The sequence below is a fragment of the Thamnophis sirtalis genome, unplaced genomic scaffold (genome assembly GCF_051295495.1).
Source record: "Thamnophis sirtalis isolate CommonGarterSnake01/CBP01778 unplaced genomic scaffold, rThaSir2_p1.2 scaffold_5, whole genome shotgun sequence".
Classification (NCBI taxonomy): Eukaryota; Metazoa; Chordata; class Lepidosauria; order Squamata; family Natricidae; genus Thamnophis; species Thamnophis sirtalis.
Genome location: NW_028261385.1, coordinates 88,102,317 through 88,246,495, shown reverse-complemented (window position 1 = coordinate 88,246,495; position 144,179 = coordinate 88,102,317). Strand labels below are relative to the sequence as shown.

The 144,179-nt window shown below is 40.0% G+C and overlaps 2 protein-coding genes across 5 annotated transcripts in view; one reads left to right on the top strand and one right to left on the bottom strand.

The window, feature by feature from the left end:
• MUSK (muscle associated receptor tyrosine kinase) overlaps positions 1-35,277 on the top strand; it is a 58,052-nt gene extending 22,775 nt beyond the window's left edge. The window contains exons 8-17 of the mRNA XM_087716153.1: positions 894-900; positions 13,332-13,598; positions 15,294-15,469; positions 17,162-17,185; positions 17,883-17,971; positions 18,716-18,875; positions 25,675-25,864; positions 27,890-28,081; positions 30,427-30,575; positions 33,457-35,277. Coding sequence (XP_087572279.1) covers positions 894-900; positions 13,332-13,598; positions 15,294-15,469; positions 17,162-17,185; positions 17,883-17,971; positions 18,716-18,875; positions 25,675-25,864; positions 27,890-28,081; positions 30,427-30,575; positions 33,457-34,139 — 1,937 coding nt within the window. The 3' untranslated portion in view covers positions 34,140-35,277. The remainder of the gene's footprint in view (positions 1-893; positions 901-13,331; positions 13,599-15,293; positions 15,470-17,161; positions 17,186-17,882; positions 17,972-18,715; positions 18,876-25,674; positions 25,865-27,889; positions 28,082-30,426; positions 30,576-33,456) is intronic.
• A 19,883-nt stretch (positions 35,278-55,160) lies between these two features.
• On the bottom strand, positions 55,161-131,569 carry LPAR1 (lysophosphatidic acid receptor 1). Of its 4 annotated transcripts, XM_087716150.1 has the most exons (5): positions 130,800-131,569; positions 101,318-101,475; positions 99,531-99,705; positions 90,922-91,669; positions 55,162-58,502 (listed from the first exon to the last, which is right to left on the bottom strand). In XM_087716150.1, the coding sequence occupies exons 3-5, from the start codon at positions 99,588-99,590 to the stop codon at positions 58,201-58,203; spliced, it is 1,110 nt and encodes a 369-aa protein (XP_087572276.1). In that variant the 5' UTR covers positions 99,591-99,705; positions 101,318-101,475; positions 130,800-131,569; the 3' UTR covers positions 55,162-58,200. The 4 variants fall into 4 exon arrangements, with proteins under 4 accessions (XP_087572278.1, XP_087572276.1, XP_013915678.2 ...); XM_014060203.2 differs by lacking the exon at positions 101,318-101,475; XM_087716151.1 differs by lacking the exon at positions 101,318-101,475 and having other exon boundaries at positions 130,855-131,569.
• Between the last annotated feature and the right edge of the window lie 12,610 nt (positions 131,570-144,179).

The window sequence follows — 144,179 nt, the reverse complement described above, 5'->3', positions numbered from 1 at the left end:
ATTCAGGAACCTCACAGAATATGAAAAGCACACAATGTGAGAGGCTTTAACTTCCTTGTAATTTCCTCCAGGATAAACACAATTTAAAGAATTTATTTCCCCTTACAATATATTTCAGATATTGGCAGAACTTCTGCTACCTACATATTTGCTGCCATCTTCATTACACTGTCCTAAAAACCACTTTGTAAATTCATCCAGAGGAAGGAAGGAAGAAAGAAGGGTGATGAAGTGTTATATTAATATCCCCTAATGGCCAGGCGGAAATAGTTCAGTGAGCTTTCATCATTTGGAGTATAATATTTATGTTGGTAGTATGTTGGTCTCCAATGAAAACAGAACTCCAAAATGTTCTTTATTCACCAGGACCCATGTACATAACTCTTTGAGGATGGAAAATCATGATGAACTTAGTCTGATTTCTTTTTAATGTGACACTCTCATAAAAGATGATGGAATGGTGATTTGCAGCCTTACCACACTGGGGACACTTTAATGAAATCCATTCCTCCATGCAAATCTTAACCATGTGGTAGTTGTTCATGTATGCCATACTTCAAAAAGCCTCTAAATATTTCCTCCCCATTATCATATTTTGCTTTCTTCCAGCTTTAACCACTAGAATAATTAATTTTCTGCATTTCTGCTCCAGTGGAGCCTCATTTGTTTTTTGTGGCTATTTTATCAAATTATCCTTTTGGACTGTGTTTGCAGTGTATGTTTTCTGACAGCTACTAACTAAAAGGAAAATGTGGTCAAGTACTTTCAAACTTATTTGTATCCATAAATATATTAATAGATTTTTTTAGTACAATTCAAATTGTGCTGACAATTTCCTTATCTTTCCCCAACTCAACTGTTCATTTCAATGAACCTCCTGCCTGTTCCTGTAGAATGGAGGTAAGAAAAATCTGGGCATAATAATTGTGATTTGTGTGAGATGATGATGATTAATCATTATGTGAATTGTGTGAGAAATGTACCATATATAACCACTTGGAAAACTTCTTTTTGTGTGTACTTCTTTTTGTGTGTGCTTAAGATGAAAATGGGTGCTTGCCAAGAGCATTTGTGCTCTTTTACTTTCAATGCAGATTGTAGAATTTCTTAGTTCATTTCTTTCTATCTTTGCAAAAAGTGGCTTGTGATGGAGGGTTTTGGTGTGTGTCTGAATTTGATCATGAAACAAACCTATGAGGCAATGAAATATTGATAAAACTACAGAATAAGTACATTTTAGCAGCGGTCCCGAATGTTTGCGGCTTGGCGGCCCAGCGGGGAGAAGGGGAGAGGGGTATCAGGCCACATGAGTGGCAGGCCAGTGCACATGCATGTGCGCAGCTCAACTTGTGCAAGCAGCGGACCAGCACGCACTTGCGTGTGCATGCAGCTTGACTTTTTCAAGTTGAACTGCACACATGTGTGCACACTAGCCGGCCCACTGCTCATGTGGCCTGGTTGTGAATAGGCCGCAATCCAGGAGTTTAGGACCGTATATCAACTTGTCAAGTAACTTTAAGTTGTTTAAACATCACAATTTAACATTATGATACAAGTTAATATCTCTTTTACCTTAATTGTTATAGCAATTAATTACTTCACATGTGTGGTTCACAAATACAAATAAGTGAGATTAATTTAAAAAATCAAGGGTCTGCTTATCAGTGGATAGGCTTATCTGTGAATATATACGGGATATCCAGTTACTTTTAAAAAGCTGAGGAAAAAAAACTATTGTATTTAATTGAGGATAAGCCCATCTGCAGAGAAGCCAGACCCAAGTGTTAAGATGTATTTTAAGCAGCTGAAATTCTTGGCTTACCCACAAGTATATACTGTATGATTAATTTGGATGCAGTTTAGCCATAGCAGATATTGAGAGTAAGGAAAGATAGTTTCAGTAAGGCTATGAAAAAAATAGTTATTAAAAATGAAATGTATCATTCATCTTAGGCTCCTAATAAATCCGGATAGAAATATGCATTCAAGGGCTCACTTTTTTTTGAAGCTAGTTCATTCTCATAACATGGCTGCTATTTGGGAATGGCTTTTATTAATATACCATTCAATTTATTAATTGAATAGTATATTTATTAATTGAATAGGATATTGAGTGAGATCAGTTACAAAAGACAACTGGTGGCATGTTCCCTCAGTACAGGTAGTCTTCGACTTACAACCATTCATTTAATGACCATTCAAAGTCACAACAGCACTGAAAAAAAGTGACTTGTGACTGTTTTTCACGCTTATGACTGTTGCGTGTTCACATGATCAAAATCCGGACACTTGGCAACTGATCTGTATTTATGACGGTTGCAGTGTTCCAGGGCCATGTGGTCAACTTTTGCGATCTTCTGACAAGCAAAATCAAGGGGGAAGCCAGGTTCACTTAACAATTGTGTTACTGACTTAACAACTGCAGTGATTCACTTAACAACTCTGGCAGGAAAGGTTGTAAAATGAGGCAAAATTAACTTAACAACTATCTAGCTTAGCAACATAAATTTGGGGTTCAGTTGTGGTGGTAGACTTAGGAAAATCTGCACCCCCGTTTGTTTTTCAGAATGTTCACTGCATTGTGGGCAACAAAGGTGATGCTAGAAATTAGTATTTTGCTTGGCTGTTTGTCAGTTTCCTGTATACTTTAAAAAACAACAACAATGCATTTTATACCTTTTAAAAATATTTTTTTAAAACATCGACTCAAGTGGGACAGAAACCAAGTTGGTGACTTGGAACCCCAGGCGTTGTGGACCATTTGCAATTTAATGAAAGTCAGAACCAGAGCCTGAACAGGCATAATGACAAAGGCAACTTTACTGAAGATAAGGCTGATCCTGAGAGAAACGGGATACAAATATAAACTATACACAAAATAAATACATTGTAATATCCTCAATTTTTCTATTCTGCCACTACAAAGATTTAATTGTGAGCAATATTCCAATAGAAACACGGACCAGAAAATAAAGTTTGAGTCTTTCAAAAGTGTACACAGTGCAAAGTTGTTAGGCATGGAAAGTAGTAATTTCGGGAAAACCCGTCCATCTGCCTAAAAATTGTATTAACCATTGGGAAACCTGAGTTGCATGCTTCTGGTTGGAAGACTGAATAATGAAGTTATTCTCTTTTCAATAGACTTTTTTTCCTGGTAAGCAGGAGTGTGAGAGAGAGAGGGGGGTGGGGGGAGAAGAGATTGGAAAACACTCCAGGGCTGTAAATTGAAAACATCAGTATCTCATCTTGTTAAGATTTGGTGAATAAAGGATGGAAATTGCTCTACAAATTGCCCCAGAAACAAAGCCTCTTGAATGGAGACTTTGTGTTCACTAATGTATATATCTTGCTGGATATATACATTTCCTAGACCTTATTAAATTCTAATTTTATAACAACAGTAAAAATTATGAAGTACTCCAAGTCAAAGCTATTAGAATGAATGAAAGGCATAATTTTTAGAAACCATGTAATTTGATGAATTAAAGTTGATTAGATCTATGCCATTAAACTTTTTTTGAGGGGGGTGGGGACTGTTTGCAGGCATATTCAGCAATTGAATAGAATAAATACCAATATATTATGTGTTCTTCTGGTAAGATTTTTTTTTATCTCCCAGAAACCCCAAGCCATGTTTCTAAAAATATCTAAGGAAATTGCAAAGTTTAGCAAAATATAATTCCAATTACAAAAAAAACCCCTTGTAATTTTGGAATGTAGCTTCAATAAGGAAGCTGTTTAATCATCTGTATTTTCTGATTGCTTAGCTTTTCGCATTAAAAGACCAAAAGTGGGTTTCACAAGTGGGCACATGAAAGTAATAATGGCCCTATAGGCTAAAATGAGTTTTCCAAAAAGTTTTGAAATCGCTTATTATTGTCATTATTCATTTATTTTTACACTCAATTACCCAGATTAGTTTAATTATAGATATTGGGTTGTTTTTTAATTGAGCTAGTTCTCTTGCAACCCTCTTTTGTTAATTATTAGCTATTTTAGAGGTTTTATATTTGCCATAGTATTGTAGCTGTTGCAGATGTTTTTGCTGATTGCTTTGTAAACAATCAGCCTCTACTCAGTGTTTTCAAAATGGGACAAACGAACAAACTATGGCTGGATTGTACTGGCAATGGGCCAAGCAGAAAGTGCACATCTGGCTAGAAACCTGATAATTTTAGTGAAACTTATTGATATGCATAACCTCCTGCCCTGGTGGTCCTTATCCACAAGTTGATAAACACTGGAAACAGAGTATCAGAAATACCAGATGCTTGCCAGGTTTATAGGTCAATGCTGAATAATAGCCACAACTAAAGAAAAAAGAGAATAAATACAAACAAAAAGCAAAAACTCAAATCCACTCCCTAGGCCTTTTCTTCCTGGCATAAACAGAGCAAGCCGAAACTTTGTAGTCTTGACAGCATTTTTTTCAAGATCCATTCCTTATATAACAAAAATATTCCATAAAGGTTAATAGCTCATGGCAAGAAAGCAGCCAAATCCCACAGTTGGAAATGCAGGTGGGAAGGCATTTGAGAAATGTTCACATGAACTCTGATTGACACATAGTGTGCTTGCCAAGGCCATCCTTTTTTTTTTAAAACTGCTGCCAGAGGGGTTGGAAGCAATCTTTTGAAGAAGACACCCATCAGTTTTTTTCTGCCAGTCTAGATTCCTTTTGCAGGAAACCCAAATTTGCCTTCTTGTAGAATTCATGTTATTTCTAGAACTTAAAGAGTGTCAACTATATCCAAGGAATTGGCTACTTTCTGACAACAGCATTTTAAGCCTCTTAGTTTTATCAAGGCTGTAGAACAGGAGTGTCAAACTTGATTTCATGAGGTCTGTATCAGGATTGTGTTTGACCTTGAGGGGGCTGAGATTGGCATGGCCAAGGTGGGCATGGTCAGCTTGACATCACTCATGTCAAGGGCATCTGTGGTAGCCTGAGCGCTCTACGGTCAGAGTGAAGGACCACCGTGGGCTGGTCCTTCACTGTTTCCAGGGTGGCCCTACAGGCCAGATTTAAGCACCCCATGGGTCGGATCTGGTCCACGGGCTTTGAGTTTGACACCTCTGCTGTAGAAACATGGAGCCAAATTAGGATATACAATCTGGAAAAGGAAGCAGCAAATAAAGAAACAAGCAACAGATCAAAAACATTGCTGATCTGCGTGGACCTAATAATGAACAAAAATTTGCCTGCTAGATGGAGGAATGGTTTGACTCAGTTCAAAGTGACTAACTTTACAGATAAGCAAATTTTGTGAGAGGAGGGGAGGGTGGTTAGCATTCAATTACTTTTGTTTACTAAAAGCAATGATATGTTATAGACAATGTTCCCTCTAATTTTTTTTCAGGGTGAGCGGAAAAGTATAGTGTTTGAGCGGCACAGTTTCAGGCCTGAGCACCTAAGAGAGCAACAGTTTGAACTTCTGTCTCGTCTGCTGGACATTTGCGCAACATTCCAAGCGCCAAGCACCAATTGTGAGCGAGGTTTCAGCCTGATGAATGCCAGGCATGAAAATGTGCTACTCAAACACTATACTTTTCCGCTCACCCTGAAAAAAAAAAAGACTTCTGCTCAGCTTTTAGATCATTAGACTGGCTAGAGAGAGACATGGCACCAACAGGTCCTGGGTCCTGGCATTTTGCAGGCAACCTGTCCTCTCACATTCCTTTGGAATGCAACCCATCACATTTGAATTAGATTTTGCCAATTATCCTATTAAAAGATAATCCTATTATTCTAAAATATGACTAACTCGATATTAAAAATGTAAATATTTAATGCTGATAAATAATAGCAGTAATTGTTATTTAGTATGATTAAAATCAGTATTGATATATCAATATATCTATCAAAATTGACAATAAACACTAAAATAACAATACAAATATATAATGTGGAATATAAATGTAATAAATATAATATATAAATACAACATAAATGTAATAAAATAATTTATCATGAAACTCTCCCCCTTTAAAGTAATAAGATCAATTAAATAGTCTAGCAAGTTTGGACAATATGCTATATGTTATGTTACTTAAGAATATATATGCCTCAGAATCAGATACAACATCCACATCATTTCCAACTGAGTCAATAAAATGATATGCCATGCCAAAACTATTTTAAATAAAGATATGAAATTAATCAAGTATTGCATTTATTTTTCAAAATGAATGTAGAATTTTTTTTATTATTTAAGTTTTGTACCCTATCTTTTCTAACTAACGTTAACTTTAAAAAGATGTTACATCAGACTACAATACAAGTAATTAAATGAAGACTAAAATAAGTGTTTTGGCATATTGAGCTTTTTATATTTCTTTCTAATATTGCTTCCTTAGTTGAGAACTTCCTCCTCAGCTTACTTACGCATTAACTGTTTGTTGCTTTTATGGCTTATTCATTCACTGCTCCATCTTCAGTTTTTTTCACAGGGGGCAGGGCTTCCTTCCTTCCTTCCTTCCACTCCTTTGGCCACCAATTTTGATCCAACTCTCTCTCTCTCTCTCTCTCTCTCTCTCTCTCTCACACACACACACACACACACACACAGACACGTGTTCTTTGGGGGGGGGGTTGAATTACTCCGCCTCACTGCGCAAAGTCGGCTCAGCATGTGTTCGGCCCCTGCTTACGCTGAATCAAATCTGCAGCCGGCGGGACCATTTCAAAGCCGCCAGTCCTCTTGCTCCTTCTCCTTCACCGCAAAGCAGCGGCGGTGGTGCCTCCCCCTCCGCTCGGAGCACCTCAGCTGGGCTCTGGGTTATCCCTGCCATCGCCTCCACCTCCGCCGCTTTCCTACTAGCTCCCGCGGCCTCAAAAGCACGGCAGAGGAGGAAGGGGGAGGGATAACGCGGGGGCCAGCTCAGGTGCTCCGCGTGGAGAGAGAGGCACCACTGCCACGGGCGGCTCATCAAAACAAGTCTGGGGAGGTCCTTTGCAGGCGGCCAGTTCTAGCTGCCTGCAAAGGACTTCCCCACGTTTGCTTTGGTAGAAAGCTCTGCGCGGCAGTTAGAAATCTCTGCGCGGAGGTTTGTAGTGACGTGCGCGGCCGCGCAGGCGCGCACCTTAGAGGAAACAGTGGTTATAGATCTCCATCTGGTTAGGTGACAAAGGCAAGTTTAGATGAAAGCTAAAATCAAGCTATAGGGACGCGGTGGCTCGGTGGCTAAGACTCTGAGCTTGTCGATCAGAAAGGTTGGCAGTTTGGCGGTTCGAATCCCTAGCACCGTGTAACGGAGTGAACTCCTGTTACTTGTCCCAGCTTCTGCCAACCTAGCAGTTCAAAAGCATATAAAAATGCAAGTAGAAAAATAGGGCTCACCTTTGGTGGAAAGGTAACAGCGTTCTGTGTGCCTTAGGCATTTAGTCATGCCAACAACATGACCACAGAGACGTCTTTGGACAGCGCTGGCTCTTCAGCTTTGAAATGGAGATGAGCAACGCCCCCTAGAGTTGGGAATGACTAGCACATATGTGTGAGGGGGACTTTTACCTTTACCTTTAAAATCAAGACTGAAGTATTAGCTGGCTAGATAAACAGATATGCAACATTCAAGGCCATAAAACCACAGCCTGCTGCCACCAAAAGGAAACACACTAGACTAATGAGGCCTGAGTTTATTCAGTAATCTTAAGAAGCCATTCAGAGGAAACCCATAGGAAACTGGGGGTCAGACAATGAACAGGCTGCTTATAGTATCCCCAGAGGAAGAATGTTGGCTGGCAAATCTGAATTTTGAACAGGAGCTTTCTCAATAAGGGATTCAACCCTTAATAAGACAGGTTGTTGCAAGTCCTGCTAGTTGTCTTCTTTCAGAAGCCTGTCTGTGACACAATGAAGTCTAGAAGTGGAGCTTATAAAACTGCAGGCAGCATCTCTGTACATCATTCATAAAATCAGAGTGGAAAAGACTTGAGCACAGGAAGAAATATGACTCCTGGCTTGCCCTACTATATCCGCAGGGTTGCTGCACAGCGATCGAGTTACAGTCATCATTAATCACTTCCTTTCCTTCAAACTTGAGCTGAAGAGAAAGCCGTCCCATCCGGATGGTAGCTCCCCCCCCCTCCCGAAAGGAATAGCATTAAAGATGCAAGTAAGTTGCAACACTGAGATAAGAATTCTAAAATGAAGAAAGCGGACTGGCATTCTTGCAGATGGAGTTCATCCGTAAATATGAAGTGTTTGGAAATGCTAGTCATCTTGTCAAAAAGCAGGCAACTCATTTTCCTCCAGGCGGACAGATTGGTGATGTGAAGGCTTCTGCAAAGGTGCAGATAGCTGGCATTTCCAAATATTTAGAAGGGATATAAATTGAACTCTGTGACCTTTGAGTAAAGCTTCATAAAATAGATCTGGCTGAGCATAGTCCTGCCCATATTTCATATGAAGGGAGCTGAATGATTGGAGGAAGAATTGCCTTTGTTTTATTCTATACTGCCAGAGTCAAGTTACAATACAATACAATAGCAGAGTTGGAAGGGACCTTGGAGGTCTTCTAGTCCAACCCCCTGCCTAGTCAGGAAACCCTATACCGTTTCAGACAAATGACTATCCAACATCTTCTTAAAGACTTCTAGTATTGGGGCATTCACAACTTCTGGAGGCAAGTTGTTCCACTGATTAATTGTTCTAACTGTCAGGAAATTTCTCCTCAGTTCTAAGTTGCTTCTCTCCTTGATTAGTTTCCACCCATTGCTTCTTGTTCTACCCTCAGGTGCCTTGGAAAATAGTTTGACTCCCTCTTCTTTCTGGTAACCCCTGAGATATTGGAAGACTGCTATCATGTCTCCCCTAGTCCTTCTTTTCATTAAACTAGACATATCCAGTTCCTGCAACCGTTCTTCATATGTTTTAGTCTCCAGTCCCCTAATCATCTTTGTTGCTCTTCTCTGCACTCTTTCTAGAGTCTCCACATCTTTTCTACATCGTGGTGACCAAAACTGAATGCAGTATTCCAAGTATGGCCTTACCAAGGCATTATAAAGTGGTATTAACACTTCACGTGATCTTGATTCTATCCCTCTGTTTATGCAGCCTAGAACTGTGTTGGCTTTTTTGGCAGCTGCTGCACACTGCTGGCTCATATTTAAATGGTTGTCTACTAGGACTCCAAGATCCCTCTCACAGTTACTACTGTTGAGCAAGGTACCACCTATACTGTACCTGTGCATTTTGTTTTTCTTGCCGAAATGTAGAACCTTATTCTTTTCACCATTGAATTTCATTTTGTTAGATAGTGCCCAATGTTCATGTTTGTCAATCTTTAGCCTATCTTCTGGAGTGTTGGCTATTCTTGCCAGCTTGGTGTCATCTGTAAATTTGATGCGTTCTCCATTTATTCCCTCATCCAAATCATTGATGAAGATGTTGAAGAGTACTGGGCCCAAAACAGAGCCTTGGGGTACTCCACTGCATACTTCCCTCCATGAAGATGCAGTTCCATTGAGGACTACATGTTGAGTACAGTTGGTCAGCCAGTTGATCTTTGATAAATCTATAAATAAACCACTGCCCTGAAAGGGTTACCATTAGGATATATGTGCAAGTGGATTAAACAAGACATTGTAGGCTAATGATTTTTGGTGCACTTGCCTGTGAAGCAGCTCTGTGGAACAAGTCCCCAACATTGTAAATGCCTTAAGGACCTGGCTTTTCTCTCAAACATTGAGCAATTAAGTGATATGTTTGTCTAGATTGGTGCCAGGTTTTGCTTTTTATTGTTTTTTAAATGTTTTATCTTTTAATTGAGTATGTTTTACAGTTTAAAAAATAATAATTTTATTGGAAACCACCCAGAGTTGTCTGAAAGATGGGCGACTCTATAGATGCTTTAAAAAATAAAAAATAAAAGTGAAATATTGGCAGAGATGCCTTGGTTTGCCATCTGTGTCTAACATCACATTGATAATCATGATTTGCCAGAGTCAAATGGATTCCTTGGAACAGTAGTTTCCTTCATACATTAGCCTCTAAGGCAGTGGTTCTCAACTTGTGGGTCGGGACCCCTTTGGGGGTCAAACGACCCTTTCACAGGGGTCGCCTAAGTCCATCAGAAAACACGTATTTTCGATGGTCTTAGGAACCAAGACACCAATTTTATGGTTGAGGGTCACCATAACATGAAGAACTGTATTAAAGGGTCGCGGCATTGGGAAGGTTGAGAACCACTGCTCTAAGGGAAGTCTACCATTTTGAACTGAGTGAATTTTCCATGGTAATCCTTGAGCAAGAGACATGGGGGTAGGGGTATAAAAGCAGGCAAGATGGTGGTTGGGGATGGCAATCAAAGATTTGCCCTTTCTTGCAACAAACATAAAAATAGGCTGGGATGTTGGATAGTTGTAGCCACCATCTTGATTTTTTGTATGACTCACACTCTGCATGAGTGATATGTAGAGATTTTTGTTTGCTTTAACATTGCTTTTGTACATCAGGGGTGTGAAACTCATGACCTGTGGGCTGGATGCATCAAGCACTGGCTGCGCCCATCCCCGGTTTAGCGATGGGGGGAAAGGTTGTGATACGTCACGTGATGACAATGTGATGCTGGGAGTTTGACACCCCTGTTGTGCATGAACAAAAGAATGGATAACAAGTGACGTATATAATATATCCTACATTTCTGTTATTTATACTCAGAAGATAGACTTTTAACATCTTCTGATTAAAAGTTATGAAATCCAGAAATCTATGAAAACTATAACAAAGGAATTCTCAAAATAAAAGCTAATACGTCTATGTGGAATGACTAATATTCTTCAGGAGTAAGCAGCATTGTATTCAGTGCTGTTTATTTTTGATCACATAGAATCAGGTTCAATTACGACATTCAGATATTTTTTTTATTTGTCGGGCAAATGGCCCAAAGGGAGAAGCTGTGCATATACAGTTGAAAATATTTAACATCTGCCAGGCATACCAGAGTCTTGATTGCACTGAGAAGGCCACATGCTTTCAGCTTAATGAACAGAGGTTTTCCATAAGATCTACTTCCTAATATATACTGCAAAAGTTTAGGGGTGCTGCTTGCAGAGATCTATGATTTTTTTGATCTCTGAATTACAGATTTTGAACAAATAAGTAGCTAATTTGCTATACAAAGTAGTGACATGCTTTTGAGTGTCCAAGGAACTCTCTATCTGCCTTGGTTAGAAACTGGTATGTGTGTGTAGGGAATAGGGAAACATGATTGATCTTGGGATGTGTGCTTGCTAGTTTTAGCATTATTCTTTGGAAAGAGGACACATTATTAGATAAAAGTGATTGTTAGATTATATTTGGAGTTATCCTAAGTCTTCCTGATTAAAAAAAGTGTTGATTTTAACAGCCAAGTGTTGGATTAATCATTCCAAAAATGTGAATTTCCAAAATATTTGCTTGCTTTTTCTTTTCAACAAACCTGAGAGAACCTCTAGGAATCTCTGTACTTGATCAGAGTCTGGTGACTTCAGTTTATGTATGCGGACGATACACAGTTGTATCTGTCCGCCCCGTGCCAACTCAGTGAAGCTGTTGACGTGATGTGTCAGTGCCTGGAGGCTGTTAGGGTCTGGATGGGGGTTAACAAGCTTGCACTCAATCTGGACAAGACCGAGTGGCTGGTGTGTTTCCCTCCCACCAATTGGCCAAGTATTCCATCTCTCAGGCTGGGGGGTGAAATTATACGCCCCTCAGACAGGGTTCGCAATTTGGGAGTCCTCCTGGACTCACAGCTGACTTTTGAACACCATTTGTCGGCTGTGACCAGGGGGGCATTTGCCCAGGTTCACCTGGTGCACCAATTGTGTCCCTACCTGAACTGGGAGGCCCTCACAACAGTCACTCGTGCCCTTGTGACCTCAAGACTGGACTACTGCAACGTGCTCTACATGGGGCAGCCCTTGAAGAGCATTCGGAGACTTCAGCTTGTCCAGAATGCAGCCGCGCGAGCGATTGTGGGTGCACCTCGGTACACCCACATTACACCTATCCTCCGCGAGCTGCACTGGCTGCCTATTGGTCTTCGGATACGCTTCAAGGTGCTAGTCATCACTTATAAAGCCCTTCATGGTATTGGAGCTGGGTACTTGAGAGACCGCCTACTGCCAATTACCTCCAACAGACCGATTAGATCCCACAGACTAGGCCTCCTCCGAATTCCATCCACCGGCCAATGCCGATTGGCTACCACCTGGAGGAGGGCCCTCTCTGTGGCTGCTCCAGCCCTCTGGAACAAGCTCCCCGTGGAGATTCGGACCCTCACCACCCTTCAGGCTTTCCGCAAAGCCCTTAAAACCTGGCTGTTCCGACAGGCCTGGGGCTGATGAGTTCCCGTCCCCGCTCGAATTGTGTGGCTGTTGATTGTTTTTAAATTGTTGTTGTTTGTCCATTGTCTTTCTTCCTGTTTGTATCCCCCCTCCCCTTACTTGGTTTGTGAGCCGCCCTGAGTCCCTCTGGGAATAGGGCGGCATAGAAATACAATAAAATCAATCAAATCAAAATCAATTCTAATTAAGAATGCCAGCTGCAAAGATATGGATTAAAGATCCAGCATATTTTTTTCTTTCTTTTAATCTGTTTTTCTTTTAATATTAGCCATCTCGTTTGATCCGGAATTCTTAGGTTTATGAAAGCTTGCAATTATTTTGAAAATCTTGCTTAATCTACTACAAGGGTCCCCATCCCCCAAGCTGTGAACCAGTACTGGTCGGTGGCCTGTTGGAAATCTGGCCATGCAAGCAGCTGGCAAGTGCGCAAAGCTTTATTTGCACATGCATAGGAACGAGCTTTGTGCGTGTGAAACCATCCCCTGCTCCCATCATTGCTGCCGCTGCTGCTGCCAATCCATGGAGCCAGAAAAGTTATATCACCCATACATATATCGTAGAGGTAGTCCTTATTTACTAATCACAACTGAGCCTAGCACCTCTGTCATTGAGTTATATGGTTGTTAAACGAGAGAAATTGGCTGATTTGACTTGCAATTTTACTGCTTGTTTCGCTATTGACTCTGTTTGTCAGAAGTTGGTAGTGAAGTGTGCAAATGGTGATCACACGCCTGTGGGATTTCTCAACAATTATTAAATACCCATTGGCTATGAAGCATCTGAATCTCGATTACCTGGCCACAGGGACACTGTGACAGTGTAAAAACTGGTAATAAACTTTACTTTTCATAAAGTTACTGTTGTAACTTTGAACAGTGGCTAAACTGGCCATAGTTAAGCAAGAACTGCCCCATCAGAACTGCTATTGTTATTTCTTCAGTGGCTGTAGATCTCAGTTCCAGGCTGCATGGAAATCCTTATCTACCTGTGTTTCCCCCATCAGCAAAGTCTACAAAGGTGATGCAGGCTACTGCAGTTCGTATCGGGGAGAGGTGTGTGGTGCTTTGTTGGCAAAGGATGCATTTGTTTTCTTTAATACTTCCTATGGAGACCCAGAGGAGACGCAGGAGCTGCTTGTTCGCACAGCCTGGGCCGAGTTGAAAACCGTGAGTCCGTTTTGCCGTCCAGCCGCCGAATCGCTGCTTTGTCACTACATCTTCCAAGAGTGCAACCCCTCCAGAATTGGACCTTCTCCAAAACCTGTTTGCAGGTAACATAAATCAGCAAAACACTTTCCTTTTGTTTCTTGGCTTATCCCTCATATTATATGATGTTCTCTTACACAGACTGAATTTGAGCTGTGTGGCTCACATAGATATCTTATCGTGCCTGCCGCTATCTTTTCTTTTGGAGCTTTGATCTGCCACACTTTCTGTAATTCTACTATGCATTTTCTATTGTGGGAAAATGGGAGGGGGGAATTGTATGGAGTTAGATGCTATGTAGCCATAACAAAATTCTTTCTAGAAAGCCAAGGTCATCATTTGACTCTGCACCTCTGCACCTGATCGGAATTGGATGGGTGGAACTGCCAGCATGGCAGTGGGAGATTGGACCATGTGATGGGCTTGTGGATGGGGGGACAAGATGTTGAACTTTCAACTAGGTGCGGAAAACTGGGAAGCTTTCAGATTCGGGTTTTCCCAGATGTGCAAAATGGCTCTCTTAATAAATTGGAACTTTGAGCAATACTTTGCCTTGGACTCTGATTTACTTTTGGATGCTATTTGGAATCCTGACATATCTTTTCTTGAAAACTTGATCATCTTAGGGAGACACCAAAGAAAAGCTCAAATTTTGTGTACGATTAAATGCCATTTCAGCATATAGGTATGATGTCAGTATTATAATAGTCAGTTTTCAGCATGCTTCTGGACAAATCCACGAAGTAATAATGCTTCTTTATGAGACCTGCAATGTATTTTACTTATTATTCATTGAATAGGCTAAGTCCAAGTAAACTAGTAAGCTCCCTGGTTGATTTCACCACTATTTTGCACACTGTAATATAAATAGGTTCATATAAGCAATGATGCGAGTGCAGATAAGGATTAATTGATATATTTGGAATTCTGAGGGTCTGCATTGTACTGTACTTCTAATTCTTGCACAAAACCCAACTTCTGCTCTACTGGATCAGAGCAAAAGTTCTTTTTAATCTAATATTCTGTTTTCAGAGTGGGGCACTTAGATATTTTTGGGGGGCGGACCCTGACAAATAAGAAATGTGCATGATGTAACTTCACAATAAATGTGTATTTATTGTGAAATGATGGAATAAAATGGTTATGCCATTGAAAAATATGCTTTGGACCTATTCTGAGTTTAAAGTTTTTTAGTATGGGCCAAGAGGTTGTATGGAATTATTGGAATCAGATCAGTAATATTTTCCACTTGGAATCGTGGAGGAGGATAGATTCCAAGATCATTCTGAAAATATTAAACCTTCTCAGATACTTTCTGGAGTAGGTTTCTCCCTTCACCTAGCAACTCTGTACACAGAGATTGTCAGTCATTGCTACCCACACCTGTTAGCATAGTAAGAATTATAGCTTTCTGTTTAGCTTACAACTGCAGTTAGCTTTTTGTGAATGGGTGTTTGGCCATTGCTGCTGACAAAATATGTTAATACATGCCAGCAAAATGAATAAAGAAAACAAAGCCAAAAGATGGCACAGTTGTACCAAAAAGAGAGTCACAGTCAAGATTTAAAGAGAATTAAGCCAATTTCAGTGTATAAAACAGATCTTCCACCAGTTTCAAAGAGATTCATGATTGATATTCCAATGCCGATCTTATTTACACCATTCTGTGGTTGTGTGTTTATATACAAATCCATTGTGATTGCAATTTTGTGATTATATGGCTGACTATGCATTCCACTGTTGTTTATGAAATGATGTAGAGAGCATTGCCTTGCTGTAAAGGATCTCTACTGCTTTAAGGAATGGCTTGCGATGGAAGAAAATGCCCGCAAAGGCATTTATAAGCCGGCACTGATGTTGCTTACTTTGCCAGAGTGTAACAGACTTCCCAGCATGCACCATGAACCTACCGTCTGCACCAGGATCCCCCATTTTGGTAAGTGCCTCAGTAAATTACATGACTCTGCAATAAAACTTACCTTATGGAACACTCTCCTCCCAGAAATCTGGATAACCCTCACTCTTTTAGTCTTCTGGAAAGACATCAAGAGCCGACTCTTCACTTGGACACCTGAGGAGAGTGAGGAGAGCTTGGAGGTGATGGTTGGGGCATCCTGGGAGGATGACTGAGGTACAGGTAATCCTCAACTTACACCAGTTTGTTGAGTGACTGTTCAAAATTATAAAAGCACTGAAAAAAGTGACTTATGACCGTTTTTCACACTTACAACAATTGTAGCATCTCCATGGTCACATGACCAAAATTCAGACCCTTAGCATCTGACTCATATTTATGACAATTGCAGTGTCCCAGGATTGCGTGGTTGCCTTTTGCGACCTTCTGACAAAGAAAGTCAACAGGGAAGCAAGATTCATTTAACAACCGTATTACTAAATTAACAACTGCAGTGATTCTCTTAAAAATCATGGCATAAAGGTCATAAAATGAGGCAAAACTCATGTAACAACTGTCTCGCTTAGCAACATAAATTTTGGGCTCAGTGTGGTTGTAAGTCAAAGACTACCTGTACTGTATTTTTTAGCTTTTGGTTTTCTGGTTTTAGTAGTTTCACTGTGGTTGGAAGCTGCTCAGAAGTTGGATGGCCATACCATTTTTAAAAAATAAATAAAATATCTCTCCCTTGCTCCACAAACGTTCTTGTAAAAATTATGTTTTTGATAGATAATCCTGTGAGACCCAGAGTCCTGCTCAATTCCCCTTCCCATCTGTTTCCCAACAAGGGAAGAGTCTATATTTTTTTTAAATGTAAAAAATAGGCATGGGTAATGGGATTCTGATTTAGCCTCTGAATAGTCAAGGACACAACAAAGCAAGAAGGAAAAAGGGTTTTGCCCTTAGGTAGAAGCAAGTACCTGGCAGCTTGGGCACCTATGAAATGTTCAACCTCCACATATCACTGAATGCATTTGAATCAAAGTGATAAGGATCACTTTCATCAAATGCAGGGGCGAGCTTCAAAAATTTCAGTGATGAGTTCTCTGCCCAATTGCTGGGTGGGCACGGCCATTATGGGCATGGCCTAGTCGGCCTCCTGCAACACAGTGAGGGGCCCGTTTTGCCTTCCCAAGGCTCTGGAGGCTTTCCTCGAGTCTCTGAGAGGGCAAAACCTGCCTCCCCCAGGCTCCAGAGGTCTTCTGGGCGGCCTGTTTCCACCCCCTCCCCAAGCCTCCGCACGGACCCTGCACTTACCTCACATCCAAAATGGGCCATATGGAGACTCCTGGGAGGGGCGGGGTGGGGTGGAGCGGGTCCAGTCGGGTGGGCGGGTCCAGGCAGGGGTGGGATTTGGAGGTTCTCCAAACTGGCCATAACATTAGCTTACCAGGCGAACCCACTCCTGATCAAGTGCCCTGAGCTCTGGAAGAACAATGTAACTCACAGAAAAAAAAATCAGGTTCAAATGTTCTTTCCATGGTGATTTATAGTTATCTGCATATCGCTAATCATCCAGCTGGAGATAAAAGCATAGCTAAGATGTTTGGTTGATAACTTAATATTCCTTTAATCATGTCATACTAAATACCTCATCACCCACCCTTTTATCTCAGGGATTATTATATAGGATCTTGATTTTTATTTTTATTTTCTACCTTTTTCTTTCCTCAGATCTGAAAAAAGAAAGCGCAACAAGTAAGCAGTTCTCTTTAGAATCTGGCGTTTAAAAAGAATATATGGTTTTGTAAAAAGTATTGGCAATTTAGCAGGATGGGCAGAAGGGTTCATGCCGGTAAAGATTTAAATCAAATTAACTGGACTAAGAAAGAAAGAAAGAAAGAAAAAGAGTCTGAGGTTTATGAGAGCTGTTACTGCCGCCCCATAAATAATCATACTGAGTTCCACATCCATCAAAAAGACTCCAGTGAAGCATATTCAGCCTCCCCATTTAACCCTTGAAAGAAAACCTAGTAATTATTTTTTCAAAAATTTCAGCAACAGGTTTTCTGCCCAGTTGCTGGGTGGGCATAGTCGGCCTCCTGCACCAGGGTAGGTGGAGGGGGGGGGGCTTTTTGCCTTCCTCAGGCTTTGGAGGCTTTCCTTGAGCCTCTAGGAAGGTGAAAACTGCCTCCCCCGGGCTGCAGAGGCCGTTTCTGGCCTTCTAGAACTTCCAGAAGGCCCGTTTCCCCCCCTCCCTGAGCCTCCGGATGGACCCTGCACTTACTTCGCATCCAAAATGGGCCACATGGAGACTCCTGGGGTGGGAGGGGCCAGCCAGGGGTGGGAACTGAACCCGGGTGAACCTTAGCAGCCCACCCCTGGCTTTGTCCACTAAGGGGAATGTACCATATACTGTTGTTAGACTATCCTGTTTAATTTTGTTTCTCTTCAGAAACTTGTTACAAAGGAAATGGGGTGACATACGAAGGTTCGGTGAATGTCACAGCTTCTGGTCTTCCTTGTCAGGAGTGGAGTGCGCAGGTAAGAACACCATTTTTCAAAGTGGAGAAAAGCTTTGCTGAATATGTATCTCCCTATGGGAATCATTGATCTCAAATCATTTCTGGGCTGAGCAAGGAAGTAGATTAGCCTTTGTGTAGAGGAGAAGAGAGATGGGGGCTTGCTTATGTCAAGTTGATTTGCAGATTAAAAAGGGCTTTATGTTGGGAGATGAACACGGTTTGAACTGTATTGCTTAGTAAAAGGCTAAAATGAGAAACGCATTGCTTTCGTGCGTGTGGATTTTGTCTTTTCTGTGTTGCAAAATGAAATGGACCAACCTTCCTGTCTAATGTGTGGGTTAAGATGCAAGTTCTCTTCTGCACTTCTCACTGATTGTTCTGTGTTTTTTTTTCTTTTAAAAAAGAAACGCACTAAAAATAAGAATGGAAATGATTTTTTTTTTAAAAAAAATGGATACAGTAATGTACTTTGAAAAGTGGAGAAAATCAATTCAGGTTCAAATTTTCCTGCAGAACTTTCTTTTTAAACAGATTAATGTGGCAGTAGAATAGACTTGACAAATGGAAGGATATGCGAAACATATGGCCGGAAAACAAGTTGATCATTCCATTCATATTTTTAAATGGGGAAAGTATAGCCTAACACTGATTCATCAGCCCTTCCTCCCTGGAGCTTTCATTCTTTACAAATTCTGCTCTGATTGCTTCAAAAGTGCCCAAAATTTGAAAAAATACTTGAAAAATATTTACTATCTGTTACTAGGTTCCTCATGCACATAGAAAAATACCTGAGATTTTCCCAGACCTCTTCAACGCGATCAATTATTGTCGTAATCCAGGAGGTGAAAATGAGCGGCCCTGGTGTTATACAAGAGATCCTTCTATCCCGTGGGAATACTGCCACATACCTCAGTGTGAAGATGGTAAGATCCCATTGCAAACAGTATTCAATCAAATGGAGTGGCTTGGTGTGAATTTTATGCAGCAGATCTAGTCCAAAAGCTGTAAACTCGCAATTTGAAAATTTTGATTTGGCATTACTCTATAAATTTCTGCTTATGTTTGGAATTGGTTTATGGTTGTAAACAGTAATACAAATAATCCTCAACTTACAACCATTTAGTGTTTAGTGGCTATTTGGAGTTACAGCAACACTGAAAAAAGTGGCTTCTGATCACTTTTCACACTTTTGCTACCTTACCACAGTACATTAAAATTGTCTGTCCCAAAGGTACTTTTTCCAAAAGTCAACTGGACTTTCTTGTTTTTTTCTTTGAAAATATTTCACTTTTCAGAACTGAAGAAACTTCTTGGTTGAGAAGTGAAATGTTTTCAAAGAATAAAACCCAAGAAAGTCTAGTTTTCTTTTGGAAAAGGAACAACCATAACCTGAGAGATTGAGAATCTTCATACATATTAAGGTTGACTAATACCAATAAATAAATCTGATAATCAATTATGCTTTTTTCAGGTTGAAAGTTAACCAATAAAGACGCATCTGTTTTTGAATTTACTAAGTTGCAAGGGTTTAATATGACTTACTGTACAGTAATAAAAATAAGTATATCACTGGATCTTAGCTATTCACATGTCTCTGGCATGTTCTTCACTTTCCATTAAAAGCAAAATAGTGATTAGACAACAATTGAACATCATACGTCATAAAGTCATTGTAGGAGTAGAGTTCGATTTGATTTGGAGATTTTTTCCTTGGAACAGTCGCACAGTACCCTGTTTCCTTGAAAATAAGACCTCCTTGGATAATAAGCCCAATCAGGCTTTTGAGCACATGCGCTATAATACTCCCTCCCCCCCAAATAATCCCTCCCCCAAAATATTTAAATGCATGTGTAGCCGGACCCCACCATTTCCTGGGGGGGGTAGGGGGGGAACATGCTCCACACACCCCACATGCACCTGCCATCCACACAGAACGGCCTCATGGAGGCCGCTCCCGCAAACCCTAGTTACTGCCCCTGTTCTCTTAGTGGCGGCTGCAAAAAGAGTGGCAGGCCCAATGACGCTATGGCTGGCAAGAGTGTGCCAGAAACAGAGTCAGAACTTCCGGCCCTCTCTGAATCAGCTGATCCATGGACTGCGCGCTGAGGTTAAGGGGCCTCCTGCACCTCAAAAATAATAAGACCGCCCCGAAAAGAAGGCCAGCGCTTATTTCGGGGGTCAAAAGAAAATAAGACCTGGTCTTATTTTTGGGAAAACCCAGTATTTTAATCTCAATAGGGCATATTGCTTGTTCTAAAATCATTTGGAGGTCATACTAGGGAGGATTAAAACCATTTTAGAAAGATTTGATGGCCCCTTTCAGGACTGGATCAAACACATAGTTCCAAAGGATTGCTTGCAACGAAACAGCCCTCCTGTCAGGTGGTTTTGATCTTTCAAAGACTCGTGCAGCTACTGTTTGTAATTCGTTATGCGCATGTGCGGGTTTGGAATGGCGGCCGGGCTTTTTCGCTCTCTGTAATCTGGCGAAAAAGCACTGGTTAGCCTTCCAAACGAGCCGCAAAGTCTCCAGAAAGAGCCTGGGTGAGATTAAGATCTTCAGAATCTCCAGGACCGGACGAAATTTCAAAAAAAAACATCGCTCCCGAAGGCTTAATTTAGCCTCCATTGCGCCTAACAGCTGAGCAGCCTAACAGCTGATCCATCGAGCGAGGGCGGCGGCGGCGGCGAGACGCGGACGATTGGCGTCTTTTAACATCTTGGATACCTGGGTGCCCTAGAAGCCCCTGGTGGTCGCCTGCCCTATCGGGTGAGCCCTGGTCCTGGAAGGTGCCCTAGAGCAGCGGAACGGTGGCAGCGGGAATTGGACGGAAAATGGCTGCCTGAGCTTTTCGCTCTCACGGTTGCCCCCCCCCCCCCCCCGCTGTTCTTCTTAGATCTAAACAGCGTGGGGCTTGGAGAGGAACCCTGGATTTTCATCTACAACCAGAAAAAGGAATGGTGAGCTTGGGGGATTTGAAACTGGCTATTATCATCTTCATTATTACCATCACCATCGCGGTAAAGAGGAGGAAATTATTGTGGCTTGGGCGAGCGAATTAAGCGGCAATTTAGCCACCACCATCATAGCTCGCCTGAACGCCCGCCCCTCCTCTATCCTGTATTTTAGTGCCTACCTCTCTCACCGTGGAGCCTCTCCTTTTTATCCCCCCCGTGGCTTGGACAATTTCTTTCCCTGTCTGCCCCTGCTACTGCAGAGCCATGCTTGCCTGCCTATTTGTTCTTATTTAATACGAGCTTTACTGCCTGGCCTGCGACCACCGGCATTGGCCCGGAACAACTGCCTTTCTCCACCACTTGCTACCACTGCTACTTTGGAACACCTAATGTGAGCAACGACCATCTGTTTAACATTTTGACATCTTATGGTATATATACTTATGGTGCATTTGGTTTGGGGAAAGAAGTGATAGAGGATGGCAGTTTCAGGGACAGGAACTTGGCGTTTTAAAAACTGGACACTAAGCTGGCACCCCCCCCCCTTCCCCCTTCTAACTGGTTCCAGTCATTTGTAGACTTTGGACATTTAGACTCTGGCCGTTCCAGGACTTCAGGAGAGGGGGAAGATAAGATACCCCCCTGCATACTACCGTTTTATCTCCTATGGACCGTTATTGTTTATTATTCCACGCTTTATCTGGATTTGGAGGGTGTGAGACTGCAAAGCTGGTGCTGGCTGATACCTGGGGCCTGTGCTTTGCCCCCCCTCCATCTACAACTATTTATAGAATACGGATCTTGGACTTTGGCCTCGGATTTCTCTGGAACTGGAGGAAGGGAGGCTGGCTCTTCTGGAACTCATAATTTTAAATTCTGTGTTGCGCAATTTTAAATGGGTATGTTGAGTGCGTGGGACTGAATGAGTTAGTATGAAAGACCCACTTTTAGTACTATTATTGCTGTACTCTTTTTGTGTTTTAATTATATTGTGGGGACTGTTTGTGTGAGTGTCTGAGTATGCCTGATTCGGAGGACCTGGCCGGGCAAGCGGGGGCCATTGGGGTGGTTGGGGGAATTATGCGCACGGGAGAGAGTCGGAGCATTGCGGTCATAACAGGGAGAGGCAGATATGGCGGGGACTTTAGGGCTGGCCATTATCGGGGAAGGAGGGTTCGCTATATCGCAGAGATCCCTCCTTCCGGCCCTATGAGTCCCACTCCAAGGTCAGATGGCGTGAGCGATCAGGACCCTGGTCTCAGGCTGCTGTCGCTAAATGCCAGGTCTGTTATTCATAAGGCTCCCCTCGTCCGGGACTTGATTGTAGACGAGGGGGCAGACCTGGCATGTATTACTGAGACATGGCTGGGCACGGAGGGAGGAGTCCCCCTCGTAGAGCTGTGCCCAGACGGGTTTCAGGTGCTTCATCAGCCGAGAGCCCAGGGAAGGGGTGGCGGTGTGGCTATTGTAATCCGGGAGTCTTTAGCTCCTCGTAGGATCCCTGCTCCGGAGCTTGCCGGGTGTGAGTCCCTACTAGTGAAGTTGGACCTCAAGGGTCAAGAGGGTTTGCTGCTAACGTACCTGCCTCCCAACTGCGTTGCAGCGGCCCTCCCTGCGCTCCTCGAGTCAGTAGCCGAGCTAGCAATTGAGTTCCCTAGACTAATGGTTCTGGGGGACTTCAATCTGCCTTCGCTCGGTGAACACTCTGACGGAGCGCAGGAGTTCATGGCTTCCATGACAGCCATGGGCCTGACCCAGGTAATTCGAGGCCCTACCCACTTGGCGGGACATACACTCGACCTCGTATTCCTCTCGGAGCAGTGGAGTTATGATCTTGGTCTGAGGGGAAATGAGACCATTCCCCTGTCGTGGTCAGACCACTACCTACTGAGGCTAGACTTCCGGAGGCCAAACCCCCACCGTGGGGAGGAGGAACCGACCAGGTGGTTCCGCCCCAGGCGACTGATGGACCCTGTTAGGTTCCAGACGGAGCTTGGGGTCATTCCAGATGCTCTCGCCCACAGTTCGGCGGAGACTATTGCTGCGGCCTGGCACTCGGCGGCATCAGAGTCTCTGGACCGAATTGCGCCACTACGGCCCCTCCGGGTCAGCGGCTCGCGGAGGCCCCCTTGGTTCACCGAGGAGCTCCGCGAGATAAAGCGCCGGAGGAGACGCCTAGAGCACCAGTGGAGGTCCGACAGGTCTGTATCGAACCGAGCACTGTTGACAGCTTGCACCAAGGAGTATATTTGGGCATTGAGAACCGCCAAAAGATCACACATTGCCTCCTTGGTAGCGTCCGCCGAGTCTCGCCCAGCTGCCCTGTTCAGGATAACCCGCTCCCTCCTAAATAGGAGGGAGACGGGGAATCTCCTGCAGGGTAAGGCTGAGGAATATAGTCAGTTCTTGGCGGACAAAGTTGCTTGGTTCCGATCGGAACTGGACTCCACCCCCGCAGATCCAGCCGGGACACAGGGGAATAACTTGGTAGACCATCTCTGGGTTGAGTTTCAGGATGTTGCCTCTGGGGATGTGGACAAGGCTATGCGAGCTGTGAGTTCCTCCACCTGTGTACTGGACCCGTGTCCCTCTTGGCTGACTGCCAACAGCAGAGAGGTGACACGAGGCTGGATCCAGGCGGTTGTTACCGCCTCTCTTCGGGAGGGACACCTCCCCACCGCGCTTAAGGCGGCGGTGGTGAGGCCCCTCCTGAAGAAACCGTCCTTGGATCCAGCAGTTCTTAACAACTATCGTCCAGTCTCCAACCTCCCCTTTGTGGGGAAGGTTGTTGAGAAGGTGGTGGCCTTACAGCTTCAGCGTACCTTGGAGGAAGCTAACTATCTTGACCCCTTCCAGTCTGGCTTCAGGCCCAGTTACAGCACTGAAACCGCTTTGGTCGCATTGACCGATGATCTCTGGAGAGCCAGAGATGGAGGCTACGTGTCCATCCTGGTTCTCCTCGACCTCTCAGCGGCTTTCGATACCATCGACCATGGTATCCTTCTGCGACGACTGCGGGAGGTGGGGGTGGGCGGCACTGTTTTACAGTGGTTCTCCTCCTACCTCTCGGACAGGTCGCAGTCGGTGTTGGTGGGGAGGGAGAGATCGTCCCCGAGGCCCCTAACCTATGGGGTGCCGCAGGGCTCGGTTCTGTCCCCCCTGCTATTTAACATATACATGAAACCGCTGGGCGAGATCATTCGGAGGCACGGGATTAAGTACCACCAATATGCGGACGATACGCAGTTGTATCTGTCCGCCCCGTGTCAACTCAATGAAGCGGTGGACGTGATGAACCGGGGCCTTGAGGCTGTTAAAGACTGGATGAGAGCTAACAAACTGGTGCTCAACCCGGAAAAGACCGAGTGGCTGTTGTGTTTTCCTCCCAAAAATTCGGCTAACGTTCCATCAATCAGGCTGGGGGGGCAAAATTTATACCCCTCAGACAGGGTCCGCAACTTGGGAGTCCTCCTGGATCCACAGCTGAGTTTTGACCACCACTTGTCGGCTGTGACCAGGGGGGCATTTGCCCAGGTTCGCCTGGTGCGCCAGTTGCGGCCCTACCTGAACCGGGAGGCTCTCACAACAGTCACTCGAGCCCTTGTGATCTCTAGGCTGGAATACTGCAATGTGCTCTACATGGGGCTGCCCTTGAAAAGCATCCGGCGACTTCAGCTAGTTCAGAACGCGGCCGCGCGAGTGATCATGGGCGCACCACGGTTCGCCCATATAACACCAATCCTCCGTGAGCTGCGCTGGCTACCTGTTGATCGTCGGGTGCACTTCAAGGTCTTACTTACCACCTATAAAGCGCTCCATGGTAGTGGATCTGACTATTTGAGAGACCGCCTCCTGCCAATTACCTCCCTGCGTCCCATCAGATCGCACAGAGTAGGCCTCCTCCGAATTCCATCCGCCAGTCAGTGCCGACTGGCGACTACGCGGAGGAGAGCCTTCTCAGTTGCAGCTCCGACACTATGGAACAACCTCCCCGTGGAGATCCGTACCCTCACCACAGTCCAGGCCTTCCGCACAGCCCTCAAGATCTGGCTATCCCGTCAGGCCTGGGGATAGGATTACTCTCACCCCGCCCGAATGTTGAGTGAATGTTGTGTTTTTATGGATAATTTTCTTTTATTCACGATTCTTTTTCTTTTTAAGTCTTGTCTTGCACTCCCTTCCCCTCATTGTTGTAAGCCGCCCTGAGTCCCCTCAGGGAAAAGGGCGGCATATAAATCCTCAATAAAATAAAATTAAATTAAATTTAAAAAAAATTAAAATTAAAAATTAAATTAAATTAAATTACTGTGAAGACTGTCCCCAGCTGTCAGTTCATGCAGGAAGATGTAGAGCTGTTTGCTGGCAACCTCAATGAAAGGTTGTCTGGGCTTTTAAAACAGCTGCAGTCTGGCTTTCCAGAGAAGGTGTCTGCTTTAATGTTACAGGAGGAGGTGCTTTGTTTGGGCCAATGAATTTTGAACAGTGGCTCTTTCAAATGCATTATTCCACCTCATTAAATATTTCTGTCCATGATCACTTACAAAACAGTCTTTAATTTTGCCATTTGAGGACTAAGAGTGCTTTGATTTTCTCCTCAACTATTTTTGTACACTAAAAAGAAGGAGCCCAATCCCTATTCCCTTCAACTCACTGGGCAGTGCTTCTGCTTATCCAGGCTACTTCCATACTAATTTCCATGGCCATATGATAATAGTATAAGCAACGGTGCCTCTAAAATTGAAGTCTTGTTTGTTTCTATTTTAGATTCTTTGGCACTAGGAACAACAAGATTGAGTACAGCATCTCCACATTTCCCTTTCTTCCCCCCCCTCTCTCCTACCTACTCCATGACTGTCGTCATCTCCATCATCTCCAGCTTTGCAATGGTCATCATTCTCATTATTACAATCCTTATTTGTTGTCGGAGACGCAAGCAATGGAAAAGCAAAACAAGGTAAGTGTTATCTCAAAAGTGCTTTCTTCCTTACAAGAAAGTCAAACTGCCTCTTGAAAAAAAGCATCTTTGGGACAACCATGACCTGGATGACTGAGAATCTCCATAGACATTAAGGTAACTGTTAGTGGGCACAATCAGATTCATCAAAATGAAGAATGACATAAACTTTGCTGAATTGAAGAGCCAGTTTAGTGTTGTGATTAAAGTGCTGTACCAGAAACCGAAGGACAGCAAGTTCCAATATTCCCTTAGGTGTGAAAGTCAGCTGGTTGACTTTGTGCCAGATTGTCTCTCTCTTGTCATTCTACCTATTTCTATGTGCAGAGCTATGTATTTTGTGCTTTTCCCCAGTTCTTTCTCTTCTCTTCTGCCACATACTGCCATATCCACTCTCCAGACTTTTTTTTTTTGGTCTTTCTTATGGACAGTTGTTAAGTCTGGAATGCTATGTGACAAGTGTTTGTGTATCTCAATTCTAAAATCCCAGCATAATTTAGCTTCTTCACTTTTTATTACTTTGTCTGTTTTGTAGTACCACCAGTTTTTGCTTTCAGGCAAATGGTATTTCTTGCAGATCTTCTTTTATTAACTCTTCTGTTATAATCCTCTGCTGTTGTTTTTTCATTACCCTTACATGGCCATAAACGGGGGTTATATGGCCCAAAATCTTATAGCAATAGCAGTTAGACTATAAAACTGGAAGAATCAGTTTATGGAAGGGAGCTTTTTCTTTATAGGCAGATTTAGCCTTTTGTAAGCGTTATCTTTAGTGCGAAGTATATGGATATAGATCAGGGGTTGCCAACCTTTCGGACCTCAGGGGTCACTAAATTCATAATTTTAAATCCCGCGGACCACTAAAATGGTCTGTCTAAAGACCGGGTGGGCATGGCCAGTTTGATGGCACTCATGTTGAGGGGCACCTCGCTGGCCTCTACTCACCCCTTCCCTGCCAGCCAATCCTTGCCTCCCCGCCCAGGCTCCTTAGGGCCCCAACAGGAAACAGTTGTTGGAGCTAAGCAGCCACCATGAAAAAGAGTTGGCAAAAAGCTGGCTCAGCTCAAATTGGATCTGACCAAGAAGGAGGCTCAACAGAAGCACCTCACTGAGGACTACGAGCAGAGGCTTTCCAAGCAGACCTGTGGGAGTGCAAGGCCAGGTACCAGCACCTGGAGGCTCAGCAGGCTGAGACGGTCAGCCAGTTTCAGACTATGATGCAGTCCCACTAGAACGAGGCCCTCCAACTCTTTGTCACCAGTGGCACTTCCCTCCAGCCTTCGCCCTAAGCCCTGCACCAGGAGGCTGAAGCAGAGCCCAAGTTGGAATTTCTGGCCCCCTCCGACCCACACAAAAAGACACTGAAGGGGGAGATTCTCTGAAGCAATGCAAATGTTCATTACATATATCTTGCCCAGGGACCGTAGTTTGAGCAGCCCTGATTTAGTGCAATATAAAAACTACAAATAATTTTTCTGTAGACCACCCAAATTTTCTCATGGACCACCAGTGGTCCACCGCTGATGTAGCTCCCAATATAGATGCTCCTAAGAGTATTACTAGAAGCAGGATTGCATACCTTAAATCAGGGTTCCATAATCCCTGGTCCATGAACTGGCATTGGGCTGCAGCATGCCAAAAATGGGGCAGCGAAGTCCCATCCATGTGAAACCACCCCCCTCCAGTCTGCAGAAAAATCCCTCTCCACGGAACTAGTCCCTGGTACCAAAAAGGTTGTGGGCCGCTACCTTAAATGACTGGGAAATAAATAACCACCTAGTTTAATTTGTCTTTTATCAAAATGATAACATTCCTCTATTTATTTATTTAGCATACAGCATGGACTAACATTCTAAATTAAATTTTATTTTTATATATCATATTTATAACATTCCTCTATTTTTCCATATTCCATATATCCTGGCTGAATGGACACTAGAATTTTTAAGTCACAAAAAGTTGTTGGTTTGTTTGCAAGGCTTGTTCCAATGAAGCCACAGATTCTTTCTCCCTCATTCATTTCAGAGAATTTGCACCCCCAGCTCTGACAACTCTTCCTTCGGAGCTCTTGTTGGACAGGCTGCACCCCAACCCTATGTACCAACGCATGCCTCTACTTTTGAATCCCAAATTATTCAGTTTGGAATATCCACGAAATAATATTGAATATGTGAGAGATATTGGGGAAGGTGCCTTTGGTCGTGTCTTTCAAGCAAGGTAAATGAACTGTTAAACAGTCATGATTTGGCAGCTGTCACTGAGTTCTTTCTGTTTAAACTCCTGCAGAGCCTGAAAATGGGGACCTATTTATATTAATTGTATGTCACAGAAAGACTACATGAATCAATATTACTGTAGTTATATCCTCATAAACTTCTTTCCAGTTAGAGAGCTTTTCCACTTATTCTAGGCATACTAAGGCCTTCGCTGCTGTGGTACCATTTTGCTTAAGGGGGAATTCTGACTTAGATGCATTTAGTTATGATCTTACCAAGAGCAGCTTGGTCTATTGGCTCCTCAAACACTAAATACATGACTACTGGAGGAATATATTATCACTAGAGAATATATTATCACTTAATGTGGTGATTTTATATCGCCATGAAGAACAGTTGCAGGAATTAGGTATGCCTAGTTTAATGAAAAGAAGGATTGGGATGACATGATAGCAGTGTTCCAATATCTCAGGGGCTGCCACAAAGAAGAGGAGGTTAACCTATTCTCCAAAGCACCTGAGGGTAGGACAAGAAGCAATGGATGGAAACTAATCAAGGAGAGAAGCAATCTAGAACTAAGGAGAAATTTCCTGACCGTTAGAACGATCAGTGGAATGACTTGCATTCAGTGGTTATAGGTACTCCAACACTGGAGGTTTTTAAGAAGAAATGGTATAAGGTTTCCTGCTTGAGCAGTGGATTGGACTAGAAGATCTCCAAGATTTCTTCAAACTCTGTTATTCTGAGTAAAATTAATCTAAATCAGGAGTGCATAACCCTAAATCTGTAGATTGCACTCAACTACCCAAGATCTAATTTATAGTCCTCCATCCCTCAAGCTTGGCTGGCTGGAGAATTCTGGGAGTTGAAGTCCACACATCTTAAAAGTTGCTAATATTGAGAAACAATGTTTTAGACATAATCCTGTCATAAGGCAGTTTATTGTAGTAGTAGTTTATTTAAACTACTAATCTTGTAATTCAACTGCTACAGAAATGGCTTCCCTGTCACCTGTTTTTAGTGACAGAAAACAGAAATAGAAAAACCTAATATATGATGCTAAAGAATATAATATATAAAATAATAAAGTAATTTTTAAAAGTAGTGAAGTCATGCTCTGAAAGAAGCTGTAGCAGTAAGGGCTTGTAAATAATTCTTTCAAATTGCAGAATTTTAGTTTTGTTTCTGCAAAATTCCAGATCTTACGTTTTAGCTCTAGAAATCAATTAAGGTACCCCCATCCAAATTAGAACACAGCTGAATTTCCATTGCTCCAACAGCTCAAGGAAGTCATGCCATTTTCCTGGTCTCTTTCTCACAGGACAAAATATGTTGCAGGTACATTAAAAGAGATTCCTGTGGCTCATCATCAGAACCCAACAGTTTCTTGAAGACATTTCATTGAGCTTAAATATTTGCAAAGCATTTGATGCTCTTGGTTGCAAAGTTACCCAGGCCTGGCTTGCAGTTGCTTTGCCACTCTGGGTGATTTGATTTCAGACTGGCCTTTTGCCTTTTGCCGGCATTTGACAATGATGTGACATTTGTTGCATTCAGCTGCACCTGTCTGACTGCCGTATGGCCAGAACAGCTATCATAAAAGCTAGAAATATGTTTTGGAGACTAGAACCATTGAATGGCTCCAGAATAGTAAAATAGCTTGACATTTAAGCCAACAGCTGAGCAGGTTGTCTGTATGCACTTACTGTTCCTTACTACATATAAGTACAGAGAGTTATTACATGACTAGGATCTCTGCCTCATGGCCAGACCAGATGTATCTATTAACGTGAGATAGTTAGAAGTAGAAATTCCCTTCATCAGCTTTAATCGTATTCTGTTTGAAGTGTGGTCCTAATTACCAATTGCTTTGCATATTCTTTTCCCCCCTTATCAGCTTTTTGAACTTCAGGAAGGATGCAAATAAATAACCATACTTTATGAAGCAGATATTGTTTCCTGCCATGAGGCCTATTATCTAAGTTAGTCTTCCTCTATAGGGATGATATACTGGTAGTGATATGCTGTGATTTCTTGCTATGGTCTATCATATCCTATGTTCTGTCATGGTAATAACAGTGGGATGGGATGTCTTCCCATCATAACTGATGAGAAGAAAATGTTTTCCATACAATGCTGAAGTAAAGTATAGATTGTAGTTTGAAGTAAGGCAGACATGAGGTGGCTATAGTAATCTCTTGTATCATTCTATAACTCATCCTCCTTTAATTCTCCTGTCTCAGTTAATCATGACAGTCTAACAACTGATGTCTGGAAATTTTGGGAGTTGCGTTCCATAAGGGACTCCACCCGACCTGTAACTTTTCTTTCTGCATCTTCCCTTAGGGCTCCTGGACTGCTTCCTTATGAACCCTTCACAATGGTTGCAGTGAAGATGCTCAAAGAAGAAGCCTCAGCAGACATGCAGGCTGATTTTCAAAGAGAGGCAGCTCTCATGGCTGAATTTGACAATCCAAACATTGTCAAACTTTTAGGTACCAAAGCCAGTCCTCTCTGTTTTCTCCTTCACATGGTAGATGTCAGTTTTAAAATGTGTCTTTAGAGGATTGGCTTAATTATATAGACGACCATCAAAGATGACTTACTGATGAAGGAGTTGGCAGTACCAGAACCTGAGGTTTGATCTGGCAAAGCTTTAGATACATCTGGCTCTTTAGCATCCTGTGCAAAATTACTTGCAAGTTTTGAGAGTCTTCTTGACCTCAACCTAATATTTCCAAAGGCCCAACACTTCCCTTCCCTTTCTTTCCATAATACAGTGCATCATTTGATAGTCTCATTCTGGCCCTTCTCTGTCATTTCCCACCAAAGGTTATTGAGTGTTGCAATCAGAATCAGAACCAGTTTTCCCTAGAAATAACACCTGAAGGTTTTTGTTGTGTCTTCCTCTGGCTGAAAGGATTGTCTATATTTCAGCAGCAAAAAGGAAAAGGAAAACAGGAAATAGACTCTCTGCTGGAGAAATGTGTGTGTGTGTTTATTAACACCATATTGGATATATTAGGAAAGGCCAATGGGTTATGGGACTACTGAGCATCCTTTGACCCAAACTTTCATGTGGACACTTTTCTTGGAGTCAGATCAGGGGTGGGTTTCAACCGGTTCGCAGCGGTCCCTGCGAACCGGTTGGTCGCCGAACCCGGAAGTAAGTAACTTCCGGGAACGGCGAAGCCCCCCCCCCCCGCCCGCTCCTTACCCGGTTTTGATGAATTCTGCACTTCCACGCATGCGCAGGACGCATACAGCGCCTGCGCGATCCTCCAGGAGCAGCTGGAGCATCGCACAGACGCTAGTACGCATGTGCGTGCCACACGCGCACGCCACATGCGCGCGCCACACGCGTGCGCGAGGATGCCGCACGCGTGCACGAGGATGCCGCACGCGTGCGCGAGGATGCCGCCAGCCTCGTTCCAACCGAACCGGTTGGAACGGGGCGAGAAACCCACCCCTGAGTCAGATCCAGATGTTTTCACACTAAGAAACACTTGCTTTTTCTTTAAAAGATAGTTGAAGGCACTAGCAAAAATTTAAAGCCAGCTACTGGATGCTGATTAGAAAAGTGTTGCAAAAGTATGATAAATGTTTATGCATTTCTCAGTTTCCATTTTTCCCAATTTAGTAGTACTAACAGAGGATTGCATGTTCTGATTATACGATGAGCAAAGTTCATAAGTGATGTCCAGTGCTCTCATTTAATTCACAAATGACTATGAATTTGAATGATCACTGGATGAAAAAAGAGTACTTTGTATATGCTTAGGTGATTCTTTGTTTTATCATTTACATATTCTCTTTCGCCCAAAGCTAATTAAATCATTCAGTTGTGATTGAATCCATTGTTACTGTTTAAAAAGTGGAACCTGTTGCTAGTGCTGTTGAGAAAAATTCATTTTGGGTAATACAAAAGAAAATGCTTTTAAAATTCGGTTCCACCACAAAACCGCGGAGGACAAAATCGCGCTCGACGAAAGCGCGCATTTGACGTCATCACAGCACGACCAAAACATCACGCTGTGATCGAAAAATGTAAAAATAAAGCAAAAACCTTACCCTAACCCCCCCAAACCGAACCCTAAACCTAACCCTAAACCTAACCCTTAGCCTAACCCTAAATCTAACCCTAAACCTAACCGTTAACGTAACGCTAAACCTAACGCTAACCCTTAACCTAACGCTAAACGTAACCCTAACGCTCTAAACCTAACCCTAACCCTTAACCTAACCCTAACCCTAACCCTAAACCTAACCCTTACCTTTATGTGAATCGGCTTGCTTTAATTTTAATTTTATTTCAATTTTTTATTTTTTTCGTCGCGCTGTGATGACGTCACATGCGCGCTTTCATCGAGCGCAATTTTGTCCTCCGTGGTTTTGACGGGTCACATTAAAATTCTTTTCCAGAGAGAGGAAAGCATCTTTGCTACTCGCAAAGAGGAAATGTAGTCCTGGCCATTTGTTTTGCAGATGAAATTATTTGGTATTTTCTTTATGTCGCCTTCTCTCTCTCCCTCTTCTTTCTCTTCCTGTTTTACCATCAAATGGTTATTTCTGCCCTAGAAATAATGATCCTTGGAAACATATGCTTTTCTTTAGGATAATTCTTCTCTTTGCCGATTTAATTTTATTTATTTATATTTAATTCTAAGAATTTATATGGCTGCCCATCCCATGGCAGTGATTTCATAGCAGAAAAAAGCAAGCTTCCCTTTTGGTAGCCCAATCTGGCAATTTCCCAGTGGGTTAAAGCTACAATGCTCATCACTTCTGGTAAGCCAACAATGTGGGGTAGCATAATATGTATTCAACTGTGAGAGGAAACAATGTACAGGTAATCCTTGACTTATGACCATAATTGAGACTGAAATTTCTGTTGCTAAGTGAGATGTTTATTAAGTGAGTTTTGCCCCATTGTACAACCTTTCCTGCCACAGCTGTTAAGTGAATCACTGCAGTTGTGAAGTTAGTAGCACAGTTGCTAAGTGAATCTTGCTCCCCCATTGACTTTGCTTGACAGAAAGTTATAAAAGGTTACACATGACCCTGGGACATTGCCACCGTCATAAATATGAGTCAGTTGCCAAACATCTGAATTTTGATCATTTTGACCATGGGAATGCTGCAATGGTCGTAAGTGTGAACAAAATGGTCATCAGCCACTTTTTTCAGTACTGTGGTAACTTTGAATAGTCACTAAATAAATTGTTCTAAGTTGAGTCTACCTGTATAATGAGACATAAACTATGAAGAGAACCAACAGGTTACTGTTTTCTTCTGTTTCCTGGCATATGAAATCCCTCTTGCTTATGAATCAATGCAAAGCAATCTTGTTTATCTAATAGAGTCCCTTGGTTTCAGGGGTATGTGCTATTGGAAAGCCCATGTGCCTGCTTTTCGAATATATGGCATTTGGAGACCTGAATGAATACCTGCGCAACCAATCACCACGTAACCTTTGTAACCCAAACAACAACAACCTGGAGCCAAAGATGAGGCCCTCCAGCCCTAATGTGCTCACTCTTTCTTGCACTGACCAGCTCTGCATCGCCAAACAAGTAGCAGCTGGAATGGCCTATCTTTCAGAACGCAAGTTTGTGCACCGGGATCTGGCCACCAGAAACTGTTTGGTCGGAGAAAATTTGGTGGTTAAAATTGCTGACTTTGGCCTCTCCAGAAATATGTACTCAGCAGACTATTACAAGGCCAACGAAAACGATGCCATCCCCATACGTTGGATGCCCCCTGAATCTATCTTCTACAACCGCTATACCACGGAGTCTGATGTCTGGGCCTACGGGGTGGTCCTGTGGGAAATTTTTGCCTTTGGCATGCAACCCTATTATGGGATGGCTCACGAGGAAGTCATTTATTATGTAAGGGATGGAAATATCCTGTCGTGCCCTGATAATTGCCCTTTGGAGCTGTACAACCTGATGCGTCTTTGTTGGAGCAAGTTGCCTTCTGATAGGCCAAGCTTTGCAGGCATCCACCGTATTCTGGAGCGAATGTACGAAAGGGCAATGGCTGCTGAACAGGTGTGAACTGTTCTCCGAAGGAAGGGACTCTCAAACGGAACCCTTTAGGTGTATTGGATAACAAATCTGATAATTCCCAGACAGACTACTGTAGCCCTATACATGGGGTTGGGGATGGGGAATTGGGTTGGGAAAGACAATTCTTGAAGGCAGCATGTCCTTTCTTCTTTCTTGAATGGTTATGTTTGGAAAAAGAAAGAACTTGCACTTACCACATCATCTGTCTTTGTCATTATGATTCAGGCAATGTTTCCCATCGGAAAGTGAAGCAGGGTCCAAAAGAGACATCGTTGCAACTTTTTTTAAAAAAAACCTCATCATCTAAATATCATTTTTCGTTTTAAAACTCTCAAATAAAACTTTTTGCTGTGCCTCGGAATCCAATGTGGCTAGAAAAGACATCCAAACGGATACAAAAAACAAAATAACAGTCATCTAACTTAATAGCAGAACCTCAAGTACCAAATGAGCTGAAAGAACAGACAAGCTTCAGGTGTGTCAGGCTTCAGACTATTTCTGAAAACCCAATTCCAAACAATTTTGAGAATATCACTGTTGATTTTACACAGCTGTTTCTCTGTAAATACTGTAGTTGTTTTACCTGAATCAGAACATTGTTTGATCTAGCTGTGAATCCTATTCCGACTGTAAGGGGCTTTGGACAGTGGTCTTTCCTGTTCTCTCTTAGATTGTTTAATTGATGACATGAGGGATTGTATTTGAGACCACTACTGTACCATGGAAATAGTGGGTGCCATCACTGAATGATTTCTTAGTGCAGATGCAGGGAAGGCTGTTCTAATGGAATTGGATGAATACCACAGCTATAGCTGGGAGGCGTCTCAGGAAACTGGTCCAGTATATCTGCAGAGCTCCAGGTTCAGAAAGTCTGCTGAAATCTTTTCTTACAAATAGGTAAGAGGAAATAAACAAGGACAAATCTTGTTTTATATCTTTCAGTGGTGAATATTATTGTACAGATAGATTAGGAGCTATTATTTTAATTAAACACTGTCTCGGTTCCAGAAATTTTTATTGGTTTATGAAAATATAATGTAAAATATAAAAATACAAAAGAAAATAATGGGAAAATGAGGGAGACGGGAAGGGAAAAGTGTAGGAAAAGGGAAGAAAGAAAGAAAGAAAGAAAGAAAGAAAGAAAGAAAGAAAGAAAGAAAGAAAGAAAGAAAAGATGTTGACTTCTGACTCCTTTTGGTGCAGTAGAATAAGATAATAGCATCAAACCTCAACTTTTTACTTTTATATAATAACATAGATTAGCCATTTCTATAACAACAAACCTATCTAATTGGCAAAAGCCAAAATCAAAGCTTAATTTTTCCCCGCCTCAAGCACAAAGTCCAAAAGCCGTTTCCATGTAGAAACAAAATTCATTATGCTCTTTTCTTTAATCAGAGCAGTCAATTTGGCCATCTCTGCTAATTCCACCAACTTTTGCAGCCATTCATCCATTGTGGGAATCAAAGTGTCCTTCCATTTTTGTGCATAAAGTAATCTTGCTGCCATCAACAAAAGTATATAACATCAAAGTACCACTTTCCCCCAAAAAATCTTCTTCCATTAAACCCAAAAGAAAAGCCTCTGGTTTTATCTTTATATTCACTTTAACAATCTTCTGTATTAAGAGGTGAACCCTACTCCAATATTTCTTTGCTTTGTCACATGTCCACCAGATTAAATACTGTCTCAAGGGGAGTTTAAGTTGCCTTCTGTTGCCCTTTTAGAGTTTTCTCTCTTTTGGGTTTGAATATTTGAATATATCTCATGTTATGTTCCCATCTGTGTCAGTTGAACTCGTAGTGGTAGGTGCAGTTTCATTTCATAGACTAGATTATTGCTGTTTTACTGATAATGTATCAAGTTTCTGAATTAAGATATCAGTGCAGTTAACCAAAGCACACCCCAAAACAAGAAATTTAAAGTTTATGCTTGGATTTAAATATTGGATGGGGGAATCCAAGTGGAATCCGGAAAGAGTCAATTGACAAGTTTTGTGGTGAACCTAAGCCGCAACAATCAATATTTGTTAGTTTTGTATAACCAGATATTATGCAAATCAAACAGCAAGTGATAAATCAGAAATAATTACTCATAGAAATGATCATTATCATCTGCCATTTTGTTTAAATACGTATGCAAAGGATCTCACAAGCATGAAGAGCACAACTTTTCAGGCAGCTGGGATAAACACATTTATACAAAAAGACATATCAGCATTTCCCAAAGCCAAACTCTAGAATAATTAGGGCTTTTTGTATTTCATTAACTGGGACTTGATGGGGAGGTGCAAGTTTTCTTTTTTCCATAGCTTTGCCTACCATTGGAAAAATGCCGTATCGAGGGTTAATTCTAGAAATCAATCTATGCAATGTATAAACCTGTTTCTAATTTTATAACTTTTGTTTCATGAAATGTAGAAATAAACTTTATTTTACATTGATATTGGAGACTTATTTTGAATGGCATGTTGTCTGTCATGGTTCTTTCTCAAAGGTGACATTTATGAAAAGCAAAATATAATCCCATTTCTGCGTTGCAAACCTATCATGAACTAATAAATTATCACCAGATTTGAAGCAAGCCCCCTCCCTCTCAAGGTTCAGAAATGGACTCAAAATATATTTATTTAGTCAGGCTGTTGGAAGAAATGTCCTTCTGGGTTTAGTTCCAAGTGGGGAAAAAGACACTGGAAATATGGGAGCTGCTTGGAAAGATGGTTTAATGGTGGACAGGATCACATGGCTTGAGTTCCTCAACAGAAAAGGGGATCAGATTGTTCCAGATGTTGGGTGAAGAAGAAAAGAGAGCAAGATGCTGAAAGTTCCTGATTTTATGCCCTCTCTGGTCTTTCATCTTGATCTTGTATTCTGATTGGTTGTCAGACTCCATGCAGGGGCAACTCCGTAGGCTGGGCTTTGAGTCCAGGTTTGGTTGCCTTGATGGTTGATGTAATTTTCCCAGGTGCCTTCTGCAGAAGGCTAATCCTAATGTTACTTAGAGTAGACTAGCTCAGGCTTTAATGGCCCATTGACAAAAGTGGGGATCGGGCAGGAAGCTGAAGGGAGCTACTTTGTCTTTCAAAACATGTTTCTCCCTTTTCACATCCAGGGAAATATAACATTCTGCCTTTTTAATATTTCCTAGGATGTTTCATTTTTCTAGGAGAGGGGTGGGTTTTAACTTCCTACAAGGCCAATAACAATTTAATATGTTTGTTTAGAATTCAGGGAGGGTTGGCTTTACAGTTCTTATTTTAGTGTTTTATTATTGTTTTTGTAGCATTTCTCATAGCCATTAAGGAACTAGACAGCATATGAACTGGTTAAACAAACAAGCAAACATATATTTTTTTTAATATGAAGAACTGTGTTTCTGCAATCTGGTTGGTTAGTATCAGATTTCCAGAGTGCAGTCCTTTGGAGCTATGAATTGCTGACCTCTGTTCTAAATGATTTTTCTTACAGCTGACTTTATATTTGGTTTGAATACTATGGGGATTTGTCCCCAAAGGAAAGGTCATGGGAAGATATATCAGATCTTTTTGCCTAAAAATTCAGCCCCACTCATTTTTATGTAGATGTATACCTGGTATCCCAGAAGCAGTCACCAAATAAATATCACCGATATCAGTATTGCAAAATTTTGACTGCCATATTACTTCTGGGACACTCCGCCTATAAACATGCATATATATAATCCACCATCACAGAAAGCATGAATGGGTAGCAACTGCAGTTGCACACTGATTCACAACTTATTATGAATGACAGTTCTACGGGTGGCTAAAACTTAACAGCTACTGTTGAAATGCTGCACATATAAGCTCATTTCAGGCCTCGTATATTGACTTTGACTGCAAGGGGAGTACATGGTATGTATTGACCAGGTGCAGAGGGATATTTCTGTGCTTCAGTCATAGAGGACTTTGAATTTTTGTGACTTTAGCTGGAGCATCAACATCCTGTGTAAACAAATAGCTTGGTGAAGAGCCGATCCAGTAGGGTTAGTGAATGAAAAGAGTATCATTCATTCTCCTTGGCAGTGATATCACTGACTTCTAAATTTACTAGTTGTAATTTGGAGCTGGGTTTAGTTCATGTTCTGAGATGCCAAGAAATGAGACGGGCAGGGTTGAATTACAGAGGAGGAGGGTGGGGATCTTGAGCCCAGCGAGCAGAATGATACAGCATGTCTCCAAGAAAAGAACAGGAAGTTCTTTTTTTTATTTAGTATATTTTATTTTCATTTTCATAGACTCACATGTAATAGCAGTAGCAATAGCAATAGCAGTTAGACTTATATACCGCTTCATAGGGCTTTCAGCCCTCTCTAAGCGGTTTACAGAGTCAGCATATTGCCCCCAACAACAATCCGGGTCCTCATTTTACCCACCTCGGAAGGATGGAAGGCTGAGTCAATCCTGAGCCGGTGAGATTTGAACAGCCGAACTGCAGAACTGCAGTCAGCTGAAGTAGCTTGCAGTGCTGCATTTAACCACTGCGCCACCTTGGCTCTTCTACATGTATACACCATACAGTATTAAAAATAATTGCATCAATTCCTCTTGTCAACACTGCCCCAGAAAATAAAAGCCCAATATACCTCTTCCATTCTCCATACACCTCTTTCTTCGACCACCCTCCAACTTTCTATCTTCCCTCCATCATCTCCCTCTACCCTACTTCCCCCCGTCCTCTACCACTCCTCTCTCCAGATCTGCTCCCCTCCTTCCTTTTCGCCTTCCCCCCCACCCTTTCTCCCATCCCTCTCTACCCATCTTTCTTCTTCCCTACTCCTCCTCCCCTTGGTGTATTTCCACCATATGTTAATGTACTTGGCTTCTCCTATTTTTAAAGAAAAATTAAAGAAAAACAGTATACATGTGAAGTCACATTGCATTGAGATCTAACACATCGTGTCTAGCCTAAGATATATCCCTCCCTCCCCCCACCCGACCCCCCGACCCCCTACCTCCCCCCCGACTTCCCAGAACCCGTACACGGTATAGGTTTTTAACAAACACAGACTAAAATCTATTGAGAAAAAAGAAATAAAGAAATTAATAACATCTCTACATTGATCTTAGCTTCTTCTTGCTAAGCTAACTTTAAACAATTTAAATCATTCCTGATCTTAAGCATAGGCTAACTGGAATTTCTTGGTCCCGTATTTATTTTGTATATAGTCAATCCATTTTTTCCAGTCTCGTTTATATCTCTCATTTGAGTGATCTTTAAGATATGCCGATATTTTAGCCATCTCGGCTAAATTTGTAACTTTCAATGTCCATTCTTGAGTTGTAGGCAGGTCTTCCTTCTTCTAGTATTGCGCCACCAACAGTCTTGCTGCCTTTATTAAGTGCAGGATCAAGTTAGTCTCTACCGCTGTAAAGTCAGTACTTATACCTAGCAAAAATAACTGAGGAGTAAACTTTATCCTTCTATTGAAGATATTTTGCATAATCCACCATATTTTTATCCAAAATGCCTTAACCTTTTGGCAAGTCCACCATATATGGAAATAGGTAGCATCAAGAGAACCACATCTCCAACATTTGGGTTGTAAATTCGGATACATAGAAGCCAGCTTTTTAGGATCTAAATGCCATCTATAGAACATCTTGTAAAAATTTTCTCTCAGGTTTTGAGCTTGTGTAAATTTCACATTTCTTACCCAAATTTTTCCCCATGTATCCAACATTATTGGTTCTTCAATATTTTTGAGCCCACTTTACCATACAATCTTTAACTAACTCTGTTTCCGAATCTATCTGTATTAATACATTATATATCCTCTTTATATGCATTAAACTTTGATCTCTTATTTGTTTAAATAAGTTGTCCTCAATTTGGACAAAACCAATTTTTTGATCTATTTTCCACCTGGCCTGTAATTGCCCATACTGGAACCATGTTTGAACTGCCTTCTCCTCTTTTAATACCTCTAAGGATTTTAATTGTAGTGCCCCTCCTTCCAAAATAAGAAGCTGTCTATAAGTAATTCTATCCTGTTTTTGTGCTATATTTATATTCTCAATTGCATGTCTAGGAATTTCCCACATAGGTATCTTATCATTTAATTTATGTTGATATTTTTTACAAACCCGCAGTAAAGCATTTCTTAAAATATGACTTTTGAAGTTTTTGTCCAGTTTTTTGTTAAATAACAAGTAAGCATGCCAACCATATACCAGATCATATCCCTCAAGGTTCAGTATCCTATCATTAGTTAAATTGATCCAATCACTAATTACGGACAACACCACTGCATCATAATATAGTTTTAAATTGGGTAGTTTCAAGCCTCCCCTCTCGCGTATATCTTGCATTATTTTCAGCTTTACTGTCGGCTTCTTTCCTGCCCATGCAAATTTATTGATACCCTTCTGCCATTCTAAAAGATTCGCATCTTTTTAAAGTATAGGTAACATTTGGAAAAGAAATAAAAATTTTGGTAAGATATTCATTTTCACTGCTGCGATTCTTCCCAGCAAAGATAAGTGTAACTTCTCCCATTTTTTCATCTCTATCTGTATACTATGCCAGAGTGGTTCATAATTATACTTGTATAATTTCCCATTTGAGATTGAAATATTAACTCCAAGATATTTAACCTTTTTGACTACCTCACATCCTAACATTCCTCCTAACTCCTCCTTTTGTTTAGTATTCATATTTATGGCTAATATTTTCGTTTTCCCTAAGTTTATTTTAAAACCAGACACTTGACCATATTGATTAATCGTATTCATTAAAACCATACTGGATTCCTGCGGTTGTTCCAATATTATGACCAAATCATCCGCAAAAGCCCGCACTCTGTGTTCTTGCTACCTAACCTTAATTCCTTTTAGGCCCTCCAAGCCCCGTATTTTATTCAATAATACTTCCAAAGTTATAATCAACAATAGTGGGGACAAAGGACAGCCCTGTCTTGTACCCTTTCCAATTTGAAAGGATTCTGTTAAACTTCCATTGACTATAATTTGAGCTGTTTGCTGTTGATATATTGCTTTGATTGCTTGTAAAAAACTATCTCCTATCTGCATTTTTTGCAATATCTTCAGCAAAAATTGCCAATTAACTCGATCAAAGGCTTTCTCAGCATCCAGAAATATGAACGCAGCAGGGATTTGGTTGTTCTTTCCCAAGTATTCTAATGCATTAATAATTAATCTAACATTACTTTTCATCTGTCTCCCTTGTATAAAACCTGTTTGATCAGCATGTATCAATTGTTAGAATAACCAGCATTAACCTATTTGCTAGTATTTTAGTAAAAATTTTGTAGTCTACATTAAGTAATGAAATAGGTCTGTAGTTTTTTGGTTGAGTAGTATCTTGATCTTCTTTGGGTATCAAAGATATAAAGGCTGTCTTCCATGAAGGAGGTACCTTACCTTCCATTTGAATCTTATTAAATAATTCTCTAAGAGGTTCTACCATTTCCAACTGTAAGTTTTTATAGTAAGCCGCTGTCAAGCCATCTGTGCCTGGTGCCTTCCCTGACTTTAACTGTTTAATTACCTGTAAAATTTCCCCCGAGGTTATTGGTTGATTCAATTTTTGCCTGTGTTCTTCTTTAACTAAGGGTATTTTTTCTTTATCTAAGTATTTGTCTATATCTAAACCATTAATATTATCCCCCTTGTACAACTCTGTAAAAAATTCCCGAAATGCCTTTTGAATCTCATCCTGTTGAAATACCTCCTTCCCTTTGTAGGTCAATTTAGATATATTTCGAGTTTTCTTTTTTTTCCTAATCTGATAAGCTAACCACCTGCCAGGTTTATTTGCATTACAAAAAGTATTATGTTTGGCGTATAGCAAACTGGTGGCTACCTGGTCAGAGATCAATATATCAAATTGGGATTTTAATATGGTGATTGCTTCCTTGACCTTTGTGTCACCTGGATTCATTGTTAACTCCAGCTCTTTCCTCTTAATTTCCTCCTCCAACTCTGTTCGTTTTGCCCCTTGTTTATGTCTATGTGATTTATTTATATTTATCAATACTCCTCTCATATACGCTTTGCTTGCATCCCATACAAATTCCATAGGTGTACCCTTATTCATGTTAAAAACAAAGTATTCAGTTAGCAATTTTTTTACAATCATTGATATACTTTTCATATCTAAATAAGTTTTCATTCAATCTCCAAGACCTTCTTGTCTGTACCACCCCTCCCAATTCCATCCAGACTGGGTTATGATCCGAAAGAACCCTAGCTGCAATCTTTGTCTTCTTCACCCTAGAAAGCAAATCATTAGTGGTTAATATGAAATCAATCCTAGAGAAGGATTGATGCCTATCAGAAAAAAAGGTAAAATCATATTCCTCTGCATTTCTTTCTCGCCAGATATCTCTCAGTTCAAAGTCGTCCATCATATCAAAAAAGGATTTAGGTAGCTTTGCTCGCATCTTGATGTTTGGACGAGAAATCTTCTTGTCTCTCTTGGTATCTATAACGCCATTCCAGTCACCCAGTAGTATACAAGACCTATAATCCCACTGTACTAATTTAGCATGAAGATTTCTATAGAATCCATCTTGCTGTTGATTAGGAGCATAAATTCCCAGAAGCAATGTCTTTTTGCCTTCTAGGATTAAATCTAACGCGATGTATCTTCCATCGGGATCTGCTTCAATTAATTCAACTTTCATATCTTTTCTTAGGTATATAACTATACCATTTTTCTTTTCCATAGCAGAAGTTACAAAATGTTGACCAAGTTTTGGGTTGATCAGATATTTTTGATCGGTTGATTTAATATGAGTTTCTTGCAAACAAATTATGTCATTCTTAAACTGTTTAAGATAGTGAAATATTTTCTTTCTCTTCTGTGGAGAATTCAGTCCATTGACATTCCATGTTAAAATCTTAGTTGTCATCTTTGGTTACCTGAAGCTTTTTTAGAGCCTCCTGCATAGCCTGTTTAACCTTTGGCCTAGCTCCTCCCATGGCTTCTGGACTTGTTACTGTAACTCCTTGATCGATGGCCGGTGATTGTTGAGGTTGTTGCCTTTTAGCTTGTTTTTCCATTCGTCTAGTAGTCCTGAGTCCCCCCAGGGAAAAGGGCGGCATATAACTAAACTACTTATACCTATACCTATACGACTAGGTCTTTGTTTCATGACACCTTGCACTTCTAGAGGGGAGATATGGTCCATCTTATCTGGTAGTTGTGTGGTTTGCTGTCTGTCTTGTCCTTCTTGTGGTCTTTCTCCAGGTCCAAATGGTGCATGGTGTCCAGCCTTCAAAATATTGTAATAAAAATCTCGTGCCTTCCATACGGAGTTGAGACGATAACTTTGCCTGTCAAATGTAAGTATAATACCAAATGGTGCGTCCCATCTGTACTGTATCTGACGGTTTCTGAGTTCTTCCACTAAAAAAGCATAGTCTCTCCTGGCACTTAGCATTTGAGGTGGTATCTCTTTCAAAACAGTCAAATCCTGACCCCCAATTTGGAGCTTAGTGTTATAAGACTCTTGTAATATCGTGTTTCTTAGATCTCTTGTAGTGAAATATATAACTATATCTCGAGGAAGCTGTTTCTGCTTTGCCACCCAAGAGTTAACACAATAAACTTTATCGATTTGCCAGTCAAACTTAGACCCCGGTCTTCCCACCAGAGAATCCAAAGCTTCTGAAAGAATCTGTTTCAGGTTCTCCTGTTTATCCTCACGCAGCCCCCTTACTCTTAATGCCAGCTCCATTTGTCTGTACTGTATCATAATAATTTCTTTTTCAGCATTTTCAACTTTTTGTTCCACCACCTCTGTTTTCGATGTCAAGTTGGTATTAGCTTCGTTAAGATCCTCTAGACTATCTTCAATTCCAGAAACATGTTCTGTCAGCACAGTTACAAGCCCCAGCATATCATCTTTAATTTTAGCAACCCTGGCATCAATTTTATCATACAAGTCCTGCTTAAGTTCTTTTATCTCCTCTTTTATCTCCTCTTTAAAATCTTTAAGTTTATCTTCGACTTTGATAGTCAAGCTGTTAAAAGTTTCCAAGAAGAATTCTTTTGTTAGAAAGTCTCCAGTAGGGGGCATAGAGGGTGGAGGCTGCGACTTTGTACCAAGTATTGGCGATGTGCTTCTGGGGGCTGGAGGGGGTTTCAGGTTAGGATTTAGTTTTGAGGCCATTCCAAGTTTTATCTTTAAGCAATTAATCAAACTCTACTGGCCCGCTATGCAGCTATGGAAAGAGGTATTAAATCACCCCTTTATTAACTCCGTAGGACTTTGCAAAAGGTTTCAGAAAAAAAGCATTGTAATGAAACAGCTCAGCATATTCATCGCCATTTTAAGCGTCTCTGTATTAGAAATATATATTAGCAAGATTGATAAAAGAGAGTCTTGTAAAAGTGAAACTAATTAGTAAAAATCTGCTGGCCAGCTATGAGGCAAAGTGATGAGTCACTCCCTTCCTTTGAGGTTCTATAGCTGTTCTTTACAAGAAGATTAAGAAGGTAAACATTGTTACGGAGAATTCATCGTCGCCATTTTAAAAGCTTTTTTAAATAGCCAAATTAACGAAGGAAGATTTTGTAAAAATGAAGCTAGGATTTAAATAAACAAATGAAGTTCTCGCATACAAGCTCTGCTTGTATTAAAATCAAATAGTTCAAATGTTGTTCTAAGTGGGAGGATTCTTACTTCGTGCTGCAAAAAGCAGCTGGAGTTTCCCGCATGGAGACAGTTCTGCCTTTGGCTGGCCCACCTCTCTTCGCAGACATAAAAGCTGCAAAGATCAAAAGGGCACTTTGCCCAGCTGGACCTCTCTCCTTCCCTTCTTGCCTGAAGGATAAGGTACCTGTCAGATGTCTGATAGACGATCATCTAAACAGATAACGCGACCAGGAACTCGGGAGCAGCTATGTTAAGCTGCTTCCATCAGCAAGTCCCGCCCAGGAACAAGAACAGGAAGTTCTTAAGGTCCAGACATGGGACGGTCTTTTGAAGAAAACACCAAGTGCACTTCGCCCCTGGTGAAAAGTCTGCAGAATTATGGAATGGCTGGAAATCCTTTCATATCCACTTACAAGAATCCCACGGGAGTTGATCCGAGAAATAGGGTATAAATTGCAACAATGGACTTGTAAGGCCCTAGACCTGTGATGGCGAACTGATGGCATGTAGAGCCATATCTGCCAGTACATGAGCTGTCAACTCCAGCGCGCATGTGCACGGCGCTCAAACTGATTTTTGGCCTTCCAGAAGGCCTCCGGGGACCCAGGAGAGGCTGTTTTCGCCCTCCCCATGCGCCGAGGCTTTCATGGAGCCCAGGAAGGGCAAAAACAGCCTCCCCTGCCCCCTGGAGGAAATACCAAGCTCAGCTTGAAGGCAAGCAGTGCGGCGTGCATGGGGGAGGGGCATGGAGGTGTTTATGTGCACATGTGCATGTGTGGGTGCACTTTGCATTATGGGTGCTGGCACACGCATGCAATATCATGCGCACCCTCGCATTTTTGGCACCCAACAACAAAAAAGTTCACCATCACTGCCCTAGACAATTCCTAATAAAGCGATCAAAAAGACTTCATTTTTCTGATGCAATCACGGAAAGGATGAGTTTCGTCTGCAAAAGGAGTGCTCATATATAATCTCACTACACCTATCATTTGAATAATTGAATATTTGTGCCTTGAGACATGCAAGGTTGGACTTAGGCTAAGGCTGAGTAGGCACTAGCCTAGGCTGCCAAAGCTTAGAGCAGCGGCCCCCCAACCTTTTTTTGGCATGAGGGACAGGTTTCATGCAAGACAATTTTTCCATGGACTGGAGTTGGTGGAAGAGGAGTGTGCAATCTAGATCCTTCCCATGTGCAGTTTACAGTAGGGTTTGCGCTCCTATTAGAATTTAATGCCAGATGATCTGAGGTGGTGCTGAAGCAGTGATGCTAATGCTGAAGAACAGCTGTAAATGCAGATGATTTGCTCGCGCACTTGCTGCGCATCTGCGGCTGTGTGGGCCAGTTCCTAACAAGTCACAGACCTATATTCGTCCATAGCCCGGGAATTGGGGACCCCGGCTTAGAGGATCCTGCAGTAACCCTCTTTGAGAATCATTCTAAACATGTAAATCTTCAATTGACGGTCTTCTGACCTAGGCTTTCCAAAAGCATGAAGCCAATAAAACCCCTTTTATTTAGTTTAAAGTGAATTCCTCTCCAGCAAAGTCCCAGCCAACAGTCTTTCACAAGATCTTTATCAGGCTTGGAGAGCTGCCAGGCCGATATCTTCCAAACGCCACTCTGTAGCAGACAATACTTGGCAAGAAGTCAGGAACAGATCTTCACTCTGATGAATTGAACTAATTGTCTCCTGCAAACTCCACTCCCCTTTCGCTCTTCTTTATTCCCTATGGGAGGGGCCATTCACTGTCCACCTGTGCCTTTACTCCTGAGTCGCCCCTTGTTCCTTAGCTGTTCCCTTCTCCTGGCAGCTCTGTGCATGCACACACTGGGAACAGGCTCCAGCTGTTCTTTTGCCTCACTGACGTCTGACTCCAAAGGCAGCTGATAACGGTCAGACAGTCCTATCCCCATCTCTGCCTCCAACACAGAGCCCTCATCAGAGCCTTCTCCAGATTCCAGGACTGGCCCACGTTCCTCCCCAACCTTCTCACTGTCCGAATCTGCTGCCAGATCCGCTGGCCGTTGGCTGGCCACAACAGACGGCAGATGATGTCAAGCAACATGCCCTAAAGGTGCCATATATCTTGAGCCAACATCAGGGACAGGGTTTCAGAAGGCAGAAAAAAATAATGAGCTGCTGTTTCAGGCCTATCATTTAAACCACTTTGCAATAGAATTGTATTATTTTACCAAAAGGTTTTATGGGATCAGATCAGGGAATTACATAATCCAAGATCTCGTTTTGTATGCTGGAAAGCCCAATGATTCTGGAAATATGGTGGCCAGTTACAAATAAAAATAGACATCAAGGGCACATCTTTGGATGGAGTGTGTTGCCTTTTCACAGAGTGCTTTTAAAGATAAGCATACATTTTCTTGGACTGAGTAGCTAGAACTGAATCTTCTCCATAAAGCCCTTGGTCCAGCTGAGATGCATTGCTCATCCCTGCAAGTATATCATTCTTGCTCAAAAAAGCACTGACCTATCTCTAATCTTCTGATGGGCAGAAGCTACAGTTACCCAATCGAGCAAATCAGCACAGCATTCTTTTGGTCAGAAGCACAACTCATGGTATTTGCTGGAAACCGTATTTCCTTGAATAGCTGACAAAAAAAAAACCCTTTTAGAGATTGGCACAGACTCTTCTAATGCAGGCTGCAATGTTTCAGTTGCAGACTAGTTTTATTAGTGACTTCCATGACGGAAACCATCATGCCAAACTAATGAGGCTGTTGTTTATTCCAAACCATATGTTGACTCAGCACGATGTTGCACAAAAATTTTTCTTGGCTAATTTACTGTGTAATTAAGCACCCATTTTGAAACAATGTTACTAACCCCCTCCCCCATCCCCGTCCTAAAGAACAAACTCGAATAGACCCAAGAGTTTCCTAATTTGGCAGTAGTGTTTAAAATGTTTTAGAGGATTTGGAAAGATAAGGCTGTGTAAAAACAACAACACAGAGTGTGTACATAATGGAATCAAACTGATGATTCCACGAAAGCTAACAAAATATTTTTTTTCCACTGAGAAAAGCTTGTTAAATCAGCCTCTTCCCAACTTGATATCCTCCAGATACATTGGGATTATAATTTCCAAAATCCAGATGTTCAACTATTTCTTGAGTTCAAATTCATTTTTGGGATGTGTATGTTGCACAGCAGAGTTGAGGAGCAAAGAAAGGGAAAGGAGGGTATAAGGCAATCAGAAAGAATGATAGAAATCAATCTGCATTAATAACTTAAAAAGAAAATCTTTTAGCCCATTTTGAAATTCAGTTTCTACTTTAAGGAACTATTGGTAGTCCTCGATTTACAGCAGTTCATTTAGTGACTGTTCAAAGTTACAACGCTGCCGAAAAAAGTGACTTATGACGGTTTTTCACACTTATCATTGCAACATCTCCATGGTCACATGATTTACATTCTGATGCTTGACAACTGGTTCGTATTTATGACAGTTGTAGTGTCCTGGTGTCATGTGATCCCTTTTGTGACCTTCTGACGAACAAAATCAATGGGGAAGCCAGATTCATTTAATATAAGTAACTATGTAACTAGGGGACGCAATGGCTCAGTGGCTAAGACGCTGAGCTTGTCGATCAGAAAGGTGGGAAGTTTGATGGTTTAAATCCCTAGGGCTGTGTAATGGAGTGAGCTCCCGTTATTTGTCCCAGCTTCTACCAACCTAGCAGTTCGAAAGCATGTAAAAATGCAAGTAGAAAAAATAGGAACCACCTTTGGTGGGAAGGTAACAGCATCCTATGCGCCTTTGCCATTTAGTCATGCCAGCCACATGACTCCAGAGACAGCGCTGGCTTTGAAACGGAAATGAGCATCGTGCCCTAGAGTTGGGAACAACTAGCACATATGTGCGAGGGGAACCTTTACCTTTACCTTAACCATGTTACTAACTTAACAACTGCAGTGATTCACTTAACAAACATGGCAAGAAAAGTAATAAAATGGGACAAAACTCACTTACCAAATTTCTCACTTAGCAACATAAATTCTGGGCTGCATTGTGTTCATAAGTCGAGGACTACCTGTACACATTTCATTCCTGTCTTCTTTTCCCAAGCCTCACCATGTCTCCCTCGCAATCTCATGCCCCTTCGCCTACCCTGCAGCAGCCATTAACCTGTCTGTTGTTCTGCTAGTGAGCAACCTGGAACTTGCCATTTCCTGCCAGATTCTGCACTGACGTGATTGTGAGAAGCCAGAAGGGTGATCCATGGGATTTATCTAACGACGGCAATTGGGTCTGCAGGGATTGCTGTCACTAAATGGGATCGTCACATTTCATGATCCTATCACTTACTGGTACCAATTGCAGCTGTAAGTTGAAGACAACCTGTATATATTTTCATCACATGCAGATAAATTGAATGCTGGTTACACAAGTGTGATCCATGTCCTAGTGCTATCATCTTCCAGTATCCCCACAACCAGTGGTGGAATTCAGCCAGTCGCACCTATTCGGGAGAACCGGTTGTTAACTTTCTAAGCAGTTCGGAGAACTAGTTGTTGGAAGAAATTTCATTTTGTTTTTTTCTCCACTTTACAGGGCTAATCCTGTAAGGAAGGCAGGAAGGAAACATTCTGGTGTTGTTTCTAGCTTAATCTTTATTGCCCTTCTTAGAGAAACTGCCTCTCCAGTTAATCCTTATTACATTGTAACAGCTAAGGAGAAGTGCCTATCGACGTTAGTGATGTTGGGTTGGCCACACCCACCCAGTCACATGACCACCAAGCCCCACCTACACAGCTGGTCATTAGAGCAGAGAACCGGTTGTTAAATTATTTGAATCCCACCACTGCCCACAACTGATCATTTTTCTTTTGGTGAGTTAGTGCAATTGAACAAGCTGAAGCTTTCCAATGGGTTAAACTTCTATTATTTTATTGTATTAGGATAAATTACAAAAAAACTGTTCTTTGGCATCATAAGGTGAGTTGACCTCATATTGCTTCTTGTTTCCAAGAGAAATACAATAATCTATCGTGTTGTTCTGTTTAAAAGGAGCATTCCACACAGCTTATCTATTCATATTATTTAATTTTGTAATGTTTCCAAAAGGTTTTAAAGAAAGTCCATTTTAATGTGGTCCTGAATTCAAAAGACCACTGTTGAGAAAAACATTTTCCACAATTTTGCATGACCTTCCAAGACCACACATTCCCTCCCCCCCCCATTTTGGGCAATAGGCAGATTTCCCATAACAATTTTGATTGTAAAATTAAAACCGATGTTCGTTTTGAGATTTTACTCTCTTTTAGCCAGCCCAATAATAAGCAGAAATTTAAAAGAGAATTAATGTGGAATATACTATGCCAGTCACCTTTCTTTGTAACCTAAGAGCAGCAGTTTAAGATAGAAAATGAGGCCAAGTGTAGTTAATAGGACAACCCTGTGCAGCTATAGATAGTCCTTGGCTTATGACCGTAATGGAGCCGTAACAGAGACATAGTCTGTTAAGGTATTTATATTTAGTAGCTGGAGCAATGGGATTGTACAATGAGCCAGAACACACAATTATAGTTTACTGGTTGGAGAGTGTTGGTTTCTGTATAAGGCAAACTGCACTGTGATTGGTTGCCATGGGTCTGGAGGGGGGGTGTCCTTTCCCCCCTGTCTTTTTCCTTCTGTGTGTCCTATATCCTCTGTGCAGAGGTGGGCCAGAGGTGGTCTTCAGCAGGTTCTGACCAGTTCTGGAGAACCAGTAGTGGAAATTTTGAGGAGTTCGAAGAACCAATAAATAACACCTCTGGCTGGCCCCACCCCATCTATTCTCCGCCTCCCTAGTCCCAGCTGATTAGGAGGGAATGGAGATTTTACAGTATCCTTCCCCTGCCACGCCCACCAAGCCACAGCCATAGAACCAGTAGTAAAAAAAATTGAATCCCACCACTGGTTAAGGTGTTTATATTTAGTAGCTGGAGCAGTGGGTTTGTGCAATGAGCCAGAAGACACAATTATACTTTCCTGGTTGGAGAATGCTGGTTTCTGTGTGAGGCAATCTGGACTGTGATTGGTTGCCCTGGGTCTGGAGGGGGAGTTTCCTGTTTCCCCCAGCCCTTTTCTTCTGTGTGTCCTGTATCCTCTGTGCCGAGGTGGGCTAAAAAAACAATAACAACCTGTTCGTCGGAAATGTGTGCACACGTGGCTGGCTCCCAAACCTGCTATTCAATTGGCAAGGGAACCTAAAGCTAGTCAGCAGAAGTGACCAGTACAAGGGCAGTTGCAGTGAGGGCGAGACAATGTACCAGTTGTACCTTTGAAACTGGGTTATAAGCAGTGGTGGGTTTCAAATTTTTTAAGAACCTCTTCTGTAGGTGTGGCCTGCTTTGTGGGAGTGGCTTGCTGGCCATGTGACTGGGTGGGAGTGGCTTGCCAGCCATATGACCAGGTGGGAGTGGCTTGCCAGCCATACGACTGGGTGGGCGTGGCCAACTTGCAAAATGTGATGAAACTCACTTAACAACACTCTTGCTTAGCAACCAAAATGTTGGCCCAGAAACTCTGGCATTTGAAGCACACAAGTCTTAAAGTTGTCAAGTTACAAGACCCTTGCACCCCTAACCCTTTAGAAAAAAACCCCAGGGGTGTTCAAACTTGACAGCTTTAAGACTTGTGGACTCCCAGAATTCCTCCTCTCGCTCTTCATCTTGATGATGTGTGGATGGGTGGGGGGAGGGAGCTGGAACCGGTTCTAAATGGCACTGTAGATTTGTGGAACCTCTTCTATAGAAGAGGTTAGAACTGGCAGGAACCCACCCCTGGTTATAAGTATCTAACACAGTGTTTCTCAACCTTGGCAACTTTAAGTCCTGTGGACTTCAACTCCCAGAATTCCCCAGCCAGCTGTGCTGGCTGGGGGATTCTGAAAGTTGAAGTCCAGAGGACATAAAGTCGCCAAGGTTGAGAAACACTGGTCTAACATAATTTCCATTTTAAATCAAGAACTAGCCATACTCGAAAACTATTTCCAGAAGTGGTTAATGGGATCTTATTCCTGCATCGATGAGTGATGGATTTCTTATCACTGTATGAAATGTTGCAGTAAGGCAACCCAACAACTGTATTTTGTTCAACTGTTTGTTTCCCCTTTAGTCAAAGGAAATTCACTGAAGTTGTCAAAAAAGTCAAGGCAGTGGGTGCACCCTCATAATCAAACTCGCCTCTGTTTTAAGGTAAATTACACACGTCAGAAAGAGCCATGGTTTCAAATATTCAGTCTAACTCACTTTCTTGATTCTTTTGGCCCCTCCTGAAAAGGTCCTTGTCTTTAATTCTCCCCATCTGCAGAGGTTGTGGAGAGGAGGGCAAGAATCCCAAGATATGAAGGAATATGGAATAAGAATAGCAAGATTTGGCATTTTTGTTGGAATATTTTGTAGGAGCATTGACCTTAGAAAGTTGCATAAATGTTACCATAGCAATAGCAATAGCACTTAGACTTATATACCGCTTCATAGTGCTTTTACAGCCCTTTGTAAGCAGTTTTCAGAGTCAGCATATTGCCTCCAACAATCTGGGTCCTCATTTTACCCACCTCGGAAGGATGGAAGGCTGAGTCAACCTTGAGCCTGGTGAGATTCGATCTGCCAAACTGCTGGCAGCCGGTGATCTGCAGAAGTAGCCTGCAGTACTGCACTCTAACCACTGAGCCACCCTGGCTCTTTATGTAAAGAACACAGTCAATGCATCCATACTAGCTTGACCTATGGATAACCTTAGCCTTTATTTTTGCTGCTAAGAAATTGGGTTTTGACAGAGGCATGTGGGAAACTACCAAATTAAAGAGTCTTATGATATACAGTGGAATAGTTCAAATCCCAAGAATGCTGCATGGATTAAAATAACATGCATTCTCAGGATATTTTTGTGGCAGGTATATTTAAGCTGAACCTTTAAAGAATTTTGTAAAACAAAACCATAACTTGTATCCATAACTATAAAACTGAGCTTAAATACACGTGGTATTCTCTGAAGAAGGAAAGTATATTAACTGGAATGGTCAAAAGAGCTTTCCAGTAATTGTGGTTCAGGAAAAAAAAAACCTTTAAACCAGAAATGGGGATATTTTATCCTCTACTTATGGCTGAAATACAGCTCTCAGCATCCAAAATCCCTAGGATTGATGTGACTGTATTTAAAGAGACATGAATTTATCAACCCTGTTTTAGAATTAGCACAATTTTCCATCTCTGATAGGGATATGTGTATATTTGCAGATATGCATATTTGAAGTCGACTACACAGGGAAAGTCCATTTTAACTAGAGCTGACAGAAATAAGCCACTTAACATTTTGAAACTGTCCTTTACAGGTAGCCCTTGTTTTAAAATCATTTCATCCATCAAAGTTTCAACGGCATTGGAAAAAGTAACGGCCAGTCCTTGCAATTACAACTATTGCAGCATCCCCATGGTCGTGTGATCAAAATTATGATGCTTGGCAACTGCCATGTATTTACAACAGTTTCAGCATCCCGTGGTCATGTGATCGCCATCAGCGACCTTACCTGCTGCCTTCTGACAAGCAAAGTCAATGGGAGAAGATGGATTTGCTTAACGACCATGTGATTCCCTTAACAACTTTAAAAAACTTCCCATGACTCACTTAACCACTGCTTTGCTTAGCAATAACTAACTAACTAACTAACTAACTAACTAACTAACTAACTAACTAACTAACTAACTAACTAAATAAATAAATAAATGGATTTCATTTCTAAAATATAACATGCAAGATCATATAAAAGGGCAAGATGTAGTGGGATGAATTCTTGGATGTGAACTTAACCATGACTTTAAAGAAAGAAACCTTGACCATCTTGTTGAAAGTCCTGCAACAACTGGCCTTTCGGCTTTCCTCCACCCAATGTGGTTGTTCAGAGGACATGTATGGTTAAAGGGGAAAAAAAGCAGCTTTGAAAATGGCTTTTGCTACCAAGTAATGGAGCAATGCTATCTAAGTAAGTAACAACCTTTGAGTAGATCTTCTCTGCGATGGCTACCATGTTCTTTTATTGGAATACAATGCAACAGGATTGAGCTGAATTTGGGAAAGAAACTGACTTGAGCACCTGAATGGTAAGTTGGGGTAGACTGTAAATCAATCAAGCATGAAGAAATTCCAGGCCATTAATGCTAAAAAGTAAACAATTCCTCAATACAGACCCAAAGAGTAAAAAAAGCAAGAGTGTATTTTTTTTAAGGGCATGTCAAATTCTTTGTAATTTTCTGCGTGAGAGAATGATGACATTTTATATGTGATCAGTGAGAGGATAAGCAAATGTGTCTTCAGACAGCTGTCTAAACTGTAAAGGAAATACTGCAGTTGTTATGAAAGTGGAAGGGCCTAATATAGCAGAACACTTGCATTGCGCTAGACAAAAGATAAAATTTTTGCAATGCCTTTGAGAATTGCAAAAGATCATATAAATAAAAAGGAGAACATTTCCAAAATAGCTCTCCTTTGGTTTAAAGGTTTCCGAATTAAACTGGTACTTTCAAGAAACTGAAAAGAGCGGAAGTATTGAGTACTTTGACAGTATGTGCATAATGGATTTCCTGAGTTAATCCAATGGACCAGATGAAACCTGAGCTAGGTTCAACTACTACTTCGTACTGTGTCTCAGTGGAATATCCAAGCAGGATTGGTCTAGATTAGCACTTGGGTGAAAGACTACCTTGGAATTCCAGAACTGTTGACTGGACAGGAAGTCAAAACAAATATCCCAGAAGAGGACAAACAACTTCCATTCCTGACAAGAAAACTGCACGGAAGTGGCCATGGAAATCATCTGAGTGAAATTTGTCTTGAAGGAGACTTTACCTTTTATTTAGGGGTTCAAGATGTCCATGAGGTTTCTTTGGTTTTCATCTTGGTATATTATATGAATGAACTCATGCAGTATATTTAGAAAAAAAAATGTCTAAAGCAAAAGGATGGGGCCAGGCATGGTCTTTGTTGTCCACTGCTCTGTCTCATTTGCAATTTTTTTTTAGAGGGGTATTAGTCCAGATGTCGTTATTTTTCTTTTGCAACTTTCCTCATTGCTGTTCATATGCCCCCCTCCCCCAAAGGAAAGAAAGTCACAGTAGCTCTATAGATATTAGGAGATTCCTTCACTTGTACGCAAATGATATTTCCACAGCTGAAGTTGAGTTTTTCCAATTTCTTCTCTGCCTCCTTTGCCTAGATACCTGGATGGAAACTAGGCCTATTTTAAAACTGGAAACAATCCTGTTTGGCTGCCGCTTCTTCTTCTACTACTGAAAAATTGTGAAACAATATGACCAAATAAAACTATAACAGTATTATTTGCATGTAATTTAAAACCCTTCTCAGAATTTAAATGCCTTTATTTGTCAGAGGTTAGCTTCATAGTACAAGCTGTCTGTTCTGAAATGTAAGATATAATCCTGAAATGAATATAATTCTGGACATGGTAAGAAAGCACTTCAGATTTCAGAAGATCTCAATTTTCACTTGTTCTTCCGGGCCCATGCTTATTGTACATGCATCACCAAGTCTTCACTGTCATTGTTTAATCAAGTACAGTATGAATAATTGAACTTCTGCAGCCAATGACCATCCAGTTTGTAAGGAACTTCCTAATGTATCAGGATGTGTTTCCAAAAAGTGTGATTTATCATGCATATGCATTGCCAGGTTGCCCCATCACAAGTATGACTCATACATGTCACCTTCTACTTATCCGTAGCCCCTTGCCAATGTGATCTCTGCCATGATTTGGTGATACCTGATGTCCAAATGTACCAAATCTAACATTTGCTACACATACAATAAAATGAAACAATATTTACTAGGAAAAAAAAAAGTGAGGCAAGTTCTAGAAACCCCAGTATATGTTCTCAAGGCAGAATTTCAAGAAGCTAAACAAATAGGAATTCCAGCTACTGCAAGACTATTTTCATTACAATACTTCAAATCTGAATAATGATAAAAAGATACACATAGCATATATTATACACTTATTGAAAAAACTTTATTAGTGGCTTAGCATGTAGTGTATTTTAAAACTTTCTAACAGCCGGATCTGTTTTATTATACAAGTTACATAAGTAAAGACAAATGGGCTCATTGATCTTAATTTCATTATGAAATTAATATAGTATTTTTCGTTAGATGAACTTTTTATGATTCCTGTATTCCCTCTGGTAGGATCAGCCGTAGTTCCCTTTAATTTTAACCTAGTCACTTTGTACATCGCTAAATAGTCTATCTTTTTGACATTGCTATATTTTGTTTTTAGAAATCTATCTACTCTATCCAAATAAACATGACACTAGCTCAAACCTATTATCCTTCATTTGAAAGCATTTGACTGATTTGATGAAACAAGAGTTTCAGCAAATTTTGTTATGTAGGCAGGTTTTCAACATAGAAGGGGACTTCTGCAAATTGTCATCACTATGCTATTATTTATAATGGTCCCAAATTCTTCTAAAATATCCTCAGCCTTCAGTGTAAACATTTTTAGATTTGATCTTAAGAATTTACAGTTACAAAGAGAAATGTTATATTTAAGAATCACTTTTTCATTCTTAAGACTTATTTGTTGAATTTGACTACTGTCAAATATTTATTTCATGGCGTTCTGTGTAAAAACTGAATAGAATTTGCACTTTGAGTCAGGAAACAGTTGGTTGTGAGCAAAATTACATAAGAGACAGTGCTCCCAATTTCTCATTCTTAAAGAGTAAAATTGGAGTGCTATTTCAATTACTAAAGGGTACTATAAAAATAACAATTCAGTTTCAGGTCCAACATTCCTTTGCTTTCTACAATATCTTACAGCTGCCTGTAAGAGGTGCTACAAGACTAGTTCTACCACATTATAAATTATTTTCACTCTGGGTGGTAGATTAGTATTTGCAGTAGTCCACCCAATACCCACAGACCTGCTATCCAGACCATATCTTTCATTATAACTAAGGCACAGAGGGCCATAGACATTGCTCTAAAGGCAACTGTGGAGAAATGCATTGTGAGATCATGTCTACGGAAACTATCTTGTACGGACAGCTGCAGTAATCACCTCAGTTTACACAGCTCTGAGAAATCCTCAGATATTTTTTTACAGACCATCTGGGCAATGAATGAGTGGCAGAAGCCACGCAGAAGAGAATGATGGAGAGAGTCCTGGTTTATCTTCCACCTCAAGAGGCAAGTCTTAGTCCTGCTGCTACCTAATTAGGTAGCAAGTCCTCCTAGGATGTCTCTGGGCAGCTGTCAATCTCTTTTTCTCCACTTATACGCTAGCATTTGGACAGACTGAGTACCATGACATAGCTTTTGTTTGAAACATCAAGAAAAATTGGGGGGAAAGAGCTTGTTGTACCCATTCTCACATACAGAACCTTTTAGCAAGAAAAAGATAACCCCCACCCCCAAACAATGCATTTGATCACCAGAAAATAGACTTGCTTCTCAGTCATTCATTTTTGGGACGGTGATATCAATCTTCCCTAAAATCTGGGACAGATCCTAAAATCTGGCAAATAAGTCTCAGCTCTCATTATTAAAAAAAAACAAAAACCTTCTCCTTGATACAAGACCACAAAGAAATGCCTTTTTGATCTGATCTTTTAGGTTCTTTCCATTTCACATTAAGGTATTTGGCCACAAGAAAATTGGATTTTTGTTGCAACTTACAATCTTCCTTCTGCTCTTTATTAATGACAATTAAAATTTCAGGGATGAAATAGTCAGACAACAACACTTTTATACCTCACTGATTTCAGTGTGAGGATTAAATGCATCTGCATATACACAACATGTTCCAAACACTAATAAAACACAAGGTATAAACAGTTATTTCTTTCTGTTATTTTGATATAGTTCTCATTGTTATTGGCATTGCAATGTAAGTTAAAACTGTTTCATTCTTTGCTCAGAAAATGTGTGTCCCAAAGTGAAGTGATGGGGGAATGGATCATTAAACTGAAATGCATTTGAGGTGAGGAGAAAAGACAAAGCTTTAGGCCCTAAATGAAAAGGCAATGGAGCACTTATGAAGCTTAAAGAAGTGGAAATGATTTGTGTTAGGACGTCATAAAAGCATCAATTGATGAATGGCTAATTGGGTGACCTAAATGACTTGTCCAAATATTTTTTTTCAACTTCCAACGTGAGCTGCTTATACTTTTTTTTTTTTTAAAAAGGAAAAAGGAAAAAAAATGCTAGCCTAGAGAATTTTTGTGGGCTGGGCACTGGTGAATAAGCACTATAATCCTTTAGTGAATATGAAGAACTTGTAAAACGTGTTATTCTCCTTGCTTCAAAGGCTGTCAACAATGTTGTCAATAGCTTCACAACTAGGCATTCACCTAGCACGAAATTTATCTTAGTGGGATTTTGTTCAGACCACTGAATGATCACTGCTGTGCACACCAGCCAAAATGGTGTGATTCAGTGAGGAGGCCGAGCGGTCAGAGCCTTCGGTGGGTCCGTTGGTGCTCTCACTGCGCTGACAGCAAAGAATCTGCTTGAAGGTGGCACTCATTTCTTTGTCTCGGTAAGAGTAGATGATGGGGTTCATGGCAGAGTTGAATTCCGCGAGCAGCAAGAAGAACTTTTCATACGCTAGAACATCGCACTGTGGGCAGCAAACATCAAGAAGAAGCAGAACTAATCCTGGAGTCCAGCAGATTATAAAAGCACCTGGAAAAGACAAATAAAAACACATTTGGTCTTCTAGATATTATTTAATTATTATATTATATAACTGTTATATAATAATAGTTATATTTTATATAACTAGTATATACTACTACTACTACTACTACTACTACTACTACTACTACTACTACTAATAATAATAATAATAATAATAATAATAATAATAATAACTGAATGAAATTTTACAAAAGGGCCAAATTGATGAATGGTTGACAACTGGAAAAACATACTTGATTCAGAAAGATGCAACTAAAGGAACAACACCTGAAAACTACAGACCAATAACATGCTTGCCAACAACCTTCAAATTACTCACAGGCATTATTGCAGATAACATGATGGATTATTTAGAAACAAACAACATCTTGCCAGTAGAGCAAAAAGGCAACAAAAGAAGGAGCAGGGGCACAAAAGATCAGCTTCTAATTGATAAAATGATATTAGAAAATTGTAAGAACAGAAAAACGAATTTGAATATGGTCTGGATTGATTACAAAAAGGCATTTGACTCACTGCCACATAGTTGGATCATAAAATGCTTAGAAACAACTGGCATTAGCAAAAATATTACATCCTTTACTGAAAAGGCGATGAAACAATGGAGAACTGAGTTGGCAGTAGGGAATGAGATCTACGGAATGGTTAATATCAAGCGAGGAATTTTCCAGGGTGATTCACTTTCACCTCTTCTCTTCATCATCGCAATGATCCCACTATCAGTAATCTTAAAAAAAATGAAATTAGGCTACCAAACAGCCAAAGAAGCTGAAAATTTTTTGCATTTACTATATATGGATGATTTGAAACTCTATGGAAAGTCAGAAATAGAAATCCAATCATTGACAAACACAGTCCGAGTATTCAGCACCGATATTTCAATGCAGTTTGGCATGGAAAAATGCGCCACTGTATCCATAAAAAGAGGCAAAATCACTGCATGTGAGGGAATTGAAATGCCCAATGGCCAATTAATTAAATGCAAAGAAAATGAAGCCTACAAATACTTAGGCATTCTGCAGTTGGATAACATCAAGCATGGAGAAGTAAAAACTATTGTCAGGCGAGAGTACACCAACAGAGTTAGGAAAATTTTGAAATCTAAATTGAATGGTGGAAATACAATCAAGGGCATAAATACCTGGGCAATACCAGTTATAAGATACACAGCTGGTATAGTTAACTGGACACAAGCTGATTTGGACCTTTTGGACCGAAAAACCAGGAAACTAAATGCATTACAGTTTACATCCACGTGGTGATACTGATAGACTGTACCTGCCCCGAAAATCAGGTGGCAGAGGATTATTACAAGTGAAGCAAACAGTTGAAGAAGAAAAACATGCACTGGCTGATTATTTAAAAGAAAGTCAAGAACATCTATTAATCGAAGTAAAGAACAAAAATCTACTGAAGGCCCAACAGACGAAACAAGAATACAGAAAAGATGTGATAAAATCAAGAATGGAGAGTTGGCAGAACAAAGCACTGCATGGCCAATTTCTGGAAAAAATAAAAGATAAAGTGGACAGTGAACAAACTTGGTTATGGTTAACAACAGGTACGTTAAAGAAAGAAACAGAGTCACTAATCCTGGCTGCGCAAGAACAAGCTATCCGCACAAATGCCATTAAAGCCAAAATCGAAAAATCCTCTGATGATGCCAAATGCAGACTTTGCAAAGAAGCTGATGAAACTGTTGATCACATACTCAGCTGCTGTAAAAAAATCGCGCAGACTGATTATAAATTGCGGCACAATTCAGTAGCACAAATGATCCATTGGAATTTGTGCAAAAATTATAATATTAAAACAGCAACAAACTGGTGGGAACATCAGCCTGAAAAAGTCACCGAAAATCAGATGGTCAAGATCTTGTGGGATTTCCGTATACAAACCGACAAAATACTGGCGCATAATACACCAGACATCACACTGGTTGAGAAAAATAAGGTCACAATCATAGACATCGCAATACCAGGTGATAGCAGGGTTGCCGAGAAGGAACATGAAAAAATCGCAAGATACCAGGACTTAAAAATCGAAATTCAATGACTATGGCACAAACCAGCAGTGATAATTCCAGTGGTAATTGGCACACTGGGTGCTATACCAAAAGCACTGGAATTACATTTAAAACAGTTAAAAATTGACAAAATCACCATCAGTCAAATGCAAAAAGCCGCACTGCTTGGAACTGCACGCATATTACGAAAATACGTTACGACGTCCTAGGCCCCTGGGTGGGGCCCGACTAGTAACCAATGCCAAATCCGGCGAAACAACTGGCCGCTGTGATACAATTGTATAATAATAATAATAATATCAACCATTAGCACCAGTCAATGGTATTTGTGATGCATTTTTGAATGTTCAGTTGACTGAGTTTCATGTTTAATGAATAAAGTAAATAATAATAATAAAAACAGTGATACCCATTGTCATCGGGACACTTGGTACCATGTCCAAGAATTTTATTAAACACATCAAGAAATTGTGGCTTCCTGCAATAACACCAGCGGAACTGCAGAAAACTGTGCTACTCAGAGCGTCGTACATCTATGAAGGTACTTGGTTGATACCTAGGACGCTGGCAGCAACCCATATCATTGGCATTTGTCAATGGTATTTTTGAATGTTCAGTTGACTGAGTTTCATATTTATGAATAAAGTATACAATGATGATGATGATGATGTAAGATAGCCAATAACAATAGCACTTACACTTATATACTTCTTCATAGTGTTTTACAGCTTCTCTAAGCAGTTTACAGAATCAGCATATTGGCCCAATAATCTGGGTCCTCATTTTACTGGCCTCAGAAGAATGGAAGGCTGAGTCAACCATTGCACCACCAGGGCTCAAGATGCTATATAATATTGCCTAGATATTATATATTCTATCATACACATTTTTGAAGGAGCTTTGTGGCATGTGCAAATTTTATTTTCATTTATCCATTGAAAGCCTCTGTGAACTGGACTAGGCTGGATTAGTCTAATCTATGAGGTTGCTAGGAGTCAGAAAGAATTTGCTGGCAATGAAGTCTGAGAGTGTATTCCACTATATATTATAGTGATTCTCAATGTTTTGATTTGCTTTCTAAATATTCAGCCAGGGATCCTTATTTTCAGAAAATAACACATACAATCACATACTTATTTGTGAATCTGAATTTGGATTAACTTTAGCAGATTAACTTATCACTTTCCAAAGTTTTAAAAAGTAACTAATACAATGAATAGATTGGATATATGTTTTGAAGCAATTGATTCTGTAACTGAGCATTATTATTACCGTGTTTCCCCAAAAATAAGACAGGGTCCTTTTTTCTTTTTACTCAGAAAATATGGCTTGGGCCTTATTATGAGGGGAGGGTTTATTGTTTTGGGGTTGCCGGGTGGCTGCTCTCTTGCGAGCGGGCTCCCAAAGAGCCAGGCACAGCCTCATGGGCGAATGGTTGTGTTGCGCTGTTGCAGCAGTGCAACACAACAGCCATGAAGCGACCACGGTCATGAGCAGCCACCTGGCAAACCCCCTTTCCAGCTGGGCACAATGCCATTCACTGACCTAGGGGTATTGCCAAGCCGCGTGAGCGCCTGTTCGCCACCGTCTGGCTCCCGCGGCTTTGCGCCTTCAAAATGCCAGTGAATGGTGCTATGCACGGCTGGAGAGGGGGGTTTGCGTGAGCGGCTGTTCCGCTCTTGCTCATGCGCCTCCTAGCATCACGATGCCCTGGCCCAGCTCTCCCTGCAGAGCCAGGACACCTCCGCTGCTGCCGCCACCACCATCCCAGCATGGCTTTTTCGGCGGCTTCCAAAACAAGTCTTCCAGCAGTGGCCGCTCTGGGCATACACTCTATGGTTGTGGGCCAGCTGCCAGCAGAGCAGGGGATTTTCCGGGTGGCTGCTCATGAGCATGGTCACTTCATGGCTGTCGCCCATGAGGCTGTGCCCGGTTCTTTGGGAGCCCGCTCACAAGAGAGCAGTTGCACAGCAACCCCCCTCTTCAGCTGGGAACAGCGTTGCTCACCAACCTAGCGGTATCCCAAAGGCGTCAAACAACATGATCACTTTTCCCTCCCCTCTGGTTCCTGTTCCTGCGGCTTGGCACCTTCAGGACACCGCTAGGATGGTGAGCGGCACTCTGCCTGGCCGGAGGTGGGGAGGGTTGTCTAGGGGGGTTATTTGCAGGGGAGGACTTATATTTTTGCCCACCAGAAAAATGTGGCATGGCCTTATTATCAGGACATGTTGTATTTTCGGGGAAACACGACGTAACGTTTCTATACTGTACTTTGTTCCTGCTAACTACATACCTCAATTGTATCATACCTCCCAAACAGAAAAACCAAGATTGTCTGTAACCAATAATCTGCGCATTGAGGGCAGAGATTGGCCACTTGTGCATCTGTTGAGAAGCAGAAATGATCCTGTTGTCAGCTTCTTAAATCTAATATAACTTTCCTTGAATAGCTCCAGTTCATTTGAGGAATTATCAACAGCTGTGATGTTTGCACCCAGACATATTTTAAATCACCTTTTCTCCTTCAAATCCTCTTCACTCTTGACGCTTGAAAACTATAGATACCTTTGGAGAATAACCTTAGTTTGTAAGAGGTTTGTTTACCTGGTATATTTTATCCTTTTTGTAACATTTAAATGTCTCTTCTTTCCTTCCTATCCAGTTGTTGCTTTGTCTCCCCTCACCACCATCCAGTTTGTTCATTTATTATATCAATTTATATGGCTGCCCAAATCAAATTCATGACTCTGAGTGACTAACAGTATACAAACAGGAACACACATGTAATCTGCAGCTGAGGTTAAAAAAAATTAAACTCCACAACAACAACAACAAATCAGCACAAGTGTTGTACTAGCTCTGCTACACACCCAGATCCCCCAGTGTTTTCCTTTCCTACTTTTCTTCCTCTTCTTTTCAATGCTGGATTCATCTTTTACCCATTTTTATCTTTCCTTCAGTTCATCTTCCTATCTACAAGTCTGCATTGTTTTAATAGTAATCTTAATAATTTGGACCATGTTTTATAACCGAAAGTGTAATTTATATTTAAATAACTGGTAATAATAATAATGTTATTGTCCAGCTATTTTTTTAAAGTAAATGAATATTCCACTGTGTATAAAACTAAAAGCATACATCCTGGCCAGAGGTGCCTTCAGCTAGCCAAAATGTGAATCGTAACATTATAATGCAATCACCACCCTTTACATATGTTAATACAGTGTTAAAACACAATATAAAAGTATCAAAATTTTGCATTGTGACACTGAAGCACAGGCTCCATTGCTTCTTTTCTGGCAAATCATAACGCACATATAAAAGGAGTCAAGTCCACATGTCATGTCATAATGCAGTTTTCATCATTTGCCCTCCCATAAGCCATCCCTTATGGATGCCCAATTAGTCAGAGCTAATATAAAATCCTCTTTAGTCATATGGATTTAGAGCCAAGGGCTTAAGCTACAACTTAACAAACTCTATTTGAACAATTTTATAGCGATTTTGTCCCTCCTTGTTGGATAGCTGTTTAAAGTAATTCAGAGAACAGCCATATATATATATATATATATATATATATATATATATATATATGTATGTATGTATGTATGTATGTATGTATGTATGTATGATGTGTGTGTGTGTGTGTGTGTGTGTGTGTGTGTGTGTGTATTTGGGCATACCAGGGGTTGTGACTTTAAATATATACCTTTCACCCTGGCCTGGCTGATAAGGAGTCGAGCTCTGTAGCTCAATGGTTAACACATCTGCCTTAGAGGCAATAGAGCACAGGTTCGATTCCCAGCAAGGGTATGGCTAGCTGATGAGAGCTAAATAGCTTGAAATAGATCTATACTAGTCTCCCTTTATTTATTTATCAGCACAAATATAACAAATGTAACAAAAAGGCAACAGTAAAAAATGTTGGGTTTCTGTCTGGATGGTCTCTTGTGACGAGCCGAAGGCAGAGAATGGAAGTGTGACCTTCCTCCCATATTTGGGCATACCAGGGGTTATGACTTTAAATATATACCTTTCACCCTGGCCTGGCTGATAAGGAGTCGAGCTCTGTAGCTCAATGGTTAACACCATTGATACATTGATAACACTATACCAATATGTATATATGTGTATGTATGTATATGTGTGTGTGTGTGTGTGTGTGTGTGTGTGTGTGTGTGTGTATATATACATACATACACACATACATACATACACACACACACACATACATACACACACATATATATATATTCATGTCCTGAACCTTACTATTCCTTATTTAGGTATTTGAAAATAATGAGAATGAAGAAAGCAAGATTATCTCCCATAACTTCAAAGTTATTACAGGTCTATTGAATTGAATTGAATTGTTTATTATTTATAGGCCGCCCTTTTCCCTGAGGGGACTCAGGGCGGCTTACAATTCATGGGAAGGGGAGTGCAAGACAATATAACACAATATGTGAATAAACAAAATAATAACAATAAAACACAACAGTCATTCAACATTCGGGTGGGGCGGCGTAATCCTTATCCCGAGGCCTGACGGGATAGCCAGATCTTAAGGGCTGTGCGGAAGGTCTGGACGGTGGTGAGGGTACGAATCTCCACGGGGAGATCGTTCCAAAGGGTCGGAGCTGCTACAGAGAAGGCCCTCCTCCGCGTAGTCGCCAGTCGGCACTGACTGGCGGATGGAACTCGGAGGAGGCCTAATCTGTGCGATCTAATAGGTCGAAGGGAGGTAATTGGCAGGAGGCGGTCTCTCAAGTACTCAGATCCACTACCATGGAGGGCTTTATAGATGGTAAGTAGCACCTTGAAGCGCACCCGGAGATCAACAGGTAGCCAGCGCAGCTTGCGGAGGATGGGTGTTATGTGGGCGAACCGCGGTGCACCCACAATCACTCGCGCGGCCGCGTTCTGGACTAGCTGCAGTCGCCGGATGCTCTTCAAGGGCAGCCCCATGTAGAGCACATTGCAGTATTCCAGCCTAGAGGTCACAAGGGCTCGAGTGACTGTTGTGAGAGCCTCCCGGTTCAGGTAGGGTCGCAACTGGCGCACCAGGCGAACCTGGGCAAATGCCCCCCTGGTCACAGCTGACAGGTGATGGTCAAAAGTCAGCTGTGGATCCAGGAGGACTCTATCAGCAAAGAGATCCAAGCACTGAATAACTAGATGCGTTGTTTTAAATGTTTCTCTTTTCATCAATGATCAATTGATCAATCATCAATTTTTGAAAGTTTGAAATAACTTTATTTTCCTTCTGCTATGCATAGCATGTAAGTTGTCTGTCCAGTCTCTTTAGATGTGCTGCTTATTGATTCCTTGTTCAAATCAAGTCTGTCAAGCACAGGGGAAATCAGTAAATTCAGACAGTTCAAATGAGTATAAGTTTAAGCTCTCTACAAGAATTTGACCAACTGGCCATTAAGGGAAAGAGAGGCATTCAAGATAGGCTGGATTTAAATCTCTTATGGGTATGCAGGGACTCATCACTCATGACCCTTTCCTCGGGCTCAGCCTGGTGGTCTCCTACAAAGACATTTTTGTTGTTGTTGTTAGTGTTTTAATTCATTAAAAGTATTGATTTTTTCCTGCTTTCATGTTCAGAAGGAGGAAAGGAAGTATTTGGGAATGTGAAATGCTTTAGAACAGTAGATTTAATTTGCAACACCCAAATTAAAATGTGTAATGCTTGGGAGATGATTACGCTGTTTGTCAAGAGAATTTTCCAAGTAGGCCTCAACTTATTATAATTTTAAATGACAGTTTATCTTCTTCACAGTAGTGGTTGCATTAAAATAGCAGAGTTATTTGTAGGGATTTCAAGAACTGGATTTTAAAATTCTTAACCTCAGATAACACTTTTCATATTCCTTATTTATAAAAAAAAATCAGAAAATTACATTAGGGTATATTCTCAGGATCTGTTTAAAAAGTAGTTACTTTATGTTTAAGAAATCCAGTAATATATTCATACTGCATTCCACACGATAGACCTTAACTTCAGGAAGGGTAGCTACTATATATTCAGAAACAGAATACTGCCATAACATAAAAATAGAAATCCTTGATGTTTTTACATTGCATATTCTCATGTGGTGGATAAATCCACTAGTTTTCTTTTGTTTTTTTTATTACCTTTAAATATATTGCGTTGTCCCTACTTCTTATTTTGTTGACTGTACATTCTTAATTTGATAACAGATTTATATTAAAAAAGAATATATTGCTGTTATATACTGACATCTATCCATCTATCTGACAGTTCACTGCTTTTAGCCAGCATAAGAATGAAATAATTTTCTAATTGCATTTGCAACTGAATAAAACTTTGTCACATTTCTGGAAATTTCATTGTAGAAAAGACATCAAGGGGAAAAAAGCAACTCTGGTTTCAGATCAATTCATACCATGAGTAAAAAGTGAGGTTCTGAGTTGGGTGTGCCAATAGCTATAGAGGGCAATGAAATAAAATGACCTACTGTACTAGCTGCAGAACTATTGTTCCTAAGGGATGTTATTGCATCTCCCATTCGTGAGCATCTAAGGTTAAGGCATTTAAACCTTGCTAGTGTTAATGCCTTGTGTCTTTTGCTACTTTAATGGTGGTGGGCAAATCTTATTATGTCTAAAAGGTCACTTCCTGTCCTTGAAGCTGGTTGGGGAATGTAGATATTAGGAGTATTTGTTTTCTACTTTTAATCCCTTTTGGAGGAGCTGGGCTGAAGGCATTTTGTTTATGAAGAGGCTGGCCTGGATTTCTTAATGGGTGCAAAATATCTATCTCTAAAGATATTAAGCATCTGCTGGAGGCTGTTTCCTGTAGCAGAAAGACTGGGTTTACTTTTTGCCTTTAAGAATATGTTTCTCCATTTCTCCTTTTGGGAAATATAATATTTTGCCTCTTCCCACAAAATATTTCATTCTCTAGGAGGGAGAGAGTTTCCCACACATGCTTGTGGTAAGTAACAGGTTCTTTGCAAAATTCTTATCAATCAAACAGGATCAATATCTATCTGGTGTGTGGAAGAAGCAACATTAGTGTAATACAATACAAAACAAAACAACAACATGACACAGTTAAAGGCTGCTCCAGAACAACAATTTCTGTTTCAATTTTGGCCAATATAAAATTTTATTCACCTCACATTTAGTGTCTGGAATATTTTACATGACTTAAATTACTTTGTTTTTGGTTAACAAACAGGAGTTGCTTATGCACAGAACTTTCAAGCTGACCAGAAGTTTTAAAAGAGGATGGGAAGGCCTTTCAGAGATAGTTACAGCCAGAAAGATATGTGAAGTTAGTGGAACGGATGAATCCCAGCTGGTTGTCAAAACAATTTGAAATATTTATTGTTGTGAAACACAAAACTGCCCCTATGGATCTTATCATTGCTGAAGGCCAAAAATAAACAGGAAGTATTTGTATTTTTCTCTTCTTTTATCAATGACCCAATAGCTCTGTGCTAGGAAACATACAGTTCATAAAAAGATATGGCAGGAAACATTTGGCTGAAAAGACTAGAACTAAAAAAACCATTGTTTTAACTATGGTTAAAACAAACTTTACATTAAAACTATGAGTTTTAATCCTTTTTTTGCAGGATGAGTACTGGATTATTGTTTCTCTCTTGTGTCAGGGTTGTGTCTGCATTATTTAAATGAAATTTCCCAAATTTGATAACCTTCACTTGTTAGACTTAAATAATCATTCCAAAGCCAGAATGGCTAGGAAATTATGAGAATTCAATTCTAATACAAGTAGAAAATAGTGAACGGCAGAAGCTACCCCAAAACTGGGACATGATGGCAGAATCCATTGATATGTTTTCATCAACGTTCCCGGGGTTATTCTAAATATTAGATTTCATTCAGGTTATTATTTATTAATATTCAACTAGGGAAGTGATGGAGACCCAGTTTGGTGTGGTAGTTAAAAGCACTTAACTAGAAGAAGTAGACTATGAGTTCTAATCTTTCTTTAGGCACTGAAGTCATCTTTGGGCCTGTCACTCTCAGCCCTAGGAAGAAGATAGTCACTCACGCCATCGTCACCTCAAGACTGGATTACTGTAACGCGCTCTACATGGGGCTGCCCTTAAAGAGTGTTCGAAGACTTCAGTTAGTCCAGAATGCAGCCGTGCGAGCGATTGTGGGTGCACCTAGGTACACCCACGTTACACCTATCCTCCGCGAGCTGCACTGGCTGCCCATTGGTCTCCGGACACGCTTCAAGGTGCTAGTCGTTACTTATAAAGCCCTGCATGGCATCGGACCTAGGCACCTGAGAGACCGCCTCCTGCCAATTACCTCCCAAAGACCGATTCGATCGCACAGACTTGGCCTTCTCCGGATTCCATCTGCCACCCAATGTCGGCTGGCGACCCCCCGGGGGAGAGCCTTCTCTGTTGCTGCTCCGGCCCTCTGGAACGAACTCCCCGTGGAGATCTGGACCCTTACTACCCTCCTGGCCTTCCGTAAAGCTACTAAGTCCTGGCTGTTCCGGCAGGCTGGGGGCTGTTGAAGTATCCAGCCCCACTTCAATTATGAATGTTGTATTTTAAATTGTTGTATTGTCTTATTTATCCCCTTTCCCTTCTTTATTGTAAGCCGCCCGGAGTCCTTCGGGAGTGGGCGGCATACAAAACTAATAAAACCAAACCAAACCAAACCAAGATGGCAGTGACAAACAACTTCTAAAAATCTTGCCAGAAAAAGTGCAGATCACCAAAGTCAAAACTGATTTAAAGACAGACAGATAGACACACATACACGCACGCACGCATATAAAATGCATGAATTTCATGTCACATTCTGCATAAACAGGAGGTTCTACTGAATAATAGATCTTGCTTACATGCCAGCGTTTTCATTTAATAATCTGTCTTTCTGAAATGTTAGCCTACATGAAAAACACATTTAAGCAGATATTAACATCACTTAACTTTTGAGAGCTAGCAATATACTATTTACTTCACAGTAAATGAAGATTATGTATATGCAGGCTTCATTTTCTTCCAGCACTAGGTTGCAACTAGGTTTGGCTAAGAAATTATAATTGTCCAGAGGTCACCCAGAATGCAAATCGGATTCTGCATCTCTCCAGTCCAACGACAATGCCTTAAGCCCTACATCAGACTAATATATCAGACAGGGCAATTAAAAGTTTCATATAAAAAGCAATACAAATGGAAGAAGAAATCATTTAGACAGCATTCCTTCCTTCCAGTTCAAACCATTAATATTAAATTAGGGTCATTAACTAACCAGATGCATTTTTTATTATTCCCATATTATGTGCATTGTTCTGGGAAGCAGCACGATTCTGCAGGAGAAGAACATCTAAAACCTTCAAAATTCAAAGCTGCTCCTTGACTCATGGAAAGAGCTGGAGTTTTCTCACATCACATTATGAAAATACTAAATGACAATTCTTTGTAAACACTTCCCCAGATAAGATTATGAAATATGAGGCTGAACTGTTTAGACATATTTCCAATATATCCAGACCCCAAACACTTGCCAAAATTATTTCAGAAGAAAATGATCGCTAAGTGTCACTAAGGGAGACTTGAGATCTTATGAAACCAGGACACATTCTAAAACATTCCTTTGGCAACAAAGCCTCCCTCCGTTTCCTGCAAACCATGAAGTTTCAAAGCAACTCTGTTACTGCACCCTCTTTGGCTCACCACAAGGGGTCACAAGAAGCATAAAGTGGACAACGGATATGCATCTGCAAAAGCTGGTAATAGCTCTGGTATACTTTTCCTGTTGAAGAAAGTTAGCATCCACCTCCACCTATAAGAATGAAATATTTTAGGAAATATTACAAAGGCAGAATATTATGTTTCCCTGGATAAGAAAAGGAGAAACATGTTTTAAAGACAAAGCAGCTTCCTGCAGCTCCCTACCCACCCCCTTCAGCTCCAGGGTGATGGGATTAAGACATGGCCCTCGGGACATGATAGCATTAGCCCTCTACCCATCTCACATGGCACCTGGGAAGATTACATCACCCAGCAAACCTACAAGAGCCAAGGTGGCGCAGTGGTTAAATGCAGCACTGCAGGCTACTGCTAGATCAGCAGTTCAGCGGTTCAAATCTCACCGGCTCAGGGTTGACTCAGCCTTCCATCCTTCCGAGGTGGGTAAAATGAGGACCCAGATTGTTGGGGGCAATATGCTGACTCTCTGTAAACCGCTTAGAGAGGGCTGAAAGCCCTATGAAGCGGTATATAAGTCTACTGCTATTGCTATTGCTACAAAGTTACCTCTGTTTGGCTCCATGGGAGTCTGACAACCAATCAGGATACATTTCTTACACAAGAACAGGAAGCTCCAAGAGAGGGTATAAATCTATCTCCCTCTTTCACCCATTTGCTTTTTCTTTTGCCCAGCATCTCAAACCATATGGTCTTGTCCACCATTTAACCATCTTTCCAAGCAGCTTCCATGTTTCCAGTGTCTTTCTCCTCACTTGGAACTGAACCCAGATGGACATTTCTTCCAACACTAGCTAACTATGAGAGGAAGGACAAAGCTTTAAACATAATGAAACCACACCTTCACTGTCAAATACCAGCATATGAGAGGGCCCAATTCTATTTTGTACTGGTGAGCACATTTAGGGTTTTGACAACATGCCTAAGTCTCCCAGAAGAGGCTTTCTACAATTCATAAAATATATAAAAGGTGGGAAGATCCTCCTTTTCCTTTTCCATTATTTCTGGGCTGATGGGCCTGATGTTTCCATTTATTCTAGTCATTACCCAGCTTTCATATTTGAACAACACTTAAACAGTGTGGCAGTCAACAGCAGCTGACACAATTCTCACATGCTTATCTCAAAATAAATTCTACTGTGTTTTGAGCTGAATACTCTATAGTCTTGCATATAAAACTCAAGACTTGGAGTCCAGATCCAGTCCACAGGGTGCTTAGATCTGGCCCGCGGGGCCACCCTGGAAACAGCGAGGGACCGGCCTGCAGTGCCTCTGCAAACAAAAATGGAGCTCGGGAGGGCCGCTTGCTCCCTTTTCGCTGGCAGAGGGTTGCAGGAGGATGTCCCAGGCAAAAACAGAGCTTGGGAGCCTATTTTCACTGGCAGAGCACTCAGGCCACCATAGGCACCTCCGACATGAGTGACGACAAACTGGCCACGGCCACCCTGGCCATGCCCACCCGGGCCCCCTGAAGTCAACCCAACCCTGATGCGGCCCTCAATGAAATCAAGTTTGACACCCCTGCTCTATAGCTTTACAGCCTAAAATGGATAGGTATCATCTTTGTTGAAATCCTAATGAAGCTACCTCTATGCTTTAAATTCACTGAGGATTGAAGTAAACCATTGGCTATCATCTCCAAGTCCAGTAGAATATAATGAATTTATGCTGCCCTGCTTCACTGAAGATAGCATAATGAAAAGTATTATTACCACTACTACTATAAGAATATTAATACCATACAATTACCTCTTCTTACATCAATTGCTATTTTGGAAATGTTTGCTTCTTTAATCATCTCCTTTGATTTTCAGTTTTCTAGCAACTATCTCATTAGACCAGAAGACAACTTTTGACCACATGACAATAGTTCAGTGCTGCCCAATTTAGAAGTAGAAAATACACTTGGGGAAACACAAGAAGCATTTCATGTCAGAGCAACCTATTTCTTTACATAGACTAGGATTTGTCCTAGCTGCTAGAGACTCTCCAGCATATTAAGAATATTTATAGAGGTAAGTCTTCACAACATTTATGTTTTAACTAATGATGTCAGGAATTGAACTGAGAACTTATGCATGCAAAACATGTGCTCAGTCACTGAGTGGTCTCTTACATCAAATTTCAGCCCAGCAGTACCAACCAGCACCAAACGTATTTGGTCAGACCTCCCTGATTTCAGGCATACTTTGATTTCTTCCTATTTTAACACAGCATTTCATACTTAGTTTAGATATTCCATTGATCAAAAAGAGAGAAGACGTATTGCCCAATTTTATGTATCCCTCCACTATGCTAAGAACAAGAAACTGTTATTCCATGTGCAACATTTCACAGCCAATAACCTAACTGGAATATCTGCTATTGGTTGTTTTCTTCAAACTTGCACCTTATAGGCCTGATTATGTAATATGTTTTGAAATGAAGACCTGACCAATATAGATGAATACATTAAGAACATGAGAGTCAGAAAAGACAAGGCTCCATTCATTTTATTATATTTAATTACTTTTTTTTTTACAATCATGAAATCCCTTTTTATCAGAGTGGAGTCAGGACAATTGAATGGAGCTGAGCATTTACTGACTGGATGCCCTTCCTGACACCTACGTGGAGTTCACAACAGATAATTTTCTCTTTGCATCCTGATAGAGAAACATCTGTTGAACTCTCAACCTTCCGAGTGGGAGGAGAGTGTCTTCACTTCTAGGTCACCACACTGCTCTTCGCATTTCATTAAATAGTCTTCCCTAACTGGTATCTTCCAGGTGTGTTGGTCTCCCAGGATTCCCAGCTTCTCCTTTAGCACTCATTGGCATTTTTAGATGGGCTTCAATTTCTGGGACTAATTTTCCCTAATGAAATGCTGAATTTTCCTAACATGTCTCAGCATCACAGCTCCTTTAAACAGATGTGCCAACAAGTCTCTGAGTTTAACACTTTCAGAAAAGAACATAAAGTTTGTACCAGGGATGCCACAGTTTATGGAAAATATACTGATACAAGAAATAAAAACAATCTGTGACTTTGTCTAAAAAAATGCACTCAGGGGGTTGAAAAATGGGAAGAGAAAAAACAAAGAGTCTTATCATTGAGGACGAGGAGAAGCATGGTAGCCAAAAACACAATGGAATGTGACACATTTACTTAGCAAGGGATTTGAAATAAAACAGGGATGTTCCTCAGGAACAGCTTTCTGCTCCTTGCACCATTTTCAATGACTGTTAGTGTGAAAATGAGCTGGTGTAGACAACTAATGAAAACTGGGTTATTTTATGGATGGAGGGCTTATGTTAGAGCTTATTTGCATATAAGCATATTTAGAGGGAGTGAGAGACAGACAGATTGACTACATATAGTCCCATCACCTCCACAGTGGGACAATTTCCTTTCTGTGCTGAGATTAACCCTTGGTATTATCACTGTTTTTAAAGCTGACCAAGCAACTTCATGCTGCCAGATAACACGGATGCTTATTCATAACTCCTGTCACTTAACAATCTGTCTGGAATATGCCCCATATGTGTGAATATACTTTAAAAAAATCAATAGTTTGGGAACTTGCTGCTCAACGAAATAGAGGGAAAAACCTTCAGCAATTTCCAAACATTCTTCTTTTTGCCTGCCTTAATACATGATGAGTTTCTGTAAAGAAAATCCCAGATCTTGAACCCAGTTAATACATTTTAATGGATGAGTTCCACTGCAGAAAAGGAATAAACGGAGAGCCTCGGGTAGTAAAGCATACTTCTTCGTGAGGAGTATATGGGTATAATACTAATTTCGGTTTAGTTTTAATCTAACTGGATGAAGGGCATGATGGAATGAGCACAAGATGATGGAAACTGACTGAAAAGCATAAACATCTGGAATTTCTTTCATTTTGAAAATGTAAATTGATTTTGGAATATCGTGAAATTAATATCACTAGGCTGGTTGCTAAATGGCAAACATAACCTATGCAATTATTTGAGATAGAAATGATCTCATTATTTTGCGCAATTGCAGAATTTTGACATTTGTTGCAAGTTTTTCTTCATTTTGAGCCTTGGGTTTCTTGACTTTATCTTTGCAGGTTTGGGCTATTTGCTGGTATTCTACCTTAGTTATGTGTCCCTCTTTACATTTTTTTACTTATCCCTTTTCTCTCTCTCTGTTTATCAGAGAGTTCTTTGTGCAACCATGCTTGTTTCTTCATGGATTTCTTGTTTTTTTCTTTTTCAGTGGTATTGAGTTGAGCTGGGCTTTTATAATCATATTTTTCAGAGTTTCTCAAGCTTCTTTAGTTGTTTTCACCTTTAAGATTTTCATCCATGGAATCCTTCATAAGCACTAAGTTTATTAAAATCAATCCTAAGACACTGGTTTGATTATATTCTAGTACTTGTGCCTGCATTATATTGAATTCCAGTATGACATAGTTCCTGCAGCTTCAACCCTCTCTATCATTTATTCTTTGTTAGTAAGAATTAAGTCCAGTATAACTGTCCCACTAGTTCCCTCTTGACAAAGTTATAAGTTATTAGGAACCTGTTTGATCTCCCACTTGATGCTGTTTGTCTCCCAGTTGATATCAGGATTCTGTCAGTGACTGCAACAAAGTCTATTAGCAGTACCTCTATTAATTCACAAGATGTTTTAATGGATTGAAATTGAAAGTAACATTGTATTGTATATAAATTATACAATTTATATTGTACAATTATATAAAGCACAGAAACCGCTTTGGTCGCATTGACCGATGATCTCTGGAGGGCCAGAGATGGAGGCTATGCGTCCATCCTGGTTCTCCTGGACCTCTCAGCGGCTTTCGATACCATCGACCATGGTATCCTTCTGCGACGTCTCCGGGAGGTGGGAGTGGGAGGCACTGTTTTGCGGTGGTTCTCCTCCTACCTCTCGGACAGGTCGCAGTCGGTGTTGGTTGGGGGGCAGAGATCGTCCCTGAGGCCCCTAACATGTGGGGTACCCCAGGGTTCGGTCCTGTCACCCCTACTATTTAACATATACATGAAACCGCTGGGCGAGATCATTCGGAGGCACGGGATAAAATACCATCAATATGCGGACGATACACTATTGTATTTGTCCGCCCCGTGCCAACTCAATGAAGCGGTGGACGTGATGAACCAGGGTCTGGAGGCCGTTAAGAACTGGATGAGTGCTAACAAACTGGTACTCAACCCGGATAAGACCGAGTGGCTGTTGTGTTTCCCCCCCAATAATTTGGCTGATATACCAACGCTTAGGCTGGGGGGTCAAATTTTATACCCCTCAGATAGGGTCCGCAACTTAGGAGTCCTCCTGGATCCACAGCTGACTTTTGATCACCAGCTGTCGGCTGTGACCAGGGGGGCATTTGCCCAGGTTCGCCTGGTCCGCCAGTTGCGGCCCTACTTAGATAGGGGGGCGTTCACGACAGTCACTCGAGCCCTTGTGATCTCTAGACTGGAATACTGCAATGGGCTCTACATGGGGTTGCCCCTGAGGTGCATCCGGCGACTACAGCTAGTCCAAAATGCAGCCGCGCGAGTGATAGTGGGTGCACCACGGTTCGCCCACGTTACACCTATCCTCCGCGAGCTGCACTGGCTACCTGTTGGTCTCCGGGTGCGCTTCAGGATATTGATGACCATCTTTAAAGCACTCCATGGTAGTGGATCTGGGTACTTGAGAGACCGCCTTCTGCCGATTACCTCCCTAAATCGACCAATTAGATCGCACAGACTGGGCCTCCTCCGAATCCCATCTGCCAGTCAATGTCGACTGGCGACCACGCGGAGGAGGGCCTTTTCTGTTGCTGCCCCGACCCTGTGGAATGAGCTCCCCATGGAGATCCGCACCCTCACCACTATCCAGACCTTCCGCGCAGCCCTCAAGATCTGGCTCTCCCAGCAGGCCTGGGGATAGGTTCCTAATTACCCGCCCGAGTGTTTGATTGTTGAATGAAAGTTGGGTTTTTACTATTTTTCTGTTGTTCACATATTGTTTGTTTTGACCTTGCACTTCCCCTTCCTTGTGGTTGTAAGCCGCCCTGAGTCCCCTCAGGGAAAAGGGCGGCATATAAATCTCAATAAATACCTAAATACCTAAATTCTTCCACTTTCAGAAATTATCCTGAGAGCAGCTTGTTTTCTGTGTTTTAGTATCCCTTCTAGTCCAATCTAGCACTAAATAAAATTTGATTATGAGCGCACAACTAAAATTTGGCAGAAAAGGCATGCTGGACCTACATTTGATGGGTTGCAGGAAGCGGCCCTTCTTTGCAGTAGTGCCCACCTCATTTTCTCATTTTATGTATAGTGGTTTTCATTTTTAATGTTTGTTCTATTGTTATAATGATTGTTTATATACTGTATATATTTTATATACCTGTTGTTTTATTGATTTTTGTATGCCACACAGAATTGTTTGTGAAATGTGTGGTCATTTAAATATAACTAATAAATAAATAAAATATACCGTATTTTTCAGAGAATAAGACGCAGCAAGGTTTTGAAGAGGCAAATTAAAAAAATAAAGGTTTTGCACTCTGCAAACCTCCCAAAAACGGCCTCGTTTTTTAAAAGGGCATGAATAGCCTTTAGGATAAGGTGACCAGATTTTCAGATTGGTAAAGAGGGACACCATTGAACGGGGAGGGGGAGGGGGGGCTTGATTAAAATTTTTATATTTTGTCAAAAGGTCACCCCAGGACACTGAAACCAGCATAAATACGAATCTGTTGCCAAACAAAATTTTGATCACGTGACCATGAGGATGCTGCAACGGTCACTAAGTGTGAAAAATGGTCGCAATGGTAGCTAAGTGTGAAAAATGGTCATCAGTCACTTTTTTCAATGCCATTGTAACTTTGGTCACTAAATGTTTTCCCCCTCCTCGAGACTCCTCACTTCTTCCTTCATTCCTCTTGCTTATCTACCTTCACCTTATCCGTCTTCTGCTCTTTCCCTCTCTTCCTTCCTTTCTCCTTCCATCCTCTCTTCTTTCCTCACTCACTCCCTTCCTCCTTTTCTCTTCCTTCCTCCTTCCATTCTTTCAGCTTCATTTCTTTTGCCTATCTACCTTCTCTGTCTTTCTGCTCTTTCCATTTCTCTCTTCCTCTTCGCTTCTGTTCCTTCCTCCTTCCATCCTTTCACCTTCCCTCCTTCCTATTTCTTCCTTCTTCCTTCCTTCTGCCTATCTACCTTCACCTTCTGTCTTTCTGCTCTTTCCCTGTCTTCCCCTTTCCTCTCTCCCTCCCTTCTTTCCTTTCTAGTTCCATCTTTTCTTCTTTCCTCTCTCCCTCCCTTTTTCTTCCTTCCTTCCTTCCTCCTTCCTCTTGCCTATCAACTTCATCCTCTTTGTCTTTCTGCTCTTTCCCTCTCTTCCCTCTCTACCCCTTTTCTTTCTACCTCCTTCCCTCTTTTCTCCCTCCCTTCTTCTTTTTCTTCCTTTCTTCTTCCATCTTCCTGCATCTCCTTCCATTCTTTCTCCTTCCATCCATCTTTTCTCCTTCCATCTTCTCCCCCCTCCCTTCTTCTTTTCCTTCCCCCCTCCCTCCTTCCTTCCTCTCCTTCCCACTCCTTGCAACTGCAATCGGAACTGTAGACAGGGAAGAAGAAGAGGAGAAGGCGGCGGCGAAATCGTAATGATCAAAGGGTTTGATGGCTGGCACAATGAAGGTCTTCTTCATCTCCTTGACCTCCGCAGCGCCCCCCCATTTTCCTCCCCTCCCCTCCCCCACCCATGGAGCCTCTTCCCCTCCCCTCCCTCCCCTCCCCCTACAAGGGATCTACATGGCTCTCCGGCCGGAGGGAGCCGCGCGGGGGGGAAATGGGCATCTGTCAAAACCCCAAATCCCGTCTCGGCCTCGGTGTGGCTGTGGCAGAAGCAGCGAGTGCGGGGGCGACGCTTCACCGGGAGCGACCTCTCTTTCCCCGCTGCATAGGGATGTGGGGAAAGGGTTCAGGCACCCCCTTTTCTCTCCCTCCCTTCTTTCCTTCTCTCTCCTTGGGCACTTTGTCTCGGTGCCCCAACGCCAGGCGTGGAATAGCGCGAAATAAGGGCCACTTCGGAAGGTTCCTCCGGCGGATCGTCTTCCCCGCGCTGCCCTCGCTCGGGGAAAGGAGCAGCGCTCCGGTGAGCCCCGAGAGATTCCCCCGTTCTCTCTCTCTCTCGCTCTCCCGGCCCTTCCAAGCCAAGGCGGCGGGGGCGGGAAGAGGAGTCAGAGGGGGAGGGAGGGAGGAAGGGGAGGCTGTCCGACCAGCCTGGCGCGCCACTGCAGGGAAGAGACGTGGTGGGGCTGGGTGTGGCGTGCGCTGCTCTTTCCCTCTGTGCCCGGGTCCTCTCCATTCCCAAGCAGCCCCAGCTGGGCGATGGCCAGCAGCGGCCGAAGCAGGTGGAGGGAGACCGAGCGCAGGTTTTGGCGAGGCGGCCGCGGGAAGGACCGAGGAAGGAGAGGAGTAACACGGTGCCCAGCTCAGGTGCTCCGAGCAGAGGGGGAGCCGCCCCCTCTGCCAGCGCTGGGCAGCAAAGCTGAGATGTTAAGCTTTGCTGCCCAGTGCTGGCAGAGGGGGCGGCTCCCCCTCTGCTCGGAGCACCTGAGGTGGGCACCACATTACCCCTGCCCTGCCTACTCAGACCAGCTGAGCCTCCCTGGACGTCGCAGCAGCAGAAGCCCCAAGTGCGCCGATCTCGGTGTTTTTCGCATCAGGGCGTGCTGCAAGAAGAGGGAGTGAGTGAAGACCTTTTCTAGCCAGCGCAAATGGGGTGGGCTGCAAGAGGGAGGGAGTGAGTCTGGATTGCTGCAAAGCAAGTCTTGGCAAGTCCTTTGCGCTGGCTAGAAAAGGTCTTCACTCACTCCCTCTTCTTGCAGCACGCCCTGATGTGAAAAACAGCGGATGGGTGGGGGAGCGAGCGATCAAAGGCGCCAAAATTAAAGCGGGATATTTTGACAACGGCCCGGGGCGGTTTCTTATGAAGAAGCGTGTCTGTCCTGCCAAATGCGGGACGTCTGGTCACCTTACTTTAGGAGGCATTTTGAGTGCTCCTGGGGGGGGGGGGAGAACAAGCAAAAAATGGCCCATTTTTCACAAAAACAGGCCTGTTTTTTGTCAAAAAAGAGGGCACGCATAGCCTTTAGGAGGCTTATAGAGTGCTCCTGGGGGCTGGAGGGGGGGAATTGAGCAAAAAAGGGCCTGTTTTTCACTCATTTCTGCCCTCCCCACCCCCAGGAGACTCTGCAAGGCTCCTAAAGACTGTGCATGGCCATTTTGGTGAAGAGGGCGGGATTTAGGGAGGCAAAAATGCCGTATTCAGTGTATAAGATGCACCCAGATTTTCAGTCTCTTTTTTGAGGGAAAAAGATGTGTCTTATACTCCAAAAATATGGTAAATTAACCAGCAAGATATTTGAATTATCCTGGAATAATAAAAATTCTGCACAACACTTTGATAAATTGTCATTTCCTTTTAAAAAATTAAATCACTGACAATAAAAAAGGAGGGGGGTTGTGATTCTTGCCCATTCAACACATGGATAAATAGAGGTATTTTTAGAAATATATAAATATATTTTCAATATAAACATTCAGAAAATTATACAGCCTTTCCACATGAACACAGCTTGGATTGTAATAAATTTTAAATAATGCATTTTTCATATTATACCACAAATATTTTCTAAATCTTGTTAATAATGGCATTAAAAAACTGGCAGAGACAAGGCTCTTTTATATTTTTCAGGGTATCTCAATACTGACTTCCATATTATTTTATAAATATTGGCAAATATTGGAATAGACTTCAGTCTAGAGTCTTGTTATACTTGAGAATGTGTTTAAGGATAAAAACTACTTTTAGGTGTGCAATAATTAATTCAATGGTTCCTAATACCTCCAATGTTTCTTATTTTTGTACTTACTATCCATAAGGATCACAAATTTTCTTTAAATAACAGCTGGCAAAAACATCAAGTTTGTTCCAAAGCATTCCATTTCATTTTCACTAACATTTGTTATTTCAACTCAATCCATCTTTAAGGATTTATTTTGCATTCCCGTGTATTTAAAGGATTTATATGGCCGCCGATCTTAAGCACCTTTGGGCAGCTCACAACAACAATAATTACTGGCAGATTCCATTTTCACTGTCTTAAGTGGAAAACATTAGCTTTTCCCAATTGGCACTCTCTGATGTCCTCCTGAATCATTTTCAGTTATTTCCCATTAATACTGACTAACGATGACAAATTTAGGGAAGCTTGAGATCAGGGGCAACAACTATCCTTTATTTGTATATCAGTGAAATTTATGATCGAATTTAACAATATACTTATTTATATAAAAAAGGAAAACTGTAGCAATGATTTTCTGCTTTTATTTCAGAAGAGAACGCAGTTCTTGAGTTTACTACTTTATCCCCCCCCCACCAATGGAATTGAAGTTAGAGGTGTAGTTTGGTTTGGCAAAATAGAGGCTGGCTTCCAAACTGAAAAGTTGTGGCAGTGTGTCTCAGCACTGATTTCCTTGAATTCTCAGAACAATTTGCTGAATATGCTTACATGATCTCAGATACTAATTTTCTTGTTTGAACATTTTAAACAACAATTGTTCTCAGAACACTGATGCTGTTACTTAGTTTGGGTAATGAAATGTCTGCAACAAAATAACAAAGCTTAGTGGGTACCAAGGTCCCCTCAATTGTTCTCTTCCTCTTGGGCCACCAATCGCAATGAAGTTATGAAAATGTAAACTTACTTTCCTCCTCCAAGTTCTACAGAGTATGCAGAATCTGTAATTTATTTCTGAATATATTTCTGGATGAATAGCGTCAGAAACCATTGAGATTGGTAGGCATCAAAGTTAGCAGGATCTCCAGATAAACACTTCTCTATTGAAATATGTTTTAATTGCCTTTTTAGAGTGATTCATTTAGCAAATGACAACATCCCCTACCTGTTCTAAATATGAACATTTCTTTCTTTGATGGTCTTTGCGTTTCTACAAGCACTGTTTCATTCTCCATTTTTCCCACATTGTGTTCAAAATGTTCCTTTAAGGTCCACATGAAAATTCTTACGCTTTCAAACTATATACATTTTTGTACGCAATTTCTCTTATTAGGTTTTGGAAGCACATATTTTTAATATATGCCTTCTCTTACAATTTTCTCGCATACATTAATTGTTCATGTTTAGGTTTCTATAACTTATGCATATTTGTCCAGAGAGAAGTACATATCAAGTATTAGTTTGAGTATCAATGTAGAAACATAAATTGTGTTGCTTCATATGACCTTATGTATACCACAAGCTTCTACATTCCTTCCTGGTTTATACTGTATCATTGTTGTTATCAGGAATATAAACCCTTATATCACATCAAGGTGAATTGCTAGTAACAGTGGTAAAAAGGCCAAAACAAACAATAAAATACAAAATGTGAAAAGAGCCCAGTAGAGCTATTCCCATCACCACTTTTAAACTCACACCTACTAGAAAGTTCTTAACTATATACTAAGAAGCATCTTTTGCTGCAGCTGTGCAAACAATGTTCTACTCTGTTGCATTTTTAAACACTTATCCTCCAAGATCTCTCACTCAATTCACTGCCTTTGATGTGCCAGAGTACCTGCAAGGGCTGAATTCAAGAGAATGAATGCCTTTTTAAAAATTAACACAGCAATACAGGTTGCATTAAATGTGTATTACTAATTAGGTTTAACCACATGGTTTTTTGTGGGTTTCAAGTCAATCAGTATCCATTTATGTCCCCAAGCAATGTATGTTGTTGTTATAATTTTTCCTTTACATAATGGAGCCTTAGACAGGTTCAAGTGATAATCTCAGCTTAATGAATGAATCGTGTAGATGTGCACTCAATCCCTTCGTTTCTCTCTTTGCTGTAAAAATAAACAAACCAGCATCTCTTTAGTTAATTATAATTTCCAGTTTCATCCTACCATAGTTTACAAAGGTGAAAGATTTTAGGCAAGCCAGGACAGCGTATAAAGTCAACTGTAAGACTTTTACTTATATTCTCGCTTAATATAATTGTTGAAGACAGCAATAACATTTGTTATAGAAAATATCCTCCCTACAGCAATTTATTTCCCCACCACACAAGTGGCCTAAGCTCTTGACCTTCAGGATGAAGTTGATAGTACATGATAAATCCCTGTACTCAGTGGTGGCATTCAGCCGGTTCAGACCGGTTCAGGCGAACCAGTAGTGGTGACCTGTGGGTGGGCCTGCCCATTCGCCCAGGCTCTATGTCGTCCTATTTAGCCATGTTTTCTAAGCTGCGTGCACAAGCAAAGTGCATGCGTGGAAGGCCATGTACATGTGTGGAAGGCACATGCGCTCACGAAGCGAGTGTGCGCTCACAGTTTCTGTGTGTGGTGAACTGGTGGTAAAATTATGTGAAGCCCACCTCTGCCAGTAGCCTTGGCTTTGTATTCTTGATAGTTCCAATTGTGGGGCCAAGGCTATTTCTCACACTATTTATGCAATGGGACAAAGTTAAGTGTAAATATCTTAAGCTTTGCAGCTGGATAAATGACATTTGAATTGTAAATTAAGAAATTTCACACAATAAACTGGCAAATTTTTGCTTTAGTATTTCAGTTCTGAACAAATTTTCTCAGTAGGATTTCTAAGGAATTTGAGTTCAGTAAAGTATGATGAAGATTGCAGTCTGTTGGAAATTGCACCAGGCTATAGTTCTGCGCAGTTTCTTTTCAAATATAAAACGTTCCTTTTATAATTTGAATCTGTCTGCCCAAGGTCCATTTTCTTGCCTATGTAAGCTATATAAATCACTCCTATATAATCCCCAGAGAAAAGAGACATGTTGTGAAAAAAGAATTTTTATATTTTCTATTGCCTTGGATATTTCAAAAGCAGCCTTGTTAAAATGAGAAAAGTGATCAAACTATGAAATCATTTCCTTCTGTTTGAAATATTTTACTCAGAGGGAAGAAAAGAGCATAAAGAGGACGGGAAATCTCTTCTGTTTTGACTCTGCCCCAAGATTCAATATTTCAGCAATTCTGTGGGATGATGCCGTTTGCCAGCTCTTGAATGCTCCAGCCAGAGGTTCAAGTCATCTCAGTCATAAGGAAAAACAATGAACCCTCTTGTGAAATTCGACTGGACTCCACATCACTCATGCCATCAAGAGACACCCCCCCCTAGCTCCCCTTTTAAGAGAAAGGGGAGCTAGCCTCTTGCATTGGCTGGAAGGAAATGGCAGACACAATGTCAGGCATTTTCTGAGACGGATATACAAGATTCTCTTGTTTGGCCTTTGTACATATTGCAGAAGGGTGTATGAAAAATACATTTTTGTTCGTTGGAAATAATTATTCATCTTCCCCCACCCCTCCCTTCATAAAGGATTGACTTCAAAGAGAGAAGGAGGGCGGAAGGAAGTTGTTTGAATTGCTTGGGAGGAGGTTAATTAAAAGGCGCTATAATAAATGTCTGATTTTACAATCTAGTACAAAGACTGAAATGGGGCTTACTTCTATAAGTGCTTAAATTATTTTTAAGAGCTCTATGCGTATGACTATTAGAACCAGTTTGCATTCTGCAAGTATAGGCAGGTGGGTAGCTGTCATTAGAAATTTTTTGGCCATGAATTATCTAATGAATCAAGGAAAGAAGCTTTTTATATACATATCTTCACTTCAGTGGTGGGTTACAACTGGTACGGTGCAACGGGGCTGTGCATCCACCACATGAACGCACGCACCATGTGCACATGCATGGAAGCCCCGAAAACCTCAAATACCGGTAAGAAGCGCGGGTGGGCGGGGCCCACCTCAAATACCGGTAAGAAGCGCGGGCGGGCGGGCCCGCGTGGGCTGGCTGGGCCCGTACCAGAACGGTACCTGGTGCTCCCGGCAGGCACTGGTATACTCATATCGGGACGTACCAGTTGTAACCCACCACTGCTTCAGTTCTTTATCTAGCCCTTAGTTGTGCCATTGTTACCTAATTCCTATGAAACCTGATCCATTTGCCAAAGATTTTCCTCATTCAAAAAATACAAATGTTTCCTCCCTCCCTCCCTCCCTGTATTTTGTCTGAAATACTGGTGCAACAACTACCCTGTTCCCCTGAAAATAAGACCTCCCCGGATAATAAACCCAATCGGGCTTTTGAGTGCATGTGCTCAAATAAGCCATCCCCCAAAAATAAGCCCTCCCCAAAAATATTGCATCACAGCAGCCGCCATGAGGTGTCCACACTCGCCACCTCCTGTACCTCAAAAATAATAAGACCTCTCGAAAAATAAGGCCAAGTGCTTATTTTGGGGGCCAAAAGAAAATAAGACCCTTCCCTATTTCCGGGGAAACATGGTAGTACAAATACTGATGCAACAACTACAAACGCCTGTGTATAATTTCTCAAAACTGTATTGTAGACAAGGCTTCCTGATACCTAAACCATATGTTCTTTGGAAAAATCCATGAAATAAACTTTTAGTAGTATTTTCCACACATACATCTCACACATAGGAAGATTCCCCCTCCCCCCCCCCAAATCATGGAAGTACATCCAAGTCGGCTGAAATAGGTTGCTATCATTGCCATTCATACTGCTTGGGGGGGGGGGGGAAGCCCTGATGTAGAACAATGAATTTTCCATTTATCTGGTCTTTTAATGACAGCAGCTCCTAAATATGAAGGGTAATCAGCAGGTTAAACTTCTATTTGTTCAAACATAACAAATATTTTACTTTAGAAGAACCCTCACTCTAAGTTTCATCTGATCTAAATTGGAAAAGTCTAAATAAAAGTACTGTAGTCCCAGACTTTTAAAATAGTGGAATTCTAAAAATAAAGCTTTCAATACTAAACAGCAACAACCCTTTGAAGCAATTGAAGCAAAATATCCATAGGTAGCATGATTCAAATAAGCTAACATGGCAAGAAACAAAAACTACAGATTTTAGGTTCATTATGATAGCATAAGTATGATTATATGTGTTAACCTGATTCTAATCAACTTCAGTTATTTGTAATTTAGTAATGAAGACCTCTAAAAACAACTCAGCAGAAAAAGATTTCCTTTGCACATTCACTGCTTTGTTGTGCAATACATTAAACAGATTTACTTAGCTGCCTGAAGGGGCTTATATTCTAATAAATGTATTCAATATTTTCTCCTTTCATAAGCAACAAGTCTTAGTTATTAATATTCACTAGGACTATGCAAAGAGGTGCTTCAAAGCAAAGACACATATATGAAGCATCTCTTATTGAAGAAGCTGGGATTTTCAAGTTCACGTGGCTGCTTTTGAGTGTACACTTGATTCACCTTTTTCCTCATGAGGCAAAACAATTGTGCATCCACATATTTGCACAGACAGTCAGGAGGTTCCAAACCACCCTTGCAAGCAATGATCTGTTTTGATAGTCCAAATAATTTTATACAGTCCTATTTTTAAACTTCTCATCCCAAACCTTGAAAAGCTTGTCTCTTTTTCCATATTATAACATTATAAAATAAAGAATAATTCCCCAAGCTTGCAGGATTGTAATCTTTGCCTTTAATTTGCCTGTGTATAAATGTGTGTTAGATTTCAATTCTCATCAACCTTGATTAGTGCCAAAATTAGTATAATATATCTGGAAGGGATCAGGATGTGGACTTTGGGATGGGTTAAAAGATTAGCTATAATAATAAATACAATTTACAAAGACATTATTCATAGCACAAAAGTCTAGTTGAACAGTCAGGGATAATTAAATAATAAAGACTCATAGATGAATAGTCAATTTCATTTTTGATGGTTCCTTTTTCTATTCTGGACTTTTTTAAAAAATCCCAGAGTAGTTTCCAACAAGCTTATTGTCCGTATGTAGAATGTACATATTTACTTATTTAGAGCTGTGGTGACATAATAGTTAGAATGCAATATTGCAGGCTAACTCTATTGCAGCTCAATTCTCACCAGGCTCAAGGTTGACTCAGCCTTCTATCCTTCTGAGGTCGGTAAAATGAGGACTTAGATTATTGGGGGAAATATGATGACTCTGAAAACAGTTAGAGAGGGCTGTAAAGCACTGAAAAGTGGTATATATGCCTATGTGCTACTTGCTATGACTATTATCTAGACCAGTGATGGCTAATCTTTTTAACAGTGTGTGTGCCCAAACCCATAATACAATGCGCGTGTGACCCCCGTGCGACCCCTGCCCCCACGCGCATGCCTATGCTGTTACATGTGTTATGACTGCCTTGTATGCAGCTTCATTCCTCTCTAGCATACATTTCCATTGTTCAGTGATGCATTTCCTGCCTCTCTACGATTTACCTCTATCTGCTCCTGTGAGGCACTTCCTATTCCTGTTGGATGTGTATAGTTATATTTTTGATGGCTTGTATAGTGTTTTAACTGCCTTTTGATTAAGCAACACGTGCTGCAGACCCGAAAATCAGCTGGCCAGCAGGAGGCGTGTGCGCATGCGCGGTGGAGCTCAGCTGGGGCGACGACTCGCGTGCCGGCAGAGAGGCCTCCATGTGCCACCGATTCGCCATCATGGATCTAGAGAAAAGAATACTGTTGATTTCATACATTTCTCTGTCTACCACCAAATTATTTTCTTTCTGAATGAATGATAAAAATACATGTTGGACTCAGGTGGTGGTACAAAGACTGTTTCAATTTGGGGACAGTCAATCTTTCTCAGCCCAATCCACCTCACAGAGTTGTTATTGTGGCGAAAATAGGAGGAAGAATATATTGGATATGTTCGCTGCCTTGAGTTATTTGTAAAAATAATAAAGGTGGGATACATACTAAATAAAATACGTATATAAGAAAATTATCTAAAGATAAATCAATAAACAAGGCAATCCAATTGTTTCACTGTGTTCCTTTGTACAATTCTTAAGGCAGAACATTGAAAGCAGCTGTATAAAACCATTCTGTCACCAAATGACAGAATATATATTATGCTGCAGTGATTTCTATTGTATGCTTCTCTGCAGAAATGATAGGGCAGATTTACTTCCTGTATGTTGGGGCTGCTGAACTTATTTTTGGCAAACAAAATTCACTCTGAATAAGCTTGTCAGAGGTCTACATGACAGCAGTGAGCAGGGACAGGACACGCAAGGCATATATTTCCCAACAATTTTTTCTACATAAAATCCATTCAATCATGTATAAACACATTCTACATAGTTATATAAATTGCTTTCTCTTCTTATGTGCCTGTAGATATTTTAATTAGACTTTTAATTAATTGGGCTTATAGCAAACAGTGGGCGATACGTTCACATTGAAGGTTGGGTACGGTTTAAAATGATTGATGTTTACCTTCTCCAGCACAAACTTCCTTTCTTTGAAACCGCCCACTAGGTCATAGTGTTTCTTTGTGTAAACATCTACTGGTTGATACCAATGGAGGCTCTTCTCAGGCGTCTTGTAATCTGGTAAAGTCAGAGGTGGGTTTCTGTCGGTTCGCCCCAGATTGGATGAACTGGTAGTGGTGTCGGCGGAAGGCTCTGCCCACCCGCCCAGAGGCTTCTGCGCATGCGCGCACACGCATGAGTGAACCGGTAGTAAAATAAATTGAAATCCACCACTGGGTAAACGTTAGTACAGTATTAAATTGTGCATTGCTATGGCTTGTAATTAGAAAAGGTTTAGGAAAAGGGAGTCCACTAAATGGGGAGGCTCATCAGCTGCAGAGGTATCTCATAATACAGGTAGTCCTTGATTTACAACAGTTCATTTAGTGACTGTTCAATGGCACTGAAAAAAGTAACATGACAATTTTTCACATTTACGACCTTTGTAGCAGCCCTATTCATATGATCGAAATTCAGATGCTTGGCAACGGGTTCATATTTATGACCGTTACTGTGCCCCAAGGTCAAGTTTATGCAACCTTTTGACAAGCAAAATCAATGGGGAAGCCAGATTCACTTAACAACCTTGTTACTAACCTATTGACTGTAGTGATTCACTTAATGCCTGTGGCAAGAAAGATCGTAAAATGGGGCAAAATTCACTGTACAGTGATCTACTATATTGTGAATAATACATTTCAGCTAATATTCTATTATTTATGTAAATATTACACCTTAATCTCTTGCATGATAATACCATAATACTACAAGATGAATTCCTTACTTCCTTCATTTATTCAAATGTATTAACAGCCCAACTCCAACGGACTCTTATTTTTTTAAAAAAAACCTCGTTATCTAACAATGATGGCTAACCTTTTTGTCGTCGCATACAGAAAGTGTGAGAAAGAGCGTGTGTTCACGTGCTCACACCCATAATGCAATATGTGCATGACACCCCAATGTTCTCCCCCCCCCCAGGCATATACACATGAGTCCTCTATGTCCTCTTTTGGGCCTAGTAGGCATCCCTGCAGCCTCCTGGGACCAAAAATGGGCCGCTGGAGAGGGGGGCAGGCCACACCCCCCGTGACTCCCCTGCACATGCGCACGTAATCCCCCATCTCTCCCACATGTGTGTGTGTGTCTCCCGCAAAGACCCAAAAATCAGCTGGCTGGCGGGATGTTTTGGACAAAATGCCACTCGGTGACCTTAAGCCATTCACTCTCCAAGGGGTCCTTGGTGCTCTCTGAACTTAGCTGCAAATGTTTCATTACCCAACCAGATAACATCATCAGTGCTAGCACTGATGAATAAATGAAGCATCTGCAAGGAAACAACCAAGCTCAGAGAGCACTAAGGACCCTCATTTCAACCTTAAGCCACAAATATTCTCCTCTACCAGCATTCATTCATCCTCTACCTCAACCCGAGGAGGCAGGTAGTCACAAGGTTAGGAAAGCTCACAGATATGTTAGGTATGACTACTACTAAACAACATACAGGAGTGATGTCATTGGCAAAGATGCCACTGAAGGGAATCCCCTTTCCATGCTATCCCAGTAGTATTAGAAATTTGAATTAAATTATTAAATTTTTTTTTACAAGGCCTATGTTCTTATGCAATAAATAAATCTGCCTGACTCTGCATGGCTTACGGATCCTAGAACTAGAACGGTAGTTAAGATTAAAAACTAATCATTACTAAATAATACAACTGTAGTGAGTATGGAGGATGACCTTGGCAGAGATATGCAAGCTCCATTGCAAGATAATAAGGGGCTGAAGCATTTTTAGATTCAGAGAAGCCAAATAACCTTCAGCTTAGACAGGTGCCTCCCTAATTCACTGAAGTATAAGGAGGGGGAGGAACAGCATAATCAGACTTGCACGATTCTGTTATTATAGCCAATTGGTATAAAAGTAGTTTTAGCCTTTTTGTGGAGATGTTTTTCTGGTCTGGTCTACATAGAGGGAGTGACAATAAGTGTAATAAATAACTCATGGCGACCTACCAATTTCATTTCCTAAGAGTTGGGGCCCAGAGCAAGCAATAGCACTAAGGCTTATATACCACTTTATAGTGCTTTACAGCCGTCTCTAAGCAGTTTACAGAGTCAGCCTATTGTCCCCAACAATCTGGGTCCTCATTTTAGCCACCTCGGAAGAATGGAAGGCTGAGTCAACCTTGAGTCAGTGAGAATTGAACTGCCAACCCCCCGGCAGTCAGCAGAAGTAGCCTGCAGTACTGGATTCTAACCACTGTACCACCATGGAAGCCTTCTCTTCCAATTCTTAAAGACAGGTAGACACAACAAAGAGAAAATGGACCTGCAAATATCCAGGCCCTAAACCATAAAGGTCCCGAACAGTAAAGGACTTTCAAAGTGACAATGGGCACCTTGAGTTGCACCCAGAAACAAACTGGCAATCAGTACAGTTTGCAGAGCAGAGGTGAGACATGGGTTGGTTGATTAACACCTTTTCCAAGGCACCTGGGGGTAGAACAAGAAACAATGGGTGGAAACTAATCAAGGAGAGAAGCAACTTAGAACTGAGGAGAAATTTCCTGACAGTTAGAACAATTAATCAGTGGAACAGCTTGCCTCCAGAAGTTGTGAATTCCCCAACACTGGGAGTCTTTAAGAAGATGTTGGATAGCCATTTGTCTGAAACGGTATAGGGTTTCCTGCCTAGGCAGGGGGTTGGACTAGAAGACCTCCAAGGTCCCTTCCAACTCTGCTATTGTATAACTGTATAACCTACAACTGCTTGTGTCACTTTGACAGAAAGCTGAAGTTTCCAGGTAGTCTTCAGGAGCAATCCCATGGGGAACACAATGTAATAATCCACAATGGAGGTCATCAGTAACACTGAACAAAATCTTCTCTCCATGAAAGATTGCAATTGATGAATTTGTGCAAAGCCTTTCGTAACAACAAGTAGAACTATTTTCAACTTCCACAATTTCACAATGGGGTCTTATGTCTTATAGAACTCCCAGAGTAGAAATCAGCTGCACACAAGGAAACAAGCCCACCTTCAGAACCAAAGATGGAATATTTGCAGAACTGGAGAGCTACCGGACCCAAAGCCACTTTATTTTACTGATACAGAGTCTAAACATTTTTATACATCATGAAAATAGACTGTATAATGTGGATGATGCTTTTCACTGATCTGTATCCTGACAGTATAAAATGAACATTAGAAGCAACACATAGCATTTCCATGAAATGCAGGCTGTCTATTTTGAGGAGGGAATAGAAGAAATCACATCTGAAGATACTTACCAAGCACAATGACGACAGTCTTTAGAAGACTCATCATGGTATCCCGGTTCCTGCGAGGCCCTGAACTATGTCTTGACATTCTCATAGTCCTCTGGCGCACGTATCCAAAGATATGAGCATACAAGACCACCATGACTACAAAGGTGACCAAGTTGAAAACAGCCCAGAAGACCAAGTAAGAGTCACTATAGAGTGGTGCCATGTTAGAACAGTGAGCGAGATCACAGATACAATTCCAACCAACGCTTGGTATAGCGCCCATGACAATGGCCACAGTCCAGATGACCACAATTACCACCACCACTCGCCGATTACTCATCCGCGTATGGAGCTGCATACGGAACACGGTGATGTGCCTCTCAATGGCAATGGCCAATAAATTGGCAACAGAAGCAGTCAGGCTGGTGTCAATGAGTCCTTGACGAAGGAGCCACGTGCTGACAGTCAATCTTCTAGTGTTGGGTCCTGTGTTGAACATCAGGTAAAAATATGCCAGTCCTGCAAAGAAGTCAGCAGCTGCTAAGTTAGCCATTAGGTAATAAATAGGAAAATGAAAACGCCGGTTGACGTAAATGGCCACCATCACCAAGAGGTTGGCTAGCATGATAAAAACACAAACTGTAATCCCAAGTCCCATTACAAGCTTGCTCACAGTGTTCCATTCAGTTGCTAGTGTTTTCCCACTTTGGTTATAAAAGAAGGCAATGGTTTCATTGTAGTAGCACTGAGGTTCATTCATGCCTGCAGACTGGAAAAGAAGAGAAAGCAGAATCTGAAGTTAGAATGAGAAAATACTGACGTGTCAGGGAAAAACAAGCTGCTCTAGAGCAATGTTTGCCAACCTTAGCGAGATTAAGAGGTGTTGGACTACAGCTCCCAGAATTCCTCAGTAAACATTGGGGAATGTCTTAAACTTACCTAGGCTGCTCTAGAATGTTGAAGCAGTTTTATAAGCAAAGGAGATTGTGATTACATTTCAAGTCTAAAATTGGGGCTATAAAATGTTTTGAAAATGACAATGAAATGTTTCTGTGAAGGTCACATTGGTGGAAGTAAGTTATATAAATTAACAGAAGTTAAATAAAGTACTTTATTGTCATCTCATTTGAAATTTTCATTCTTTATTATTAAGATACTTCGACTAATGGACATGGATGCTGGAGAAAACTACCTACTGCCACTTTCATACTGTCATGTAAAAATAACAAATTATTTGCTAAAATCCTTTAAAGCTGATATAATTTTCTGCTGTATGTACCCATTTCTTACATGGTATAAAAACAGAATATTCAGGAAATGAACTTTTACAATGATACTATCTTCACCGCACTCCTCTTCCAATGTCTTCTTTTCATGAAAGCTCTGCAGGTAGGAAGCAGATTAATTCTTCTGCTCGCAATTTTGTTCAACCTTGTGATAGCCATGGGATTTTTTGCAGAGAGTATTAGCTCGAACCATGAAAGCTCTAGCAAGAATGTTGGAATCCTTTTAAAAATCAGTATTTTAATGTTCTTATGAGTAGATCTCAGAAAGAATCTTTATGGACATAAATTTATATAAATTAACAGATAGGGTCTCCTTTTCACACAATCCCTTCTATATGTACAATGGACTGAGAATGGCCTAGGAGAGGCAGAGTACTAAATGTATCTATTCCCATTGTACCTGCTCGTATTTGGTGCCCTCACAAAAGAACCCCTGAAGAGGGAGTCTCTCTCTTGCTGAACCTTTTCATAATTGTATTTATGAAGAATGATCAGTCTGAAAACTATGGAAAACAACATCTTGGTCAAAATTAGTGCTGATGGCAGGGAATATCCAGATTAACTTTGCAAGTGCTGATCTTTCTTCATATACAATCAGCTAATTTTTCTTTCTTTTCTTCGTGTTAGAAGGTCAACGGCTGATAAATTAAACAGTGCTCCGGTTTGCAGTGAATGTGTAGTAGAAGGGACAAAATTCAGAGTTGTCTTTTGTTAAAGCAGTATAGAGGTATGTAACTTACAAGATAAATTATGTTGGAGATGGGTGGTGGTTGTGAGAGAGTCAGGAGCAAATATCTGTTATCATTACAATGACCCTTGCTGCCATTCAGCCTCATTTGGGAACTGTAAAATTTATATATCTCCATCTCTTCGCTACACCGAGGTCTTTTCTTCTGTTTTAAAATAATGTTCGCTTGTATTTTTTACATTCCTGTTAACTTGTGCTTTTTACTTTTTACCTCATTTTATATAAGTGTCTCTTTTGCAAACCACTCATTATTTTCTATGTTTTTAAAACTCTGTAAAATTATTAATAATACAGATTGAAGCTTTATCATAAATGCAATAAGAAAAAAAGACAGCTGTTATTTGTGTGTTAGAGACTGCTAATGTGCTAAACTTTTAGGCTTAAAATATTTTTCTTATTCTTTTTGGAAATGTGTGTTTCTCCTACTGCTGCCCACCAGAAATTAGAGAGCTATAGACTGTATTTTGGGGCAAGATGAATACCACAGTTTCTGATATCCATTCTGCTTCCTGCATTATATCTTCATGTCCATCCAGACTTTGCACTACCTTCCTAAAACTTCAGCCCTTGGCATAAATGTACAATTTAGATGTTCATTTATTATTTCAATAAGAAATAAATGAGCAAAACTATGAGAGCATTATACCATATTACAATTCTGTTTCTTTTTGTAACCTTTCTAATAATTCCTGCTATTGTGTAATTTTTTGTCTAAAGCAGTATTTCTCAACTTCAGCAACTGTAAGATGTCTGTATTTCAACTCCCAGACTGGACAATCCATAGAGCAAAGGGAATGTGTGTTACTGTAAAAAAAAAAAAAAGGGGGGGGGAGTGATACAACTTATGCAAAAGGTCACAGATCTCATTGGAAGCTATGATTACAAACAGCCACTGTCCCTGTTGGAAACTATGATTAAATCCTCCACAAACCACTCATTAAAAAAAAATGGAAGAAAATGCTGACCTTTCTTACTATTTATGCATTCTGAAATTACTACACACACACACACACACACACACACACACACACACACACACACACACACACAGAGTTTAAAAAGATACATTTTAAGAAAGGGGAAAAACAGAATATTTTTTAGGCAGAGTTAAGAAAAGACAGATGGATATAACTTATAATGCAAAGTATAATGCAAACATTCTGAAAAGGATACTTCAAACCTTTTATTCCTATAGATTATAGAGATGTTATAGCATACTTGCTTGTTGGGGTTCTGTTAAACTGAGCTGTCTGGTGGCTTGTGCATAAACCTTACACAAGTTTGCTTATTTACTTATTTTTTTTATCCAAGAGATACAGTGCAATAGTAAAGTGAATGTGCTATGTAGAAGCTTTCTGGTTCAATGCCAGCAACCCCAGGAACAGTTGGAAAAACTTCTGTCTGGAATATCAGTCATCATCCATATAGTGAACTAAATAGACCAATAGCCTGACTTTTTAATGTTTAATAATCTCTTTGTTAAACCATTTAAGGATCAGAATAAATAGCGACTGCAATAGAGAACAAAGAGGAAAGAGCACTGGATAAAGAAAAAAAATTCAACAAATAAAAGTTCACAATTATAAAATGTAAAATCCATCAATTAGTTTAGTATATTTATAGAACCAAATTCATTCTTTTATCAAAATGCTATGTAGACAATGCATTCTTCATCATGATGTTGCTTCAAAATGCAATAAACAGCTAACTAAAAGAAAACTTTCAGTAAATTCTGAAGATATAATATGAGTGTGTAAATATAAAGATAAGACACTTATTCCAAGAAAAAGAAAGCTTTGTGCAGAAAGAGTCAGGTTGTCACTAAACAAAAGATTCAACAAAACATTTGGGACTATATTTGACAGACAATTAAAGATTCATTTGAAAATAGTAACACCAAATTGTAGAGAGAAATTCAATATTTTGAAAGGCAGAAAAATTTAAAACTGTCTTGGGTTAATATCAGTTATGCTTATTAAAATGATTACCCAAGGTATTTAAAAAAAAATTCAAATGGAGCTACTTTTAGTCCCAGACAAACTTTTGTGAGATTGACAAAGAATCGTTAATAAATTTATTTGGGAAACAAAACAAAAACTAGCTATTAACTTAGCATTAAAACTATGGTCCCAGAGGAAATACAATACTTTTTTTTATCCTTGGGATAAGAGGGTTTTTAGGCAAGGTCGTTCGTTGATTGATATGGGATGTTAAGATCTTATGTTTGAGGTTTTAGTCTTTGTAGTGCAAAAGTACGGAGGAGAAACCTTCAATATTAACATTCAACGAATGTCAAAGCAGAAGTATTTATTGTGTGTGCCAATGAAAGTGTTAAGAACAGGAAATCACTTTTATTTTCAAAGTTCTGTCTGACTTATTGATTCATGTGGGAATAATGACGTGGCCAGTTATAGCCATGAAGACATTCCAAGAGCCAACAAAATTATTGGCAACAGGACGAAGAAGCTGGACACCCAGATGTTTTTTCTTTATAATTTCAGGACAAAGAGCATGACCCAAGAAGAGAGATGTCTAGCAGCTAGGTAGACAGGAATCGTTTGGATATTTGATGCTGGGATATATTTCCACACTGAGGGATTCCTAGCAAGTTAAGTTGTACCTCACCAGACTGGGAAGAATTCTACCAGTCTGGAAAGTACCTTGGAAACTGAATCCATAGGGCTTTAAAATCAATTGTGTAAGGAACAGAAAACAGAACAGAGCAGACAGAATAACAGAACAGAATAGCAGAGTTGGAAGGAGCCTTGGAGGTCTTCTAATCAATCCTCTGCTCAAGCAGCAAAATCTATTCATTTCAGACAAATGATTGACCAATCTCTTCTTGAAAATCTCCATTGTTGGAGCACCTATGATTGCTGACTACTAAGAATGGGATTGGGAGGAATATGCAGATTATGGAGAAACAGAGCCACAAGCATGTGACTACCATCAGGAATAAATCAAATAATGTATCCCAGGGAGTCCAGTCCCTTGGCACAAATGCATAACTTATCAGGAATAAACAGGAAGAATTAGAAGTCTTACTGTTGAAAGGCAAATTATGACTGAGTAGGTATTACTGAAAGCTGCCGGGACAAAGTTTATAAATGAAATTCCAAGACTGAAAAGTATGACTTATACAAAAGGACACAAAGGGGGGGGGGGGGCAGAAGAATGGCAATATGTGTGAAGAATATGCAAACATGCCCTAAGATTCAGGAATGTCAGCCTGAGGATCCACTTGAGATCATGTGTGTAAGAATACAGTATCCATGAAAATATTATTTTGTGCTGCAGACAAACCCAGGCAGAAAATATGATAACATCCTCCTGACCCATAATAGAGAACTTTCAAGGAAGAGAAATTATATGCATGTATCTATCTATGTATGTGTTTGTATGTGTGTGCATATGCATGCACCTTCAATTCAGTCTTGACCCTTAGTGACTTCCTGGACAAGTCCCTGCAAGTGGACAAGTCCCAGAAAATGGTTTGTTATTGCCTCTTTGCTAGGGCTGAGAGAGAGAGACTGGCCCAAAGTCTCCTAGATGGATTTGTGCACACACAGTCTCCTTGTTTCTAGCCTGGTTCCTTAACCGCTACTCCAAACTGGCTGTCAAAAATAATAATGCAATACTTTAAATACCAAAATATTTATTGCAAAAATCTTATCCAAAAGCTCAAGTTCCCAAAAATGGTTATAAAGTATGTTATTCCTACTGACTTCATTTTAGAAAGGACGCTGACAAATTTGAGGATGTCTATAGGAAAGGTATGCAGTGGCTCAGTGGCTAAGATGCTGAGCTTGTCAATCAGAAAGGTCAGCAGATCAGCGCTTGAATCCCTAGGGCCACATAAGGGAGTGAGCTCCCATTACTCGTCCCAGCTTCTGCCAACCTAGCAGTTTGAAAGTATGTAAAAATGCAAGTAGAAAAATAGGGACCACCTTTGGTGGGAAGGTAACAGTGTTCCGTGAGCCTTTGGCATTTAATCATGCCGACCACATGACCACAGAGATGTCTTCAGACAGCACTGGCTCTTCAGCTTTGAAACGAAAATGGGTAGCTCCCCCTGGAGTTGGGAAGGACTAGCACATATGTGTGAGGGAAACTTTTACCTTTATAGGAAAGCAATCAAGAAGGGGCTTGGAAAGAAAATTTATAAGAGACTGCTGGAAATACTGTGCATTTCAAGTCTGGAGAAGAGAAGACTGTGGGGTGATATGACAGTTGTCTTCTAGTATATGAAGGGTTCTAATATAGAGGATGGGACAAATTGTGTCAGAGTTGTTTATTTATTTGTATGACTGTATCCCGTCTTTCATTCAGGAGCTCAGAGCATTGAACATTGCATTCCATCCTCCATTTCCCTCCCCACCACATAACAACTTTGTGAAGTAGGTTTGTTTGAGAGAGGTGACTGGCCCATAGCCACTCAGCTAATTTCAGTGTATTAAAATCTGGGTCTCTCCAGTGCCAGTCTCACTCTTTAACCACTGCAACACAGTGAAACCACAGAGTGTTGAGGAGACAAGACAAAAAGCAATGAGTTTAAATTACAATGGAATAGATTTCATTGGACATGATGAATAATTCTCTGACAATAAAACTGTTCTACAATGCAACAGAGTCTTCTTTGTACAGGTGTGTAAACAAAGGCCACCAGTCCTGGGTGCTTCAGTTAGTCTGAGTAAGAGTTTGGATTAGACGATCTCGAAGGCACATGCCAACTCTCACATGCTTCAACTGCATTACTGTATGTGGATAATGCATCTTTATTAGAAATCTAGGGACTAAGAAATACATCATTTGGTTCTAATGCATATTTTCTGCTATTCAATAAATTGAATTAGTTTTTCCATTTGTTTTTGTCACAAACAATCTTCATGTTGTAGAGTTAGTGTTCTTACATATAATGTACGAGCTACTTTTATTGTTTTGGAATATGTCAGATATGAAATACACATACATTTTATGTGTATTTTACACTTTAACGTAAGGAGAGCCTGATGGGACAGGGAACGTAGTCAGGGAAAAGAATGAAGAGGATGTTATCCCAGGAAACCAGCAGAACTGAGAGTCACAACATTGCCAGCAAACTTCTGGTTGCTTTCAGGAGTTCAGACCAGTTCAGGTAAACTGGATGCTAATTTTACATCTGGTTCACAGAACTGGTAATAAAAAATGACTGGCTGGTCCTGCCCACCCCACTCCGCCCCTCCCAGGAGTCTCTATGTGACCCATTTTGGCCAGGTAAATTCAGAGCCCACACAGATACTCTGGAAGAGCGAAAAACAGGCCTCCTGGAAGTTCTGGAAGTGGGCCCGTTTCCAGCTTCCAGAGGCCCTCTGGAGCCTGGGGAAGGCAATTTTCGCCCTCCTGGAGGCTCAAGGAAAGCCTGCGGAGCCTTGGGAGGGTGAAAACGCTCTCCCACTGTGATGCAGGAGGCCGAGTAAGCCACACCCACCATGGCCACGCCCACCCAGAGAACCAGTTGTTAACATTTTTCAATCCCACCCCTGGTTGCTTCCCCAAAGCACATCAATACAATCTTCATTGCCTACATGCAGATTCCTCAGGTAATATATTCAATAAACACTTTTAGAATATTGCATCTTAAACCATCTTTGATCTGCTTTAGCTGGGGGACAACACTGAGATATAGGCAGAGTCCTGCAGACATTTTTTGAGAAAAAGACAGTAGTCTGTTCTCACTCCAGAACAAGGAGGTTGTGTAGATTTGCCCTAAGGCAGGGGTGTTAAACTCACATTGTCATAACGGTGTTACATGATGTATCAGGCCAGGAGTTTGACAGCCCTGCCCTAAGGTTTTCCTTGCTGGCTAGATTTTCCTTGATCATATTCACATATAAAACCATTGTGTAAATAGAATGCTGTGACAATGCAAACAACGATCTCTTTAATGACACATTACCGAGGACAAGCTAGGTATGAAAACAATTCAAGCATCCTATTGGATATAACTTATGTCTTGAACCACCACTTACTCCATGTGTTGAAATGAGAAGAAAATAAAAGACGTTTCAAATTCTACAATCTCAGAAGTTTCTCTAGTTGTGTTTTTGTTTGCTTTCAAAAGGATTTGCATCTCATCCACAGCAGTCACAATTATATCTTCCGACCTCTATTGCTCCCTCATAGCAAAATCTCTTAATTTTTTTTTTAAATAGAAATTCAGCACAATCATTTGAATGAAAGAGCAATGGGGGTGCAGTGGTTAGAATAAAGTATTGCAGGCTAACATACTGCACTGCCAGCAGTTTTATTGTGACTGGCTCAAGGTTGACTCAGCTTTCTATCCTTCTGAGGTTGGTAAAATCAGGATCCAGATTGTGGGAGGCAATATGCTGACTCTATAAACCGCTTAGAGAGGGTTTCAAAGCACTATGAAGCAATATATAAGTCTAAATGCGATTGCTATTAATAGATCCTTACTAATTTACTGGCCATTCGGGCCATAAGGAAATCACATGTTCTTATAACATAAAATCTGAGATATCTGAAGTCTGACAGTTTGTAGGCATTAAAGTTGTATATGAAAGGGCACAGTTAAGTTTAGAACTTTTTCAACTTACTTCAATTATTTCTGGCTGCGTCATCATAAAAAAAGGTACTTCCGCTGAAGGATCTGCCATATTTACACAGCAAAATTAATTACTTTTTAAAAGAACCTTCTGCCTTTTATGCTTCAGTGTTATGAATAAATTCTTGAGATTCTTGATCAGTTCTTAGTCATGCTGCTTTTTATCCCTATAAGACAGAATTAGACTTTAAAACCTTAGGAGACATTAAAGACAATTCTCAATAAAACAACCTTTTTAGATGAATAATCATTTAACAAAAAGCATAAGAACATACACATCTTTCAGTGCATAATACAAAATGTTAATATAGAAAAACACATACAGCTTTCAACAGTTTTTACATTGACAATATATTCTTTTGTTTATAAATTATATATCACAAGTTGCAAACTAAAATAATGTTTCAAAAACCATTTTAAAAAAATTCATTGATTTGAATTTCTGCAGAATTAGGAAGCGCATTCAAGCAAAAGTTTCTAAGCTGTAGGTTAGCCTTAATGGTAGCACTGCCTCCAGAATCCTAAAAATGTTTAGAAACTTTTGTGCAGGTTAAATATATATTTGTCCTTTTGCCTACTGAAAAATGTAGAGTTGCTAAATGTTCTTATCCCAAACCACAGACTAGAAGAGTGGGAAGAAACATTGTAGCCCTGATCTTGCATACTCCTTCCTTCCTTCCTTCCTTCCTTCCTTCCTTCCTTCCTTCCTTCCTTCCTTCCTTCCTTCCTTCCTTCCTTCCTTCCTTCCTTCCTTCCTTCCTCAATGGGGGAAGAGATTAGACTGTTTCTGTTCCTCATTAGCAATACATATTTTCCTATTGTCTTTAAATGCAACAAACGTTAGTTGGGGAAGCATAGTTTGCTGCATTTATATGTAATAGGAACCTATAGTTTGCCACTAATTAGAAGCAGCAGCTTTTAAACTTTTATTTCCAAGTTCAGATGAAGAGAAGGAGGGAATATGATCCTAATTCCCATCAGATGCCACTTATTTCATGATTTGAAGTGTTATCTATCTAGATGTGCCATATACTTTCACATTATATAGTAGGTCCTCCTGAATCCAAGTCCTGGCTTTTAATGTAGTGGGGTGGTTTAGAGTGGAACTTTCCCAAACTCATTGTAGGCATCTTTCATGATCAAAACTGTTAGGCATCCCTAAAACTTCCTTGTATCTTACTTTATTTCATTCAACAAAGTCCTCTAGGTATCGGTGAAGATTTGGGAGCTGATCAGGGATCTTATAGGGAGAAGGACTGGAGAATTCCAATACTTCCAACTTCTGTGCAAATGCCTATATTTGTATTCAGCTGGTTTTAGGATAGGTCTTATGTGTGGAAGGGGTCTGCATCTTTATTTAAAAAAGCACCAGAAGGTTATGCAAGTAGTCCTTGAGTTATGACCACAACTGAGCCCAAAATTTATGTTGCTAAGTGGGACTATTTTTGCCTCATTTTATAACCTTTCTTGCCACAGTTGTGAATCACTGCAGTTGATAAGTTACTAACATGGTTGTAAAGTGAATCTGAATTCCCCATTTACTTTGCTTGACAGAAGTTAGCAAAACTTCTATCGAACCCTGGGACATGACCCTGGGACACTGCAACCGTCCTAAATATGAGTCAGTTGCCAAGTGTCTGAATTAACTTTTTTAAAATATATGTTTTATTGATACATTTTAAAATAAACTTTAAAAGTTCCATATCTATCTGAACAGCACATTGTCTGAATTTTGATTATGTGACCCAGTGGTCGGTTTCAAAGCTTTTTGGAACCTACTCTGGGTGTGGCCTGCTTTGTGGGAGTGGCTTGCCGGCCATGTGACTGGGTGGGAGTGGTTGCCGGCCATGTGACTGGGTGGGAGTGGCTTGCTGGTCATGTGACCGGATGGGAGTGGCCAAGACGATGTTACTGAATTCTTTGCCCCAATGGATGATCTACAAAAAAAAGATATAAAAAGGAAATTTATTATTTTGTGCACTTACTACTTAAATAAGATTAAAATAAGTACACAAAACAATAAAAGAGCTATTTACAGAAGGTAAGTAGCTTACTACTTACTACTTGTATTTCAAAGGGAATAAATACATATTTAATTTTACACATGTGGAATAGTGTTTGCACAACAGTGGAAAAAACAAAGATATGAAAATAAATAAATATTAGAATGTGCAGGAATGAATAAATTGACAATTAAAATCAAGAAGGCTTCGAATATTTATCATGTATTTGACAGAGATCTAAAAAAGTAGTACTTACACCAAATAGAACTTACATCAGAAATGCAAAAGACAAAGAGTTTGTAGAGCATTGTAGGACAACAGTTTTCCTCCAAAATCTTTTTTTTAAAACCAGAAGATGACCCAATTCCTTTTAAATTTTGTTACATGCAATTTGAAAAAAATGTTTTTAACAACATAAAGAGATACACTGTGAGCATTCTGACAATAACCACAATGAAATGTTTGTACAGTTCACCACCTCCCTGACTTGTTTCAGAAAGCACCAGGAGACAAGAAAATTTAAAAAAAGTGTGGGGATTTACATATCATCAGAGGCAAGAAGCCAGAAAGCCTCTTAACCATCCATAAAAGCGGCTCGCAAATCTCCGAATCAAATTATAAATAGGACTTTCAGGTCTGTTGCCTTTAAAAAAAATTCTCATTGATCTCATCCGCTCACTCGCATGCTTTTCTCTCTCCCTTTCTCATCCTCGGTACTGTACTACTACTACTATACGTTGCTGGTTTCTAGACGTTGTTTGATAACTGCCCATTCAAACTACGGTAGTCTAAGACACCTTCTTTTCCCCCTTTTCGAGTGGATAAGATGTGATATTTCCCTAGTTGGCTATGGGAACATCTCTCACTCTCTCACACTCCGTCTCTCTCTGTCTCTCTGTCGCGCACACACACATTTAAGAGGTTTCCCTAGCAGCGTTCATCACATTTTGTTATCTGGGGGCTCCCGCTTGGCAGGAAACTGCTCCTTGAACAGAAAGCTGGAGGGAAAAGGGGGGCGAAAAAAGGTAGACTACAAAAGAGGAAGCCGAACAGCGCAGAGAGACACGAGCAACAAGAGGGACCAGGCGGCTGCTTGGGAGCTGTTGCTGCCGACGTGTAGCTTCCCGTTCAAAGAGCCCCGCAGCTGCGGCATTACTATAGAGACATTGCTACCAAACCTTAGAGCAACCCGCGAGACCGGGGTAGACCGAGTCCCAGCCGAGGCACCTTCTGTTGTTGCCGCTGCCATCTGGCTCCAGCAGAACGCGGCACGGGAGGGCTTGAGGATGTGGTGCGGCAGGCGCAAAATACCGTCCGTCTCCCCGTGCTCAGAAAAGGAAGCCCGGATAAGTCCTTTGCTAGCAGGCAGGTTCTAGGATGCCTGCCGCCACCAAAGGATCTTCCTGGAGTTGCTTTTCTGAGCACGGGGAGACAGATGGCACAAAATACCATCCGTCTCCCCGTGCTCAGAAAAGGAAACCCAGCTAAATCCTTTGCTAGCAGGCAGGTTCTAGGATGCCTGCCGCCACCAAAGTGCCTTCCCGGAGTTGCTTTTCTGAGCACAGGGAGACAGATGGCACAAAATCCTGTCCGTCTCACCGTGCTCAGAAAAAGAAGCCCGGCTAAGTCCTTTGCTAGCAGGCAGGTTCTAGGACGCATGCCGCCACTAAAGAACCTTCCTGGAGTTGCTTTTCTGAGCACGGGAAGACAGACGGTCATCCTAGAAGGTCCTAGGAGACTGGCCGTGTCGCGTAAGCTCCCGCCCCCACCCCCACGCTTTCTAGCGGGCAGGCATCTTAGACAAGTCCAGTGACCTTGCAAAGGCCTTGTGAGGTCCCTGAACTTGTCAAAGACACCAGCCGTGCTGCATAAGCTCCCCCCGCCGCCCCCACCCCCTGCTTTCTGGTGGCCATGTGGCCCTGCAGTATAAGCGAGCCTGGGATCCTTGCAAGGTTGTAAAAGGTCACTGGACTCGTTTATAGTTCAGGGCTGTGGCAGGCCACTCCAGATGGCCTGCCACTGCCCTCCTGCCCTGCGCTTAGTTGCAGCTTACTTACCTCCTCAGAGTCGGCAGGCAGCAATAGAGAGCCAAGCAGGAAAAAAGGTAAGTGGGTTTAGATAGGGTTCTTAGTGGCGGGTGGGGCCATTGGTGAGCCAGCCAATCAGTGAGTGGTGGGTGGGGCTAGGATAGTAAAGACAGGCAGGGAGAGTAAGCAATGGAGCAGCTTTCGGACAGGCGGGGGCAAGCGAGCGAGCGACAGGGCCAGGGCAGGTGTTCCGGAACTTACTTCTGGGTCCACTGGTGGAACCTCTTCTAACCGGTTCGGTAGATTTGATGAACCGGTTCTACCGAACCAGTGCGATCCGGTAGGAACCCACTACTGATGTGACCAAGGGGTTGCTTCAATGGTCATGAGTGTGAAAAATGGTGATAAATCACTTTTTCCAGTGATGTTGCAACTTTGAAGAGTCACTAAACGAGCTGTTGTAAGTGATGGATTACTTGTACAATTTTGTGAAGAGTTCCTGTACATTGAACAGCACACTTGGCAGATTATCAATAAAACACTGATTATATGGCCAGTCCTAGCAGGATGGGAGAAATTCCTTCATTCTGTCCTTCATGTTGCACAAAAGTCAAAGAAGGCCAGACTTTTATGTCTGGAAAAACTTTCCCAAGTCCTTGGTTATGCACAAGGTGCCCTGCAGAAAGAGGACTCTGTCTATCACATTGCAGATATATTTGCACATAGGGCAGGTATTTCTGATTGCTTTCAAAGTATACTGCAAAGTGAATAAATATTTTCTGTGCAGGAAATGTTCTGAGTTAAAGCCATAATAGGTATTCTTACTTATGCCAGAGGCAGAGAACAATCCCTCTTTTTTCAAATACTCTGCATGTGCCATAAACTAAAGAAATGGAAAGTGACTCCAAATGAAAACTGGGTTCTATGGACAGAATTACTCTATGGGATCCTGACAAGGCAAGTAACAATTTTAGATATATTTTGTTTACTTCATTTACATTTTCCTGGAATAAACTTTACGGATATCGTATCTTAATTTTTAAGACAAATATATAGTTTATATTTTCTACTCAAATTTGTAATCCCTTCTGAATTTGGATACCAAACCTATTTTCCTCTAGAGCAGGGGTGTCAAACTTGATTTCATGGAGGGCCGCATCAGGGTTGTATTTGACCTTCGGGGGTCAAGGTGAGCGTGGTCAGTTTGACATCACTTGTGTCAGGGTGCCTATGGTGGACCGAGTGCTCTGCTAGCGAAAACAGGCACCCGAGCTCCATTTTCAGCTGCAACGGCCTCTTGAAACCTTCTATCAGCTAAAACAGAGCTTGGGGAGGGGCACACATGACCGTCACAAGCTCTGTTTTCAGATGTAATGGCCTCCTGCAACCCTCTGCCAGTGAAAATGGAGCTCAGGGGGAGCTGCACATGGCCCTCTCGAGCTCCGTTTTTGCTAGCAGAGGCACTGCAGGCCGGTCCTTCGGTGTTTCCAGAGTGGTCCAGTGGGCCAGATCTAAGCACCCCATGGGCCAGATCCGGCCCATGGGCCTTGAGTTTGACACTCCTGCTTTAGACCAAAGAAAGAGAATATGAAGTCTTAAGGCCACCCTCTAAGTCCTGTTTCCTGTAGCCGAGTGGCCACCAACCTTTGAGGCACCAGAGACCAGTTCTGTGGAGAGAGGTTTATTTCGCGGACTGGAAGGGACATGGTTTTGTGTGCTGCCTGCATTCTGTAGATGAGGCTTCACTTGTTTGTGTGGACCAGTTTCTGGCATGCTGCAGACTAGTGCTGGTCCACAGACCGGGGGCTAGGGACCCCTGCTGTAGCTTAAATATTTTTGTGATTTCACATATTAAAATTATAATGTAAAATTTAAAATTACCTCAAAAGAATGAGAATGAAAAAACGAGAGAAAGAGAGGGGGGAGGGAGGGGGGACAAAACACAACTAAAACAGAAGAAAATGGAAAATCCTGCCTTGATCAGTCTCCCCAATTCCACCTGTCCATCATATCACCCATCATCAATATCATCACCATCTAGTATATACTGCTTGCAATCTCAAGCAACATCTTAAAACAGCTTACGGTAAAAACACCAATAAAATATATAATTCAATAATACAATTCATAAAGCAGTGTTAAACAATATCAACCATAGTCAAAGAAATGCATTTAAGATGATTAGGGAAAATGGAAGCAATCTTCCACTATTCATACACGGAAGGCCAGGATGTAAAAGGTACCCAAGAGGAAATATATCTGGCAGCTCCTGAATTTCAGAGAACAAATCATGGATACCACCACAGAGACAACTTATAAGCAGCTACTGGGGTAGTCAGTGATTCTTACTACACGTGACAGAACCCTGATTAGCTCAGTAACTAACTAGGGCTGTAACAAACAAAAAAAGCAAGTTGGCAGGTAGTCTGGTTACAAGTTATCCAGCATCATAACCAAAACCTTGACTCCGGCTCTGTAGCTAATTGGAGTTATTTCCACAAATATAACATGTATAGGAAGAATAGAAATTCACCTAGTTTTTACTTATAGGTATGATACCCCTTTGGTTTGAGGGTCTTAACTTCTCAATAAGTAATTAGAGGCTTTGGTAAATTATGAGTTAACTTCAGCAGAGTTGTTAGTTATGCTTTTTCTTGCAAGAAGTACCATTTCTGTAGCATTCTTTTGACAAGAGCTAGAGAAGTCAACCAGAAACACATCGTAGGGCTGACCACAAATGTCTTCTACATAGGCTAACTAACAGGTTGTGGTTTTGACACTCAGCTATTGTAAGACAACCTTGCAAATGAATTCATTACTAAGGAAGGTGACTTTATATTTAGCTTAAGCAGTGGTTAGGAATGCCCAAACCAAGGTCTGGAGGTAAGCAAAGTTCATTGTGTGTATAGGTCGTCTTCGACTTACAACAGTTCATTTAGTGATGGTTCAAAGTTACAACTGCATTGGAAAAAAGTGAGTTATGAGTTCTTACTACACTTGACATTTTTCACAGTTAAGACCATTGCAGCATTCCCTTGGTCCTGTGACCTAAATTTGTATACTGATTGGCAATTGGTTCATATTTATAATGGCTGCAGTGTCCCCCCAGGGTCACTTGATCACCTCCTGTGACTTTTCGACAAGCAAAGTCGATGCTAACAACGTTAAGAAAATTCACTTAGCAACAGAAATGTTGGGCTCAATTGTGGTCATACGTCAAGGACTACCTGTAGTAAAGAATACAGCCAGAAATAATTAACTTACAGTATATGATAATATATAATTAATGGAGAATTATAGAATGGCTCTGCTTTGTACGCATGTGCGACCATCATGTAACTTGGTAACCAGTCACTAATTCTCTTACTTTTGTTTCCTGTAGTACAGGGGTGTCAAACTGGTGGTCCGCAAGCCGGATGCGTCATATGCAGGCCACACCCACCCCAGCTCCTTGAAAGGAAAAACATTGCGATATGTCACATGACGGCAACGTGACGTTGCAAGTTTGACACCCATGCTGTAGTAAATTGTATAAAAATAACTGTGCCTGATTTCTGACATGCTTCTTGGATGTGAAACTGTACAGAAATGAAAGAGTTTTGCCTTTCCTCAATCCTGCGTGGATATTGGCTTCTTCGCATCGGGTTCCCATACCTAGCCAGCTTTCTGCCAACACAGGCATAGTTGGGCTGCTTCGCCTGTAAACTTTTTGCAGCTTCTGGATGAAACTCAACGACAATCCACATAAAATGCACTGCAGTAGTCTAAATAAGAGATGAATAGATTTAGCTAGGCAGATTGTATGTTGACTATTCCCTTTTTGGGCACAAATAACTTGAAAGTAAATATTTCTAGCCAGCCTGACAATGCTGACGCAAAGGAGCACCCTCAGACTAACTACTTCTTGAAGAATGTAGCTCTATTTAGAATTTTCAGACCCAGGAATTACAAACCCTTGAAGTCCTTGATTTATAACAATTCATTTAGTGACTGTTTGAACTTATAACAGCACTGAAAAAAAGTTACATGACCATTTTTCACACTTATGACTATTGTAGCATGGTCAATTAAAATTCAGGCACTTGGTAACTGACTCATATTTATGACAGTTGTTGTATCCCAGAGTCATATGATCACCTTTTGCGAGTTTCTGACAAGCAAAGTCAATGGGGAAGGCAGATTCAACAACTGTGCTACTAACAACTACTGCACAGATTCACTTAACAACAGCAACAAGAAAGGTCGTAAAATGGGACACAGCTCACTTAACTATCTTGCTTAGCAACAGAAACCTGGGGCTCAATTATGGTCATAAGTTAAGGACTACCTATATTGGGGTTTATTGGCCCTTATCCAGCCCATCAATGTTTCCAGGCATTTGTTCATGACATGCACCATTTCTTCTGATTTAGATAAGGTAGAGAAATGGAGCTGTGTCATCTGCATATTGTTTACATGCAGCCCCAAAATTCCTAACAATCACATCTAATTGTTTCATTATAAATATTATGAATTTTAGATAGCATTGGGACAAAACAGGGGCTCTTGGCACCTCACATCATAGGCATCCATCCATAAGTGATTCAATAATAGTTTGTGCACTGCCCCTAATTCTCATCAGTGATTCAGGAAAAATTTCCTTAAAGCATTCAAAAACTTATCAGATCCCATAAGGATCACCTAAATGGGTCCTTTTCCCCATTTTCAGAAAAGAGCATCAGTTAAGATATAGGTAATAAAATTAAATAGGTAATTAAACAATATTTCAAAAAGAAACCAGTGATTCCCAATTGCTTTTTACTGATGACTCACTTCCTTTTAACACAAGAGAGATCATTGAGAAGGTCAAAATGTCACTGCGGTTCATCTGAGAGAAAGGAAATAAGTTTTAGCAACTAGTTAGAGTGGTAAATAAGGCAAACTATTATTTGCAAGAACCGAGGTCGGCACAGTTGAGCCAATTCTATACGACTCGACTCACTCAATAATAGATGCCAAGTCAGCAATTTCACTTCCAGTCAAATGATACAGGATTCCTGTCTTTCTGGAAACTGATCTGGTCCTTCCTCTTCCCAAAATGGAAGTGTAGCCCACATGTGCACTAAAAATTTCTAGTGACGTAGATAAACAAACCAACTTGTAATTGAGGAGCAGAACAGCTATTTTAGGTTAGTTCTAGCGTTTGGACTACATGTATTATTAGGATTTGTTTTCCTTTGAATAAAGTAATCTTTATACACACACACATACATACATACACATACATACACATACATACACACACACATATATATACACAGTATATATATATGTATATATACATACATACACATATACATACACACACACACATATATATATACTGTGTGTGTGTGTATGTATATGTGTATGTATGTATATGTATATGTGTATGCATATATATATATATATATATATATATATATATATATATATATATATATATATATGTATGTATGTATATAATCTCCTGTGCTAGATCTAAGTGTACAAAAGAATCAAAGGAATTACAAGTCTACATCTCAAAGGAATTAAGATTTTGAACTTTTAGATTTAAAAATCAGTTTAAAAAATAAGTTTATGTCAAGCCTGTATCATATAGACTTAACATATATAAAGTTGACAATCTACAATATATGTCAGCAGTAAAGCAATAACCCTTTTCAGAGTTAATAGACTCATCTGGGAATCTACCAGGCTCAATCTATGGTATGGATAGTGCAGTTCTGCAAATATGGACACAGGGGAGCAATTAATGTACAATTAGTACTGTATGTTCCAGGACTAATGAATCAATACATTTTTTATGTTTTGTTTTCCTGAAGTTTTAAATTACTTTTACAATTTGAAAACACAACTTCAGGAAAACAAAACACTAATGGAAGCACTGAAATAATGGAAAGACTGATAATTCATTTGTTTTAATTCTCCTCTTACAAAATATCACAATGAAGCCAACTTGTGGTCAAGAGAAGCTTTATGAAGCTTCTAGCCTGACCATTAAAGGCATTTCTAAATGAACTTATTGAGTGTTTGGATGTTAATATTTGTTTTTCACTTGAAATGCAATTATGGAAGTTACAAAGACAAAGTTTTATCCTAGGGCTTGAAAGAATTGTGAACCTGGAAAAAAATAATTTCTTCCATGCTAATACTAATACTTTTTTGTAATTGACAGTATAAGGCAGAACATGTCATCTGACTATCACAGCATTTTCTAGTTCCTGTACTTGGCAAAAAGAAGTGACCTGCCTATGACAGCTTGCAATTTAAAAAATTTTAACAATACATTTTGAGGCTGAATTATTTTATTATTACAAGGTACAAGATAGATAAATATGGACTCCAGTCTTCTGGCCTTTCGGAAAGGTGTTAAAAACACCTATAATATTAATTTTAATCCATCCTTGCCTTTTTAAATTATAAATTTCAAATACTGTTTTAATATTGTTTACTAGCATACGGCCCAGAGTCAATCTATGAAGGAGATGGACAATTTCAAAGAGGAAAAGAAAGATAGCTAGGTAGATAGGATAGACAGACAGACAGTGAGAGGGCCAGGACTGGAACTGGAAAGCAAAGTGGCCCGTTCCCCTAAGATTCCCCACGCTAGCCCAGACTTTTTTTTTTACAATGTAGAGTAGCTTTTACAAATTATTTTTAAAAGATAACCAACCAATTTTGTTGTATATATGATGCACAATGACAATAAAGGCTATTCTATAACTACCTCTGTACTTTTAAGATGGCTATAGACCTGAGGATTGTTCTCAGTGAAGCAAATGGCAAGAACTGATGGGCTATATTCGACCTAAACGGAAGATTGCTTTCTTATGCATGGAGGAGTTTTGAAATGACACAAAAGGGCACGCTAGGCACAAAAGATCAGATCCACATGTGAAAGTCCAATTAAATAAAATGTATTTATTGCTACATAGCCTATGCACAGGAATCTTCTCAACTAACAGTTAGCACCTGCTTGGAGTTAGATAAGGGTCAATAGAATTCAAGAGGGGGTTGGGCTTTGTCTGGTTGTGGCAGTGTAAGAGATTTTAGACTGATCCCTCTTTTAACTCTGCCGCCAGGTCCTGCCACTCCTTCTCCTAGTTAAAAGTTAAAAGTGAGATCAGCCTAGAATCCCTACGTAGCCACAAGTGATCTAAGCCCAATAGTATTGATATTTATATCATTAATATTTCTATTTCTTAAATACTGTCATGCCAGATACCTTGACATTCAAAGATATGCCCACTATGCTTTTACATTGATAAAAATATTTCTCCGCAGAGTTCACTGAAATCCAACTGTCAACATTTATGTATATAGTTATAAAGAACTTTGAAGTGGCTATGGTTTTCTGCCAATCCTTTACTGATGTTTATTGATTTACTGTACTTTATAATTCTACCCAGGTAGCAAAAGAGAGTTGGATAAGGAAGTACCTTTAAAAAAAACACAGAAAGAAAGAAAGGAAGGAAGGAAGGAAGGAAGGAAGGAAGGAAGGAAGGAAGGAAGGAAGGAAGGAAGGAGACAAGAAAAACTGCATTCTATGTAAGCAGCTCCCTGCAATGAATGTTCTCACTAAATAACTGCATATAAAGGATTAAAGCATATCTTTACTTGGGAATAAGTCCATTAAATCATTTGAAACAATGAAATTATATTTTTGAAATTAAGAAACCCAGAACAGAGAGCACAGAATCACTTTCCATCAGAAGCGCAACCATATAAATTTGATTAATAAAAAAATAAAAAATAGTGCATATCACTGCTGTTTTTATTTACATACACAAACGTACTGGAATCCACTTTAGTATTTGTACTAATGCAGCTGTTTTTAATTTGTACGAATGCAACTGTTTTTAATGTATCCATACCAACATATGAGGGCATATGCTGTGCATGCACATATGTAACATTTCTGAATGCATATCAAGCATGTAACATTATTTGGGGAGGGCTGGTTTTGAATCTTTTTATGGCACAATATTTTTCCCCTGCAAAACCATCCAGCTTAAAGGCAGGTTCATATAAAGGAGAGCAACATTAAGGTTGCCCATATTATCCAGTAGTAGTTCACATATGGTTGAAATCTTTCTTATGGTGAAATTTAGGGGTTTCTTCCCTATTTAAATAAAAATGACTGTTCCGAATTCACACATTTTATGAAAATCCATGCCAATACAGAATAATGAAATCAAAAGCAAAGCCTAAGCACTTCTTGTGTAATAATTGTAATATATAGGTCATATTTATTTCATAGGTTTTATTTTATGAAATCCACAATGTGATACAGTATGCCACAAGCAGAGAACCAAACACTAGCAGGAGGTAAGTGCAATTGTTTGAAAGAATAAAATAATTTGTCTCTCACATTACGGATCAAAAATGAATCTGTTTCATTCATACAACACTAGATTTTTGTATACAGAGGTGCAAATTGAGGTCAGGTTTTCTTCAAGTGGGAATGATATCAATTTATGTGGCCTTGGCCCACGGATGAAAAAACAGCTCTAATAAAATAAAATTTAAAAATGATGTAAAACATGGACAATTGGTATGCAATTTTCTAAAAAAAAAGGTGTGTGTGTGAGTTTTTGTAGTTTAATCTGGAGTATATGCTTAAACTAAAAACACAAATTATACATTATTGGAAACTTGGAATTGAGGATGTCAGATGAAATCCTGAATATAATTTATGATAGGTACCATAAATCAAATACTATAGGAAGTATGATTATACCACTTTAAAAAAGCTTCAATTAAGTATAATTATTGTGGCATAGCACCTGTTAACATTTAAGAATGATTCTTGTTGATATTTCTTTTTCCCGCTCCCTATGGCTAGAAGAGCATTTTACCTTAATCTTCAGTTAAATTCTGGAAAATAATGCTGGGAAATGAGTGGGAGAGTCTGCTTTGAGTGTTGTTGGCTACAAAAAGACATTATGCTAACCCCTGGGGGGGGGGGGGGAAGCTTTTATACAAACTTGACATTTAATAATCAGACCTGGACCGTAAATGATTTTCAAAAAACAATTAACTGATTGACAGCTATTACTACTGCAATTTCCAGAAATGCTTAGAGTTCTTTACAGTAACTTCTTCAGTATCATCTTACCTCTTTCTATTTTATTTGAAAGAAAGAAAGAAAAAAAGCCAAGACATCTTTTCAGACTCTGTAAGTGTCAGAAAACAAAGCAGACCAAAACACTGAAGAGGTTTTTGGTTTAGTAACATTTTCGGAATAAGTTACAACATTTTAAGACCAAACCAAGATTTCCCCTTATCTCGGCATTTTGAGGTTTCCTTTTTTTAAAGTTATCAATAAAGATTGAAAATGAAAATAATGCTACAGTGATTGCAAACCAAATATAGCTCTTGAGATAAAATAAGAAATTAAAAAAAACTTTTTCTAGTTTGGATATAAACTAATTTGGTAAATGAGTACTGGCAAAACACGAACAGGAAATCCTTTACACTTGTAATTTTAAAAAAAAATCAATATTACCTGCCCAATGCATTTTATGGACTTCTCTTTAGCTAGCTTTAATTCTTGCCTTCAGTCAAACTGGATGCAGGGTATAAACAACATCCTTTTTGTAGAGTGATCATATCTCTGAGTTCTGGAAGAATATGAAACTCCTTTATACAGCATCTTGTGCCTCATAGTCTCATAATTCTATTTGCTAATAGAAGCTCCACCTGTTCTGAAGACAATCACATTTGCTTTTTTTATTGCCAGGCGGAACTCTAAAATTTCCTAGAGGGTTGCAATTAATTTTTCCTAGTTGCTATTATTCTACCCAGGGAAATACTCTAATTTAACTCCCCTGCACAGATATACAAAACCTTCTATGCTTTCTACATGGTTTTATGTTTCCTGTTAGGTCTCTTGGTGGTCATCATAACATCTATATTGTCAGGCATGCCTCCTTCAATATACAAGAAAGAAAAACCTCAACTCCATGTTAATAGAGATAAAGTACTTTTACTAGATATGAAGTGAAAGCAGCTAAAAGGAAAGCAAGATCTGAGCCAGAAAGGCTCAGATCAAACATTTACCTAGCACCTCCCCCCAATTCCCCAACCCATTGTCCAGTCTGCAACTCCATAAGATGTCATGTGGGGTGCATCTTCAAACAGCCTCATCCAGTTGGTATGTGAGATGGTTGTCCTTGACCAATTCCAAACATCAGCCACCAGCATGCACAGAAGATGGTGAGAACAAGACTCCTCCAGTACAATATTATCCCCTTCCCCAATACCATGCCTCCCCGTTCCTATGGCAGCCGATAGTAAGCAAGCATAGCAAAGCAGCCGTAAGCAAATAACCAAAACAGAGGCTGACTGACATACATACATACATACATACATACATACATACATACATACATACATACATCTATCTAACTATCTAACTATCTATATATATATATATATTAGATTTTTACAACCCCCAGTATGCCCAAATATGGGAGGAAGATCACTACTTCCATTCTCTGTCCTTCGGCTCGTCACAAGAGACCATCCAGACAGAAACCCAATATTTTTACTGTTGCCTTTTTGTTACATTTTGTTGTATTTGTGCTGATATATATATATGTATAGATAGATAGATAGATAGATAGATAGATAGAGATAGATAGATAGATATAGATAGATATGTGTGTGTGTGTGTGTGTGTGTGTGTGTGTGTGTGTGTTGTATTTGTGCTGATAAATAAATAAAATAAATAAAGGGAGACTAGTATAGATCTATTTCAAGCTATTTAGCTCTCATCAGCTAGCCATACCCTTACTGGGAATCGAACCAATGTATGTATGTACGTATATACATACGTACATACATACATAATACATACATACATACATACACACACACATACATACATACACAAACACAAATGTATACTCAGTATTTTGCTCAGTATGTTGGTATTTCAATAATTTACTTCAAAATACTTTTATGGTTTAGTCAGATTTAAATATTTAAAATCCTTTAACATTTTGCTTTCACCATTTATAATAATTTGAAGTGTTTTGCTTACTTTTATTAATCTTTCAAATGATGACTACTATGTATATTAAATTGGAACTTGTAACTTTTTACTAAGAAGTTGAAAAAATGATGAATGATCATCATAATTAACATTTTTGAGACAATTTCTCACATCTTCAATTTCAGTATTCAAATGCCCAAATTCAAAAGTCTTCCAATTGCAAAAGTGAGACTCCAGTCACATATATACACAGATCTGGGACCAACTCAGGTGGAGTTAACTTTTACATAGGAATCCACCCTTTGTACAGGTTGTCCTTGGCTTACAGTAGTTCATTTAGTCACCGTTCAAAGTTACAACAGCACTGAAAAAAGTGACTAATGACTATTTTTTACACTTACTGTTACAGTATTCCCATGGTCACATGATCAAAATTCAGACATTCAACACAATATTTATGACAGTTGCAGCGTCTCAGGGTCATGTGATTATTTTTTGCAACCTTCTGACAAGCAAGGTCAATGGGGAAGCCAGATTCACTTAACAGTCATGTTACTAACTTAACAACTGCAGTGATTCACTTAACAGCTGTGTCAAGAAAGGTTTTCAAATGGGGCAAAATTCACTTAACAACTGTCTCACTTAGCAACAGAAATTTTGGACTCATTGTGGTCATAAGTTAAGGACTACCCGTATCTTAAAATAATGTAAGGGGAAAAAAATCTACAGTATAACTTTCAATATACTTTATTCCAGAATATCATATTTCAAGAGGAATAGCTCCGTTGCCTAGTTAGATATGTTTCCTCCCAAAAATTTGCACACTATTTCTTTGTTATTAAAGTAAACACATCTCATGGCATAGGTGAGAATTCTTAGATGTTTAGCTTCATTAAATCTAGAAGGCTCTGAGTTGCAGAAAGCTATGGCAAATAAAAAAGTACTGGGCTAAACTAATACCTTAAATTAAGATAATAGCTATGCCAACTAACACTCTATTTATTTTTGTGTCTGTACCTTTGAGTCGTTGTTGACTCATGGCAATTTCCTGGACTAGTCCATGCAGTTTTCTGGGGAAGATTTTGAAAGTGGTTTGCCATTCTTATTCTTAGCTATCTGGGAGTAAGTCAACTGATAAATTCTAAGAATTGAATTTAACTATAAAATTGAAGGCTATGCACTGCACTATGCAGTGATCTTGATTTGAAAGGCAAAATGTGATTTGGATTTTGAACAGGTGCACATACAAAATCTAGGATTATATTAACGCAGTTATTCTGGAAAAATCTTTTTGGTTTAAAATATTCCTGAAAGGAGCTACACACACATTTGTATGTCCTCCAAATCGCATTTAAAATCCAGGTAACAGCAATGTTCCCTCTAATTTTTTTTCCAGTGTGCGCGGAAAAGTATAGTGTTTGAGCGGCACATTTTCATGCCTGAACACCTGCATTTTTTCGCTGGGTAGAGGGGAAGGGGAGAGAAAGACCCCCAGTGGCTTGGAGAGATCTCAACATGCTAAATATTGCATGGCTTTCGCTGGGGAGGGGGCTGCACTTTCCACACCCACTCAAGGAATGGGGGGTAACTGTCCAGGCTGGGCGTGTCTGTGGGCGCCTGCCTTGCGCACTCGGGCTGGCCAGCCAGCTCCGCTGAGTGAAGATGAGGCTTTCACCAAGGGATGGTGGGCGGTGATCAGGAGGAGAGGGGAGAGGGTGAAACTTGGAAAGCCACTCCCATCCCGAAGGAAGGAAGGAAGGAAAGAAGGAAGGAAGGAAGGGAGAGAGGAAAGAAGGAAGGGAGGAAAGAAGGAAGGGAGGAAAGAAGGAAGGAAGGACGGACCCACGGTGGCCCCCTGCCCTGAGTGAGGTGGTGCCACACGCACGATCTTAGCACGCTGTGACATTAAAAATCACTGCGCGGCAGTTGGAAACTGCTGCATGGTGTTTTCTTGTCATGTGCGCCGCCATGCAGCCGTGCAGCTTAGAGGGAACATTGCTTAACGGCCATATAAAATATTCTGTTAATGAATTATCTTCAATTTATAAAATATATAGTAAGTAATGCACCAGATTGGATTTTCATGAGGCATGATAGGAAACATACTGAAACTTTCAATATGTTGGAAAAGACTTCTAAAAGACAGGCAAGAAAACAAGCAAATGGCTCATGAAACAAATCAATGTCGAATTTTCATTGGAGATAACAAATGATCAGGCCGACAGCCTCAGAAATCATCAAGCTCAAATTAGCTATAATTCAGATACATTATAAGATCTAGTTCTCTATAGTAGCCTCTAATGTTGGGAAAGATGGAAGGAAAGGAAAGAAAAGAAGAGGATAATCAGCAGCAAGATGAATGGACTCAGGGTAACAATGAGTCCACCACTGGAAGAACTAAAAGACCAGATTAGAAACATAATGGAGCCCATCTTTAAGGGAGATGGGTGGTTTAGAAATATGAAATATAAAGAAATCTCTGTGGTTGCTAGAAATCAGGACCATTTTGATGGCATCTGGCATTGATTTTGATTAATCAATGAAATACCCCAGGCAATTATTCTTAAAGTTTTGTCATCAGTGCACATATTTTGATTAAATAAAATCCTAAAACACATTCATTAGAATAAAAAAGGAGACTGGAGTAACCCCACCTGATCATGAAGTTTTCTGAATACCTTTCAGCAATTCATTTGCAGGACACACACAAATAATGTTACTGTTCACTGTATGATTTATTGATCCAGTCCAGAATCTTTTAGGCCCAGGAGCTCTTCAGGCAAATAGCTCAGTATAAACAACTCATGTGACAAGAAAAGAGTGAGAACTTGAAAGGAGGCCAGTTTTATCTTTTCCATACTATTAGGATTAAGATCTCTGCCCTTTTTGGCATTTAATATCGAATTGTTGGGTTTGTCCTTCTTCTAGAAACACAGGGCCACTGCTTGATTTTGCTGTGGTTGAGGATTTGATAGAATGACCAACTGGGGAAACAGCTTCATGACAAGCTGGGGCCATGATCATGCAATATTACTCATTAAACAGTACATGAGGGATGCACGGTGCAAAGTGATACAGGCAGAGTCTCAAATTGCCAGTGGACCAACATATAAAGTACTTCCTCAAACACTACACAAATTAGTCTATTCAGGGCATAAAAATCTTTTATTCTGGTATTTTCTTGGTGGGAAATATAAAACCATCCCCTACCCAGATGTCTGCCCCTTTTCATCATATTATATTCTTTTAATATATTCTATTGTTCTGTGCTGGCATTTGGCCATAAAAAAAATCCAGGTTCATGTTAAACCATTCACTTCTGTTCAAAGAAGGCCTTAGACCAGCTTTCTAAACATCAATCGTGTAAGATGGTTTGTTATCTGATTGTTTAGATTCTGATAGTTCTCATTTTCTGAATAATTGGTGCCTATCCACATTTGACACCTTGTAGTTTACCTGATCATGATTTGCTGAATTCAGGCAAAAAGTGCCCATTGGGGAATTTGGATTTGCTTCATGATCCTAACGACACTTAACAAGCACCATAAAAATTGTCTTAAAATTGGGGCTGACTTGACTTACGACTACAATGATTTATGACCAAAATTTTGGTTCCTATTGTGGTTGTCAGTGAAAGGCTACCTGTAATGACATTTCTCTGGTCAGGCACCAAGATTACACTATTACACCCTTCCATTCAAATATAATAGCATGCCAAAAAGTTTCAAATAACTCATTTTTAAAGTCAACAAGCACTCTTGTATTTCTTTAAATTTATTAAGCACTTTTTACAACTTTACTATGATTTGCATTCATAGAGCAACCTTAGTTCTAAATATAGCTTCAATGACTCCTAAATAGATGCTTTATTGCTCAATCAGAAAAAGGGCATTGTTCACTGGAATGCAGTTAAGCAAAAGACTTTCACAAAATACTGATTGAAATACTTATTATAGCATTTCATATTTTTATTTAATGTGCTCTTAAGTGATAATTGAAGCATAAGGCCTATATTTTATGATCTCTAGATTGGCAGTCTAATGTTCAGAGATTAGTTCCATTACCTGTATCACAAAAAGAAGCATGTCAATAAACCAGAGTTTATAGCATATAAAAATATGCAACAATTGAGGAAGGAAAACAACATGCAACTGGAACATGAAAAGAAAATATATGGACATCTCAAGCCATGATGGTTAACTTTTTCAGCACCGAGTGTGGAAGCTGGAGTGTGAGCGCACACCAGAACCCTAAAGAGAGCAGCTGGCCGATGTGCATGAGCGTGGCGGCCAGCTCCCTCTTCCAGGCTCCATTGCGTGCAGGCGCACTGGCCAGCTGCTCTCTTCCGGGTTCCGTTGTGTGCATGTACACCGGCCAGCTGGTCTTCGTGTGAAAATCAGCTGGCCGGCATGCATGTGCACATCAGAACCTGGAAGAGAGCAGCTGGTGATGGCTGGCGTGCCCACACATGCCATAGGTTTGCCATCACGGCTCTAAGGCATAGCTGAGTAGCTGGACACTAGAGTTTATTCCTTTGCAGCTTCTACTAAGCTCCCATGCATTGTTGTAAAAATACATGGAAAGAACAGAAACTTAGATTCTACCTGCCCCTTCCCTTTCCCATCAGAAGGAGACCTATATCTCAGTTTGCTTGAATGCAGCTTGCAGAGCAATCCAGAATTATAAACTGCTACAGAATGCACACAAAAAATCTTTCTCACACTTCTAGTAGCCTTTCTTATTTCACAGTTTTAGTTCATGTTGTGGGTATTACTACAGATCTGAATAAATGCTATATGGAAAAAAAACTTTCCAGCTTCAAAGTCCACCCCCCCTCTGTTTTAAAAAAAGATATTTTGTAATCTGTGAAGATGAAAAGATAGATATGGAGCAAAAGTGCATGATTTTCTGCAATGATGCCCTTATCAATAGTTTCAATGGTGGTTGCATGTTGCTACATTGCATATAGACAGACATGAGGAACAGAATGCTGATGTTTAGAGCCAGTATGAGTCAAGAGCCATTAACTCTTGGAAGAAAACACAGCTTTGCTTTAGTGTCAGATAAGCTGGTATAAAACCAGGAAAAAGTGGATAACACTGAAATTTGGAGCAGATTCTTAACTGGGGCAAAAAACTCTTATGCTTAACCCCTTGACCATTCTTTTCCCTAGAATTATTGGGAAAGAGAATATAAATCAGCATTCAATGTCTGTGAAATGTTTAAGTCACAAGTAATAAATTCAACAAAAATTAACTTATTAACTTACAAATATTTTCTTTCAGAAGTAAGCAAATATACTGTAGTATCCCTTCTAGTTGCATAACACTGTAATTCTCATATATACCTGTTGGCAATGCCAATAAATTGGCATTTGGCAATGCCAATATTTACTTAATATTTGAGCCTTTGAAGAAAATGAAAACCGAAATACAATTATCTTTTATGAAATGTTATGATTTAGCTCTCCAGATCATATTTTTGTAAAAAAAATGCATATTTTAATTGAACATGCACACAGAAATCAGCAAAAAGATAATATATTGTGATCATGGGACCATAGATGTGAATAAGAAAAGATGTGAGGGCCCCTTTAGATACAGCCCTAAATTAACATGAAGATGGATTCTTGCAAAATGAAAGAGAGGGAGAGAAGGAGGAGGCAATTTGCTCTAGAGGAAATTGCCTTGGCATTGATAAAACGGTCCGGAAACAGAATAATTTGCTTAGGATCACCCTGTTCCATTAACCAATTAATAGCGTAGAAAGGTTAATTAGAAAATGACATCAGCCCAATGTACCCATTGGGTAAGAGGGAGATGCATTAGTCTATGGGTGGATTTGCTGATTTGAATTCCCATAGGATAATAAATAGAATAGAAAATAAATTGAGGCTGCTATGCCCTTAGATGCGCTCTTGTAGCCTCCATCTTGTTTAAACCCTCATCTCTTTTTTGGGGTTCAATGCAATTTCATAAATTGTGACCCCATAAAACTGTCCTTGTACCCATCTTTATCTTAATAGCAATTTTCTTAAATAAAATTACTAATGAACATTTGACAGAATGTTGGACACGAATAAACTATTCAAGTATCTTTATGCAACATCCACAATAATTCTAACAAAATATATAGTAATGTCTGCAAAATACATTGCTTCCTTCTCCTTTAAGTGCACTTCAGTTTTTTTAAAAAAAGTCTAAAAATCATTTATTCAACTGGAGTAGCTTCATTAGAAAATAAACCCATTATTAGGTTAATATATTTTATTGTCATCAGTGTAATGTGGACTTGCTGGAGTTGGAGATGACATTTTTTAAACCTTAGATGGCTTAAATTTGATGAAAAGATACGCTGGACTTTTTAAAAATGTAGGAAAAATAGGTTGCCCAGGAAACATAAAAAAGTAATTGAAAAGGGTTTGGGCAGGATTTCAAACTACCAAATTTCTATTTGCAATGCAAATGTTGTAACCACTGTATTCTTGACAAAAAAATGCAGCATTCTTGACAAAAAAAATGCTCAGAATAACATTAGGGACCATGATAACAATTACAGTAACTCAATTGCATGGGCATTCCTGTCTCTGCATTGTAGATATTGAATTGCTGGCATTAGTTTGAAATAAACTGAAGTGCACAACAGAACTCAAGAAATAACACAGAACAACGTTCTTTAGAAGTGGACAGCAACAAAAAGTGTGCCCAGAAATTGTCTTGACAGTGAATAGGCGATCAATAAAAAGCATTATTGTCCAGCAGTGGGTTTCACATTTTGTTGCCACTGGTTCGCCATGCATGTGCACCTTCCACACATGTGCCCAGCCTTCCGTGCATGGTCTTTGCTCACATGTCCACCTTCCGCACATGTGCCTGGACTCAAAAACGTGCCTAAATAGGACGGCATAGAGCCGATTTCTGCAACCAGAACCAGGTTGAACCGGCTGAATACCACCTCTGATATTATCTATTTCTGCCATCCACAAGTGGTTTTCTATTCCAGTGATGGGCTGTTAGTTACTGTTGATTAAGGCAAGAAAAGGTGAACTCCAAACCAAATTACTTCCCTATTTCAAATCATCTTCTAAGATGAGAGAATATCAGATTTCTGTTTCTGGCCTTAAAATGTATCTTATTCATTTTAGTGTAATGACTCCAACTAAGGACATTCAAATATTATTAATAAGATTTATATTTTCTTTTATGAAATTCTGAATCACAGTGAAAGCAAAGAAATTCCAGATTCACAGTTATTAAACCAGGTTGCCCCATCCTTGACAACTTTAAGGCAGTGGACTTCTACTCCCAGAATTCCACAGCCAGACTGGAGAATTCTGGGAGTTAAAGTCCACCTGTCTTAAGGTTGCCAAGATTGGAAAACCCTGGATTAATCAGTCTCCCCCTTTGCTCAGATATAATTTCTCCCATTCATTTCAAAGGAATTAAATTCAATAAATTTAATCTAAATCCAACCTAGTAATACTTCTCAAGTATACCGCATGATTGTCAATTTACAATACAATGCAATACAATGCAATTGACCCTGGTATTCATTATATTATATGGAAGATGTACAAAAGCAGTGATATAACTAGAATTCTGGAAGGCTAATCTGAAGTCCTCAGTGTGTCTTAAATGACTTTCAGTGGAATTGTGATATTGACATAATGTTTTGTTTTTCAGTCTAAAGAAATATTTTCCCCATAATTTCTTCCCAGCTTTTCAACCTAACTGTTTGAAAATTAAATGGAATGCTATGGAATAAAGCAGGAGTCACTCAGCTACAAAGGTTAATGCAGTAAAACATTACCTCAGGTAAAGGAGTCAAACTGGTATTTGCATCCTGCATTAGTGCTTCATTACCACATCAAAGAAACATTCTTTCTTTCAAAGCATTTTACCCTCACAACAGAACACACAAGTGTCAAACAGTCTCCCAAACCATTCAATCACTAAAAATACACCTGCCCCGCGGCACTTGCAAGACATAGACTGACATGGAAATTGTTTTGGAATTTGGGATAATAATGCATTGTAACCTCAAAACAGCCACGGGGATGAGTCTTCTGTTAGTCATACTGCTTACTTGTTTCATTTCTTTTCCTTCCTTTCTCATATTAGAATTTAAGAAATGGCTTTCTTAACCTGACTTTCTCCTTTCTAGACATCAAGAGACAATTCAGCCCATATTTACTTATTCGTTTTCCATTTTAATGAGAAAATAAAATACATTTATTTTCTAATCCTTCAATAAAACTGTTAACAGATAATCAAAAAGCCAGTGAAAAATTAAAAAAAAACAATCTTAAAATTTCTGACTTGCTTTTAGTGGGAAGCCTCACATAGAGCATGCGTTTAAAGAAGGCAGTACTATATATATTTTCCTGAGAAAGGATTGGAGCAGATATAGAAATCCAACTTGGTAAAGGTATTCCTGATTCATTGTCAAGATACCTGTGCTTTCACAGGCAGCAAAAAATCCAGGAAGAATTATAAACCTCTAACTTTCTCCATTATCTGCAAGAGTTATTCAACAGCAAGATGGTCTTCTGCATAGCAATGTATATAGCATAAAAATATGAGGTTCTATATACCGTGGGAGGGGGTGTGATGGCTAGTGGTTAAAGATGCTAAGTTGTCAGTTGGAAAACTGACAGCCTGGGTTCGAGACCCGAGCGTCATGCAATGGGGTGAGCTCTCGTTACTTGCCACAGCTCCTGCCCATCTAACAATTGGAAAGCATGCAAATGCAAATAAATAAATGTATACTACTTCAGTGCAAAGGTAATAGCCTTCCATGCACTTTGGCACATAGCACATGACCGCTGAAATGTCTCTGGACAACGCTGGCTCCCTAAGCTAAGAAATGGGCATGAGCGCCACTCCCTAGATTCAGACATGACTGGATAGGAGAAACCGTTCCCTTTATATATGGTGGGCAAATACAAACTTAATATTGATTAACCAAACTTGGGTGATTAGAAGCAAGACATATATTCTATGGTATCCCACCATAGTAAAACTTTAATCATAATCATATTTCCAATATCCTTCTTGGAAAGCCCACTGAGATGCACATAATGGACATAAATGGAAATATAGAGCTGTGGTAACACAGTGGTTAGAATGCAGTACTGCAGGCTACTTCTGCTGACTGCCAACTGCCAGCAATTCAGCATTTCGAGTCCCTCTGGCTCAAGGTTGACTCAGCCTCCCATCCTTCCGAGGTCGGTAAAATGAGGACCCAGATTGTTGGGAGCAATATGCTGACTCTGTAAACCACTTAGAGATGGCTGGAAAGCATTGTGAAGTGATATATAAGTCTAAGTGCTATTGCTATAGGTATTATACAATACTTTCCCCAGTATTACAAAGCACAACAAATATTAGTAACTTGATTCTGGCATCTAATTAAGGCAGGGTTTGTTAAGTATGTCACAGCTGATGAATTCACAAAGTACATTACACCATGAACCATAGATTACACATTACAGAGTAATCAAATGTTGCCTAAGCATGAAGTATGTTTAGTTTCGATGTACACAATTCTGTAAACCTAGCCAAATGGTTACTAAATCCATCTGGTTAGTAAAAGAGGCAAATGTAAATTGATTTTCTGGCTCACTCTCTATACCAAGGAGGAAATTTATATTGAATTGGTCATAACTTAATATTTCTAGAGCTGTTCTATTTTCCTTTTGTATTAGGCTGTTAATTAACATACAAACTTTTCATTTCATTCTCAGATTGAAAGAAAATCAATATAAAATCTATGATAATTTAGTGCAAGTTTTAATCCAACAAATGTCAAAATCTATCCATCCATCCATCATCTATCTATCATCTATCTATCTATCTATCTATTTATCTATCTATCTATCTATCCAACCATCCATCCATCCATCCATCCATCCATCCATCCATCCATCCATCCAATTTATAATGAGACTAAAACACCAGAACATCTATTTTACATACTTTTGTGTACTTTTTGGTAGTCAAAAGCTATGACCTATTTTCACATGTTTATTTTTACATAATGCTGAAACTATATGAATGAACTGGCAGGTCTTTCATTTTTAAACATAGTTATACCATAGATATAAACCAAGAAAAACAAATCAAAATCCTGAGCAATATAAACAGAAAGAGCAGGGTTCCCCCCACGAAATACTGTTTTCTTCACAACTACAGTCAATTTGTGTCTTGATAAAAGTTTCTTCAAGATGCAGAAAATGGTTCACTGAGTCATAATTCCTGAAACAAGTTTAAACCCTTATTTAGGGAAGATTCTTAACCAAGACTAGACTATAAGAAGCCTTTTAGATACTCTGCACTACAATTTCTATAAACTGTGATAAGAGGTCCCATTGGCTGAGGTTTATGAACCTTTATTCTGGGACATTTGGATGGAACTTTACTCCCTAACCATTTTTAGCATCTCAGCACTAAGTATGTGGTTTAGAGGATGGCACAAAGTAAAAAAACAACCAACTACTAAAAATTATAAGTACCCATAGCAAGACAGTGGATGTTCAAGATGAATACATATCTCCAATGTTCTTTGGCCAACTACTCCTGATAGAAAATTATTTCCACATAGAGCTGAAAGGGGCTGTTTAGGCCATTAGACTCAATCCTACACTCCATATTGGAATCCAGATTAAAGCATCCCAGACATATCAGCCATATCTTCACTTGAACACATGGAATGAAGATAAGCCCACCACATCTTTGAATGACTATTGCTCTTAGGATCTTACTCTAAAGATATTGTAATGCAAGCAATTATCAAAATAAATATTACTCCTTTAAATATTTAACTCTATTGCATTTGATTTTAGTCTCCCATGTAAAAAGCTTTGCAATTCTCTCTGTAAAAGATCAGAGCCCTCTAGCAATGATTAGAGTTTATTGGCTATATACTATAGCATTATTGTTTTTTATTAAACTGAAGGGAACTTAAGCCTAGGCTTTGATCCTGCTAAGAATTTGAACAGAGATTCTGAATCCTCAAAGTCATAAAGATTAGATTATTTAAAGCATTTTGATAGCCAGATACACAGTATTATATTTTATTGCATTTAACAATAAAACTTAACAGTACTCTTTTCATACTATAAAACATTTGGAACAAAAAACAGGCAGTTTATTCACAATACTTATTAGTACAGAATTTTAATTTAACAAATTTAATGATAAAATTGTTTATCATTTTTATATTGAAACACAACAAATTACTTATAAAACTGAAGTATCAATTGCAACACAGTTCAGATTTTGCAAGGAAAATATAGGGTTTAAGGCTTCTATGCAGACTTTCCTGTGATTAGATTCTGTAGATATAACAGGACCTTCTTCTCAGTAAACGTTAAGGTTTTTTTTTAACATATAAACACACTGCTTTTACAAATGACAGAGCAGAAACCTGGTGAGCCAAAATTAACTGTGTAAACAACCGCTATGACACAAATTCCACAACCTAAAGTTTGAAATGCTAAAAACTGCTGTGTGTGTTTCCTGCTTTATAGTAATATGAGAATTTTGCCCTATGACAGTGCAAGCAGATTGAAGAACTAGCAATTTTCACATATGAACAGAAATTAAATGTTTCCCAAACTTAGGGAAAAAGATACTTGAGGAGAAAAAACATAATGTAGTATGGCTTACAACTACAATTGAACCCAAAATTTCTGTTGATAAATAAGTTGTTAAGTGAGTTTTGCCCCATTTTACGATCTTTCTTGCCAGGGTTGTTAACTGAATCATTGCAGTTGTTAAGTTAGTAACACAGTTGTTAACTGAATCTGGCTTCCCCATTGATTTTGCTCATCAGAAGATTGCAAGAGGTGATCACATGACCCCGGGACACTGCAATCGTCATAAATATGAACCAGTTTTGCCAACATCTGAATTTTGATCACATGACCACCAGGATGATTGTGAGTATGAAAAAGTCATAAATCACTTTTTTCAGTGCTGTTGTAACTAAAGGAACTGTTGTAAGTTGAGGACTGCCTGTATCGGTATCAGTGAATGACTGTTTCTAAAAATACAATGTTGTAAGAGAAGAGAGTCTTTTCTGACTAACAAATTTTATTAAGCTTTTGTGGAAATGAAGCATTTGCTATCATTGTCCAGTAACACTGGACAGGTGAGGAGACAATCTTTAAAAAATCCAATTTCAATGAATTCTGTGAAGTAATCTTGCTCAAGGGTACTGAAGGTGTATTCTTTGATGAAAACTAGTAAAGTGTTAGAAGATCAGAGGAAAGCTAAATAGAAGAAAGGAAGACTTATGAATTTACAGATCTGTCTGTAATAGCTTCATACCTGTAGTGGGCAAGGTGTTTGAGAAGCATGCTTGTGAACACTTCAATAGGAGTGCAAAAAATCACAAGCCAGCATGAGTTTGTCCCAAGAGGTTATAAACTAACCTTATCTTCCTTTAGACAGAGTTACTAACATTAGATAAGGGGAATGTTATGGGCAGTGTGCTGTGATCTCAGAAAAGCATTAGGTGAAACTTTTTATTTCCTCATTAAGAAAATGTTAAAACTATATGAGCTTAGATCATACATCTGATAGACAGATTCACAATTAACTGAATGACCATCCCAGACAGAACTCATAAACAGTTCCTATCAGCTTGATGAGCAGTATGGATTTTGGATTTTTGTCTTGGTTTTCATGCTATGCAACATTGTTATGAATGATTTGGATGAGGGGATTACCAGATCTGCAGATATATAAAACTATAAGAAGTGGTCAACCTTTTAGAATGGAAAGAGATTTTTTAAAATGCATATATATATATATGACCTGTGGGCTGAAATTAATAAGCTGAAATTTAACAGGGAGAAATGTAAAGTCCTATATCTGTGGCTCTGGGTTACTTAACAGTTGCCATCACATTGTTTAGGCATTTTTAGCTTATGATCTTCTGGAACATCCTTTTCACATGTACTACTAGCAAGCCAGATTTGTTTAATGTATAATTGTGACTTTCATTCCCCCCCCCCCACTTCAAGTTGGTGTCTGGAATGCTGTTCTTAGAAAAGTCTATCCTACCCTATTCTGAATAGTATTCCTTTGATCAATAAAAGTCTTTTTGTTCTGCCAGATCTCTGTCCTGTTGAGTTGATTTGTGTTTCTTCTAATTGACTATGACCTATTTTCCTTGTTATAATTCCTAAATATTTTTATTAATTGTATCTAGTTTTACAATTCTAACTTCTTCGGGAGGTAAATGATAAAATGATAAAAACAATCAGAATAAAAATTAACTAATGACATATAATATTGCCTTCAAATCTAGTACAATTAATCATGCATAGTAGTGTATAATTATAGTATTAAAACATTTAACATTTCCTCAAGGTAGAAAGTTACTGTGTACAACCTACCATCAGGAATCAAATATTCTGGAGAACTCTTGAATGTTCCATTTGGTTCTTTGGATCACACTGGATCACACAACCAGGAATGGTTGGGCAGTTTTACTATTCCCAACTGGAAGTCTATAATGGCTTCAAACATGACTTCTAGACTGGTTCCTATAGTCTGGTTTCTTGGGTCCAATATGAGAAATAGATTCTGGCTCAAAAGATTAACTTCTAGAAAAGCACCCAAACTAATATGGTTTGGAAGACAACTTGACTGATTTAGGATCCAATAAAACATTTGATTCCTGGAATGATAGTTCTTGTCCATCTCTATAAATCATATATATTTATTTCAAAGATGTAATTCCATAATGCATGTCCAGCAAGGTCTTATTCCTCATGCATACCAACCTAATTTTTCCTATCAAAGGCAGATAGTCTTAGTTACCACTGTTAAAACAAAGGATTATAAGAGCATTCTTAATTGTTTGGCCCCAAACTGTTTAAGGGTTTGAAGGCCAATGCCAATATTGTTCCTGGGAGCAAGACAGTTTAATTAGTTCCAAATTAATTTAATTTGTTCCAACCATTTAATCCCCAGTTAGAACACTGATTCTTTATTGACATGCAAATTATGTACAACCTATAGTTTTCTAATTGGCTAGTTTAGCTTTTAGCTAAACAGCTTCTCTATCTTTTCAGGATAATGGTTTTGCTTTGTTTGCCCTCCATCATCATATAATTAAAACCCATTCAGAACATCTACTGCTTGGGCAATGGATGCAAGAGTCATAGTTTTATATAACCTGTCTACTAATGACAAAATACTTCTAATATTTGGGTGCTTCTTATAGTGATAACATGTTACCATTTTTACTGCTTTTAAAGTTCAGTGACAAATGTGAATATCTATAAAATTAATATGGCATCTTCCACTGAGAAGGGGGTGCCAATATGTTTGGGTTTTCTGATCCATTGTAACACTAGGTAGCAATTTCTTCAGAATCAGAAATGGACTTGGGCAAATTCCAAAAAAGGACAGACTCATGCAACATGGAGTGGAAGCCAGCAAGGCAAGATAATATATGTAATAATAGCCTTATGAAAAGAATTTCCATTTCACTTTGTTTTTTGAGTCAAAGAAGACAAGCAATGAAAATAGTCCATGGTCCATTTGATTTTAGCATTCATTTATTTTCTTTTTGTTTGTTTTTCATGTGACATACTTTATGTTTGGTTAGGCTTGCTTAGCTTACTCAAATCTTTTGTACATTTCATTGGATAGAATATTCAAAGTTCTGGTACATTGGTATTAAAGCTTCTCTACCTTGATCCCTTAATTGATAGTTTCACAAAATTATACCAATACACTTTCTTTTCTCTTTGCTGAGGGAACCTGTGGATATATGATGAAGTAGATGAATAAAGGACCTCTGAAAGGCCTTAAGTCAGTCTAGAATTTGTGACAATTCCACACCACAAAATTCGTGGGAATCTTATTATTTTGGAAATGTCAGTATTGTCCATTGAAGAAAGTAACAACATACCTAGCATCTATGCAGTACATCTAGCCTCACATTCAACCAAATGTAGAAGACCAACTCTACAAAAAGTGAAATGCAAATATTTAATTAATTAAGTTGAATCCCGATTGACCCATTTCAATGTTCCTAAACAAGATTTGGATGGTGATGCAAAACCGATTTAAAACCAAAACGTTTTTGTAATCCATGTTAGTACAGTATTATTGCTATGCTATACAGAACACAGAAGAGAATCCAATCACCTGCATAGATTGCATAACAGTCCATCAACCATTTTGCAACGTTGCCAGTGTGAATATGAATACATCAGTGGGATGGAATACATAATCCCCATTAAATGACATTACAGGCACTCTCTAAATAAATATTCTGCATTGGGGAGAAGAAAGCTAAAGGAGTTAATGCTCTAATAGAGCCTTTCAAGTATCCCAGCACTTCAACCCAGGATGGAAGCAATAATTCTAGGGGTGTCTTCTCTCTTTAAACATTAAAATACCACATGGCTTCAAATGAGAGGCATAAATTCACATTTAATCCATTTGGAAGATAAGAACTTAAAAAGGCAGTCCCCCACCCCTTGAGTAGAACTATAATTCCCCAACCACAGATGCTGAAGGAATCCCTGTTTATTATATGGAGAGTTTTCCTAAAACAAAAGCTAAAGTACACTTGAAGACGAAGGCAGCCTACGCAGAATAGACTGCTTCTTGTTTCCATTAACATATCTAGAAGAAGGCAGCGGGAGAAAAAAAAGATTCAGTTCCACTAATTGAAAAAGCCGGAGACGAGTCAGCAAGGGGGGGGGGGGGGGAGAGCCCTGGAAAAAAAAGGGGGGAGGAAGACTTCCAAACAAGAAAGTATCATTCCTAAACTCTCCAATTATCTTTCTCAAATGCACAAGCAGCGGGGCAGAAGGGACACACACACAACACAGGAGCAGTGTAAGTTTTAAGTATAGAAAAAGAAGCGGAGGAAAACTCAAAAAGTCGCCCGAGGCAAGAAGGGAAGGTGAGAGAAGAAAGTTGAGGTTTTCGCGACGACTTTTTTTCCTGGGGGGCAGAGGGGGGGGGAAGCAAACCTGGGCTGCTTTCTTACCGAATCAACCGGCCAAGAATGGTGGCGGAGACACCAAAAGCAGCCCTACCCGAGCAAAGAGAGAGAGAGAGAGAGAGAGAGAGAGAGAGAGAGAGAGAGAGAGAGAGAGAGAGAGAGAGAGAGAGAGAGAGAGGAAGGGCACCCGTTGCCTTTCCAGAAACTCCCCCTTAAACTCCCAAGACGATTACCTGGGCCAGGCGAAGTCTCTTCCCCCCACCCCGGGGGCTGCCGTTTCTTTTTTACCCCGCAGACTTTCTCGTCCCACCGAGCTTCCAGACCGAGCCAGAGGGGGGTCTTCCCGCCCTCGCCGCCTCTTCCAGCCAGCCGCCTGTTTAGCTTGCCTCTTTCCAAGTCGGCGGAGTCTTCGCGTTCACTTGGCTGCGGGGTGGCTGCAGCGGGGAGGCGGCGGCAGTGGCAGCAGCGGCGGCGTATGGAACACCATCCTTTGCCCCGGCGCCGCTTCTGGCAGGGGGCGAAAGCGAGAAGGGAGCGCTCGCTGCTCGGCCGAGAGAAAAGAAGCAGCGAAGGGGAGGCTGGGGTAGCCTCTGGCGCGGCAACCCTGCTCATCCGACACGGGGGGGGGGGAGAAAAGGGCGAAGGGGAAAAGTTGCGAGGCGCCGCCCGCGCCTGCAGCCGCCACGGGGCGGTGTGTCTGTGTGCAGTCCGGTGGGTGGGGTGGTTTGCCTTGCGTCCCTCCGCTTGGCTCCTGGCCCGGCTAGAAGCAATTCTGCGACCCGGCTTCTTCTTTTCTTTTCTTTTTTCTTTTCCCGCCTTTTCTCACCTTCCTCGAGGTAGGGCTCCGCCTTGCTGGGCGCTGGCGCGCAAGTCTTTCCGCTTAGCGCCAAGGGGGTCTCTCAGTTGCGACCCCTTCGCCACGGTGTCTCTCTCTCTTTCCTTCCACGTTCCCTTCTCCTCCGAGCAAGTCCAGTTGATTCTTTTCTCCTCTTGACCCGGTTCCTTGGGCCACCCCAACTGAACCAAGAGAGGTGGTTACGAAACCAGAAAAACTAGTTCGGGAGGGGTGAAAGTTGGCCCGGGCAGCTTTCATTGCTTGGTAAGCAAAGATTCAAGACGTGCCGGAGTTGAACTTTAAACTCCGGCGACCGATGGTAGTTAAAAGCCAAACGGTGTAGCTCGCCTTCCTCAACCAGGTGTCCGGCGGATATCTTTGGATTATTACCATGTGTTTATTTATTTGTTTATTTGAATTTCTCACTAATTGTGATTCAGCCAGTTTGGTTGAACCAATCTAAATGCTTAGGGTTAGAGTAGACATATAAGAAAGTGAATAACCTCACAGGATAAGCATAAACGTTGGTTCATTCTGCCAGCGCTCTTCCCATCATTTTGGAGAATGAGGATGCCTGGAGGGTTGGGGAAGTATAAACTATAACACTTCCCTATAAGCTACACATTAGCAGGAAATATGTGGGAGGAGCATGACAGACTCCTCTCTTGTCTTAAGAACATTTTTAAGAAGTGTCTTCATCGATTCAGTTGCTCAGTTGTGATATTTCTCAAGAGCCACTTTTCCACATGGATTTTGTCCAGATGGCCTTGACCTCACTTGCACTGTAACATAGTACAGTCATACAGTCCCACTGCACCCATTTGGCCCCATGGCATAACTTCACGTTGAAACCTTTTGATTTGTGTTGTTTCTTGGCATGTCACAGAGACTTGATTACAAGTCCATGCATTTTGTTAGCCACCATTATTAGAAATTTATTTTCCAAAACACCAGAGGGCAGGGCAAGAAACAATGGATGGAAACTAATCAAAGAGAGAAGCAACCTAGAATTGAGGAGAAACTTCCTAACAGTGAGGACAATTAACCAATGGATCAGCTTGCCTTCAGACATTGTGTGTGCTTTATCACTGGAGGTTTTTTAAAGAAGAGACTGGACAGTCACTTGTCTGATATCGTATAGGTCAGGATCTCCTGCTTGAGCAGGGGACCGGACTAGAAGACCTCCAAGGTCCCTTTCAGTTCTATTTTGATTCTTCCTAGGGTGGAGAGGGAGTGCCTGGCCCAAGGTCAATTTAGCTGGCTTTTATGCCTAAAATAGAACTCAGTTTTCCCCACTCCTAGTTTGGAATTTGAACTGCTAGACCAGACTGGCTTTCATTGTAATCATTTGGTATAGTGATTTTAAAGTCATAAAAATCTACTTTTTAAAACTTAAACTGGAATTATTTCGCCACAGCTTTGAGATGGGTAAATCAGTAAAGTTTTATATCTGTTTCCCAAACTTTTCCCCTTCCATACCCAAAACTGCTCATCAGAAAGTTCTTGGATGCTTAAAAGTTACTTAATTTTAATTTATCTAGCTATAAAAATCAATTGTACAGTCATGGCATTCACTCTTTTCTGAAGCTATTTCTGCCCTGATGTCTTTCCTGATTTTTTTCATTATTTCACTTAAAAAAATATGGAAATACCTACTTGTAATGTGGAAGGAAAAGCAAATCAAGAAGCTAAGAGAAGCCCAATTGAGTTGCAAAGTCTCTCTCTCTCTCTCTCTCTCTCTCTCTCTCTCACACACAGACACACCACACACACACACAAGCAAACATTCTGAAAAGGGATGGCAGCAATCTATTTGAGAGAGGGGGGAGGGAGGGAGGGAGGGAGGGAGAGAGAGAGAGGGAGGAAGGAGGGCAGAGGTGGGTTCCTACCAGTTCGCACCTATTCGGTAGAACCGGTTCGTCAAATCTACCGAACAGGTTAGAAGAGGTTCCACCAGTGGACCCAGAAAGCAGGCCACACCTACAGAAGAGGTTCCAAAATTTTTTGAAACCCACCACTGCCACACACACACACACACACACACAGACAGACTGACAGAGAGAGAAAGAAAAAAAGAGAAAGAAAGGAAGAAATAAATAAAGAAAAAAAAGAAAAAAGAAAAAGATTGAGAGATGAAAGAAAAAAGAAAAAAGGGACAGAGAGACAAAAGAAGGAAAGAGAGAGGGAGGGAGGGAGAGAGAGAGAGAAAGAAAGAAAGAAAGAAAGAAAACACATGGCCGGCAAGCCACTCCCACAAAGGAGGCCACACCCACAGAGTAGGTTCCAAAAATTTTTGAAACCCACCACTGAAGGAGGGGGAGAGAGAAGAAAAAGAATGAAGGAAACTTTTTCGCAAAGGAGAAAAACAAATGCTGTCGCTTTAAATAGCAATAGCAGTAGACTTATATACCGCTTCATAGGGCTTTTCAGCCCTCTCTAAGCGGTTTACAGAGAGTCAGCATATTGCCCCCAACAATCTGGGTCCTCATTTTACCCACCTCGGAAGGATGGAAGGCTGAGTCAACCCTGAGCCGGTGAGATTTGAACCGCTGAACTGCTGATCTAGCAGTAGCCTGCAGTGCTGCATTTAACCACTGCGCCACCTCGGCTCATAAATCGGAACTGAGCATGCCTGGCTGAGGAATTCTGGGAGTTGAAGTCCACAAGTCTAAAAAAATTTGAAACCCACCACTGTGTCAGTGCCTCACCAGCCATAAACCTCACCGCACGTCACTGCATCCAACACATAAACATAATTATGGCTGATTTCATTGGAAGAGAAATGTGCAAAACAAGATTTCACTAAACTTATTTTTATAATTCCAAACCAATGAAATGCTTACCAACATTGTGTAGTGTATATTTATTTCAGAAATAAGGCCAATAGATTCCACCACAATTTATTTAGTTTTTATCATGTATATATTTGTAGCCTTGAGTATGCACAGAAAGTATAACTGAACTTCATGGGAACAAGAATATTAAGGTTGCAGACTTCTGGTATGTTTTTCAGGCTTCCCCAAAGACATTCAGAAATAAAGAAATAAAAAAAACCTGTTAACATGTGAGATCTATAGGAGAGGACCTATTATAAAAGCTCCTCTACTAGGCAGGCAGTAAAGTTCTTTCCTTGTGTAACTTTAAAACTCAGGAACTGTGATTAATCCCAATCTCTTCACTTTTTGAAAAGACAACAAGACGTACTGTTTCAATTTATAATTCTGAGATTTATTATTTGTTTTAAAATTAATAATATCAAAAATATGTGTTGTAGCCTTTAAAAGTGGAATACAGATTTGAAAAGTAATATGGCAACTGTCAGAGAGAGAGATTGGCTGAGCCAGGTAGAAGAGTCAAGTAGGGAATTAGTCTGGAATCATTACATAGACACGAGGTCAACATCCAACTTCCACCCCCTTGAATTCTGTTGAATTTTATCTAGTCTGGCCCAGGTGCAAACTGCTAATCTGGGAAGATTGCTATGAAATAGAATTGGGATATAAAGTAGCTAATTTGAACTCTTTGCACGTGGGTCTGGTTGTTAATGCCTCACAGTAGCACTCAAATTGATAAAATTAAAAACAATTTTGAATATGTTCTCATTTAAGTTTTTGCCTGGATTAATGAATTTCTAATTATCTGACATTATTTCTTCTTTGGAGTCTTCTAACATATAGTTGCAATTTATTTCTCAAGGTTTGTTACACAGTTGGATTTTACAGGCAGTACTGTTCTGGATACCATTGACTTCAGCTGTTTGATGTCATAGAAACATTAGTTAATTTACAGTTTACAGGTGGGCAGATGAAAGCTAGAAATAATAAGAGATCTTGGAATTTTAACTCCAGGATTTATAAGCAACATATGTTTTATTGAAGCAAGTAATTGTTTCAGGTATGCAGCATAGTACCTTGGCACAGATTAGCTGAATATTTTTGAAGCCTTCGGATGAAAGAAAGAGAACAGTTTCTGATTTTGTACAAAATAACAATCCTTTGCAAATGGAAAAAATAGAAAATCTTACAGGAAGATTGGATAGTCAAAGATTGTAATAAGTTTTTTTTAGAAAGATTTAAATGAAGACATCGACAAGAATAGTTTGGGACAGAAATTGGTTATTAAGAGCAATTTAGAATATATACAAATTGTACAATTTTTAAAAGTACAGGAGAAAATTTCACTATGCCAAAAACTTTTCATCAATACTATTCTAATTTGTGTAAAAGGAAGGACATCTCCCTGGAAAAAATAGAACGTGACCTTAAGAAGCCAAATTTACCACGACTTTCATATGAACTATGTTGTTCAGATTAACTATGTCAAAATGTGGAAGTAAGGAAGTGAAGGAAAAAAAAGAGAAAACCTTATGATTTGGTTTTAAACAAGAATACAGTCAAAGTACTGGTTGCCAAATTAAAAATATTCAGTATAATATAGTGTATAATATAGTATATAGTATAGTAATAGTAATAGTATAGAATTAATATAAATGTTATTGCCTTTCCTCCAAATGTCTTTGAGTCAGCCCTTTGGAGTCTTTTTGTGTGTTTTTGTTGCTAAGGAGTAAAATTTGCCAACTCTTAAGTATGACCTCAGAATTGCTATCGGCTAAGTAATTGAACATAAAATTCATCTGAATGTCTTGGATTTTATGAAAATAAAAGTTGAATTAATATTAATGGTGGTGGTAATGGTACAGTAGTAGTAGTGGTAGTAGTAGTAGTAGTAGTAGTAGTAGTAAGTAATAGTAGTAGCAGTGTATTTGTCTCAATTTACCAAATTCACATGGATAAAACTTCTGAGAAAATGAGGGTTTATGAAACCTGCTTTTGAAAAGAATCAAAGGCAGAATATTAAATTTAGCTCTAGAGTATTTGGGTTGGATATGCAGAAAAGCTGCCTAATTGGGAAATCTCTGTGGGGTTGATATATGTCAACCCTGTAATTCTGTATCCTAAATCTACTGTTTTAAAAGCTCTTCATCTTATGTAGTCTTAAAGATAATAAATGCTTGGACAGTAGGAATATATTTGTCTCATGCTTTATGTGCGGTATATCTAAAAATGTCAGATGGTACTAATGACCACAGTTTACTTGATTTCAGGATGAGTCTTAGCTAGATTGGCAGGGTAACTATTTTGGCTTCAATTTTGGGCAACACAGCTTCTAATTACCTTACCATTGTACTAGGTAGGCAATCATTCCAACTACATTGGAAGAACATCTGTGAAGTTGAAAAAGAAAATTTAAGAAACTTGAATGAACTTTTTAAAAGCAGGTTAAATACAAATCATGTAATTGTTATATGGAACATAATTAGAACCTGATTCTAATTATGTCCCATATAATAATTACATGATTTGTTAGCATAGAGTTTAGTAGTTACACTTTGATTTACTTGGACATTTATTATTGCTTGGATACATTTTTTTTCAGCCATTAAGAAGCTGTGGTAAACTTGAGGAATTTTCTTTCAGGAAGCTTGAGAAAAAAGCACTCTAAATGATGTAAAGTATTTGAATTTTTTAATGTCATAATTATCCATATACCATCTTTCTAGCTGAGTGACTTTTGTTTAAAAAATTAATAACTAATTATTTATCTTGGTAACATTGAAAAAACTCCTGATTCTCTTAAAGACTATGCAACCAGATGAGCAGCATCATCATAAAGTGAAGGAGGAAGAAGTTTGCCCTACAGGTATTTCATAAAGGAATGTATGACCGAATTTTAAACACTTATACAAAATCAATACCGACTGTTAAGACATATATTTAATCATCTACTCAGATATAATACAGAAACAGAACAAAGTTAGTGCAGGATAAAACGGATGAAAAACTATAAAGAAACAATTACAATAGAACAATGGGAAGAACTCTGGACCAAATTCATAGAATTAAGTCCAAATTATAACCTAAGACAATTAAACTCAATTTCATTGAGGGCCGCATCAGGGTTGTGTTTGATCTGGGGGGGGGGGGTGGAGTGGGTGTGGCCAGGGTGGGCATGGCCAGCTTGACATTACTCATGTCAGGGCCACCTGTCATGGCCCAAGCACTCTACCACTGAAAATGGGCTCCTGTTCTCCATTTTCAGCCTCCTGTAGCCTTTGCCCACGAAAACAGAGCTCGGGTTGGCAGTGTGTGTCCCCTGTGTCCTGTTTTCTGCCACGACAGCCTCCCGCAGCACTCTGCCATAGAAAATGGAGCTCCGTGTGGCTCTCCCATGCTCTGTTTTACTGGTAGAGGCACCGCAGGCTGGTCCGCTGTTTCCAGGGTGACCCCCGCGGGCCAGATCTAATCACCTCATGGGCTGGATCCAGCCTTCAGGCCTTGAGTTTGACACCCTTTAACCTACAAGAACATTGATATAAATTGTTTTACTGTTGATACACAATTTTGCCAATAATTTCAAAAATAAACAAATCCTACATTAACAAATATTGAAAATACTAGGATACTAGGACACAGAAGGAACATTTTTTCACATGCTAAAATATTAAAGGTAAAATATAAAGAGTATTTATCCAGATAATTAAAAAATGAAATTTAAAATGAAATAATTTTTTAAAATAGATATAGTTCCAGAATATATTAACAAGAAACATCACAATTTACTGAGTTATATGTTCACATGAGAATAAGCTTTGCCAAGCAACAGTGACAATATCTGACTGGAAAATTGAACTTGGAGAATACAGAGTTACAGAAAAATTAATAGCATATATCCATTACAAAAGTTTAACAAGAATGCTTTCCATAAATACAATACATCACAAAGCAAGGCAATTACAATCACAGTATGGTTTTTAAAAGGTTCTAAATATTACAAGTTCTTCCATTCAGTTGGAATATAAAGAAAGGGGAAGTTAGAAATCAGATATCTACTTTTTCAATCCTTCCCTCCCTTCTCTCTTTCTCTTAATATTTATGTACAATAACAAATAATAATTTTGGGGATCTTAGTATTAAGCATTAAGCTCAAGACAGATTTTTTTTATTATAAAACAATTCAATGCATTTGTCAATAAATTGGCAATATATTCAGTTTACATTGTCTTACCATTTTAGAAATTGTATTCAACATTATATACATTTTTTCTTCTTACCTTTAAAAGTTCAACTTCTCTAAACTAGTATAGTGTGAACAATTTCTAGTTCATATTGTATAAACAGCATTGTATCCAGCTAATGTCTGTATTTCATAATGGAGTATTCAGATCTTATAATGAAATAAAACAATTACTTGGGAGGGGGGAAATGAGCCCAAATGCATCCTTACTAGATTCTCTTGACCACTGAAATGGAACTGGACAGCTATCCAGCATGACTGCATGTTACTACTGTATAAGGAGAACAAAGATGCCAAAAGAGGATCCATCCATACTTTCGCCTTTTATTCATCCTGCTGGAATAAGCTTGTTATGAAGAGCTTTGCCTTGTTTTAACTGATCTATTAACTTCTGGTCTCTAGATTTTTAAAGGGAATATAAAGATAAAACCAAAGACTTTTCTTTCAGGCCTAATGGACAAAGAACTTGAAAAAACCCAGAACTTTGATGTTATATATGCTAAGAGCAGCAAAAAAGTTCTATGCAAAAAAAAATGGAAAGATACTTTAATTCCCACAATGGATGGTGGTTGCAAAAGCCAATGGAGTTAGCAGAGACAGCTAAATTGACTGCTTTGATAAAAGAAAAGAATACAATTAATTTTGTTTCTACTTGGAAACCACTTCTGGACTTTGTGCTTGAGGTGGAAAAAAAATGAAACTTTAATTTTAGGTTTTGCTGATTAGATAGGTTTGTTGTTATAGAATGGCTCATACATATTACTATGTAAAAGTAAAACATTGAGGTTGTATTGTATTGCACTAAAAAGAATTGGAACTCAATCTTTTTGGGTTTTTTTTTGCTATTGTACCCTATACCTTTTCCTCTTCTCTTTTTTCTTTCCTACTATTCCATTATTTCCATTTTCTTTGTATTTTATATTTCAATAAACTAATTAAATAAATAAACTTCAGGCTTCTATAACGAATACTAAAGTCTGTCATATGTAGTCTGGTGATTGGTCCAGTGAGAAACAACAGAGAAAAAAAAAGGAACTAATCAAATTTTAAGACTACGAAAGAATTTAACAGCTGTTAAACTATGGAACTCAAAGAAATGAAAGATTATATGTATAATTGTGCACAGATGTCATTTAATTATGGAAGACATTATTGGCATCTTAAACTCAGAAAAGGCAAAACTTTATGGAAGGTTTGAAATCAAAAGCTTATTTTAAACAAATAAGCACATTTAAAACAAAACATGGTATTTCTTTTAAACTCAGAAAATCCATACCTTTCCCATAAAGATTAGTTACCTGATTCTATGTAAGTGTTTAATTTATGTTAAAAAAACAGAAAATTCAACATTAAATTAAAGTATGTTTCTGCCCACTCAGCTGATGTCTGTATAATATTACAAAGTGCTTTTTAATTGTGCTTTTAGTTATATTTCAACTTAATATCTTTAGGCACAAAAAATTTCATGAAAGAAAAGCTCTCAGATTTTATTTAGATACAATCTGTTTTACTTATGGTTAGAAAACCAAAATCTAGATCATTAAAAAATATCAGACTTAAGTATAGGTGCCTTCAGATATCCCAAAAAACTCATTATAAGTTGTTTCCCAGAAAAATATGAATAGCTGTGAAAAACAAAGTATATCTAAAATATGCTTACTGCTGTTGCTAAATATTAAAGTAACTTTTGATATTCAGAACATAAAATTCAGACATTTTGCTATGTTTTCTGAGAATGAAGTTAGATGTACATTTATTTTCAGACATTCCAAAACCAAAACAAATCAAGAAAAAGACTTGGATGTTTTTCTTTTTGTGAAGGGGAGAAAGGTTGTTTGTTTAGTCACAGACCTGAAGGAATGTGGGGGAATGGGACAATATGGCTATTAGCCAGTTTGAAAGGACAGCAATGGAAAAGAGATCAACTATCTCAATTGGCTGAGAATTCTCTGGGAGGAACAAGCCGGCAACCAATAAGCAAGTGCTGGAACACCAGACATGTTACTAGAAGGACAAATCACAAAATTGCAGCTCATGATCATGTCAAGAGGGGGAAATCAGAGGTGGGTTCCTACCAGTTTTGACTGGTTTGGCTGAACCGGTAGTGATTTGGCAGCCTGGGTCGCTGAAACCGGCAGTGACCCAGGCCTGCCACGTCCCCAAACTGGTTCTCCTACAGGGCCGCCATCTTGATTTTTGGTTCTGCGCATGCGCAGAACGATTGTAATTGCACAAATTTAATCCCCCCCTTTTTAAATGTTTTGATCATGTGCAGACCTATTTTTGTGCAAATGTGCACATACTCACTGAACCGGCAATAATGTTGGGAGCAACCCACCCCTGGGGGGAAGGATTGCTAGAGAAAACAATCCTGTTGGGAAGTTAGTGGTAAAAGTAAATCAGTTCGCCAAAGAACATGAATAGCTGATTACCATCCAAGCTGATGCTAGCAGGAGCATATAACAATTCAAAGAAGCAGTGGAGAGAGAGAGACAGAGACCTGGCCCATAGAATCACCAAGAATTGGACATGGCTGAATGGATAACATCATTATCATCTCTGGAAGCAATAGGTTTGCCAACATATGGGTATGATCATACTCAGACCACCTTCATAGAGCTGCAAATAGGTTAAAATAGTGTGAACCAATCTTGGATGAATTTCAAAAGGTGTGGAGAAAATAGAAAGTCTGGTGGAAATAGATGAACAATCTGGTCATTTGAAAAAACAAAACAATGATCTGGATAGAGCATAGAACAATGGTTCTCAACTTTTTCTTCACCACGGATCCTCTTTAAATACCTCTTGTGGCCAATGAACATGGCCATGGATCCCCAAGACTTAACTCAAGGTTTAAATCGTCACATTTCATAAAAGCCTCCGTGGACCCCCTGTGATGAGATCATGGTCTTCCAGGGATCCGAACCACAGAATTAGCATACAGCAATTAAGGTCAAAGGCAGAGATTGTTAACATGTAGTTAGCACTCGTTAAGGAAGGGCTGTGCCATAGGAAAAAGAGCTCAGAAAAATAAGGGTTGTGAGACACTCAAAAAAGCCAGACAATATTTGATTTTAAGACTATGCCTCATGGGCAGAAGAAAAAAAGGAGGACATACAGAAAAATATCCCTGTATCTTCAACTCCCATGTATACATTGTTTCAAAGTTTTGTGCATTTTTAATTTTTTATTAACATACATATAATATAATCCAAAGCATACCTATACATCTTAACATTTTTTGAGTATTCAATAGTATATCAATTCTTTTTGCCATTAAGCCTCTTCAATTTTTATTTGCTCTTCTGCTTTCCATACACCATATTATAGTCTATTTTGTCTTCAGCTCTCCTCCTCTCCTTCTCTTCTCCTCCCTATCTTCTTCTTCCCTCTACCCTCTCTCTCTTCTCTACTTTCCCTTGCTCTCTCCCTCTCCTCTCCTCTCTTTCCACACCTTCCCTCTCTCCTACTCTTTCCCTCCCTTCTACTTCCCTTTCTCCTGTCTCCTTTCTCCCTCTTTCCCTCTCTTTATCTTCCTTCCATTCTCTATTTTACATGATGTATTTCCAACTTTCAGCAAACCCCATTTAATATCAATGCAATTATTTGATATTATATTCCCAACGAAAGAAGCGGAAAAAAGTGTTTTCCATATTGCTAGTTTTTCTTTTAAAGGTATACCTTTATACGAATTCCAATTGTTTTATCTCCCCCCCACCAACAATCTCTTTTTTGGATGCAGTGCAAGATGGATTCAAACTTCCCGCTAACTTCATCAGATGAAGTTTATGATCATATTCCATGAATTGATTTTCACTTCTGGTGACCCAGGTTTCTTTGGCTGTCACAAAGCTGTGAAGACATTCCTCACTTTCATTCTCAAAGCCTACTACTGGCCAATTGAAGCTCTTGAAACTTTCAGCTTTGTTGTCAGCACAAACATTCCAATATTGATGAACATCAATAAAGCAATCCACATGTTCCTGTGAAATTCCAAACTTGACAGCAATTTCCCTTTGAGTGTTCTGCCAAATGTCCTTAATAATTTCATCAACTTTTCTCATGTGAATCTCCTCAGTTGTTGTCACAAGCCTTCCACTGCGTTCTTGTCCAGACAAGCCAGCTCTAGCTTCACTGTCTTACATTATTTCAGCACAGTGATGCACATTACTCAGCTCTACATTGGGTCATTGGCATGAAAACTTTCAGTAGATGGTGAATTTCAGTTGGGGGGGACTTGTCCAGCAGTCGGAAATTAAATCAAGACATGTTGCTTGGAGTGCATTGACAAATATTCATGACAAATTTTCATTTCATGAACATAGCAACACAACCTTTTCTCATAGTAAATCAAATTTTAAAAAAGCAACAGATGCTAAAGAATTCATAAGGGTTTTTAGCACATTAGAAACCCTAACCTTACCCCTTAGTATGGGGAAACTGCCAGCCAGGCTAGGAAGGAGGGGTCAAGTATGGACTTAGGTTGGAGTCCTTGTACAGCAGCAAAAGGCTTACACTCTACTGCCTCCAAGATCTATGAATACTTATCTGGTTGTTCACAGGGGAAGGTGACTGTCTGAAGACATTCTTGTAATTTGGGTGGCAAGCAAGTTACTTACCATATTTTTTGGATTATAAGATGCACCTTTTTCCCTCAAAAAAGAGGCTGAAAATCTGAGTGCATCTTATACATTGAATACAGCATTTTTTGCCTCCTGAAACCCTGCCCCTCCACCAAAATGGCCGTGCATAGCCTTTAGGAGCCTTGCAGAGTGATCCTGGGGGCTGGGGAGGGCAGAAATGAGTGAAAACAGGCCATTTTTGCTCAATTTTTCTCCCCCCAGTCCCAGAACACTCTATAAGCCTCCTAAAGGCTATGCATGCATGCCCCTTTTTTTGACAAAAAATGGGCCCGTTTTCGTGAAAACAGGCCATTTTTTCTCATTTTTGACCCACCCCACCCCCCAAGAGCACTCTACAAGCCTCCTGAAGGCTATTCATGCCCTTTTAAAAAAAAAAACAACCCTGCCCCGTTTTCTCAAAAACTGACCATTTTTGGGAGGTCTGCAGAGTGAAAATACTTTTTTTTTTCATTTGCCTCTTCAAAACCTTGGTTGTCTTATACTCCGGTGAGTCTTATACTCCAAAAAATATGGTTCTTTAGCTACTTATGAGTTGTTCTGATTGCTTGTGCACTTAGTGACTTATAACACCAAAGTCATTATTTTTCATCTAAACCATGCAAATATAGGAAACAAACAGCCCATTTTAAGGTTGAGTGTTCTGTTTTATTTATTAAAATATCAGTATTTAAAGTAAAGTTAAAATTAAAATAGAGAAGGTGTTTCATTTTGGATTAAGGATCTCAGGAAATCACAACCTATACAACATTGGAATCTAAACTGTGAAATTAAACTTCTCATTGATTGTAGAAATGTCAGATCCACTCACTGATTACATATTTAGTGATCATGAAGGGTATTGTTAGACCATTAATTAATTTTGAGGAATATTCCATGGCTATAAAAGGCCAGGTTAAAGTTCTGACTTCATTAATGACTGCTTTTTTAAAAATCAGTTTGGGAATCAGACCAGTCCATATCTATTTCAGACCCACCATGGGACTGCCATTGGCACATGTAAAATATTAGATCAAATCTGATGAACTTCAAGAGTTTTCTTATTAATGGACAAGAAATAGTAC

Bases quoted from the DNA above. Each gene is read 5' to 3' on its own strand.
- LPAR1 (XM_087716150.1), bottom strand. From the start codon at position 99,590: ATGGCAGATCCTTCAGCGGAAGTACCTTTTTTTATGATGACGCAGCCA. The intron at 91,670-99,530 runs GTAAGTTGAAAA...CTTCTTTTCCAG, and splicing joins CGCAGCCAGAAATAATTGAA to TCTGCAGGCATGAATGAACC. The intron at 58,503-90,921 runs GTAAGTATCTTC...TGTCTTTTCCAG, and splicing joins GACTGTCGTCATTGTGCTTG to GTGCTTTTATAATCTGCTGG.